This window comes from Hoplias malabaricus, chromosome 3 (assembly GCF_029633855.1).
Source record: "Hoplias malabaricus isolate fHopMal1 chromosome 3, fHopMal1.hap1, whole genome shotgun sequence".
NCBI classification, from domain to species: domain Eukaryota; kingdom Metazoa; phylum Chordata; class Actinopteri; order Characiformes; family Erythrinidae; genus Hoplias; species Hoplias malabaricus.
This window is the reverse complement of record NC_089802.1, coordinates 69,040,286-69,170,393: the sequence shown is the minus strand read 5'-3', so window position 1 is coordinate 69,170,393 and position 130,108 is coordinate 69,040,286. Positions and strand designations below refer to the sequence as shown.

General features: G+C 39.1%; 4 protein-coding genes and 1 long non-coding RNA gene across 5 annotated transcripts; 3 read left to right on the top strand and 2 right to left on the bottom strand.

Annotated features, from left to right (window-relative positions):
• Nucleotides 1–15,307: 15,307 nt before the first annotated feature.
• Nucleotides 15,308–50,714, top strand: obsl1a (obscurin like cytoskeletal adaptor 1a). The gene is made up of 21 exons (XM_066663199.1): nucleotides 15,308–16,418; nucleotides 18,769–19,038; nucleotides 19,550–19,810; nucleotides 25,506–25,811; nucleotides 26,749–27,015; nucleotides 27,410–27,685; nucleotides 30,462–30,737; nucleotides 31,257–31,529; nucleotides 31,725–32,000; nucleotides 32,226–32,501; nucleotides 33,523–33,798; nucleotides 34,899–35,174; nucleotides 37,187–37,456; nucleotides 38,590–38,856; nucleotides 43,101–43,367; nucleotides 45,180–45,292; nucleotides 46,046–46,199; nucleotides 47,331–47,492; nucleotides 48,355–48,459; nucleotides 48,640–48,906; nucleotides 50,140–50,714. The coding sequence occupies exons 1-21, from the start codon at nucleotides 15,308–15,310 to the stop codon at nucleotides 50,409–50,411; spliced, it is 6,021 nt and encodes a 2,006-aa protein (XP_066519296.1). The 3' UTR covers nucleotides 50,412–50,714.
• Nucleotides 50,715–50,987: 273 nt separating this feature from the next.
• Nucleotides 50,988–102,330, bottom strand: spega (striated muscle enriched protein kinase a). The gene is made up of 41 exons (XM_066663200.1): nucleotides 102,009–102,330; nucleotides 85,013–85,108; nucleotides 84,715–84,850; nucleotides 82,707–84,028; nucleotides 80,508–80,651; nucleotides 79,447–79,629; nucleotides 75,812–75,966; nucleotides 75,587–75,675; nucleotides 75,242–75,417; nucleotides 74,839–75,099; nucleotides 73,891–74,049; nucleotides 73,461–73,650; nucleotides 71,733–71,962; nucleotides 71,485–71,604; nucleotides 71,005–71,109; nucleotides 70,007–70,213; nucleotides 69,568–69,691; nucleotides 69,315–69,487; nucleotides 69,071–69,183; nucleotides 68,407–68,575; nucleotides 67,156–67,261; nucleotides 66,817–67,017; nucleotides 65,955–66,012; nucleotides 65,792–65,869; nucleotides 65,525–65,697; nucleotides 65,410–65,436; nucleotides 64,451–64,603; nucleotides 64,288–64,330; nucleotides 63,614–63,682; nucleotides 61,289–63,530; nucleotides 60,892–61,038; nucleotides 60,690–60,806; nucleotides 60,435–60,602; nucleotides 60,058–60,180; nucleotides 59,800–59,964; nucleotides 58,138–58,831; nucleotides 57,221–57,460; nucleotides 55,740–55,963; nucleotides 54,905–54,980; nucleotides 54,558–54,707; nucleotides 50,988–52,910 (listed from the first exon to the last, which is right to left on the bottom strand). The coding sequence occupies exons 1-41, from the start codon at nucleotides 102,328–102,330 to the stop codon at nucleotides 52,676–52,678; spliced, it is 9,963 nt and encodes a 3,320-aa protein (XP_066519297.1). The 3' UTR covers nucleotides 50,988–52,675.
• LOC136691007 (uncharacterized) lies at nucleotides 57,754–65,863 on the top strand. Its single transcript, XR_010801824.1, has 3 exons — nucleotides 57,754–58,391; nucleotides 64,504–64,613; nucleotides 64,811–65,863. It is a non-coding gene; the product is annotated as an uncharacterized lncRNA (long non-coding RNA).
• Nucleotides 102,331–108,377: 6,047 nt separating the features above from the next.
• On the top strand, nucleotides 108,378–113,460 carry inha (inhibin subunit alpha). The gene is made up of 3 exons (XM_066666125.1): nucleotides 108,378–108,922; nucleotides 111,188–111,483; nucleotides 112,956–113,460. Exons 1-3 carry the CDS (start codon nucleotides 108,628–108,630, stop codon nucleotides 113,394–113,396), a joined length of 1,032 nt encoding a protein of 343 aa, XP_066522222.1. The 5' UTR covers nucleotides 108,378–108,627; the 3' UTR covers nucleotides 113,397–113,460.
• A 1,194-nt stretch (nucleotides 113,461–114,654) lies between these two features.
• On the bottom strand, nucleotides 114,655–125,918 carry LOC136691135 (gap junction gamma-1 protein-like). Its single transcript, XM_066663481.1, has 4 exons — nucleotides 125,699–125,918; nucleotides 120,078–120,558; nucleotides 117,312–118,017; nucleotides 114,655–116,875 (listed from the first exon to the last, which is right to left on the bottom strand). The coding sequence occupies exons 2-4, from the start codon at nucleotides 120,528–120,530 to the stop codon at nucleotides 116,862–116,864; spliced, it is 1,173 nt and encodes a 390-aa protein (XP_066519578.1). The 5' UTR covers nucleotides 120,531–120,558; nucleotides 125,699–125,918; the 3' UTR covers nucleotides 114,655–116,861.
• Between the last annotated feature and the right edge of the window lie 4,190 nt (nucleotides 125,919–130,108).

Here is a 130,108-nt window from a genome sequence, read left to right as displayed (position 1 = left end):
AATAGTTTTCTTAACCTTTCTTAAAAATCAGTTGTCATTAAGTAAGGCCCATTGATACTGGACTGACAGATTTATTAACTGCTTAATATAATGTAAGTTTCAAAGCAGAGGGAGACACTCCATAATGTAAAAGCATGCATGGTGTATAATCAGATACCTGCTATTCAGCACACTAACATACATATTTATGAAGTCTCATCATTTGGGGGGGGGGGGGGTTGTCCAGAAAATGGTTGGCAATATTCATAGTTCATGTCTTAACACGTCAAGAGCATCTGTGCTGTCAACACAGCTTCTCTTGATGCATTCCATACAGCTAATCCATGTCAAGACACCTCCTGGCGAGGCCTGCAGTCCATAAGAACACAGAAAAATATAGAAGCTAAGCTATTCAGTGTTTTGGAACAAAGACCCTTATTGCTGTAGACAGAACTGCAGTCAAACACCCCAAGTACATTTCCACAAAAAAATTCCAATCTGGTCTGATGTTGTTTTAACTGATCACCCAATATGTTAATGCTGATTGACCAGTATCCAAAACAATACATACGGGTTGTGCTTTTTATTGCAGGTTTCTGAGCTAATGTCTGTGGCGACATGGTGGCAGAACATGCAGTTTCACTGTCACATTACAATGTGGGTTCAAGTCCTGCTTCAGTTGATTGTTGGGTACATACGCTGGAGTTGTCTGTGGCACACGCAAGCATATGGATTCAGGGAATCAGTGTCTAGGCTCCAGTAGTGTTGTCAATTTTGCTTTAGCCATATTAATGGTTTGGAGAACTCTGTATCACACCTCTTGTTAGACATTGGCGACTTTCTGTCTTCAGATACCCAAAGCAACTTCTCTGCTTATCAGCCATGATGTTTGACCAACACCTGCTCGCCCGAGGTCAGCTGCTCCCTCTTCTTACGCACTTTACCCCTCCCTTTTTTTCTCTCTCTCCCTGGGAACAGCTCATGGATTGATCATGCGAGAGCATCCTATTCTTTACTAACCTTGCTTCCATTTCCTTTCACATATCCTTACCCTAAGCACTAGAATATGCCTCCTCCTTACCATCCATGCCCACACCCCATTTGGATTTGTACACAGAACATCACAACAGAACATCACAACATTTATGTATATTTTGTGTAAAGTCTGGTTCTCATCACAAACAGTGTGAAAAAATGAACACTTTTTAATTTCTGTAGAATGCCAATTTCATCTGAATATCTTGTATACATCCACTTTTTCCCCCTCTTACAAAAAAATTAGGATTGAAGTAGGATACTTGTAATGAAAGACACTTGCCAACAGAGGGAGCTCCTTCTCAACCTTGCAACGTTCAAATGCTTAATCCTGTTTATAGTATTATAGCTGTATGCGTCTAATTATTTTTTAATCAGTGTAATTACTTTTTGAAGCAATGCTCATTACACGAAGCTAATCTGTAAATTTACTGCAGAATGCATTTAATTCCCTAATTTATTGGGGTTAAAAACACTTAATTTGGAGATATTCTCACAATGAAGACAGCAAAGTACATCTGCTATTTTTAGAACTGTATTTTCAGCAGTGACAGAACTAAAACTGATAGGCATGAGCAAAGTAAGAGTATACCATACAGGGACAAACACATAAGCAAGGATACCAGAGTGTTACTTGGATTGGATTAAATACATTCATTCATTCACCTTTTGTAATTGATTCATCTCATGGCATTACACAGTCACAAAACTTGATGTTTGAATAACCAATCCGCCAAGAATTCTTTGATTGTAGAGTGAAACCACTTTGACACTAAAATATAAGCACCATTTTGTTCCGTATTTTTGAAGTCACACTATTATGGCATTCGTTTGGGACAGAACCACACAGTTCTCTCTCAGCCGGAACGGGCAGATTTTTCTACGGATCCTAAACAGTGAACGCGCATTTCATTGGTCTTCACCATTATTTAGCCAATCAGCAGCAGAGTTATCTGTCCATCCTTCAGTGCTGCAGTCAATGGAGTCACAGTCCCTCCTACAGGGGGTTGTTTTGCGGCATCGCTGAGAGCAGCACAGCTCAACTTTCAGATAGAACTATGTTAGGACGATGTCCTGGATAAACTACATTTAAGATCAAAGTAATTATTTAAACATACAAATCACATTAGATAACGTATCCTGTAATTATCTGTCATTGTACAACAACCTGTCTCCCGCATTTATCCCATCTGTGGCAGTGAACACACATGTGCACTAGGAACTAGAAAATTTCATAAAGATTAGCAACATTAACAAACTATTATTAGAATGTAAGACGAATATGAGTCAAGCAATTCATTCTATGACATTTTGACGACATAATGAGGACTTTCACTTCAGATCTTGTAACTAATGAACAATTCCTCTGGGTGCTCCAGTTTCCTCCCACAGTCCACAAACACACGCTGGTAGGTGGATTGGTGAGTCAAAAGTGTGTCACCCTGTGAAGGACTCCAGGGTGTGTTCCTGTCTTGTGCCCAATGATTCTGAGTAGGCTCAGGACCCACCTTGACCCTGAACTGGATAAATGGTTACAGATAATGAGTGAATGAACAGATTCTGCTTTGCCATTGTTCAAAATGGCTACTGATGGCAGTTGGCTTAATAAATGTCTGACTATGTTGTTACAGGATGAGTGGGTGGTGGACTCAAGAGCAGAACTCCTGTTATTTCTTTTTATACATGTATTTATGAATTCTGTTAAAAAGTTATTAGTACACACAGGGTGTTGAGGTGCTTTGTGTATTAACTGACTGCCTTAGGCTGGATTTGAACCAGCAGCCTCTTGCACTGGGAGTGGGAGTGGAAGTGGGAAAGGAGGTGGACTCAAAATGGAGGTTTGAAAACAGGCGGGAATAGCAAACAAAGGAAATGCTGACAATGGCATCTACAAACAAAGGAGTACTATAATACCAAACTAAAATCAGCCTTGACACTTAAACACTCAGCTAACTAAAGTGTACGTTTTTTTTTACAGAAATACACTTAAAGCCAGTGAGCTGAACCCTTTAAGTTCAACTCACCTTTGCTTTCCAAACTTAACTTTAATTATTTAGCTACAATGTCTTTCTTTGATTAGACATTATTTTCTCTTTTTCTTTACCTCTTTTGCTAAGTAGCATACAATCTGCTCCTATAAAATAGTGCAGTACTGAACTGTGGGTTGAGTTAGGCTTTTATACAGAGCCCAGCAGGTATCTGATCAGCCTAAATCAACTAACTAGTGCTTGGGCTTCTGGGATAGTGAGTTTTGAGAGCTGATCCGACCTCTTACAATTTTATCTGATTTACTACCGTCAAAAAAAGATTTAGAAGTGCATTCCGGCCCCTCACCTCTGTGTTTCTTATGTTGATTTCAGAAAGTTGGCAACCCTATGCATACAGTGTATGCTGGGAAGATGGTGTAGTGAGTTTCCTAACAGTGAGTGTTATTTCAAGACAAATATTAAGAAAAAACTGTAATTTAATTTTATGCTAGCAGAGGAAACCTGATTATTGATGAACATAAAGTAAGCCTGTTGAAAAAGCCAGTTAAATGTTCATACATTGAACACTGCAGTATAGGGCAGACTGAATTGATGATTATATTCTTTCCTGATATCATGATGGTATATTTTAGAGATATGTATATAATGAGTTAGTTGTTCGTTTTTTCTCTACTTCTAGATGGATATTTGAATTTTTTTTTTAAGACTGCTTAATCTGTATCTTATCCAGTTCAGGGTCGCAGTGGCGCAAGGCAGGGAATACACCCTGGAGGGGGTGCCAGTCCTTCACAGGGCAACACAGACACACATTCACTCACACCTACGGACACTTTTGAGTCGCCAATCCACTTACCCACGTGTGTTTTTGGACTGTGGGAGGAAACCGGAGCACCCGGAGGAACCCCACGCAGACACAGGGAGAACACACCAACTCCTCACAGACAGTCACCCGGAGCGGGAATCGAACCCACAACCTCCAGGTCCCTGGAGCTGTGTGACTGCGACACCACCGTGCCGCCCTTAATCTGTATCTCGTGTAAGAAATTGCTATGCAAACACCCCAGACCTGCCTGGTTAAAGCTTAGCCGCACTAATCATTAATCTCACGAGACGGTCCTGCCTGACATAGTTTTGAACCAGAAACAATGTTTAACCAAATAATAAATGTCGTCTTCAGGAATCAATCCGACGATGGAAACATTTTCCTTCATGGGACTTACTATGTACATGCATTTCACACAACAAAATGCTCTGAGCTGATTAGCGATAACTTATGAAATTAGCAGCCAAATACCTCCAAAATGGTAGTGAATCAACTGACTGATAAATGGTATCAACTGACTGATAAATATTGCCCTGAAACAGCTTATGATGATGCCTGTTGATGAATTCTTGTCTTGAAACTGGAAAAAGTTTACCCAATTGTCTCAATTACAGTAAATATATTCAGTTTTTTTAAATAGCAAGGCATCTAGCTAGCTAGACCAAATTAGCCTAGCCTAGGGTTTCCACTGTAAACATAAATGCCCTAAAAATGAAGATATGTGAGCAAAGGATTCACAACACGACCTCTCTTCACAAAGAGCATTTAATGAACGGATTTAAGCAGTAAATTAGTAGAAATGTATTTTTCCAAGCATCCAATAACATACACTGAAATACACCATATAAATCTTCAAAAAATTATTCAGTGCCTAGCTACACATCATATGCTCTTTTCTTTCAGTTTTAACAAAAAAAAAGTGTGAACTAAAAATGCTCATAATCACAAACGAAGCATGACTTTTCTTTGTCTGTCTGCTAAAATGGCTGCTAGGAAGCTACAACTCCATTTACCGTTCCCTTAAGTAGTACATGTAAGCTGGTAAAAATCCTAGAAAAATTCCTCTATAAAACAGAAACATTTTTGACAGATATTAACATTTAGTACAAAGTTGTATAGAGAAATTAACATCAAACTACTTTTAAACAGGTATTAACGCCTAAAAATTAAGATATGTAAGCAGAGTTCACAACACGAGCTCTCTTCACAAAGTAGTGATGTGCGGATAGATACTGAAATATCGATACCTCCAATGCCTGATCTTTATACTCTAAAATCGATTCTACAATCAAAATATTGATACTTTTGATACTTTAATCATTTGAGGTAATGTATATCATTAACAGGAACACAGTGGAAAGTAACTAAACTACTGAGATTTTGTGTAAATTATACGCGGTTGGTGGGAACGACTTTTTCTTCCGCCTGGGTAAGTGTGTAATGCGCACGCACAGCGGAATGCTGCTCAGTCAGTCACTCAGTCTGTAGACAGACAATGGCAGAGCCAGATGATCCTCCTACTGCACTCTACTCCCCCAACTGGCGATTCCCGGTATTGTCATCTAGAAAACCACTAGCACTGTCCAATAATGGATTTACAGCATTAAACAGTTGAATTTTTTAAAACCTTTACATACTCCCCATAAAAATTAGATGTTTTCCTCAATATTATGTAGCACTAACATGTATAATTAAACAAATACCACACAGTAGCAAATTACATTCTGGAACTCTTTTGATACATTGTGTTTTAGTTTCTTGCAAGTATTCAGTGTTCATGAAAAACAGTCCACAGATGTTCGTCAATCACCCCACTCTTATAACTCTCTAATATGAGTTATTCAGAGGGTGATGTGTTTATTCGTATATTCGTTCGTTGGTATAGGTATTCAGTTTATAATTTTGAGATTTGGATATTCGGTGGTTAAAATATATTTGGATAAAAGTGGCAATAAATGCAACCCTCCACTCCACATGTATTCAGTCTTTTCAACATAAAAGTCTTGAACAAAGCCGAAAACAGCCTTACACGCTACAGCAACCTACTTACAACGAAGCATGGCAAAACTACAGTTCATACTGTCAGCTTTACGCTTCACACTAGAACACCTCCAAGAAGCTCTGGTTTATTTGTGTACACTCTTTGCTCTTAGTGGCGCCATTTAGCGCATGACTTAGCTAACGACACAGCAAGTGGAGCCATGCTGGGAGCCGCAGTGCAGCCATCATTTTAAAGTGGGTGCACCACTTTACACACCACCCCACTCCCAGAGTATTCAAATATTCGCCGAATATCCCAGCCGAAGCGCCTAAGCCCATTGATTTGGGACAGCCCTATTGTTTATTAGTGCAAAGATCTTAGAATGAAAGTCTTTTTAATAATTGTTTCCTGGCAAAAGTTCGGGCATATGACAGTCCATAGTCAGTTAAATTCCAAAGTCGAAAAGAGCAACAGTAGATCCGCACTGGACCAGTCCATGGTTTTTGAGTTCTGCATACAACAGTGATGCAGCAAGACTAGCACGTTGGATTCCCAATCTGGTCATATTTCAGGATCACTGGTGGTTGACGGATTCTTTGAGGACGCTAAGGTCTAGAATCATCTGACAGGTTCTCGGGGGTTTCATGTAAATTCACAGGTGAGTTCACTAACTTTTCTCTTTCTATCTCATCTGTGTCTTCGGGTCCTTCAGCAGGATGTCCACCAGTTTCTACATCGCCATCTACAGGTAATTGAATTTCATTTCCATCGTTCTCCTTTCCAGCATGTGGTAGATACGCCTGAGGACGATCATTTTTTGCCCAGCTTTTCCACAGGTAAGATGGCTCTGAGTTTGCTTCTCTAGCAGTTTACTGTGACACAGGTTAGGGTTAGGAGTTAGGGAAAAAATATTACCATTGGATCCAGATGCCACTTTGGTAATATAACAGTTTAGAATGGACAGTTAGGGTGGAAGTACCCATTCCACATTAACTTTGTTCTGGACTTGGTGTTGACTGAACCATCAGGGTCCCTGGAGGCACATTTGCAAGTGTGAATATGCCAACCTTTCAGATCACGTCAAACAATACCACCATGTCAACAATGCACAAGAAAAAGAGCTTTTGCTCACGTTGGCATGTGGTCGGTAGGTATTTTTAAAATTGTAACAAATATGTTATTAAAACAGGCTTTATTAAGTAGTATTTTCTGTATATTAGTGTTTACAAAAAACCCAATGTACATTTTTTAAAATTATTATTATTTAAAGAGTGAAAAGTAAATCTGTGCAGTACCAGGCTGTGGAAAAAAGAGAATTTTAAGGTTACACACGCACAATAAGCAGTGCCACAGCAATTTGAACGTAAAAATGTATTTAATTAATAAAAAAATCATGAATAGTTCAATAGAATGTTGCTTTTAAAAGCCTTGTAATAATTGGTTTATTTTTTTAATTTATTCTGTGTTTCAGGATCACGAGTGTGAAATGTACTCAGCAAAACAAAACGGCAGTACGTGATGAACATGCTCAGCAAATTAAGGGCCAGTGGACCTCAGTCTATGGCCCTTGATCTGCTGATAGCAACAATAGACCTGACACCAGCCACAATCCAGACATCCGGGCCAGTCTGCAACCACAACAGCCTGTGGACAACAGCCGTATGGACCACTGGCGGATGAGGATTCTCAACAAAGCATGTTCTATACAATAAGCAGTAGCCATTCTTCTCCAGCTTCTTCAGCTCCTCCTACAATTGACAATTTAGACAGTGAAAAGGACAAATTAATTACAAATTTAAAACTTAGAGTGAAGAAGCTGGAGAAGGTGGTTCAGGAGCAAGCGGCGGAGCTCTGGTGTTATAAATAGCTCACCCTAACGGAGCAGAAACTTCAAGGCCGGCAATGAATATCCAAAATATGGTAGGCAATGTTTTTGGTTTTTTAGTTTGTTTGATTTTGATCTAATTGCAGTATTTTTTTTTAACTGTATACTTACGAAATCCTCCAGAAATATTTGGACTTTACTGTCAGCTCTACAGCCGTGGGTAAAACATTGGAAAATGTAAAGACTGCCCTCACCCAAATAAGGAGATTGCTTATTGTTGTTGGGGAGGGCAGTCCTCTCACCAGTAATTTTGGCTTCTTAAAAGACCATCACAATATCAGGAAGTAAGTTAAGATTCTATTTACAACATGATTTTTAGATTTTAAATATATTCTGTTAGTGAGTAATTTGTATTTTGTCTTTTCCCCACAGTTTTCAGACAGTTCATCAAGTAAAACTGGATCAAATGAAGCCCACATCTATAAGAATTAACCTCTTGAACTTAAACTTGAAATTTTCTCATTCTAATCCAAATTTCCTTCTAAAATCACGATACTCTGTGCAGCTTTTCGGTGGCTGCAGTTAGCCACTGAACAGCAACTCACTGGGCTGAGTCATCAAGTAAGTGTTGTGGAATATCTTTAATTTCATATTGATAGCAATTTTGAGTTAGAACTTCATTTATACTTTTGATGCTTGACTTGTATATGTTTGTTTTGGCTTATCCGCAAGGAGCACCAGAAGGCCTTCAGGGCAGAGGGAAATGAATACCAAAGAAGCTAAGCAAGTGTTGGTCCATTAACAAATACTCCTTATGCTTTTGTAACAACTTATGTTGGATTTTTTTGTTCATGGTATGTTAAGAACAACTTACAATGGACCTGTATAGATTTGTCCTCCACCAGATTTATGACCAGATGGCAGGGACGGGGCACCGCACAGGGGTCCTAAGAAACCTTGGTGGACGTGGTGATTGAGGTACGCTTTTATACTGAAGTAAGTAATTTCTTATAGGTTGGCTTAGGATTATTGATTATCAACATAATGCAATGCTTTTATCTTGTATCCAAAGGCTGCTCATCACAAGTCTGCTAGCACCTATGGGTTCGGCCAGCTGAGTGTAAGAGGACTACTTCTGGTTCACCACGTTCCTCAACCTCAGGAACCAGCTGCCGGGGGACGACGACTCTTCGTTCTTCTACAGTGTTGCCAGTGCAGTAAGATCATCCCTTTATTTCCAGAAAATATAACTTCTGAGAACAAGACATACTGTCTACTCTGCCAGCAGCTACAGCCATGCCTCGTGGAATCAACTCCAATTAAGTCTGTAAGTTTAGTACTATATATTTTAATTTAACAAGTTTAAGATTATTTCATTATCCTGTGGCTTAATTTCCATTCTTGTTTGTTTTTCAGGTGCTGGGAACAAAACTGTTTGGCGAGCGTGAATTTGCGATTTCAAGAACAGGATTCACAAGACGAAACTGAATGTTTGTTTTTTGTTTTGGGTGAACAAACAACAGGTGTCATATATTCCTGCTGTAAATTATTCTTAGTGTAAATATTTTATATATTTTTCTATGTAAACACATACACACATTATTTTTGGTTTAATGTTTTAAAAAAGAAATTAATATTTTTGGAAGAAAATTAAAAAAAATTTTTTTTTGATGTTATAAAAAATGTGATTATTCGAAGAAAATTGGAATAGTGTTATAGGTATATAGGGTGCCACTTTGGTAATATTTTCCCTTAAACACCTAGAAAATGGGCCTTTATGGGGTCAAGCTTCAAATATGTTGTACCTGGTCACCCCCTGATCTCAATCCTGACATTTGGTGATCCTAAGCCCATAGATCAAGAAGGTATGATCCCATATGTTACTGAAAAGTATTAGTCATTGCCTACATACTAAGTGTTTTTTCGTTTGGCAAGTTTAGGCCCAAAGGTCACTTACATAGGGCCAGGCAAAATGGACAACTTGATAATACGGTGGTGCCACTTCAGTAATTTTTTCCCCCCTATAAACACCTAGAAAATGGGCACTTATGCTGTACACTTATAAACAAAATATTTCGATTTGGTGACCCTAGGCCCAAAAGTCACTGACTTATGGCCTGGAGAATAAGGTCACAGGACAGCTTGGTAATTTGGTTCCTCATAGGTAACACAGATAACATAGGTAACTCCTTACCAGATTATGGTGGAAAGAGTAGTCCACTTTAACTGCCATTGAAGCCTATTACAGGGGTGCACAACTCCAGTCCTGGAGGGCTGGTATCCAGCAAAGTTTGGTGATTCTTCCTCTTAAACCTGGCAATTAACAAATAAGCAGAATCGTGCGTGAGCAAAGGAATCACCAAAATTTGCTGGATACTGGCCCTCCAGGACTGGAGTTGTACACCCCCTGACTTATTACGAAATTGGAACCTGGACCCAAAGGTGATATTTAAGTTGGACGTGTCAGTGGGGCCAGTGACAAACACGTGTTTGCTCATTTTTAGGTGAAGATATTACCTTTGTGTCCTACATAACCAAAGTAGACCAACAGTTCATCCTCTTCAGACTCAGCAGGGTAATCCTGCTGGGTTTTAGCATGTTACCGGTCCTGGACCTCCAACGGTAACTGAAAACACAGTAAGAGTCGATGTAGCACTCATAACTTTTGTAACTTGTAACTTTCCTTTTCCTCTTTCTAGTTTTAGCTCATAATTGCAAACATTTCTGTTCACCTGTCATACTACAACATGGATGGTGTCTTCCTAGTGATTCCTCATTTTCCCAGGCCCTCTACGGGGTTTCAGTTTCACTTGGACATAACACCGAACTTCTTACTTTCTGATTATAGCTCTTTTTATTCCATGAAACAGCTTTGTGCACATTCTCTCTCACAAATTGCATATGCCTCTTTTATCCCATTCTTCAATTTCTCTAGGTAGTCATCTTGAGAGCTACTGCCTTGGGGCTACCTTGGGGAATGTCCATACAGTATGAAAAACAGACAAAATCCTTTCACCTCTGAGCGAGTGCAGTCATAGGCAAATATCAATTTATTCAGGCAATCTTTCCAACTCAGCTTTTCTTTCTCAGATGTTTCAACAATTGAAGCAATGTCCTATTGAAGTGCTCCACTTTTCTGTTCCTTTGGGGGTGGTAGGGGGTAATTCTTGATCCGGAGACACCAAAATACTTGCTCAGTTGCCTAGTCATGATGTATACGTGAGGCAAACCCAAACTTAATGGCGTAATCTTTGAATTCTGCTATGCCCTCATATTCCAATCCTTTTACCTCCCCGCTCTCAAAGTACCTGATGATATTGGAAATCCGCTAATTCCATGTTACTGCACCTACTACTTAATTTGCAAATTCTCAAGCTTAGATTCCATGATGACAACTGTAAGTAGCACAGTTGCAGTACTCGGTGTTATTCCTGTAACCTTTGATAAAGTTGCCCCCTGGTGTATATTATTTTCACCTCAGGATGCTTACCTCAGAACTCTTCTGGAAACAAGACTTCACAGTCAATTAAAACAAAACTTTTAAGAGTTTCCCTGCACTTTTTATTACCTAGGTGTTTATTAGAGGGACGGTTGATGAGAGGACCTTTCCGTTAAAGCTTAAACCTCCTACCAACACATCCCAGTTGTGCCTCCATATGTAAATGCCCTAAAAGGGAAGATATATGAGCACAGGATTCACAACACAAGCTCTTTTCACAAAGAGCATTTAATTAATTTAAACTGTAAATTACTAGCAATGTCTTTTTGTCTGATTTCCATGCTTCCAGTAACATATACACTGAGATGCAACATATAAATTTTCAAAAAGTATTCACTGCAGCTTAGCTAGCTACATATCATATGCTTTTCTTTCACTGGCTTTTCTATGTCTTTACTAAAATGGCTGCTACGTCTACAACTCCATTAACTATTCACTTAGTGACCAGACGTCCTTTTTAACCCGGACATGTCCTCTTTTTTAGACTTAAAAAATGTCCGGCCGGAATTTCACAAACGTACAGGATTTTGTTTTTCTAGAGCTTACATAGAATTTGGAGAAGCGTTTCGTTCACAAACTAGTCCCGCCCTCCCCTACTCCGTTTGGTTCGCTTGAGAAGGGGGCGTGGTGAAGTAACCTAAAGTCTTCTGATTGGACGGTCTGACTGTAGAGCTACCGGTATTGGTCGATAACCTTCTCTGTAAACATTTAATTGGTCAGTCTGCACGTCAGTAGTAGTCCACCCCCCACCCTGACCTAGCTAGTACATGTAAGCTGGTATAAAGCGTAGAGAATATACAGAGATATGCGCTTAGTTCGAATACAAAGCTGTATCCTTATATTCTTTAAACTAACTTTCTACAAACATTCCCACCTAAAAATTAATATATGTGAGCAGAGGATTCACAACACGAACTCTTCACAAAGTGCATTTAATGAACGAAGAGGAAGAGAGACAGTCGCTCCTCCTACTGCACTCTACTCCCCCAACTGGCGGTTCCCGGTATTGTCATCTAGAAAACCACTAGCACTGTTCTATAACGGATTTACAGCATTAAACAGTTAAACCGTCCTGAATGACCCCTTATACAAACAGCATAGCAGACACAATTTTTAAATGTGTTCATGTCACTCACTCACTCATACATTCACATACAAAGGTTTAATAAAATGGGCACTCCACAAGGAGCACTATTAATGCTTCACATAAATTAATAAATTTATGACTGATTCTCTTTTAATTTCTTGAGTTTTAAAATTATATCCAGATAGATATTATCTACATTAATATACAAGTGTAAATTCAAGTAAAACATATAAAACTGATTCGATCAAACCACTTGAGGAGATTAATTTTGACACATTAGCCAGCTGTTATGGACGTGTTGGAACTATTTCTCCAAGCCACATTCACCAACCAAAATCTTGCCCAATAAGTATATCACAACCATATGATCCATGATTAAATGAGGGAAACACACTACACTGCAATCAGATTTCAAATGGCAGCTAACCAGAGGCACTTTTGAAAGACAAGGGTTAACACATACACCAATGAGAGACCTTGGGAACACTAAGTACCTAAAAAATAATAAGCCTTGATGCAAACAATTTACTTGTCATCTCGTATCAGCCACCCAAACAGAAATCCTGTCTGTTATCTTAATGGGTGACGGCAGACGGACAGAATGATTACTGCAGTCCTTCATTCTGTGTCAGAGCGGAAGGTCTTAAGTGATCTATCAGTCTAAATTTAGTTTCTGTGGCCCACTGAATTCAGGCTTGAACCTTATCTCGCCCCCTGACATGGTGGTGGTGGGGGTATTTTTAGGAGGGTTAGGTGGCAGCTGTGGAAGCATTTATTGGCTTTTGGCTAAGAGTGACACCCAGGCTGCCCCAGGACTGAGTGATGCAGATACTGTGAGAGCTACAAAAGTAAGAGGAGAGCCTGAGTACACAGTTGAACACACATGAGCTCACAGCAGCCACAAAGAGATTTCGGACCAGAGCACGTTGGTGGTAACTCATCCAATCCCCTATTCCTGGAGGGTTTACTCTGCTATTGGACATACTGAGGATTGACTCCACCTCATAATTGGATTCATTGTTGAATGTCACCAACAGCTTTTGTTCCTACACCACCTCTGCAAATCTCCAAACCATAGCAGGAGTCAAAGGTCAACCTGATACTGGGGTCAATATCCTCTTAGACTCAAGAGGAAGTCTTGAAGAGCAGCGTTTTGGCAGGGTCTCTATTCTCAAGACTGGGAATACGGCTTTTTCACTGGTAGGTTTTTAAAATTTGTTTGTTATAATTTTAGTAATGATACTCTATGGGTTTACTGTATAGTGTCATGTCCATATTGACATACAAAGCTGTTTTACAGGAAGGTGACTAAATGAAAATAATACATTGTTTCTGCTATTTTTGAAAGGAAATTGGATATCAAAACTGATAATGAGTATATATGATATGATAGGGTTTTTTTCATTTATCAGTATTTTGAGAATGCCAACTGCTATTTAAACTGTGTTAAGATATCAAAAATAGACAGTGTAAATTTGTGTAAAAATCAGTTTTTTGAACTCCATTCAATGTTAAAAAGATTGTTTCTTTCTCATTTAAAGTTATCATTTTGGACACATGAATAATTGTACCAGACTTTTTCTGAACCCGGACAATAGTTTAAATTTTTAGGGGATGATAAGATCAGTGTTACAGTTAACCTAGTGACACGTATGAATATGAAGTAGCAACCTTAAAATAAGTCAAATTTTAGTCACCGTACCCCCGGTCATGCCCATTGGTCATTGCATAAGACGGACATTATACCATGAAGCATTCATATATCTCTGAGTCATGTTGAAACTAAAAAAAAAAAAAACCCACAGGTAAACAACTGTGTATTAACTGCCACACTGAGTCCTGGTTCCACTTATATCCCAATGAGTTGATTTGTATGTTGTTATGAAGCTGTGGTGTTGTAGGATGTATTCATGCTTTGTCTTATCCACTGTAAGGTCCAGTCATCTCCCGCATCTTTATTTGGACGGCCTATTTTAAATACTTCCTACTTGATATACAGCACCAGCTGTAGTGGCTATGGAGAAACAGGGGAGGGATTATTGGCTTCTAGTAATGCTATACACTCAAAGAGATAAATAATGCGTAAATATTATGTATTAATGTTTAGGAGTTTAGGGCTCATTTCCCACATTTTTCTCCCCAAATATGCCCTTAATATATTTGTGTAATTATTTAAATTAATATTTTCATGGACATTTTTTCAACATTATACTGAAGAGAAGACAAAGATGAGGTTAAACAGAGCAAAACAAATACAATGAACATAGATAAATGATTAAACATGGTGTAAATGAGAATGGAGAAGAAATGGTGTAAAACCAGGGCTTCTGCTCTCTCACTTCTCACTTCTCAAGTGCTTGCCTTGATCTGAGCTCCGGCTCATTATAATTGAAAGGAACAGACACTAAAACTGAAAATACTGGGAAAATATGGGTGTGCTGTTTAATCTTTGTGGTATTTTGAACAAAATATGTCATACACATTTTATTAAGCCCCAGAACTGTGATACATTGTAGAAAAGAGTTATAATACATCTCATTTAACTCCAAAATTAGTTGACTGAGCTAAAGCCTTGTAAGCAATGTAAGCACAATGATTTAAAGGTTAAAAAAAAGAATCGGAACACTTAAGTTCTATACAGAAATCATATAGAACATTTCTGTGAGGATTTCATGGAATTCAGCCACATAAACCTTAGTAAGGTCAGCTTCTAATATCAAATGGTTAGCTGCGGATCACAAACAGCATTACAGCTCAATTCAATTGTAATGGATGGTGTTCCATCAGTCCAGAGAATGTATTTACACTGCTACACAGTACTATGATGCTTGAGAGCTTAATACACCTCTGGTACTACATTACTACAATATGGTGACCTTAGACTGACTTATGTATAGCTTTTCTTAGCATCCTACTGATTAGAAGACATGTCTAGAAATTTTGGATATGTATTGTATGTGCATGTTGATATTACTCATGTAAATTTCTGTTTTTTGTCCTTGTTTCCACAGACTGGAATGAAGTAGAGGAGTCTGAGATTACTTCAACGTTGTTTTGTATTGTATTACAAGAAACTACTGAGCTGGAGTTATGGATGTGTTTGGTGGTGCTCCCCGAGTGCTTGGGTATCCACGTCCAGTTGTGTTGAAAAGTGGCTCAGATGCCGTTCTCAAATGTCAAATTGGTGGAGACCCTCAGCCAGATGTGGTATGGGAGAGAAAGAATGTACCCATCGTCCCAGGTGGCCGCTACAGCATTGCCCAGGAAGGCAAAGTCTATACCCTCTTTATCTCTGGGATAACTCTGGCAGATGCTGGCCAGTACATCTGCAGAGCTAAGAACAGCATCGGCGAGACGTACGCTGCTGCTACTCTTAAAGTAGAAGAGCAAGTTCAAGAGGTTCAAGCAATACAGTCTCCACAAGAACAGCAGGAAGTTAAGGTTATTCCTCCACAACAAGAAATCAAGCCACAACCACAACAACAGCCTCAGCCAGAGAAGGAAGCAGATCCATTTCAGGACAAGAAACCTCGCTTCCTCATCAAACCTCTGTCTTTGAGAGTAGACCGAGGTGAAGATGCTGCCTTTTCTTGCAAGCTGTGGGGTGACCCCTTGCCTGAGGTCTTGTGGGAGAAAGATGGAAAGCAGCTCAAAGAGATCTATGAGAGTTCACACTTCCACATAGGGCAGCAAGACGGCGGATGGTTCCAGCTAAAGATCTTCCGGACGCGAGGCCCAGATGGAGGAGTGTATACCTGCAAAGCAGTCAACAGGCATGGGGAAGTTGTGGCTGGAGCTGTCCTGCTGGTTGAACCTGTTCCAGAGCAAAGGGGGGAAAGTCATCAGAATGGCTACACCAATGGTCACTGGTCACCGCACCAGAACAAGGACAAATACCCAAGAGCAAGACACTCCAAAGAGCCTCAACTGAATGTAGCCAAGGCCAAGAAGTTCACTGTCTCAGAGGGCAAGCATGCCAAATTCCGTTGCTATGTCACAGGTAAACCCAAACCAGAGATTGTGTGGAAGAAAGATGGAGAGCCAATCACTCCCGGACGGCGCCACCTACTGTTTGAGGACAGGGAAGGTTACTATACCTTGAAAGTGCTTTACTGCAAGCAAAACGACACAGGGCTCTACATCTGTGCAGCATCAAATGCTCTAGGGAACACACTGAGTGCTGTGCATCTCTCTGTAAAAGGTATGAGCAAAATGCACTTTAATTTTTATGTATTTACTTAAGAATTGTTTGCACTACGAGAATTAAAGCAACTGTAGACGAGTCCTGGGCTCCTCTACAGTTGCAGAGTTTAATTCACTTTTAGAGCACTGTCCTGAAATCAAATCGGAAGCGGACAGAGAGGTGTTTTCCTACCCTCCTCTAAATGTTACATAGTGCAGTTTCTGTAGTGCTGAACCTGGAGTAGCAAACACAGAGGCTGTATTCTCCTTATTACAGGAAAGTAAACCATCACAATGATTTTGAAGCTGTAATTTTAAGGTAAAAATACTACTTAGTTTTGCTTTAACCTCTTAACCTTCCAAAGCTTTTTAGTAGGTTCAGACTTGAGGTCAGTGAAACCTCATAATGATGATCATAGATATAGGTCAGACCATGTTGCCAAAGCTATATAACCATTTGGGATAGCTGATGTTTAAAACATTCCTGCTGGTGGGTAATGATTTTAATGTAATTACTGTGGGAAAATCAGTTATTTTAATCACAGCTGTCATTGCTAATGTATTTTGTGCACCTGTTGGGGCACATTAAAGCATGACCGGATTTTATATGATAGGATGACGAATTGCGTCTTTGAATGTGCTAAATATGGAGATGCAAGCTGTCTCGAAAGAATGGGCTTCCCCTTTTGGTCAGCATTAACCCTTTATATGTCATAAGCATTCATTTTCTTTGTGTACATTTTTTAGGCAAATTGCTGGACAGTGTGAAGTATAGTGAAATCTTGCTTTATGGTCATTGTAAAAAAAAATTTAAAATGGGGAGTGTAACAGGGGTTGGGTGCCTTGCTTAAGGACACTCCAGCTATGGAAGTCCCTGATTGTTGTGGGGATTGAAGCAACCTTGCAGTCTTAAGCCTGCTTTCCTAATCATTAGGCCATGGAGGTGAAACAACAGAATACGCAGTGTAGTCTCCTTAAAAAAACATCTTTTATGCCGTATATGGACAATGTTTGAGGGCACCTGCTCACAAATATACTTATTATATATTTTACTGTGAAGATCTAATAGCATTCAGAACTATTAAGAATTAGTGAAGTCTAATGCTAATGTTCTTACATTAGTGTTCCCTATACTTTTCATATATAAAAGTATATGCATTATAAGTTATAATGCATTTTATACCATTCTAGCCTACATACGCTTAGCATTAAGCATATTCACCAGCCGCTCCAGGACATTTCATGTTAATTTTAATAAATGTCATATAAGTCTTTAAGTAGTCCAATTCACACATAAACCTTATCAATTATGATCATAGTCTAAAAACATTTGGACATATAATGTATAATGGAATAGCTTACTTTTAAAATATATTTTTACATCAGTCTAAATTCAAATGCCACATACAATAATTATATGAATTAAAAATAAAAACCTAAATATAACATTAATTATATATATATTCTATGTACATATTCAGGGTCACCACAAAGTCATGTAGCCTTCTGCTTTCATTTATCTCTATATTTAACCTTGAAGTAATATGTTGAGCTATGTGCTCTTTGAATGGCCACACAATGCCTGTGTCTGTGTGTGTGTGTGTGTGTGTGCATACCAATGAGACAGCATCAGTGAGAATCTATCAGCTCTAGAGCAAGACTCACCCATTCACCTTCACTTTGTAAGGGCTACTGAGCCTGTGGGATTTGCCTGCAAGGTTTTTCAAATTCTGTCCTGCTGCATTAGATAATACGGCATATTTATATTTTGCCAGCTGCCCTCTGGGTCAGTGTCACTCACACACAAGTCTTGGCGCTACTGGAAAGTCAATCTGTAGAAAATATTATTCTAATATAGAATAGAAATATATTTCACATTGTAAAAATGCATTAATGTTGTTCCCTTGTGATGTTATTAACTAATTTAATATGACAATTTGTCAGATTGTTAGACTCTGACATATGTATGAGACAGAGTGAGGTAGAGAGATTAAGAGAGAATGAACATCAAAAAATAGAGCAGAGTGAAACTGTTTTCTGTAATTAAAATGACACAGAAAAAATCTCTGCTGAAGTGTCATGTGCAAGCTGAGACAGATGGGCTAATGTATTTTTGCAAATGTATTTTAAGTACGTCGCACTGAAGACTCAATGCCTTTAATTATTTTGGCCTACTAATTAGGCTATATGGACATTTCCCTATCACAGGCTGTATCACAGCATTATGACATGCCAAAAAGGTCATACCTTAATACTTCCAACACTTAGGCAGCATGCTGCAAGATGAACATGGATATGAGGAAAAAGAACCCATAACAGTGACCTCTATTCAACTGACCAACATTCAGAAAATGGTTTTGTTTTTTTAGGGCCTCCAGTGCGGTTCGAGCGAGCTCTACAGGATTTGGAGGTTCGGGAAAGGGATGTAGCTGTTCTTGAGTGTGAGGTTCCAGAGGAGTCCATTCCCACAGCATGGTACCTGGAGGACCAGAGGCTTCAGCCAGGAAATAAATACGGTATTGAGCAGAAAGGCACTAGACGGAGGCTGACTATCAGAGATGTGGGTGCGGATGATGATGGAGTTTACCTGTGTGAAATGCCAGATGGTGGGAAGAGCATTGCAGAGTTGGCTGTTAAAGGTGAGTGAAGATTTGTTCACTGACAGGAGTATTCTTGACACGAATACGCAATGTAATGTGGCGTTTTGAGAGAGAGGTGTATGACTAGGCCTGGCAGAGCCTTTTCCACCAGCACACAAGTGTCACTGATGTGTTCACACCACATTCCACACATGCCCCACACTCTAAGCCCTAAAAAAACAAAAATTGTCCTAGGTTTAGCGTCAAAGTATACATTTTTTAAATCTCAACTGTTTTGGTTTGTATTTCGTGTCACATCTGTTGATTGATTTGCTTGTTGTATCTATGAACATAATTTCTGTTAATGCTCTGTGGGATTTTTAATAGCATTTTAAGCCGTGGTACACCATGGATATTCTGGACTATTCAGTCTGAAATATGATGAAATATGAATAAAGATATTTTGTCGCTTTGCATTGCTATATGACTAAAAAATGTTTTTTGTGTGTTTAAAAACATGAAAATAAATAAAGAATAGTAAAATAATGATGTAAATTGTTTGATTGTCTAGGTACAATTGTGAAGAAGCTTCCCCGGAGACTGGAGGTTTTGGAGGGAGAGAATGCAGCGTTCTGTGTTGAGGTGGATGAGGAAGAGATGGAGGTTTTCTGGTTTAAAGACAATCTGCAGTTACGGGAGACACACCAGACCATTATAAAATCGTTCGGGAAAACCCATATCCTGGTCTTTGTCAACACCTCATACCAAGATTCTGGCACAGTCACCTTTATGGCAGGCAGATCTAAGACTAGCTCCAAATTACGAGTCAAAGGTAAGACAACATAGAACAGAGAGATCCTGTTAGAATATTTGTTTAAAACCCCAACTGAGGGACTACATATAAAATATATAAAAATGTATAACTTGCTTGAGGAATGAGAAAGGATTTACATAGATTTTAAAAAAATATGTTTGGGTACATGGAAAGTTTACCAACCCACAAACTGTGAAACAAGACGATCTAGTTCTAAATCTAGGAGAGGAGATATCGTGCCTTATTCAGCCTCATCTTTAGCTGCAAAGTATTACATTAAATAAACATAACACTTTTAGCGACAACCTTAGGCTATATCATCTAAGGAGGATAAACTTAATAAGTATCCAAACTTATCCTCTTTAAAACATTATTATTTAGGCTACAAACTCACAAAGATGTCTCACCATTGGCACATCCTTTGCTTCTTATGTAAAATGTCTAGTAAACTACATGCAAACACCTCAAACTGTCCAAAATACTGTCATTCTACATATACATACATACATACATATATATATATATATATACACACACACATATATTTATCATATTGGACTATGATTAGAAAACAGAGTATTTCAAATCATAATGGCCCCCCAGTAAACAATTAGCTGTTGATTCAACGTTGAAATAACGTAATGACTGCTGTCTAATCAACGTTCTCTTAAGGTTAAAAATGAAAGTTGAAAAGACGTCCAAACACAGACATTGACGTTAATTGGTCCCGAAATAAATTACTTGTATAAAACGCGTTTTGGACGTCCACTGACGTTATTGATTGGTCACCACTTAACTAATTTATTAAGATGGATTTTGGACGTCCGTTGACGTTTAAAATATGTCCTTGATGGACAGACTACTTTTTGAACGTCCAGGGACGTTCCTTGTTTACTGGGCCAATAATAACTTTTTGTAACGTGTTGAGAATGTGAACGCCGCACTATGGAAATACATCTGACACAAATACAGGGGGTCCTCGACTTACGATGTTGATCCGTTCCTACGTCGCGTCGTAAACCGATTTTCGGTGTAAGTCGGAACGTACGTACATACTGTACGTAAATAACATACTGTACGCACTTATCCTATCCTAACACCTATTCTCCTCGGTCCCGAGCCGCGTAACCGTGTATTCTTCCGCCGCGCCGCGCACACCAAACACGGAGTTTGCGTTACGACGTTTACGACGCAAAACCACTTAAGTCGATAAATGGGAGATGTGTCATAACCACGAAACATCGTATATGGGGACTGAAGTAACCCGAGGACCTCCTGTATCATGAAATATCATCATATTTAGCGATTAGCCAGGAGGAGTTAGCCATTTTAAAACCTAATAAAATTTAAATTTTTCTAAATGCAGTGACTCGCGGTCATTGACCGCGGTAAAGTTGGCTCAGCGTTCGATATTCGCCAGACATTCACCCACGAATATCCTGGTTATTAATAAAAACAAAATGTACTCGCCAAATGACTACTTCAGTGCAATTACTACATATTGTGAACTTATTCACACACACTGGCGTTCAATGTTTTTACTGCTGTAAGATGTGAAAATATCATTATGTGATTTACAGATGAGTTCTTTCTGGCGGAGAAGCGCTTTAGCGACGCAACTTCTTTTCAAAATAAAAGTCTTGGGTATGAGCCATTTAAATATCAGCATTTAAATACGTAAACCCTGTAACACACTTTTGAAAGCTGATTGAACATCAGCTTCCCTGTGTGTTGTATGTAAACCTTGTAACAAATTTGTGAAAACAGATTCTGTGTCAGATTTTCTATATTTTCTGTTTCTGAACTAGGCAAAATGAGTTTCACAATTAAACGACATGACCCCTGGACCCAATTTCAGTCCTATGATGTAGTACACCCAAGGACCAATACATTTCATGCTCATTTGGACATGTGAACCTTTTAAAAAATTTGTGAAATCAAATTCTATGTCAGATTTCCTATATTTTCTATGGGTTGATGGGTGTCACAATTCAATGACATGACCCACAGCCCCAATTTCAGTCCTGTGATGAAGTACACCCAAGGACCAATACATTCCATGCTCATATGGACATGTGAACCTTGTAACAAATTTGTGAAATCAGATTTTATATATTTTCTGTTTCTGGACTAGGAAAGATGGGGATCACAATTAAGTCTTCGAACTGCACATTTTATTTAGGTTGGTTGTAGATGCTCTAAAATATATATTTTTGAACATAAAATTATGCATTATCCTGCTGAACTACAGGAACTGTTATTTAACTATTTACATCAACACACACAGGGACATATTACACATCAGTGCAGTGTGGACAGTGCAGGTCCTGTCCAGTTTGAGAGAATGTCTCCCATTCTTCTGGTGTCATTGCCAGACATTTGTGGTGGAACCAGAAATTGCACACATTACACTGTATCAGCAGAGTAAAAAGAAAAAAAGAGAGAAAAAGAAACATGTAATTGACTGTGATTTAGAGACTGACAAACGTTGATCTATTACAACAAACTGGAATACTGACCCACTGTGTATAACAGGGATAAGATCTCCGTGCGCACATGTGGCATAATTCATCCAGATTATCTGAAATAGGTAGTTTTGGAGAAAATTCAATTAATATGACATTTTAACTGATTTCTATATCTTTATCCTGAGTTTTTATTTTAATATATATTATAAATTGCTGTTCACTCCCAGTGTTTTTGATTATTTGTAGGATTCAAGCAAATTATTTTGTACATTTTCATACATCACACTAACCTTGGGTTTCCCAAACTGTATATTTATTTTTAAATCAAATATTTCAAATAACATTTTTTATAACATGAAGAACTTCGCAAGTAAGTACCTTTCCTCCTATTCCTAATGTAACACATTGTGCAGCAATGAATGTAAGTTATTGGAACCTCTACTTGCAAAGTTCATCACAAACTGAAGCAGCTGTATTACAACAGGATCATTAGAGTTGGGAATTTATGGAAACTATTCATCAAGAGAAAAAATGTTATTTGAAATATTTGATTTAAAAATAAATATACAGTTTGGGAAACCCAAGGTTAGTGTGATGTATGAAAATGTACAAAATAATTTGCTTGAATCCTACAAATAATCAAAAACACTGGGAGTGAACAGCAATTTATAATATATATTAAAATAAAAACTCAGGATAAAGATATAGAAATCAGTTAAAATGTCATATTAATTGAATTTTCTCCAAAACTACCTATTTCAGATAATCTGGATGAATTATGCCACATGTGCGCACGGAGATCTTATCCCTGTTATACACAGTGGGTCAGTATTCCAGTTTGTTGTAATAGATCAACGTTTGTCAGTCTCTAAATCACAGTCAATTACATGTTTCTTTTTCTCTCTTTTTTTCTTTTTACTCTGCTGATACAGTGTAATGTGTGCAATTTCTGGTTCCACCACAAATGTCTGGCAATGACACCAGAAGAATGGGAGACATTCTCTCAAACTGGACAGGACCTGCACTGTCCACACTGCACTGATGTGTAATATGTCCCTGTGTGTGTTGATGTAAATAGTTAAATAACAGTTCCTGTAGTTCAGCAGGATAATGCATAATTTTATGTTCAAAAATATATATTTTAGAGCATCTACAACCAACCTAAATAAAATGTGCAGTTCGAAGACTTAATTGTGATCCCCATCTTTCCTAGTCCAGAAACAGAAAATATATAAAATCTGATTTCACAAATTTGTTACAAGGTTCACATGTCCATATGAGCATGGAATGTATTGGTCCTTGGGTGTACTTCATCACAGGACTGAAATTGGGGCTGTGGGTCATGTCATTGAATTGTGACACCCATCAACCCATAGAAAATATAGGAAATCTGACATAGAATTTGATTTCACAAATTTTTTAAAAGGTTCACATGTCCAAATGAGCATGAAATGTATTGGTCCTAGGGTGTACTACATCATAGGACTGAAATTGGGTCCAGGGGTCATGTCGTTTAATTGTGAAACTCATTTTCCTAGTTCAGAAACAGAAAATATAGAAAATCTCGGATAGAATGTGTTTTCACAAATTTGTTACAAGGTTCACAAGTCCAAATGAGTATAAAATTTATTGGTCCTTGGGTGTACTTCATCATAGGCCTGAAATTTGGGCTGTGAGTCATGTCATTTAATTGTGAAACCCAACTTTCCTAGTCCAGAAACAGAAAATATAGGAAATCTCATATAAAATCTAATTTCACAAATTTGTTACAAGGTTCACATGTCCATATGAGAATGGAATGTATTGGTCCTTGGGTGTACTTCATCACAAGACTGAAATTGGGTCTGTGGGTCATGTCATTGAATTGTGAAACCCATCTTTCCTAGTCCAGAAACAGAAAATATAGGAAATCTCGGATAGAATGTGTTTTCACAAATTTGTTACAAGGTTCACATGTCCAAATGAGTATGACATTTATTGGTCCTTGGGTGTACTTCATCATAGGCCCGAAATTAGGTCTGTGAGTCATGTCATTTAATTGTGAAACCCATCTTTCCTAGTTCAGAAACAGAAAATATAGGAAATCTCGGATAGAATGTGTTTTCACAAATTTGTTACAAGGTTCACAAGTCCAAATGAGTATAAAATTTATTGGTCCTTGGGTGTACTACATCATAGGCCTGAAATTTGGGCTGTGAGTCATGTCATTGAATTGTGAAACCCATCTTTCCTAGTCCGAAAACAGAAAATATAGAAAATCTCATATAAAATCTGATTTCACAAATTTGTTACAAGGTTCACATGTCCAAATGAGTATGAAATGTATTGGTCCTTGGGTGTACTTCATCATAGGCCCAAAAATTGGGCTGTGAGTCATGTCATTTAATTGTGAAACCCAACTTTCCTAGTCCAGAGACAGAAAATATAGGAAATCTCGGATAGAATGTGTTTTCACAAATTTGTTACAAGGTTCACAAGTCCAAATGAGTATAAAATTTATTGGTCCTTGGGTGTACTACATCATAGGCCTGAAATTTGGGCTGTGAGTCATGTCATTGAATTGTGAAACACATCTTTCCTAGTCCGAAAACAGAAAATATAGAAAATCTCATATAAAATCTAATTTCACAAATTTGTTACAAGGTTCACATGTCCAAATGAGCATGAAATGTATTGGTCCTTGGGTGTACTACATCATAGGACTGAAATTGGGTCCAGGGGTCATGTCGTTTAATTGTGAAACTCATTTTTCCTAGTTCAGAAACAGAAAATATAGAAAATCTGACACAGAATCTGTTTTCACAAATTTGTTACAAGGTTTACATACAACACACAGGGAAGCTGATGTTCAATCAGCTTTCAAAAGTGTGTTACAGGGTTTACGTATTTAAATGCTGATATTTAAATGGCTCATACCCAAGACTTTTATTTTGAAAAGAAGTTGCGTCGCTAAAGCGCTTCTCCGCCAGAAAGAACTCATCTGTAAATCACATAATGATATTTTCACATCTTACAGCAGTAAAAACATTGAACGCCAGTGTGTGTGAATAAGTTCACAATATGTAGTAATTGCACTGAAGTAGTCATTTGGCGAGTACATTTTGTTTTTATTAATAACCAGGATATTCGTGGGTGAATGTCTGGCGAATATCGAACGCTGAGCCAACTTTACCGCGGTTTAACACCGTTAGTACTAGTTGTCCATAAGCAGGCATTGTGAAAGTTCTTGTCATCTTGCCTTTTAGCAATCAAACACAGCCCTCCTATCTGTCCTGTGGAAGTCCAGATGAACACAGACTGTCCAAATGGTGTTGTACTTTCCTGGTCACCCTCTCCTAACCTGCAGAACACTACCAAGTCAGTGTATGTAGTGGAGCTGCAGGAGGTGGGCTCTCAGGAGTGGCAGCGCTGCCTGACCACAGAGATGGATACCTCAGCGGAGATCCTGGGAGACAGTGTGCCGTGTGAAGGCAACTACCGCTTCCGGATGTGTTGTATGAACAAATACGGCAGGAGCGGTCATGTAGAGTTCCCCAAAGTGGTGCACCTGGGTAAGACACAAATTAGGAACTAAGTTTTCACTGAACAGCTGCAAATATTAAAGTTTATAATCACTTTGGATATTTTAGTGGGACACTTTTAGAGGTATGAATAAATATTCCAAGATTTCGGCTCACAATAAGGATATTTGGCTTGTAGTTTGGTATGGAATAGAGCTTAGTGTAAATAGTACGTGTACATAGTATTTAATGTAAGATTTTATAAACTTAAAGTCCCAAGAATTCCTAAAATAAATTAGCATGTGTATGATATATGCATATTTACTACAAAAAGCATACCTGAGAACTTTGACTTTTCCTTCAGTGGCATGACAAACCGTATGCTGCTGCAAAGTTAAACTCATGGACTCGGGAGTTCTTCAGAAAACTGTTGCTACCTAACACAGTACAACTTTGTTATGCAAAGAAAAAGCCATACATTAAGTCTATGCAAAAAATGCAGAACTGAGTTCTCTGGGCCTGTGCTCATCTTAAAATGTCTGAAGACAGTGGGAATGTGCTGGGGTCAAATGAGTCTACATTTCAGCTTGTTGTCAGGAAAAATGAACGTTGATTATTTCCATGATTAAGACGAAAGGGATCATCTAGTCTGCTATGAAAAAGCCAAAATCTTTCATGATTTAGGGGTGCATCATTGTCACAAATCCACACAATTTGTGACTTGCATATCGCTGCTGTCCCATGAAAAAACATGTATCTCCATTTTAGTTGATTTTAAGTTTACTACATCATTAGAACACAGCACTGTGTAAAAAAAAAAAAAGAAAAAATACAATATTTTTACATTGAATTCTATTGGAGAGAATTCTTGTGTTTTTTGTAATTTATAATTAAATATTTTGCCAATTTATATAGAAATTATGTTTTTATATTTTCTAACTATTATAATTTTAATGGTACTGTATCTTTCATGTATTCATATATTCAGCCCCTGGTCCGAAGATAAAGACCCCTCTAAAGAACACAGTGGTGACAGAGGGGGAGGACGCAGTGTTCTCTATCGAGCTCTCAGCCTCAATGATTGGCACCTGGTTCCTCAACAGCACTCAGCTGCAGGCCAGCGAGCGCTTCAGCATCAGCCACACAAAAACTCTCCACACCTTGCGCTTCCACAATGTGCAGAATGTGTATAACGGTGCTGAGATCACTTTTATTGCCACTGGAGTTCGAGACTCAGCAGTCCTGCAGGTACAAGGTATGGAACTTACTCCCAAAGTTTTACAATCTAATGAGAGCACACTATGTTGGGCAGATCTCTATTATGCTTTAATTGCTATTTAAAGGGGCGGCACGGTGGCAAAACAGGTAGTGTTGTTGTCACACAGCTCCAGGGTTCTGGGGCTGGGGTTGTGGGTTCAAGCCCCGCTCCAAATTATTGTCTGTGTTCTCTCTGTGTCTGCGTGGGTTTCCTCCCACGGTCCAAAAACATACGTTGGTACTGGTACCCCCTCCAGGGTGTGTTCCCACCTTGCACCCGGTGATTCTGGCTCCAGACCCACCACGACCCTGAGACCCTTACAGCCACAAAAGTAGGGGGAAAAAAACAGTGTGAAATAATCAATAACGCTGAAAGTTGTTGTCTTTTCCAGCTGCTGTGGTGAAGTTTATTCCTCTGGCTGAGGGGGATAAGAATAAGAAAGTTGAGGCTGGAAACCCCATCGTTTTGTATTGTGAAGTCTCACACACTGCAGCCGCTGTGCGCTGGTTTAAAGACGGACAGGAGCTTCACAGAGAGGAGGGACTCAATATTCAATCAGACGGCAACATGAGAAGACTCGTTATCCAATCAGCCGAGTATTCTCACTCTGGAGTCTACACCTGTCAGTCGAACGAGGATGTCGTCACATTTAACGTGGATGTTGAAGGTATATGCAGCAGTGTTTGTAGTTTGTCGAAAGATATTAAAACTGTCATAATGGAATAAACAGTACGATAAGTTGTGCAGGGGCATTTTGTTAGCAGCAGCATGAAAAGAACAAAAGTTACCTGGCTAGCCTTCTCTCTCAGCTTGGCAGTATTTTTTTATTAGGGGATAAACATTAGCGTATGAATACTGGGCGGCATGGTGGCGCAGCAGGTAGTCTAGCAGTCACACAGTTCCAGGGACCTGGAGGTTGTGGGTTCTATTCCCGCTCCGGGTGACTGTCTGTGAGGAGTTTGGTGTGTTCTCCCTGTGTCTGCGTGGGTTTCCTCCGGGTGACTGTCTGTGAGGAGTTTGGTGTGTTCTCCCTGTGTCTGCGTGGGTTTCCTCCGGGTGACTGTCTGTGAGGAGTGTGGTGTGTTCTACCTGTGTCTGTGTGGGCTTCCTCCGGGTGACTGTCTGTGAGGAGTGTGGTGTGTTCTCCCTGTGTCTGCGTGGGTTTCCTCCAGGTGACTGACTGTGAGGAGTGTGGTGTGTTCTCCCTGTGTCTGCGTGGGTTTCCTCCGGGTGCTCCCGTTTCCTCCCACAGTCCAAAAACACATGTTGGTCGGTGGATTGGTGACTCAAAGTGTCCCTAGGTGTGAGTGTGTGTCACCTTGCAGATAACTGTTGGGCTTTGCAGCAGAAATGATTTGCTGAATTTGAATGAAAACCTGTTATAATTAAAACCTGCTTTACTTTTGAATAATCAAAACCCCTCAGCACCACAGGCTACATTCCAGAGCATAAGTGAAGCAGAGAGGAACAAGTCAGTGGATGCTGGACAAGAGTTAGTCCTCCGCTGTGAGTTGTCTAATCCAGACGCTGATGTTTGCTGGCTGAAGGATGGGGAACCAATTTGTCCTGAAAGTGGAATAGACTTTCAGACTAATGGAAATACTAGAACCCTGGTCATCCAATCAGCTGATTTCTGGCACTCCGGCACATACACGTGTCAGTCAGCTGATGATGTTGCTGTGTTTCAGGTGGACATTACAGGTGACATGGCGGATTTTCTATTTCTGCAATCCTTTCACCTTTTTTCCCTCCCTTAAATGAGCAATCAGTCAGTTTTTTATCAAAACAAAAAAAACAATATTAATGCTTTGATATTATTTTTAATGTTTGTCTATTCTGAATGCAGTAGTTTCCCAACATTTTCTGCAGTGCCCCTTTTCTAAATGAGTATATTACATGTGCTTTGCTTACAACTGGACTGGAATTTATTTTAAACATTATAATTGGGGTTCTGGGTTTAAGGCCTGCTCTGGGTGACTGTGAGGAGTTTGGTGTGTTCACCCTGTCTCTGCATGGGTTTCTTCTGGGTGCTCAGGTTTCCTCCCACAAACACATGTTGGTAGGTGGATTGGCGACTCAAAAGAGTCCATAGGTGTGATTGTGTGAGTGAATGTGTGAGTGTGTGTTTCCCTGCAATGGACTGTTGCACCATCCAGGATGTGCTCCTGCGTTGCGCCCAGTGATTCCGGGTTGGCTCCGGACCCACCGCAACCCTGAACTGGATAAGCGGTTACAGACAATGAATTAATTCATTCATACAAAATTGCACCTTATTGAAAAAAACAAAATAAATTGACTAATCTGAGTGATCTCATACATTGGCCTTTCTGCACCCTCCATGCAATAGCCCTCAGGTTATTGTACCACCCACTTTGGGAACCACAGCTTGAAACAATCAGTTCATAGAGTGGGTCCCCCACCTTGAGGTGGCCAAGTTTAGACAAGGTTTATTACAGAATCTCTGATGCATCCTGGCCACTAGATGTGGGTATTGTGGCTCTATGATAAGGTGAAGAACAATTATTGGAGAAAATGATTGATTTACATGACTGATTGCTCCATTAACCTTTCCCTGCTTTTCCCCTCTTTTTCACATGCTAGAGTTATTCTGAATGCTAATACTTTTGGAGCTCACAGTGACCAGCACATTTGCTAACAAATATCTTTCCAATCTAACCTGTGTTTGTTTTTCTCCATCCTTGAAACATCATACAACATACAGTACACACTGGAATACACCCTGGGAATCTTATCTGCAATTCTTCTAACCTGTATTTGTCTAATTAAATGGAAAATAATCTGTCTGAAAATGCATGGAAACATACACTGCTTGTCCGTATGTTTGTAGATCCCCCCTTTTGATTAGTAAATTCAGCTACCGTAATACACACCCATTTTGGTCACAGATGTTCAGTTGTAGTAAGTGCTGCACACAAGCCTCCCAACATTGGGGTGTGCATCAGTGGAACTGCATTCTTTAAAGTGATGGAGCTCCTTCCAATACTTTTAGAATGACTAGAGTGGCACTGGTATTCCCAAACATTTTCTAGTATCTCATGCATAGCATTCCCAGAAGAGTCAAAGCTGTTACTGCAGCAAAGGGGGACAAACAATCTATTAATACCTTTAATTTATAAGATGAAGATGAATGAATAAGTGTCTGCAAACATTTGGCCATAAAGTATAAATCACCATTTGGAAGAAATGTTTCAAATCACTGAAATTAATAGGTGAATATTGAGTTTTTAGCATTTGTATTTTTATCAGGTTTAGTCTTTTATTCACTGGAGAACACTGATTTTAATCAAAACAACCAATAAATGTAGAAGAATATGTTACATTTCAGGTAACGCAAAAATAATTGATTAATGGCTGAATAATGAGCGTCATTCCTATGAACTAATGGAATATTATGAATTATTCTGCTCATTTTATTCTGCCAGGGCCCCCAGTGTCATTTAAGGAGACTCCTGTGGAGGAGAAGCAGAAGAGCACTATGGAGCTGGACCCTGTGGTGCTGCATTGTGAGCTAACAAGGCCGGATGTTACTGCACGCTGGTTTAAAGACGGAGTGGAGGTCCTCCAGAGTGAGAATGTGACCATCCAGGCAGAGGGCACCATGCGCAGACTCATTATCCGCTCAGCACAGCTCAGTGATGCTGGCACTTACATGTGCCATGCAGGAGATAACAACACCAGCTTCTCTGTCTATGTGAAAGGTACACTGTATCCCTCAAAGTTAGTGGACACATTAATATCAAACCTTAACCAGGGTGCCATTGAAGTCATAAAGTTATAAAACAGGATTCCATTTTGATCTTTTAGCGTTTTCTTAGATGTTAAAAGTGATGTAATTTTCCACCACTAGATGTTGGTCTAGATCACCAGCACCTCAGTCCAAATCAACTGCTTCATGTTCACCACACATTTCTCTTCAGCCACAGCATCTTGTTTGTGGTTTTAAGATAGGGCGCAGAGAAATCACCTGCTAAACAGAGACGAGCACAATGCAGCTCGTCCACAGAACATGAGTATTTGGCCATGCTATAAAAACAAAGAGCAGAGAACAACACACACAGAGGGTGTGTGACTACATTCTCTGCTCAGTATGTCTTTACACCACTATTTATTTACAGTACTTAGTTGTTTGATGTTTTATTTTTGTTTAAAATGTCTGATATAGAGCCTTTTATCTTCTTTGGAACCTAAGACCTTGCTGTTGCTTTGTCTTTGAACAGAGCCTCCAGTAACGATAGTAGAGCCCAAAGATGACGTGCACATGGATCGTTATGTCTCAGAAGAGATCATACTGAACTGTGAGCTCTCACGCTCAAATGGACAGGCCTGCTGGTTTAAGGATGGTCTGAAAGTCCAGGAGAGTGAGAATGTCCAGCTGAGCTCTGATGGGCCGTATAGGAGGTTGACAATTCTCTGTGCATCCAAGAGAGATTCAGGGGAGTATGTGTGTGACACCGGTGGAGACTCTGTGTTCTTCCAACTTATTGTCACAGGTATTGCTAACTGCAAAACACATTCTATGTAAATTAACATTTTTAAGTGTAGAACGAATGATTCCATAGATGAAATTCCCGTCCAGTCATGGAATAAACCCCTAAAATAGTAAAATAACTAAGTGTTATGTTTCGTTTGTAGTATGGGTCCTTGTAACTCTTTTATGAACTCTTTCTGTTAATCCTCATCATCAGAGGCACCGATATGTATCATATCCCCGAGTGAACCTGATGTGGAGGTGTGTCTCCTGGCCCCAGAAAGACTGTTATTGAGCTGTGAAATCTCCAAAGCTGAGGCAGTGGTCTGCTGGTACTGTGATGGTATGGAGGTAGAGGTGAGTGAGAGACTCATACTGGAGGAGGATGGCACCCATCGCAGGCTCATCATACCACAGACCACCATAGATGATTCAGCAGAGTATGTGTGTGAAACTGCAGATGATTCTGTGACATTCTGGGTGAAAATTGAAGGTAATTTAACCAATTTGTTGTCTATTTATTTCTCATTTTGCTATTGATATGTTACATTGTATAATTTTATATATATTAAGAATGTCAAACAATAAGTTACCACTTATTGAAACAATTTGAATATTTTTATTTTCTGCTGATGACGGTTAACTTATAAATTTGAATAATAATACATGGTTTAGAAATGGTGTACAGTTTTTTTTTTTCTGAATTTTCTATCCACAGAGCCCCCTGTAAAACTCTCCTGCTCTAAAAAGTCAGATGGTGTTATACAGAATTTTGCTGGAGAAGCTGTGGTTCTGGAGCTGGAGGTTTCTCGGGAAAATGCAGAGGTGTCCTGGATGAAGGATGGAGTGAAGATGAATGAGAGCAACAATGTCTCTATCATTGTGGATGGCCTAGTCCGCAAACTAATCATCCACTCCCCTAATCCCATGGACTCTGGCCTCTATACCTGCAATGCTATAGATGACACCATGGATTTTCAAGTCAAAATTAGTGGTACGGCCAAACTTCATGATTACTATATTCATATTACAGGTCTTATTGCTTTGGTGACATATCTATGCTAGTTACACCAATGCATTATTTCAGAGGTTGATCAAGCTTTACTGAAGGTAGGCTTAGGTCACTGGAGAACTCGGACTTGAACTTGAGTTCAGAGAATGAACTCAAACTTGAAGGAGAATGCTAATTGTCATGTTATGCTAGCTTATAGCTCACGCTTACATAGCGCCAATATGAGTGGGCCTTCTTATCCATCCAGAGAGAGTGAAGCTGATTATTTGGTCTTGAATGGCTAAGGCATCACTGGTGGTGATTACCCTATGATGGGTCCAATGCATGGAACAAGGAATATTTGTTGTGCCAATGAATAGTCTTACCGTTAGGACATACTGGGTGCAGTGGGGTTTTTTTTTGGCTAATTTAAACCTGGCAGAATTTTGTCCAAAACAAAACAAAGCAAATTCTCCAAAATTACTTTACATTACATCAGTTTCCATTGAAACTTCAGAAGGTTTTTTTCCTTTTCTATAAAGTTATATTTAGATATGCTTTTCTTTGGACAGTAACGATATCCTGCCTATACTTCTGCTTGAAAAAACAAGTGTATCTGCATGTTCTCCTTTCAAAGCTTATGGAGTATATAGTGTATAAACTTGTCCTTATATCTAGTTTATAAACATATATGGGTGGATTCCCAAATATATCCTGGACTATATCATCCTTTCAATGGAAAATCACCATTCAAAATGCTGTGCAGTCCAACTCTATAGAGTTTAAACTTGTTCAACCTGGCAAGAATAGACTTTCCTTCCTTGATGGTTTATATTCTTGTAAGTGGCTTACATCTGTCATTAATGTAAACACACTTCTGCTCTCAAAGAACCTGTAGGTGGTGGAGTGAAACTCAAAAATGTACATTATTTACATGTTTATCTCTTTAGCAAAGTTAAAACTAAACCTCATTTACTGTTTAGGATCTTTATGGTATTGTCTTGTTTTACCCCTTTCTGTTTAGAATCACCCCTGAAAATCTTAAAGAAAGATGAGATCAAGACAGATTACAAGACATCTCTTTCGGATGACATTGTGTTGGAATGTGAGCTATCCAGACCAAATGGGGAGGTCAAGTGGTACAAAGATGGAGAGCGTATTGAGGAAAATGAGCGATTCTGCTTTGAACAGGAGGGAGCTTTTAGATCTCTGGTCATTCTCTGTGCTGAGCTGGAGGACTCTGGGGAATATTTCCTTGATGCCAAAGATGACAGTATTTCATTTCATGTCACTGTGCAAGGTAGAAATCTCTGCAGATTTAAACACTATTTATAAAATGAACATTTACATCTATGTTGTAACTAACTTAAATAGTTTTTACTATGAGTTCGGACACTGCTAAATAGGTGCAACTAATCTAATCATGAATACAACACTTCAAAGAATATAAGCAGAACAGCAAGCTGCGTGCCTCTGATTCATACATACAAACAATCTAGCAAATAAGGATTCATAAACTATATATATACATATACATATATATACACACACACACATACACACACACACACACACACACACACACACACAAATACATGTATTATGCATATATAAAAATGGTGGTAAATAAGTTTAACATTTAGTCCTTTTTGAGGTCAATCTTCGAAGAGCTGACCTCACATCCAAAATGAAAAACTGAATATCCAAAAATAAAGTAATAAAAATCACAAACAATCCACAAAAAACACACAAAAAAAGGACAAAAAAATTGATCTCACCCAGATTTTTGGTTTAAGTCCAGATGTAAACATGAAAAGAACAGCAAAGAAAAATTGGGGGGAAAAATTCAGCAAGTCGTTTCTTTTACATCTATACGTCCTACCACCATTAACTCTAACAGTCTTCTTTTTTTTTTTCTCCACCCCATTCTTACAACTACCTTCAACTTAAAAGTCCCTGTTCCTGCCTGAACAGGAACTAGCCAAATTTGAGAAAAAGATAGATACCATAAATATAAAAAGCATGATATGCATCCATTATTTTCCAATAACCGAATCACTTTGAACATGTAATAGGGTACTTAAACTACCTGGAAGATGAATATTATAGCTACCAGTACATGGCCATTGGTACTGAACAGTTTCTTTTAAGTGCCATGGTCACAATGTTAGTGTGGAGTCACTCTTTAATTAGTAAATCCAGCTTCTTTAAGCAGTTTTGAGCAGTAGGCCTGTATTATTTAAAATGATGGACAATCAAACAGTCTAGAATGTATTATAGTCCAGTAGTTCTGTAACTCGTAGCTTTCCATAAGGATTTGGTCTATATGTTTATATGTGTTTGTACAGTTGCTATTTGTGTGGATGAGAATTGTTAGTGTATTTCTGTCCTTCTGTTCAGAGCCTCCTGTCAAAATTCTGGGAAACTCTGGTCAGCCTGATGTCCAGGAAATGGTGTCCGGTGATGACCTCATCCTGGCATGTGAGGTGTCGAGAGCGAATGCACCTGTTCAATGGCTGTTTAATGAGAAACCTTTGCTTCCTGACTCACGCACGTATATTGAGAGTTACGGCACACTGCATAAAATCATCATATCTGACATCCAGCCCTCTGACTCTGGAAAATATGTGTGTGATGCTGTTGATGACAAAATGATGACTGTAATTAAAGTCCAAGGTATTAATAACTCATCACAATAATATCCTCATATAATTTTTAGATGTAAATCATGTCATGGAATGGGGTTGTAAAGTCCTAACATTTCTGGAAATGCGGTTTATAGTATTTATAGTATCTGGTGCTCTCGTAATAATAGCAGGCAGGTGCTTTTCAAACAGTATTTTGTTATAAATAAATAATATGTGGCACTTGCTCTATTGCACCTGGTTCGCACCAAGTAGTTTCTGTTTTCCATCTGCTGCTCACTTAATAGTATGTAGTTGCTTTTCTATAAAAAACAAAAACATAAATGTATTAAACATCAAATCACATTGATGTTGGAAATGGTGTCCGGTGATGACCTCAAATCACATTTTAGAATCTCTCTACTATAATGCCTGATAGTTTTTAAGCAGTTGATTGAGAACAGAATGTGGTGAATATAAATAAATCTCAATAAAACTACCAGTAGTATAAATATAGCAGTGAGGACTGCATATGTGGCATTTCGCAGAATTACACACAACTGCACTTTTTGGATCTTCTGTCTCATCCAGAGCCACCTGTAGAGTTCCTGGACAAAGAAGAGATGATCATGGTTACGGGTTATGAAGCAGAGAGCATTACTCTGACTGCCATGGTGTCTAGGCGTAATGCACAGGTGCGCTGGCTCAAGGACTGGACACCAGTCACTGGAGAACGCTTCCATGCAAATAGCCAGGGCCTGACCCGCACTCTCACTATTGACCCCCTGAAGAGGTCAGACAGTGGAGAGTACATATGTGATGCCAACACGGATGAGCTGCACTTCAACCTGCTGGTTAAAGGTTGGGAGTTTTAGTTACATTTATTACACAGCCTAGTTTTTATATGACAAGCACACAGGAAATACACAACACGTCCATATGTTAGTGGACTCCGGCTAGCTAATTTAATGTTGCTTTTGAAATAAAAGCTGTTGCAAGGACTTTGTCTCCCTTTGCTTGCCTCTACTCTTTAGGCAAGGCTCTAGACCCACTATATAACACTATAGCATTTTGCAGGCTCCACGTGAATCATCAAACACTTCATTTTAAATAAACTCCTAGATACATACATTATGTGATATGTGTTTATTTATAAAAAATTCACATAAGAATTCTTCTACAAGAAAAATATTACACACCTAAATATAGATAAAAAGAGATAAAGCCATCACAAAATAATAGTCATAATAGCTATGTCTATGAATTTTTGGTTATAGAGTGTAAGGGTAATATATTTTTTGATAGTAGATTAACTCAATCATTATACTTTCTATATATCTTTTACCCATGTCTTTATTTGCATGTGTATTATGTGCAGAAATGCGTATTAAGTTTGTAAAGCCGCTGTTTGACACCACGGCCCATAAGGATGGCATGATTACTCTGCGCTGTGAAGTGTGTAAACCCAAAGCTGATGTCCAGTGGCTGAAGGACGGTGTAGAAATCATCCCCAGCCGACGGTTCTCCATCCGAGCTGATGGTCTGGAGAGAAGCCTCACTGTCCACCGCATCGCCAAGGAGGATGCAGGAGAGTATGCCTGCGAGTCCAGAGATGACCGCACCACTGCCAAGCTCAGGGTGGAGAGTGAGTTCTAACTATGTGTTTGTGAGGCTAATGAAGCAAATAACAGGCAGGGATGAATTTGCAACAGGAAGGGATGAATTTGATTGGTTAACACATATTTGGTGGAGATTTTTAAATATAAATGGATAAATCTCCACCTAGACCCCTGTGATTTGCCTGCTCTGAATAAAAAGTAAAAATGAAATAGGAAGTGTTATTATTTTTGCTTAAAAAATAAAATGTATGAAATTAAGACATAAATATTTTTGTTATTCAAATTATTTTTAAAAACAAATATTTGAATATTGTTCAGGAACTTGGACAGAAATTAAAAAAATAATGAAATAATATCTGAGCCATTTTCTTCTGTTCTGTTTGGTCTTTAAGCAAGAATGAAGCAGATTTTACTGACACCTTTATCTTGAACCTTTTTCCTGCAGTGCCCCGTGTGGTGGAGTTCCTCACTGAGCTCCACAACACCACAGTGATGGAGGGAGAAGAGGCCACATTCAAGTGTGTTGTATCTCCTGATGATGTTCAGATGCTGTGGTTCATGGATGGAGAGATCATCAAGCCCAGCGAGCGCTTCATCATTGAGCAGAACGGCCTGTGCCACACGCTGGTCATTCGTAATGTCCAACTGCTGGACTCCTCCAGAATCACAGCAGAAGCTGAAGGAGTGATTTCCAAAGCTAGTTTCAGGGTCCAGGGTGAGTGGACACTGCACAATTTATAGAAGAAGGATTTCTTAAACGCACTAAACCTGATTTATTGAAGTAGAGTTACTTAATTATATACAATAAATAAAATTTGTGATGGCTGTATTTCTGAAGGACACTGATGTGTTTACACTGGTTCAGTTACATATGGCCAGCATCAAATTACTGTCACCGTACTCTCCTATTAAATATCAATATACAGTCATCTTGGTGAATCTGTAGAAGTGTGCAGTCATTCTGTTTGTTTTGCTAATTTTTTTCTTCAGTTTAAATCAATATGTTCTATTCTTCCAAAAAGGTTCCATGTTTCAGTGACAAATATGCATCACATTTAATTATCCAATATTAGTCAAATATTTTGTGAAGAAAAACAGGCTATTTTGCAAATAGTAGCACTTCAATATATTATTATTTTTTTTTTTACCAGAACAACCAAAGAAAACAAATTGCCAAATGTGAAATTTGAAATTGCATTATGTGCTGAATACTTTCTTAAGGAATCAAAGTAATTTTTGAAACTTTAAAGTTTACACAATATTATTTTTATGTGCATAATACACAGGGCTATTTTAAAAAGGTCACAAATCACACTGTAAAGTGTTAATACGCATTTCCTCTCTGAGGTCTTTAACCTCTCTAAGATAACCCTTTCAGTTTGGCAGAGTTACAGAATTGGCAGTTACTGAGCTGTCTAATGCAGGTTTTTTTTTCTTAACCTGGGGCTCCTGACATAATCCTGGGGTTGGGGGGGGTCGCAAAAGTGATGCCGTTTTTTCAGATGAACTTGACTCTTCAAATCTGCTTGATTCAGATTCAAATCTGCATGTTAACAGTTTGCACGTCCATTTGCTTTAAAATGAAGTGCTTTTTAGGAGGTGGCAGTGGAAGTAGGGAGGCAAAATGTAGCTAACGTGCAAAAATGCTTGACTCCCCAGAAACTACAGAAAATTCTCAACAGAAAAAAATGAAATGAATGATATGAAGATATGATAAAAAAAGTACTTGAAGTATGGTTTTATATACTCATATTGGTCTTCACCATGTTGCGGGGTTAATTTTGGAGAATATTATCTATAAATAAAATTATAGATTGATCTAGGTGAAACCACTGGTTTGTTTTGCAGAGGCTCAGGTGCTCTTCACTAAGAAGATGGATGCAGTGATGGCTGAAGAATTTGGAGAGGCCACTCTGGAGACAGAGGTCAGTCTGGAGTCTGGGGAGGTGCAGTGGATGCGGCAGGGAGTGGTTATCCAACCTGGGCCACGTCACACCCTAACACAGGATGGCCGCAAAAGGAGCCTCAAAATCAGTAACCTCAGCCTGTCTGACCGTGGGACGTACCGCTGTGAGACCCTCCATGACAGGACACAGATCAAACTCAATGTTGAACGTAAGTATTCATCTCAGTATTAACCTGCACTTTTTCAGCCTCACAAACATTGGCCATCACTTTAACACTTAGACATCTCAGGTATCATCCTGTGAAGGTATTGTATTATTTTATTAAAAGTTTATGCTGAATTTTGTACCTAATTATTACTCTACAAGTTCCTCCCTGTCAAAGTGTCCCTCAGTTGTACACTGCAGCAACCAGCCTTATGAGGGAAGGGAAGAACACAAGCTTCCTCTGAGACATGAGGGAAACCCACTGCTTCTTTTTGAATTGCTGCTATGGTAACGCCACTGAACAGTTTAACATGTTTGAGGAGAATGTAAACTATCAGGATCTGTCACATCAGATGGCAGATACCTGTGCTGACTAGCATTGAGAGATGGAGATAAGAGCAATCCCCACCCAAAAATCAAGTTAATTTGTGTTTTCTTGGGCTTACTGTTTAGATCGGTTGAGGCATCACATAGGATTGAAAACGTAATGATGATAGGGCTTATGCTTTGACAAACAGTGTTTGCAATAGCCAGTGTTCTCATAGCTTTGCCATTTCCTTGATAATAAACATAAAAAGAAACAAAAATAACAATAAAAAAATAAGCAGAAGATAGAGTATGTTTTGAATGTAAATGTAATTGTTATACAATTATTTATACAATTATTGCAGTAATCAGTATACATTTAAATACAGTTTTACACTGCCAGTAGGACTTAACTCTAGATATCTAAAGGATAATGACTGGAAGAACATGGTATGATGATGATTCATTGTATCCCAACAGCATCTGCCTACTTATGCTCTAATTTTGATGGTGGATATGGTATCAATTCCTGTTTTGCACTATGCTTATAAATAGCTGTGGTGTTTTGCAGTGTGACTAAGTTATCAGCTTTCCAAACAGAGAACAAAAACATTAAGAGAATTATTACCAGAAGTATTTGGACTCCTGCTCATACAACATTTCTTCTGAAATAAATGATATTAATAAATAGTTTATCCACTTTGCTGCAGTAACAGCCTCTACTGTTCTTTGTGCTTTACACTGGGTGATGGAATATTTCTTTGATGATTTGATTGCATTTAGCAAACAGATCATTAATGATTACTAATGTTGGATGATAAGTTCTTGATCACTAAATTTCAACTCATCCCAAAAGGGCTGGTCCGTGCCCCATTACTCCAGAACATTGTGTTCTAAAGTTACAGAGTCCAAAGGGGCTTTATATTCCTCTACCTGATGCATAGCATTGAGAATGGTGAGCTTAATCCCCAGACCTTCTGATCCAGAGCATCCCATTTCAGTTCCTGCTTATTTTGGCAGATATTCTGCATACAGTGAGTGTTCAAAAACACTCCGGTGTCCACAATAAGTGCACTGTAACATAACTAAATTCACTAATTTTAATGGGTGCCTACAAATATAGAATCATCAATATCATGAATGTTGAGGTGGACAATCCATATTATTTTAGGAATATGTTAAATATTGTCCATATTTGACCATTTGAATGATGAAGATTATATAACAAGATTTATGTAGCTTTTACTTTATAACATTTTGTTTACCAAGAAAACCTCTATACTGAATTTGAATTTGCATTCACAAGCTGATTTTACCAGGCAAAATAGCCCCATAAAAAGCCCTTTGGACTCAGTGCTAACTTAAAAATTTTTATCAACCCCTGAAAGCATTCTCACAATATTCCCCTGCTGTATGACCTCGGCTACTGGCATTTGGAGCAGTGCTATCACATACAAAAATAAACTCAGCCTGCTGGCTGGATAAAGTCTGTTTGTGTGAGGGGAGACTGATGAAATATAGGTATGTCATTTCAGAAAATGTAGGGATCAGCTCACTGCTTTTGGATGCACACAACACATTTTATGGATGTGCTGCTGTACTGATATTAAAGGTAGAATTGATCCAATTCCCAGTATCAATGCTGGGGAAATATTGGCAGATGTCAAATCTGGAAGCTGTTTATGAGAGATTTTTACAGGAATTTTCAGGAGATTATTGTCAGGCCCTAGTAATGCCATAGTCATCCAGGAGTCCAAGAAAACAGAACTAGTATTAGTCTTTCTAGGTGTTTTTGATGGCCCTCCCCCTGTCACATCACTCAGCCAAGTGCTAGTTAATGTAGGCATTTGTTTACTAATGTAACAAAACAGGGTACTTAGCATTGTGTCCAAGTGTGTTCAGCTACACTGTGATTAAAGGAAAGCAATTACTTCACGTGTCTGAGGAAGCATATGATAAACATAAATCTTAGTGGCGCCGGGTGTTTGGGAGAGTTCCAAGCTAGAGAGTGAATATTTGAGTTTGGAGGATTTGGATTAATATGCACGTTTTAATCAGTAAAAATACTAGTGTTCCTTTAATATCACTGTTAATATGTCATATTTTTAGACGTGTATGTCCTACTGTGTGGTATTAGAATTGTAATGGTTCAAACTGGGCTATGACCTGGCTTCTCTGGCTGATTGCAGATGTTCAGTATATATGGCAGGGGAGAGCTTTTACCTCTGCTGTAGTGCCTTTGTGTCAGTGATAATGAGGTTACCATTCTAGTTTCTCCTCACCACTCCTAACTATATTCAGTCGGTCAGGACCTGTCAGTTTACTCCCTTCATTTTTTATCTTAATTTTGCTCTGAGTCTACAAGGCTAAGGTCACGAATAAGTAAGGAAAAGCAATTAGAATCATGAAAACTGCTCAGCTTATCTGAGTGACAGGTTTTGTTTGTGCTGCATGCTGAGAGGAGATTCGCATCATCTCTGGATGCTGTTTCATCGTTATCGGTGAGAAGGCAGTATCATCAGCAGACATGAGTCATGCTGCATATTAGTGTGGGAATAGAGTTTAAAGCAGGTGGGTAATATTCAGATTAGTGCTCAGAATAAGTTTTGTGCAAGTGATGTTTGATGACGTTGATGCATTTGTACTTCCTGGTGCTGTGCAATATGAACACAAATCAGTATCACAGTTAACTGAATGTTTTACCTTGATTATGATTAATGAATGATTATTTAGTTTTTGTTTTTCGCCCTCATAGTTCACATAGTTCACAGGTCTTGTACTATAAATATGTGCAAGTACTAAAACTGGGATATGTCCCTGGGAGCTTAGTCTTTAGTCTTAGCCATTCACTATTTGTATTAAATGATATAATTGTGTTTCAAGTGCTGAAACAGACTGGTAGGATTAACTTGGGTTGGTGAAACTGTTTTTTTTTTTTTTTTGTCAGTGTTTTCATTTGACTTCTTTATTTTCATTGTTGGGGCGGCACAGCAGGTAGTGTCGCAGTCACACAGCTCCAGGGACCTGGAGGTTGTGGGTTCGATTCCTGCTCCGGGTGACTGTCTGTGAGGAGTTGGTGTGTTCTCCCCGTGTTCTCCGTTTCCTCCGGGTGCTCCGGTTTCCTCCCACAGTCCAAAAACACACGTTGGTAGGTGGATTGGCAACTCAAAAGTGTCCGTAGGTGTGAGTGTGTCTGTGTTGCCCTGTGAAGGACTGGCGCCCCCTCCAGGGTGTATTCCCGCCTTGTGCCCAATGATTCCAGGTAGGCTCTGGACCCACCGCGACCCTGATATGAATATAGATAATGAATGAATGAAAATGAATGAAAGTTCATTGTTGTATTCAATAAAGTCAAAACAGGTCACTACAGACACAACATTTGGTATAAGTTGTTCGGTTGACCTCTGTGTTTAGGTTCTCCTCCATTTTGTTTTCATGTGGCACGGCAAAGTCGTGTGCCTACATGTGCGGTAGTGTTGTTTTAAGGGGACAGTACATGACAATATGGGTGACATTAACATAATTAACAAAAAAGTATGTACATAATTAAACGTTTTGTTTTATTACATTTTTATTCATTTTCAGTTAATTGCACAGTCCTACTACACACAGTTTTCCTGTGGTCATTCCACCTGATATTGCAAACTGAACAAGCCTACTCATGATATTCGTGAAATGGCTACTGAACTTGCAATAACATTGAAGTTACTTACTTACTAGTGTCTGTCAGTGAAATACCAAACAAGCGAACATATTGTACTTTTAAGCCCATGTGTTTAAGCTTTATGATTAGCTTTGTAAACACAATGCTATTCAGTGGGGAAGGGAACTCAGTGAGCACTTTTGTTCTTTGGTCCTTTACAAAAATGTAAATTACCTCTGAGTAAAAGGCACAATCAACTATTAATTAGAGGACTGAACAGATCCTATTGACCTTTTCAGCTAGGATGATAACCATTCGCAAGGGCCTAGTGGACACTGAGACGTTTGAGAGAGAAACGGCCTCGTTCGAGGTGGAGCTGTCCCATGCGGATGTGGAAGGTGTGTGGCAGAAGGACGGACTGAGGGTCAAGCCCAACAACACTTTCCGGGTCAGTGCTAACGGCTGCGTGCATGGCCTGACCCTCACCAACCTCACCTTGGAGGACACAGGCACCATCACATTCTCTGCTGAGGGACTCCGGACTTCTGCACGGCTACTGGTCAAAGGTGAGCACCTTAAAGGAATGCTATGTAATATTTTTACATTAGAATTACACCCTCAGAATCAATATGATGCTTCACTGACCTTAAATAAGGAGAATAGAGCTGCTGGCATTGCACTATTTGCGCTTTTCCACTGCATGGAACCTACATGACTTCACTTGACTCGGCACGTCTCTATTACTTTTTCATTGGCCAAATCTGGTACTCGGTGCCTGGAACTGGATAGGTTTTCAGTCCCAGCTCCGTCCCTCATTCAAATCCAGCACAAACCGCTGCTTGTAAAGTCTCTAAAGTTACAGCAGCTTCCACATTTATTTTTATCGGACTCACAACTGCAGCTCATAACTTTACCTCAAGGTGTTTTGAAGAGGTTTATATGCTCATTGGGCTGATGGCTGACGAAATTTTCAGTGAAAGCCAAATGTGCGACAAGTAAAACTGATCTGTGAGAACTGGGGCGTGGAGTCATGTTCAGTCCAAGAATAAAAACAACACGGGAATATACGATGAGTAAACAGCGCCTAATTTTACAGCCACTGTTGTTGTGGTTTTCAAAGCCAGTGATTCCTGTTAGAGACAGGGTTTTTTGACGTCATTCACTCCATTTGACGGGTGAGCCCTGCCACTGGAAAAGCTACAAGCTTTAAGCGTGCCGAGCTGTGTCGAGTCGAGTCGTGTAGAGCCGGACCCATGCAGTAGAAAATTGACATATGTAACTTTTGGAAGAAGGTAGGAAACCACTCCCTAACTCTCCCCTTTGATTTAAGGATGGTGATGTAAAAATGAAATACACCGTGCAGTTATAGGGGGACCTCAGGAGCAAAAATACAAAAAATTACCTAGTGCTCCTTTAAACAATATATACATATTTTTGCTGTCCAAATAAAAACATCTATCTACAGCTTTCCTTTTTTGGATTTTAGTCTACATTATTTGAGCAGTGTCCTTCACACTCTGTGAACATTTCATGATGAATGGACTAATAGACATGCTCCAAAATCACTTGGAATACTACTTTTTAGAGAAGAATTTTCCCCTCTCATGTAAAGTTTCTATTTTGGGAGATAAATGCCTTTAATTGGACATCGACGATATTTAGCCTCCAGTAAAAACTTCATCTATATTTTTCCATATCTATATGTGTAAATGGACGTAGAAGTGGACATATATCTAATCTTCTCAGAAATATCGCCTGGAAAATAAATGAAATAAAAATTCTAATTAAATAAATAAATAAATCTGAAAAATTTAATCTTAACCTTTGAGCTGTAGTGGAACATTAAATATGTGAAAACGTAAGCACCAGTAGTATTCATACCATTATCAGTAAAAGCATCACATATCTCTCTGGGGCTCTGGCTCCTAAATCTCTTCATGAGTCACACATACTTTAAACACAGGGCTTCACCATTAAAGGAGCTGAGACGTCAGCTCGTGGTTAAATCATCCAGAAGAGCTCAGATGAGTCATTAGCACCACAGTGTAACAATAGCCTGACTACTTATCACAGATATTTAATGTGGAATACTCCTTGTGCTCCACACAGATTTGTGATATCACAACTGAACTGATATTGAATGGAAAACCTTTATGGAATTCAGATTTTCATGTTCTGTCTTCAGCTCAATTAAACTGTCTGTGTTGTGTTACTGTCATATATGATGACTGACATAAAAAAATAGTCAGTATATGGGTCAATGACAAGGCAATATTCCAAATATTCCAAACGTCAAATTAAAAACATGTATTCCCCAAAGAACTAACTTCAGTCAAAAAAAAGGGAGATAATTGTATTTATTTATTTATTTTTTGCAGAGACTCCAGTTGCTATTTTAAAGAAGCTATGTGATATGAGGTTGGAGGAGGGCTCACCAGTCACTCTGGAATGTGAGCTGTCCAGACAGAATGTAGAAGTGAAATGGATGAAGGTATTGTCTCTCTTAAGCTCTGTTCATATGCAGGCTGGAGTGAAATAATATGATTATTATTTTGACCGTAATTTTACACAGATCTGACATAAATCAGTAATGAGAATGTACATATCAAATCCATGTACATTTCTCCACCATATTTTGTTTTCATAACACAATAAAAACCAAAACGATCCCAATTTTAGTCATGATAAGCTCCACCCATTAGTTGGACTCCACGGTCGTACACTGTGCCACTAACCTGGGTGCATGAGGGCAAGAGTATGTTTCCTCTGGGGTATGAAGCAAAATATTGTTTCTTTTTTAACTGCTGCCAACACTGTGCCACTGAATAGTTCAGTGTGCTTGGAAAGAAACCGTCAAGATCTGTAATGCCAGCTACAGGGGGTTGGTGAAAGAAGGACGGTTATCCTGCTCACTCAGACAAAGTCCTTTTTTAAAACATTTAAAATGTTTCATTGTTCTTTTAAAACTTCTGGAGTCGGATGCATGAGGCATTAGCACTAGATTTGGTAGCTATCTCACGATGACAGGAGCGCCACTCGGGATCCCACTGCTCTTTATGAAACAGGTTTGTTCACATTAAGATATATACGTTCCTATTACAAACACCAGTGTGAAATGGTCAGGCTCAGCAAAAAAAGAGCAATATATCTTGTAAGCCTTGTTCCCTCTGTGCGTCGTAAAGCTGTATATGTCATACGTGTAATTTCTCTGATGTCTGCTGTATGTGTTCATTTTTAATAACAGAATGGATTGGAGCTGAAGTCAGATAAAGGCTTGAGGATCTACTCTATGGGTCGTAAACGCTGTTTGCAGATCACTCAGACCACAGTCAGTGACTCTGGCCTGTACACCTGCGAAATTGGTGACCTCAGCACCTTCTGCAAACTCGAAATCTATGGTATGACCATCACAATAACATGTCATGTCCTAAGCCTCACAAGTAGTGAATTCAACTACTTTAAGGCTCATCCATTTTGGAGACGTTCAACTGTGCGCATTAGAAGAGGGGCTCTTTTGCAGAATTGATATTTCCGGTGGTATAAAGCAATGAACCTGTTTCATTATAACATGCTGTTCTAAGGAAAGACATCCCTTGAATCATTTCTGGGACCCTACAGAATAATATGCAGGCAACTTTAGTAAGCTGGGCAGGTTATACCCCAATCTGCCATAACATTATGACCACGCCTTTGTTGTCCATCTGTTGCTCTTCATACTGTATCTAGAGTTTTTAAAAGCCTCTATGTCAGTGCTGGACTGAGAATAGACCAGCAACCCGTAATGTCCAGCCAACAGTGTCCTGTGTGCAGTGTCCATTGACCAGTGAAGGACTAGAGGACGACCAACACAAACTGTGCACCAACAGATGAGTCATTGTTGCTAACTTTGCACTACATGGTGGACTAACAAGGTAGGTGTGTAACAGAATGGACACTGAGTGGACTCTGTTCAAAACTCTAGTAGCATTGCTGTGTCTGATCCACTCGTACTCAGCGCAACATACACAAACACCACCACCAGTGCTGAAAATGACCCAGCACCGAAATCATATCTGCTCTGTGGGGTTCTTTTAGAGATCCTGACCTTGAAAACATGGGGGTCAGCAACGTATGCAAAGCAACAGATGGACTACAGTCTGTAAATGTAGGCAGTGGAGCCTAGAGAATTATGGCTGATCAGTATATAGTCTGTATGGAGAAGCATCAAATGAAATGGGAAGCCCTAAAATCCATATATGTCCCCGTGTCCAATGCCAGGCATCAGCTAGAGTTATAAGTCCTACAACGCTGTGCAGTGTTATAGTGGAACTGTAGTCTCTGGTTCATCATTATCTGTCCTCAGTAATATACTTGGGGCTAAGCACCATCAAACAAGCTTTTGCTGCAGGACTTTTGCTACAAACACCTTATTAATGCTTTTCCTTTGAGAAGAAGTGTTAGATGAGCAGGCGTTCACAAACATTTTACACACCAGATCCTACTTTTCAGTACGTGCACAGTAACTGATCTGTGTGCTTTGTTTTTTTTAGAGCGGGAGTTGGAGTTAGTCACTGAGCTGGAGGATTTGTACATCAAGGAGAATCAGAACGCTGTATTTATGTGTGAAGTGTCTATGGAGGACATGCCTGGAGACTGGTACAAGAACGACCACAAAATCCGGCCCAGCAGCACCATCAAAACTCGCAGAGAAGGTCAGCATTTCTCTCATTAACTCATTTCTAGTCAAGTACAAACTGGTAAATACATTTCAGTAAAATAAATGTCAGAGGAAACTGACTAAAGCGGGTTTTAAGTTAAATGACGCTGACTGGAGTAAGCCCTTGTAGGTTTTTATGTAGATTTACGTCAGTTGTCAGGAAAGGCTCATGGATTTGTAATTCCTTTAGGATTTTCAAGCATACAATTGAGTAAAAGAATCAATTTAGGACAGTGGTTGCCAAACATTTTCTGTTGTACCCCCCTTTTTTTTTACAAAATTATGTGCCATCACTTTTACAGTGTAATTATTAAAGGTGATGGGGGCGCACACCTCACTTTGGGAACCACTGATTTATGAATAGTTTACAATGAATTTTCAAAAATGTGTTTCGGCTACTCTTACCTGTGTATGTATATTTGTCATGAGTTAGTAGCACAATGTAAAAGACGGCAAGGTTTTATTTAAAGGTTGTTATAATGCATTTTGGGCTGCACGGTGGATGCAGCAGGTAGTGTCGCAGTCACACAGCTCCAGAGGCCTGGAGGTTGTGGGTTCGTGTGTTCTCCCAGTGTCTGCGTGGGTGTCCTCCAGGTGCTCCGGTTTCCTCCCACAGTCCAAAAACACACATTGCAGGTGGATTGGCGACTCAAAAGTGCCCATATGTGTGAGTGTGTGAGTGAATGTGTGTGTGTCTGTGTTGCCCTGTGAAGGACTGGCGCCCCCTCCAGGGTGTATTCCTGCCTTGTGCCCAATTTTTCCAGGTAGGCTCTGGACCCACCGCGACCCTGAACTGGATAAGCGCTTACAGATAATGAATGAACTAATGAATAATGTATTTTCCTTTTTCGTAACAGGAACAAAGCACTTCCTCCTAATATGCAACGTCACAATGGAAGATGCTGGAGAAATCAAGTTTGTGTCTAAACAGGTTGAATCAGTTGCCTACCTTGAGGTTGAAGGTATTGATATGAAACTATTTCAACTTACTCACATTTAACCAGTGCTCCACAAGGGGTGCTGTTCAGTGCTCATGATCAGTGAAAATGTTCTTTTTAAACATTTAGCTTCAGTTATGTGCCCTATGGCACATATGATAATAGTATACAACACAACACAAACACTCTTCCTTTTTTGGTCAGAGCTTCCAGTGAGTATTGTGCGTCCACTGAGGGACCGCACAGCGCTGGAGAAGCATCGCGTGATCCTGGAGTGCACGATTTCAGCCCCTCACTGTGAGGTCAGATGGTTTAAAGGTGATGAGGAGCTGGAGTCCTCTGAGCGCATGGAGATTACTAGTGAGGGCTGCTACCACAAACTGATCATTCACCAGGTGGAAGTGGAGGACGAGGGTACATACAGCATCGTGGTGGGAGAGCACATGGCCACAGCCAAACTGATGGTGGAAGGTGAGGGAGAAAAATCTAAACCACTAAATCAGTTTGTTGCCCTCAGCCAAAGGGTTGTTTATTATTATAAAAGCTTCACTAAAAAACTTGGGGCTAGAAGAGGGGAAAGTATTGTAATCAGAAGTTGAAATGGGCCATAATGACCTCTCGCCTTAAATCCACTTCTATTTAGCCACAGCGCCTTCAGCCAATGGGACATCAGTTTACACCTTCATTCACTTTTTATAATGAAATAGGCAGAAATCTGAGTCTTGAATGTTATCGTTAATAAAAGCAGCAATTCAATTTTGAAAGCAGTTCTCTATATGATTTTTTTGACACTGTGTGTTTATTATTTAAAACCTCAGTTAAACAAAAGAGAGTTTCTTAGTGGAATCTTCCATTCCAAGTTAATTCGTGAAGCAGTTATATTCTGGCATCCATTACATTTTGCTGCACCATAAAATTTTCGTACATGCCATAGAAACAGTATTAACTGAGGAAATGGATGAATGACAGTTGTCTAATCAAAGCATCTATTGTAAGGTGTTTAATGAAGATGTCTAGGCTGCATCTTTAGAGAAAGCAGTAAAGACACAATTTTTCATACTATTTTGTAATATTGATAAGAGTCAAGCCTTCAGCCTTTAGAATGTCATGTCTGGACATGTATTTGATTTACAAAAATAGGCTGTAGGGTCCCCTGGTATAACCCGGCCATAAGATGCATTTCTGAGCTTATAGAGAATGTTACATGAACACTAACTAATTGCATGTTTTATTACAAAGAGGCATTATTGTTGATTACTTGCATATAGTGATTTATTACAATCTTAAATATTTTGCATCAGTTGTTAAGGACACGAGAATATCAGTCGTTTCAGAATCAGCAGATATTTGCTTAAAAAAGGTGGCCTATTGACATTTAGATTTGATATATGGGTTATTCTACTCAATACAGAATATTTAGACTGCATTTAGATGTAAATATTCTGAACTATGCTAATTCTGCTAGGTGTATCCTAATTTATAGCTTTAGAAGTTAATTTATTCATATCATCAATCCCTTGGCAGACATATGAAAACTTTCTAATGTCAGCGTGGTCCCATAAATCCCACATCAGTGTATTCCTCATTTACTGATATGGATAATGATATACTTTAGAGCAAAAACTGTACTCTGTGCAGCTTTAGCAGCTATAATCGATATGGACTTCAAATTCTAACTAACTTCTATATGCATTGTCCACACAGCTCAGTCCATCAAACTGGTGAAGGAGCTAGAGGACAACGAGGTGACTGCTCCAGAGGCGGCAAGGTTCCAGTGTGAAGTGTCTGTCCCCCTCATCAAACCCCCTGTCTGGACTCTGAACGGAGAAACCCTTCAACCAGGGCCAGACATCCATCTGGCGAATAAAGGGACAGTGTACACTCTGACCTTCAAAAACACCAGCTCAGAAATGAGCGGGATAGTGAAGTTCACCACGGGGAAAGCCAAAAGCAGCGCTAATCTCACAGTGCTGTAGAGAGAGAGAGAGACAGAGAGACAATGTACAGTAGGTCACAGATGAATCCTGAAAGTGTTTAGAAAAGGGTTTGAGCCCAAGGTTCATCTCACCTGTGAACAAGGACAAGTAGCCATGTTTATAACAAGATGATAATGATGCAAAGAGGGGCAGGCTATGAATACCCTTTCCTTTAGAAGAAACAATCTATTGAAATACAGTGTACGTTTAGGCTAAACGCTGTATTGCTCTGTCATTAAGTGTGTACAGTCTTGTAAGAGGGGGACTTTCTTCTACAAATCCATGGAATGAAGAGAAAAATTTCTGTCCCTAATTTGTATGGAACTTTTTTGTAGTAACAGTTAATAAAAGTTATACAATTTTAAAAAGAAATTGAGAAATTGTTTATTTTTATGAATTCACTTAAAGCGGTAAATTTCCAAATACTTCATGTTTTCTATGCGTCTGAAATTAAGTTTATTAATGAAATAGAAGCCTATTGGTGTGTTTGTATCAGATAAAGGATTTGCCTTAAGATAAGGATGGACAAATATATTAAACAGTACAATGCAGATATTTCTTTAATGAACACTCTTGTAATTCATTACACATTGCAAAAAAGAGAAATACAAATATATGTGAACATATTTACACAGCATTACACAGTTCCCTTAAAAAAAAAATACCCCAAAACAAATACAAACCCCAGCAGAAATACCAACTGAAATGTGACTGATTTTAATCCAGGTTTACCGTTATTTTGCCTGAAAGAGTGCTTAGTGAATACATGCCGAACCAAGAGTAATATACATGGAGGCAGCCATTGAAAAATAAATACATAAATAAATAAATGTACACAGTTGCAGCAAAGTAACAGTCAGCAATATGACATCTAGGAGTACTGCCACATCTACCACACGGACATACCAGCAAACCCTCTGCGAACTATGTGCAGCATACCCTACGTATAAGTGAACACTGGATCTTTCCTGGATCCCTACCTTCCAGCAGGATTAGTTCAATTCTGTGTTTAAAATTTTAAAAGGCTACATACCACAGAAAGTCAATGCTGTTTAACATTTAACGATCCCTGCATTAGGGAACACATACCTGTAGTCCACCTGTTTCCCTACATACTTTCTTATCCCCATTTCACCCTGCACTTCAAATGGTCAGGACCCCCACAGAGCAGGTATGAATTTGGGTGGTGCATCATTGTCAGCACAGCAATGACACTGGCGTGGTTTGATGTACTGTGTAAAATCACTCATTTCAAAATGTACCGAATCCATTCAGTCCATATGTGGAAAATATTGCAAATAGCCCTTTCCAGAGACCTTGTAGTGGTGAAGTCACAACCGTAAAGACACATGACCACACATTTAGCCTGGAGAGCAGTTTAGCCTGGGGACAGGCTTGGACATTTCAGGCTGCTTTAAAAAATAAATAAATAAATAAATAAATAAACAGATTTTCTTTTAAAGGCACAATAACAAAAACAGAATTGTCAAATTTTAAGTATGACTATGAATGTTGGAAAATGAATAAAGTGGGTGTGAAAATTACAAGCATACTTCAAATGTGACTGGTTTGCTGGATCACGTTGACCAAATTAGGACTAAATCTGCAAGCACTTCTGCAAGAAGTTTGGGTTCCAGGGGGATGTCCAATGACTAAATACTAACTTTTCTCAACTACTCTGAACAAATCAGCTTAACAACCTTTTAAACAAATACACCATGTACACCAATATACAGAGTATAGATATTTATCCCCTCAAAACCTATTTGATACATTTACAAACATTCTCACAGATAATAGTTTAGCAACAGTCAGGTAGAAATAAAAAAGATTGCCATTTGAAAAAAAAAATAATAGTAAATCACAAGCAAATATGAAACTGAGTTGCTATATCCTGCTTCATACACAGGTTCATGCTACCTGTCTCTCTGCAGTGCATACTAGTTTATGAGATATTCTGTTGGGGCATTTTAAACAGAAATAATCAATACATTCATTAGCCAAAGGCCATACATTAAGTTTTACTTATATTGCTCTGTATACCATATTTATTTTTAAAATGACATTTGTGCCATGATCTTCAAACTACCACAGTTCAACCCATTATTACTTGCCTACTACTAGAACATATCAACAGTATTTGACTGACACGTAATGCTTTTCAAAAAAAAAAAAAAAAAGAATGAGTGATCCTAGTTCACTTGTTCCCCTCCTACCTTTAGCAGCTAGTGAGGAGAGAGCTATACCTGGAGCGATGGTTCTTGTCAGGTGCCAGGTATATCAGGTGCAGTTGGTGAGGCTGGGGGTTGAGGCCCACTCTGGTAGGCCCTCAGGAGAACTTTGTGTTTGGTGGCTGATTCCGCTCGTCGACGCTGGTGCTCTCCAAGGAACTCTTTCAGTCGCGTGGTGGTGAAGGTAGAGGTCTGCCGACGCAGCTTCATCAAGTAAGAATCCTGCAGCCAGGCATGGCTGACGCAGTCTTTTGTGGTGGGTCGTGACCTAGGCAAATTTATATTTGCATCAGATGATTATTCTTCTTGATAAGCCCCTGGAGACCTGCATAAACCTGGGGCAACACCACTGGGAAAAGATGTCCCTTTCATTATTGTCCCTCCAAGTTCAATTAATTGGTCCAATGTAATCTCAGCCCATTAGCTGAATGATAATTGTCTAATGAATTTTGGATTTTATTTTTGGTCTTGGTCATCACTAAATGACAGAAGGTAGAAGACCCAAGAAAACTGAAAGGACTTTCCTATTACTACACTGGATTGGCAGCTGCACTCTAAAGAAGCAACACCAATGGCGTGTCCAAAACTGCTCCCTATTCACTATATAGTGCACCATTTTGTAAGAGTGTCCGAAAACCTAGTGCAGAATTTTCAGTGCACTCAAACAATCCCACAACGCATTGCAAAAGTTAGTGTACAACCATACATGTACACTAGCTGACACTAGTAGATAGCAAATACCCAGTGTGCTGTTTAGTAAAAACCTGAATGAGTTAGTATCCAAAACCATTCACTACCCTCCTGAATTCAGTTCAGTATAATGAGTGACTCACTGTATTGAATAACATGGAGAGTAGTGAATAGCGAGCCATTTCAGACATATGGCAAGACTAAACACCAGGCTAAGCTTAATGGGGGAGCTTCTATTAAGCAGAAGGCAGGCACAGGTGTTGCCAATTGAACCGAATTATTGTGGAGAAATTGTCTCCCCCTGGTGGCAGGGCAGCCCAACAGATTACACCCCTGTAATTTAGTTCAATTATCATCTCATCATGGTTGCTAACTTTTTATCCTGTTTGCATTAACATAATTTATATATAATAAGTGTTTTTATTATTATTATTATTATTATTATTATTATTGTATTAAAATGCCAAAGCACTACTGCTGCTATGCTAATGCTACACCCACCATTTCTACAAATAATCTTAATAACAATCAATCTGGTAGACTAATTTAAAACCAAACTTCATAATGAGTATCATAATACAAGTCACATATAAATAACAGTGGATTACAGTTATTAGTGCTTCTAGCCTATAAAACATTGTAGGCAAATCTTGGCCAGTTAATGTTAAACCTATCGTGGCGGCGCAAAGTATATGGCGGCGCTCAAGAGGGAGTTTCAGCAGCCAACACTTGGTTAGTTTGGGGACTTTTTTGGGGTTATTTAAGTTTTTTTTTGTGTTTTCCGTGTGTGGGTATTTTGAATTTGTATTGTGTGTTTTGGACTGGCGGTATTGGTAAGTGAAGCGTCATTCGCTCTCTGGAGTTTTGGATGAGACCAAATTGGGTCTCATTCTCTTGCTTCCTTTTCTTCCTTTTAAGGTTTCAATAAAGGTTTCTTAAAATGCATTAATAGTAGGGTCTCATTAACCCTCCTCATAGTATACAACCAGCTATTTTAACGAGCATTGGACTGAATTTAAACAATGAAATAAGAAAAAAATGTAGAGTAATTCAAGGTATTCCTGGATAACAAACATCAGTGAAAATAACTAAGAACTCTACAATGGCTAGAATGCTTGATGGTGAACACTATATAATTACTCACGTTTAATTGCATTACCACCTAAATAGAAACAGCAAAATACATGTAGGTTTATACAGAATTCTGCAGAGTTTGAACACTCACCATTGGTAGCCATTAAGCATTTTCTTGAGGAAAGCCAAGGCACTTTGGGAAACATTTGGGTACAGCTTAGTCGAGTCAAACTTTGCTGTGAGTATTTTGGTCTCCGTCTGAATCTGGTCTTTCTCTTGGAATGGCAGCCTGCCACTAAGCCTACATACACAAAGTTCAGATAAACTCAGATTCAGTGCCACATACATATTTTAGTCTGAAATGTGCTCTAGGATTACAAAAAATGAGAAATCTATATAGGTATTTTACTCATCATTAAGACACACAATCACAACATTAACATTATAATAAGGCTCCATATTTGTTGTACTTATTGAACCTAAAGAATTCGTACTTACATAAGGTATGTGAGAACCCCTAAACTCCATATGTCTGCTGGAGGTCCCACAACATCCCCTTTAAGCATCTCTGGAGCTTCAGTTATTAGACAAGCAGAAACAAATAAAAGATCATTTCAGTATTTAATGTGAAGATATACAAGTGTTCAGCTAATTAACTTTTTCATGCCGCTGCTCTCCTCACTAACTCCACAAGAGTATGAAGCATTTCTCTTTCAGTCACAACCAAACAAGCCATTAGTTTGTTTTAAAGAGATTCTGCATCCACACTCTATATCCAAACATTTATGTCCACCTTATGATCAGTGAATTTATCTACTTATAGCACACCCACTGTAGACACCATCTTTGACCTGTGCACACAGTGTAGTTTCTATAATTTCTACAGCAAAGCTTGCTTAGAAGCATCTTGCCTAATGCCGAGCATGATTTAGAGGCATATGAAATCTCTAAGCAGTGTGTTCTCTGTGGTGATGGAGCCACATCCAGTACCTTCTGGCTGTTTTGTTTTTGCTCTAGAACAGTGTTTCTCAAGCCTGGTCCTGGAGGCACCCTGCCCTGCATATTTCAGTGGTTTCTCTGCTTGAGCACACCTCCTGCAAACCAGGGTGGAGAAACATTGCTCTAGAACTAACCATCCAACATCAGTGTCTGATCTCACTAATGTTCTCAGGGTTGAATTCCAGCAAATCCTCACAGAAATGTTAAACATTTAATCTAAAGCATTACTGAAAAAAAATACCAACTTATAATCGTTCAGGAAAACTTCAGAAAAGCATGAAATATAAGTACCATCTATTCTTCAAATGTAGAAAAACAAATGTGTTGCACATACCTATGTATTCCAAACTTCCCAGATCTTTACTGTGGTGTTTGAGGAAGAGAGGGTTGAAATGCTGAGCGCTGCCAAAGTCTATGATCTTGATGGCACCGAGGTTGGAAACCATGATGTTGTCTGGTTTGATGTCTAGATGAAGGATCCGGTGATCGTGCAAGTACTCCAGACCCTGCAGGATCTGGACTACGTAACCTACAACATCATCCTCAGAGTAACGGAATCTAGAATGGAAAATACATTTATGTGACAGGCAAATTACACTGTAAAAAATTTGTTAAGCAATAAGTCATGACAACATATTTTTGTCATTTACCTTAACTTATCATATTAGGTTTTGTGATTTCAACTGGATTTTATGAGGTTCAGCTTTCAACTCAAGTTTTTAAATTACTCCAGTGAAGAGGAAATTTGAAGGAGTGTGAAATTGAAATTGTGAGTTATGGCTGTAGGCGGGGCTTTTGTGCGCTCAGGAAAAGCTCCCAGCATGCACTGCTGGCCCATCTTTTTCACTTTTTTGAGGTTTTATTTTCATTGTTGTGTGCTGTGAGAGTGGGAGTAATATATATGTTGTTTATTGGTGTTTGGACCTATTAGGTTTTTCATTGTAGTGAGAAGTGTGTTTCGTCAGAGCCCTCACCCTCAAAGTGAAAAAGCAGCTTTCTGATATTCTTTTCAGAGAGCACCACTTAATGGACCTCCAAGAATATTTCACATTATTTTAGTTACTGACATATATAAGTATGAATTAAAATGAAAATAGCAGCTTAATTTGCTTTAAAACTGACAATTTTATTAAATTGACGGAAAAACCCGAGCTCGCTACGGAAATTCTTGAACGCAACCGTGACGTCACTGAAGGACAACAGCTGAACAACACTGCGGTAAAACACCGTTATGACTGACTGTTATGAGAGTATTTAGCTAAATAACCCACATTATTCATGACAACAGCCTAGCAATAAGCTAAACTCAAATTTAGAGGTACCGTTATTCTTGTAAATGTGATCGAAGGCGAACTCGAATTCATCTGACACTATAAACCTCCGTAATGCAGCTACGTAGCCGAGTATAATCTGAGACACCGAGTTTAGCGAGTCAAGCTAACGTTAACTAACACCAGCTTTTTTTTTTTTTTTTTACACCGGTTGTCACAATAATTAAATTAAGAAACTTAATGTCAATACTTCATTTAACTTAAATACCTATGATGGAATGAGTCATGTGTACTTCACTGTATGTAAAGTTGAAACGACAACCAATTAAAATCAAATCAACTTGCGGAATGTAATTCAAAGCCAAACAAGTCATGAGTTGAAATAAACTGTAATTCTATTTGGATTTAACTTAAAAAATTTAAGGCATCTTTTGAACTCACGTTTTTGAGTTGAATTGGTGAAATTCTTTTTTTTACATATGCTTTTTTTATGTGCAGACATTGGATTAAATGCAACGTTAGAAACAAACACAAACACACTTACCTATCAATAAGACTGTAAAGGATCTCCTTGCCCATGCAGCACTCTGTAATGAGGACCAAGTAGCGAGGTGTGACATAAGCTTCATGCAATGCCATGATTTTCTCGTTATGAAGGGTCTTCAAAATCTCATACTCCTGTATCACTCTCTGCTTAGTCTCTTGGTCGTGGCATATAATCTTTGCCATGAACATCTTCCCAGTGGCATTCTCCCGGCAGTCCCGTATCACACCAAATCGACCTCTGTTTAAAAGACACACAAAAACAATCTTACAGAAAAAAACTACAACAAACGCTTGTTCACATTAGTCACTTTTTTTTTTATTAAAATACACTTAACCCACAAATGTGGCTAATTAAAATATTTGCACAGTAGAGCGCAGGGATGAGAAAAATAATTGATTCTTAATAGTAGCACAATTCTCTCTTGAAAAAATCTATAATCAATGAAAAGTTTCATAATCAATGCAGTTGACTTGCCTCTATTTATTCCAGGGTCCGGAGCCTACCCGGAATTATTGGGTGCAAGGCAGGAATACACCCTAGAGAGGGTGCCAGTCCTTTACAGGGCAACTCACACTAACGCCTACGGACACTTTTGAGCAGCCAATCCACCTACCAACATGTGTTTTTGAATCATGGGAGGAAACCCATATGGACACAGGGCGAACACACCAAACTCCTCACAGACAGTCACCCGGAGCGGGAATCGAACCCACAACCTCAAGGTCCCTGGAGCTATGTGACTGCTACACTACCTGCTGCACCACCGTGCCATCTGCTATAAACACTTCATTGTGGTCGTAGTGGCTCCAAAGCCTACCTGGCATACCACTAAAAATGAACACCACATTTTCCTCATTTTACAGTGAAGACATACATAAACGTCATTAACATCAATTTCATCACTAGCCTCTCACCTGGCTCTTTCATCCAGAAATGTGTATGGCTTCTGTGGAACTCCCTGCCTCAGAGCTGTATCACCTTTGCTGGAAGAGACCACATTTCCCATGGGTGTTTCTGTGGTAGGTGATGTTGCTCCATCCCCAATAGGACTGATGCTGCTTGCTAGAACCACAGGAGGAGAGACTGGAGTAGGAGCCACTCGAGCAGTAGTGGCCGGGACGTATGTAGGGACTGGAGAAATTGGCAATCCCACAGAAGGAGGAGCAGTGTAAGGCCTTTGACTCACAGACTGTATTTGTGTGATGGGGGGAACAATGTTTACAGGGCTGTTTGGTTTGGGGGAGACCAAGGGTGGGACAGACTTGACCTTTGGAGGCAACCGGGTGACAGCAACTGTCTGGACAGTGTTTGTAACATCAGGCTTCTTATCAAGGTCTGTAGGAACAGGAGTGATATCAGGTTCAGATAGCGATGATACTACAGGCTGAGGAGGAGTAGAAGACTCAGATGTAATGGGAGGTGAAGCAGTTGTATTGCTAGTAACTCTCCAAGGTGCAGTGGTGCTGAGAGTCTGAGGAGGAGCGTGGGAGGATAGTGGAGCTGCTGGCTGTGCAGATGTTTCAGCAGCTATGTTCGCACTGGGGCTTATAACAGGAGGGAGAGCTGGGGGAACCATCTTCAACATATCAGGCTGGGGGGCTGAAGCCACTGCCAAACAGATGGAGCATAAATAATAGCATCCCTCACTGATCAAGTCAATAGGATAGACTCCATAACAGTACAACATTACAGATATCCATTCTTTTTTTTTTTTTAAATGGCCATTCTAAGCAATGGTTTGCCATTCTTCAATTGGCAGACATCAAAACACATTTCAGTTTTGCTCTGGAAGCTAATGGCTGCATTAAAGGGACACTAGGTAAGATTTGGTATAGATTTGCAGTGTAACTTGGAGTAATCCACTTTTACAGCACTGTCCTGAAATCAAAGGAGATGTAGCAGTAGCATGACAGGCCCTTTTCTCCCTGTAATAGGTCAGGGAAGGATCACAAGTATTCTGAAGCTGTAATATTAAGGGTAAAATAGTACCTAGTGTTCCTTTAAAATAAGTTACAATTTCAAAAAGACTTGAATGTGTTTTCAGCCCTGAAAAATATACCTGTTGTGAATAAAAATGCACAACAGTTCAGAACAAATTACCACTGACAAATGTCCACTTGTTAGCTAAGAGTATGTAAGCAAGTATAGTCATTAGATATATACCACTCATTTTACCAGTGCAAAAGGAAAGAAGCAAAATTAGAATACTAAACAGGACATTGATTAAAAGCTACATTTGGAGTAAGGGTAAATGGAATGTTTTTTTCCCCACTTTAGTCTTTGCCAATAGCTATGACTCTCCCACATGAAACCAGCCCCCTCATCTTTCTCGGTTACAGCTCATGAACCATCACTGGGCAGTTGGGGAGCTAACAGACGTGTTGGCTCACATTGTGCTGGGAGATGAGCAAGATGGAGGGCCATCCTGGAGTCCTCTTGGACTCCTAGTCACAGATGGCTATGACATCAGGGTAAAGAAAAACTTGTCTAGTTGATTTTAGGCCCAATCATTTCTGTAAAATAATTTCTAAAACAAATGTGTCATGGAAATTTAAAGTTGGATGTTTGTCTCATACCTGGTATATTGATGCCAACTTTCTCTGAGACGTTGCTGTATGGGCCCTGGCCAGCTTTGTTCACACATGCCACACGGAAACGAAAGCTTACACCAGATGGAAGGTCTGTGACATTGTAGTAACAATCTACAATTCCCGTCGCTACAATCAGCCAGTTGGAACCACCTAGAGAAAAATCTAAATGTTGTACATTTTTGGATATAGGGAAAGTAGTAATTTCAGCCAACTTGATGTAGGATGAATGGAAATCAACCTTACCATCAGTCTTCCTTTCAAGTGTGTATGTGCAGGGGGCTTTGTTGTCTGCTGGCTTCCATAACACAAGGGCTGTATTGTTGTAGGTTTGAGGAATTTCGGGGGTCCCTGGACGTTTTGGAACACCTGAAGAGAAGGGAGTAATCATGTCACAGAAGATAACAAATAAGTAAAGGATTTTATATGCTCAAGATTATTGAAAACTTAATCAAGACAGTCACCAGCCAAAGTCTGGACACTACCCATAATTAAATGCAGGTTTTATCTCACAGCATATTTCCATAATTTTATCACATTTTCTCTGCCAATCATATGAGTATGTTTGTCCAAACCTCTGCCTGGAACTTCCAATGTGAATGAAAAACTGAACATTAACGTACAAGCCAAGGACAAGGTACAGGAGCTGGTCACAGAGGCTAAGTTATTTGTTGCCACACACTCATAAAGTCCAGCATCTTTCTTGCGTGTCTTCATAATCATCAGAAGTTCTCTTCCATCCGGGCTAGACATCAGATTCATTCTGTCATCCATCTCTAAGGGTTTCTTATCTAGATTCATAGAAACACATAGTGGAGTATTTACAGAGCCTGAAACTGTCAGCCAAGGCAAAGAATGACAGATCAAACAAATCGTACCTTTCATCCACGCAATGTTTGGATGGGGACTGCCAGCTGGGAGACAACTCAAGGTGACTGGATCTCCCTCCAAAAGAATGTGGTCCTTCAATTTGATATGGAAAACTGGAGGAAAATCTAAACAAGACCAAATGTATTTTAAACATCTATGTCTTGATGGCAAGTAACATAACAAGAGCTTGTGACACTAAATATGGCATACCAGAGGCAGATCTTGCGTATCGATGAGAAGCCTGAATATCATCTTCTGTAGGAGTTGAGGGTGCAGTTGACTGAGAAGGTGTCCTGTCTCTTTTAGCTCTAGACAAACCCCATCGGTCCCATCGAGACTTGCGGTCACTTTCAGGGGCTTTATAGAAAAACAGGAAATTAATATAGGTTTGTATTTTACAGAATCATTTCCATTAAGTAAAAAATTACTGCCAATTTACTTACCATTGTTCCCTATTCTTCCAAAAGCTAGTTATGATTAAAAAAACCTGAGCTGCCAACTTTAAGCTGAATTAAATGCATTGTCTTAAAAGATTTTTGTTATATATCTTGAATTGATATCATGAATTTTTGTTAAATATCTCGAATCAGAAACAGATATCACCTACTTTGAGAGGATTTTATAGACTGGGCACTTGATGTAGAGTCTAGAGATTCTTTGGACACTGTGCAGGCAGTCTGCGAGGCTAACTGGTTCTCAGGAATGTCCATCTTCTTTAAACTGACATCTTCAGACTTAGAATAACGGAGACGTGAGAGCAGAGGTGTTCGGTTCCCCTCTTTTTTAGGTTCTTTGTCTCCATTTCTGTCTTCAGAGTGACTTCGGTTTCTTAAAGTCCCGGAAAAGGATTCAAACTTCTTGCGCATTGCTAAAACCGGCGAGTCATTGACTTTCTTGGTGTCTTGCTTGTCCTTGGATTCATCTGGGACCTCTGCATTCACTTCATGAAGTGCTTCTTTATTCTCTTTCCTTTCCTGTGACTTACTACGCATTCTGTCAGATAAACCAGAAACCTTTGACTCAAATCTGCGTCTCATTGTAAGAACAGGTGACTCGGTCGCCTTCTTATGGTCCCTTTCTGAAATTTCTTTATCGCACACAGAGTCCACAGCATCAGTTGCTTTTTTGTCCAGAGATTTACTGCGCCCCAGAGCCCAGGTCACTCTCCGTCTGGAATCAGAAGAGTCTGAATTTTTCTCGTTTGAATTATCCTCTTTTCTGTCAGTGGAATGTGTCTTTCTTACACGCAGAGACAATCTGCCAATTACCCCAAGGTCAGGATCCCTGTCGACCTCTCTAAGGTCTTGAAACGACTTTGACTTTTCCTGCAATCCTCTTGAGACGAATTCTAGCGGCGAACCCATTGGCCCTGGTCTATAAACTTCTTCACCCGACTTTCTTGGGAGAACAGGGGATTTTTCCTCTGTTTTTGTCCTTGTGAGGCGCTTCAAGCCACGTGTTAAGGAGGATTCTCGCTTCTTAAACCTTGCTTCAAAGACTTCCTCTGAGTCAATGTCTTTGATATCAGATCTGAGAGCTGGTTGCGGTGCTGGAGAAGGCTGTGCCACTTTGGAAAAAACAGCTGGATGCTCAATGCTTGATGAAGATTCTATTTCGGAAACATTCAAGACTGGTGAAGCACGGTACTGGCCATTTGGTAGCACTGAGTTAGAATTAGTTGAAGGTATGTCATGTGGAAGAACTTCATTATTTAGAGAAGACATCGGTTCTTCAGTCTCCATTTTCTGGTTATTATCTGGCAAGAAATATTCACTTTGCTCCATTCTGTTTCTTTGCTCCTCCTCTGTGATTTCTTTAGCGTCTACTTTGAATAGCTTGGGAGAAGTCTCCAAAGGCGACTCAGACTCAGGGTCTAAAATGATTAGCTCTGACGACTTGGACTTTGTTTCCTGCAGTTTGCTCTCTCCAGACTGTGCTGATGGTATCTCAAGTGGAGCTCCAGATCTTCTATGCAGGGACATGGGCTCTGGATCACCTTGAGTGAAGGAAGAGCTCTTCCGGTACACTTTTGTCTTGGGTGGGCTCTCTCCTGGACTATCGCCGGTAGAAGTGGCTCGGGTTACCCCACTCATTCTAGCTCTCCTCAGGTTGCGGTCTAGAGAAGATGTCCGCCGTTCATCGTCAACACCCAGAGTCTCAAACAGGGGGCCACGTAGGCCGCTCAGCTTCTTATCCATTGAGCCTCCTCTGAGAAGCCTCTGCCTCATGAGTTCCAGTTTCAATGCATAGTCTTCCTGGCTTAATTTACCCATACTAGGACTGTTACTCCTATGTGGCAGCTCCATGGACATTGCTTTTTTTATGCTCTTCTTGCTTTCCTCTGAAGCCTCCTCTGTAGCACCCTCTTCAGGTGAGATGTGGAGAAGAAGTGCACTGTCAGCAGAACTTCCTCTTCGCATGACACGCCTCCTCGGCTTGGCCGAGGCCTGTTCTGCCTCCAAACCCGACTCAGCTGGCAATTCTTGCTGCTCTGTACTTTCTCCACTGTCTGATTGGTCCATATCCGTTTTATGATCAGATGGCTCACACTCTGTAGTATCCATTTTTGGATTAACAGATTGGTAGCCGTCATTGGATGCTTCAGCACCATCTTCGTCCTCGTGAATCTCGGTCAGAGACATACGGGAACCAGAAAACATCATTGTAAGAGGCATGGGTATGAAAGGCAACTCATCAATGTCCTCGTCAGAGTCAGAAGAGGATGAAGGTGGTGGGGAGCCCTCTTTGAAATTTCTGGCCACAGCAAGGGACACATGATTAGAGGAGTCATCAAGTAGCTCTGGGATGGACCTCATCACCATTTTAGACTTGTAGCTGATGAGCGAACGCTAAGAAAGTAACAGTGAGGGAAATTAGCAGTTTCCCAAGAGATTTCCAAAGTCTTATCTTGAATTAAATAGTTTCTAATTACCTGCCATTTCCGTCTTGCCAAAAGTTGTTTGTGTAATGTGGTGCTGATGCTCCTTCCTTTTGTTAGAGTCTTGGAAGAGAAAAATTACAATTATTCTGATGTAAGTAAAAACACTTCTAATACAGGGGTTGGATAATGAAACTGAAACACCTGTCATTTTAGACCACAATAATTTATTAGTATGATGTAGGGCCTCTTTTTGCGGCCAAAACAGCGTCAATTCGTCTTGGGAATGACATATACAAGTCCTGCACAGTGGTCAGAGGGATTTTAAGCCATTCTTCTTGCAGGATAGTGGCCAGATCACTACGTGATGCTGGTGGAGGAAAACGTTTCCTGACTCGCTCCTCCAGAACACCCCAAAGTGGCTCAATAATATTTAGATCTGGTGACTGTGGAGGCCATGGGAGATGTTCAACTTCACTTTCATGTTCATCAAACCAATCTTTCACCAGTCTTGCTGTGTGTATTGGTGCATTGTCATCCTGATACACGGCACTGCCTTCAGGACACAATGTTTGAACCATTGGATGCACATCCAATTAATGAAGATTGGCCACCAGGCTGGTCCAATTTAGCCATGAAACCTCCCACACTAAAATGACAGGTGTTTCAGTTTTATTGTCTAACCCTGTATATGAATCTAAATACACAAATCAGATATTCTTACTTACCTTGAACCAAGGATGTCGAAGGCATTCTGTGACATCAGGTCTCCTGGGATAGCACAAATATAAAAAGTGTGGTGTCATGAGGCAATTCGACTACAAATTTGATTAATTTAATGCTATGAAATATTCATAGGGTATTTCAAGGGACTGAAAGGTAAGCACTCACAGTCTGTCTGCTACAAGAAGCTTAATGACAAATCCCTTTGCCTCTCTGCACAGGTCTGCAAACATGCTCTCTTCAAATGCCACATTAGAATGCCTAATGTTGAGCAACGTGTCCCGATCATTTTCACCAGCAAAAGGAGACACTCCTGTGAGGCTGTAAAAAAGTAAGATCCTGTTGAATCAAACTGGATGAAGGACAAAAATGACATAAATATAAACAAATCAATGCATAGATAAATAAATAAATAGTCATGAAGAAAATTGCATCAACTAAATGTCTTAAATTTACATTTCTACTTTGTTTTTTCACATTTATTTAATCTATGTATTTCTGCATTTATTTATTTCTGTATTTCCACAGGGATGGACAATTACACACAAGGGCCACTTACGGACAGAAGCATTGTTTCTGTCTGTCTCAAACAAATCATCCATCTTAATAGTTATAGAGTTTGATGGCCACAGGTAGGAATGACCTCCTGTGGCGCTCTGTAATGCGTTTCTGTGAATTAGGAATTTGGTGAATTTCAAAAAATGTAGACAGAGATTTTACTTTTTTTATACAGCCACTGTGCTGCGGAGATGGAACAGAAGACACGTCTCTGCTTTAATGTCCCCATTCTATCTGTTATACTGTCTGGACATGAGCTACTGAGCTGTTCGCCACTAAGCTAATTTGCCACGCAGACGAATCCTGCTTTAAACTGGTGACACAAGTGTCAATAGGTGTGTATATATGACTGGCGCCCCCTCCAGGGTGTGTTCTCGCCTTGTGTCCAATGATTCCGGGTAGGCTCCGGACCCATCGCAAACCTGAACTGGATAATCAGTTACAGATAATGAATGAATGTTATTTTTTTGTCCTCCATATAACTATACTAAACAAATTCATGCACCCTTTCTTCAATATGACACCATGCAGCTGATAATAAAACATTAAATAAGATCAAATACACTTACCACAAGTATGTTATAACTCCCACTGGCCTAAGAGGGAAATATAGGGTAAATAGATGAACTTGATAAAAATGATAATTAAAACTTAAAGTGTAACGTGACAAACTCAGCTGTGTACCAGATATCTGTTGCTCTGGAGATAGGTGATTGGTTAACAATTTCAGGGGCAATGAATTCAGGAGTCCCATATTTACAATACTGTGCTTCATTAAGTGTGATCTTCAGAGCACTGCCGAAATCACAAATCCTGATCTGGTCACTCTTGGGGTCTGCCATAAGAATGTTTTCTGGCTGGAATGTACAAATGGTTATTTGCAGCCTTCTTCAGTGATCAAGTACCATTAAAAAAACAAAACATAATTTGTAGTCCTGGGAGTTGCCCTACCTTTATATCCAAATGAACAATGTCATTCTGATGAAGATATGAGATGCCTTCTAGTATCTGTCTTACACAAGCCCGAATCTATAGGACATTAAACAATCTTTTTTCACATTTGTGTTTATCTATTTTTATTCAGATTTACTGAACATAAAGTCAATGAACTCACCTCAGACTCCAAGATTGTGGTCTTCTTTGTCAGTCTTTCCAAAAGCTCCTCGTGGCAACTTTAGTGAACAGTAAAGAAAAATAAAGCAATAAGTGACAAATCTGTTTATTTTGCATTTTTGTTTGATGACCCTCTATAAGGAGTATAGGCCTAGTTCCTCCTATTATCTTCTTCATAAAACAATGTTTTTGTTTCCAATGTAATCTTCCTGGGCAGCACAGTGGCGCAGCAGGTAGTGTCGCAGTCACACAGCTCCAGGGTCCTGGAGGTTGTGGGTTCGATTCCCGCTCCGGGTGACTGTCTGTGAGGAGTTGGTGTGTTCTCCCTGTGTCCGCGTGGGTTTCCTCCGGGTGCTCCGGTTTCCTCCCACAGTCCAAAAACACACGTTGGTAGGTGGATTGGCGACTCAAAAGTGCCTGTAGGTGTGAGTGTGTGTGTGTGTGTCTGTGTTGCCTTGTGAAGGACTGGCGCCCCCTCCAGGGTGTATTCCCGCCTTGTGCCCAATGATTCCAGGTAGGCTCCGCGACCCTGAATTGGATAAGCGGTTACAGATAATGAATGAATGAATGTAATCTTCCTCCAACATGTAATTTGTATTTCCCACCATCTTCTGAATTTTGCATATCTCCCCATGTACATGTATTAAAAAAAAAACGAATGTCCCCATTCTCAACCATGTCCTAAACCCCAATGTATCACTGACCCACAATTCTCGGCTAGCTCAGAAACCCTCCCCAATACCATGTTGCACTCTTCACACTATGGAATCAAATTGCGTTCATGTATATGATTTGAAATTCAGTTTGTCTTTAATAGAGGGTAATGGCAGCCATGTCCCTGTACATTCACATAAAAAGGATACAGCTCAGTGATGATAACCACAAAATTTTTCTTCTCAAATGCATCATGGAAGTAGAGGATCCTCTCGTGATCTAACTCAGCCAAGAGCTCCATCTCCCTTAGAGCCAAAGCTTTCCTTTTGGCTCGAGCTGATATGAACTTTGCAGCATATTCCAGCTTTTCTTTTTTCTGGGTCACTCGTTTAACGTATGAAAAAGATCCCCTGCAAAATAAATAAATAAATAAAATGAAAAGAATGCATTTCAAATTTATTTGAAGCTTTTAAAAGCAGATGTAAGGAAATTCAGATGGATTTTACAAATTCTGTGCCAACTATGAAAGCCTCTCTGGCTTGACAGACCTGCCAATTTCCTTGTGGATGTCATAATAATCTGTTAGCCTACGCATCCGCCTTAGAATGGTCCCCTCATCCTCCATCTGCTCCTCCTCTTTCTCCACCTGTTTTGCTTTAGTTTAGCACACAAAAAAATAAATAAATAAAATTGCAAAGAATATTTATAAACCCCACTTCGAGATAACTTTGGACACTATGTGAAATTAATTAAAAACAAGTATCTTTGATTTGCTCATTTCAATTTTTTTTTATTGAGGTTTTTAAAAGTTATTTTATTTATTTTTGTTGTTTTTGTTGTTGTTGTTTGAAACCTCTATACTACCGTGTTACACCTTTCCTTTTAATTACACTTGTTGATCATTTAGGAACTTAACTACTGCTGATTCTTTCTTCATACAACTTTTAACCTACCCTTCTCCAAAAGATACATAGTGCATTTTCTGCAGTGATAAGCCCAGTGTAGCAACAACAGAGACCCTATTTACCATATTACAGGTCAGTGAAGCATCAGAATGTTTCTGAAGCTGTAAATCTGAGGTAAGAATATCACCTAGTGCTCCTTAATTTAATAGAAACTTAATCATAAATCAATTATATTTGTCCATCTTCATTTTACACAGTATTGGATTTTTTTCTAACAATGACAAAAATGCAGAATAAATGTATTACTTAAACAGATCCCAGTTAACTAGCGCGATTAATCATGTTACTGAATCTAATGGAAATCTTAAAGTTATACATGTGCCTTTGGATATTCTTAAAAGACTTTCTGTAAGTATATATGTAATTAACTGTTTTTATTTCAATGGACTATTTTGCATTCAGAGTTATGCATTCTGTAACCACACTGACATCTAACAACCCATTAATTTTCTCTTAAATCTGACAACCATGATTAGTGTAATATCTGTCCTACTGAAATGTGCAGCAAGAACCTACAGGAAGAGTAGCCATTTTTAATATTAAACCAAAAGGTGGTACTAAGCATGTCTGTAAACAATGGAACAAAAAATATCTTATTCATATTTAACTTGTTACAATGTTAGGGTTAGTAAAGAGTAAGAATAATGATTCTAACTACGTGGAAACCTGGATAAGGTATTCTCAAGTTGGAGAAAAGATTAATAGATGTGTGGACCCACTTTTAACGTATTGATGTCTACAGCATTAAATGAACACTACACCTAATACATATTAAAAATACATGAATGCAAATGTATGCAAACAGCCACTGATTATTTCCTGTTTATGTATTACCAGTTTGGACAGCGAGCTCAGCCTTGCAGGAGGTTTCGCCTGCTAGGTTCTTAGCTGTGCAAGTGTACACTCCTGAATCTTCGAGCTGTGCATTGAGGACTACAAGGGAGCATTCTTGGTCGTCATATACAAAAGAGAAATGACTGCTCTCTGCAAGCAGTACATTGTCCTAAAAGATAAACACAGATCACATGTCATTATTATCATGTTTTAAGATGCACTATTTAGGCAAATGTTTCTTGACACTGTTGAAATGAGCGTGACCCCTTTTGAAACACTAAGAGCATCCACTCTACTGGGAAAGCATTCCAGCAGATGCTGTAACATTCCTGGGTAGATTTGATGGCATTCAGCCACATGTGCGTTGGTGAGGTTAGATACTGATGTTAGATTGTTAGTTTTCGATCAAAATGCCACTTGAGGTTATTCTGTAGCTATTGGATGAATACACTTCCAAATCTCCACAGCCTCATACTGGAGGATTTATACACCTTTATTTTGCATTGTGACCTTCTGTGGAGCATCCCATTCTGTTGACAGTTATTTTGGGAGTGTCCTTCAGGTCTGTTATGTCTAAAGGCATCAAAAAATCTTGCTCTATAGAACAGTCCAAAACTGAAAATAATGATGGACGCTGACCTTGGGATAGTTTACGGAAGCTCACCTTGTACCACAGAATGTCAGGGTCAGGTTTTCCATTAACAACCACAGCAAAACGAGGTGTTTCACCAACACAAACATCCAAGTCCTCCATGATTGTTTCAAAAGCAGGAGGTGCTAAAATTGACCAAATCAGAGCAAACAGACATAATTAATCCAGTTTGGACTGCTTGAATGTAGATGTTGTATTGCGTTACATTGTTGTATAGTGTTAGTAAAACAAATATTTTATGAGCAGCAACAATTACCTGCCATTGCAAGCTGGATAGTGCAAAGGTCACTGCCATACTGGTTGTTTGCCATACAAATCACCTGCCCAATATCTGTTCCCTTCACCCTGGATATCTGCAAAGCATGCTGGTCATCATCTGGCATGAGCATCTCGTATGCACCAGGTTTATTCACAAGCATCACACCTCTCCTAAACAAACAATGATTTGCTTAGTATTATACAAATAAAAAATTAGGGGATAGCCTGTTCTTTTAAATCAGCATTCTTACATTTTCCAAGTGATTGTTGCTTGTACGTGGTTGAGAATGACTGTGATGGTAACAGGCTGGTTCTCCACTGCATACACAATATCAGGCTTATCCAGGATGACTGGTGCTTCACGTAAGTACTGCCCTGAAATTGAGGTGGAAAATAATTTAAGCAATCTGTTTAGAATTTCCAGCACGCTCTCCATTATAGTGAAGCTTAAACTGAACTGAAGCTGAAATGTCAGAGCCTAAGACTCTATGTAATTTCATAAAAAGCCATGAAAATATATGACCATTAAGCAGCACTGTCCCGAAACTGACATTTTAATTTGTTTATTACACAGTACATAATACACATTAAAAAAAGGTCTACAAATATCATATATGTATGGAATATATATGAATCTTAACTGGCTTAACTTGGCCAGCTTCTGGTTATCTACAGGCAGTGTTCAGGTACCTTTATTGATGAGTTGAATCAGGTCAGTAGGTTGAGAGGGCTTGCTGAAGGCTTTTCCAGTGCTGCACATGACCCTGAATGCATATCTGACTCCTTTCGAAAGGGAGGTCACGGTGTATGAGGTCTCCCTCACATTGGACGCTATGATTGTCCACTGGATAGAGCCCAAAGCCTGTTGCTGGACAGCATACATGAGGGAACTAGGGTCTGTTTACAAAGGCACATAGGAAATATTACATCTGCAATTAATACGGACCTTCATAATGATCAAAATAATATTTAAAAAATATATATTATGAAACTGATGGCAAAATCAATGTAGACAGAGTAATATCACATGTAAAAACTGTAAGTAAAAACAAAATGGATGCGCATTGTTCACTTTTGCTATCTAAGACCATTTGGCAGCAGTTTCATAGAATGATTCCTTGGCCAAAAAAGTTAATATAATCATTTTAATGAGCGAGTCAGGGGACGAATTATAAAGAGCTTAATACGTCATAATCCATTATATATTTGGCTTATTCTTAGAAACACATGTTTTTGGGTGAAGCACTACTTTAAGATAAAACTGTGTTTTAAAGATAAAAGTGTTTGTTCTCATCTCTCCAAAGTTATGTTGGTCAAAACACTGCATGACTACGGTGTAGTGTTGTTTTTCAAATGACCATTATTACTGTGCTTAAATCTATTTGCTTAAAATGGGCTTTGCCTGTAATGCAGCCATTTTCCTTATACAACATTCTGCAAATCTTTTTTTTGAAGAGTGCTGATTCAATAAAACAACTTTACATAGCAAAACAATGTATATTTAAAACAGGGACACGCAGAGGCAAAACCATAAATCAAAGAGTGGTGGTTCTAATCAACTAGGTTTTAAAAGCAATTTAAAAGCAGTTAAGACTGCACTATTATAAATACAGTGCCTTATTACAGATGCATGAGCAACTGCACAAATCCTGCACTATACTGCAATAATATGCAATACGGCTATTTACCGATAGATGGATCAAGATTCTTAGGTCGTTTCCAGCTTATGGTGATGGTCCTTCCAGTAATAGACTCAACTACTGGAGGCCCATCAGGGGGTTCAGGGATGATGTCTGTTGAGGAAAAAAAAAAATTCTAACTTTTAGCTCCTCTACAAATGTATGACAGTGGTTCCCACACTAGAGGGAGGACCCCCAAGTAGAGCAACTTGTAATGGTAGAAACTGACCTTCAGTCTTGTTTAAATATTTTATATTTAGTATAGCATTGTGAGTGCATGAGGCTAGTTCTCTCAATGGATGTGCTTGGTGAAATGTGGACACAGCATTCACTTTATTTTCACAGATTAAAAGGCTTAGACATGCTGAACATTTGTTGCATTCATTGTGGTCTTTTACCTAATAAGTAACAGAACTCTTGACTTAGTCTTTACATGTATATGTGAATATATATTTGGTTTACTGACCACACCTCAGGAGTGAATCTTACCTGTCACATATAGATGAGCATAGCATGTTGCCTTCCCCACCTTATTGGAAATAACACTTTTATACACACCACTGTGGCCATGACACACTGAACGAATGACCAGACTGTGGACATCCCTGTCTAGAAAAGAGAGAAAAGAACGTAAGCAGTGATTTAGGGGTTTAATTAATCTGTATTGTTATACTCTGAAGAGAGCAGAGGAAATGGTGATGGGCCAGACTTGAAAGTTAAGGTCATGATTGACTTACACTGTGTCATCTTCCTGTCTTCACTACTTTCTATCTTCTGGCCGTTATGGTACCAGGTGATGGTAGGGTATGGCATGCCTGTTACTTTGCACTTCAGTACTGCCTCTTTCCCCTCTACTACTTCGAGGTCACTAAGAGGTTTGATGAAGTCAGGCATAGTTCTGCGTTCCAGTTCTCCCTCCAGCACCTCTGGTTCCTCTGGGATGGAAGGCATCTTCTCCAACCTTGACCTGACACAGACAGAAATATATGTAGAATTCTATATAGTAAAGAAATATAATTTATAAGATATTATTTTTCTGTAAAATCGTTAGTATTGGGTATATTCAATATCATTTAGTTTCATTTCAGAATTAATTAATGTTACTTACTACACATTACATTATAGGTAGTTTTTCTTGTCAAAATTGCCACAGATTAGTTCATTTATAGACAATCAAATATGCACTTAATGCACTACCAATTCTGTAGTAACATTTGGAATAATTCTGTAATAACTGGGAAAGTGTGTTTAATGAATTAATTAATCTTAAAGATGAGCTAAGTTTAACATTAGAAAATATCTGTTACAAACTAGCATTAAACTTGCTAGCATTCTGCGATCCTTATGGTCCAGCTTTGAATGTTTATAGCAATGTTTTAAAGATATTTGATGATCAATGATTTACTACATTCTCTCAGTTATAAATAGTGATAAATAATGAATAAACTTAATTTAAGGAGTTCAACTTCACAATAGCTAGCTACCTAATATTAGCTAACAATGAACAGTGTAGTAGGCACATGAAAAAAATCAATGTTTCACTGCTACAAATTGTTTGAGAAAATGTCAAGTATTAAGTCTCATTACGACAATTTAAAAGCTGAATGTTATTAAAGATAAATCTAAAACAACAAATTGATGTAAAAATGCATTCCCAACACAAACAACAGTCACTGGCAAATCTTTAGACAGCATTTATGATTTTTTTTCCTTTATATTTAACCTAAATATAAATTTTAGCCTAAATCTCATGTCTTTTATACAAGCCACACTGTCAACATAAATGTCTACAAAAATAATCATTAATTTGTGTGCAAAAGAATTAATCTGTGATTACTCTTCTCTACCACTAGGTGTTCCTGCATATGCATGGTAAAATGTAGAGCAAATTCAGCTACTTAAAGTGCACACACTGTTGACACAGGGTTTAACTGACCATAGTGTGCATAATCTTCTTTGAAAACATGACAAAATGACTGGAACACTCTGGAGCAGCTGGACATGATTTTAAAAGGTCACCAGGACAAATCCTGAATGTAGGCTTGAGTAGAAATAGCACCCCAGCATTAGGTTGTGGAGCTCTGTGTTCTCTGGAGTAATAGAACACCATTTAATATATGATCAGTTGGAGTGCTGTTTGAGTTCCAGAAGTAATGGTTTAACATCACTACCTCACTTCATATATACAATTTTCACAGCAGTTTCCCATACAGTCTACTGTAAAGCCTTCCTAGAAAATCAGAGGCTGTTACAGCCTCAGAGATCATCAATTTCCCTATTAATACACACAATTATGGTCATATACAACTACCATAAAAATAATGAATCAAAATATGAATAGGTTATTCTTAAAACCGAGTTGGAAATGTAGACATCGGGTGTTTAGAAACAAATAATGCAGGACAGGATTTCCCAAGGTTAGGTTTAGAAAGGCACTGATATTTAATACAGATGGTATGTCTTACATGTGAGAGGATATGACTGGTCGAGATTCCTGCACATAGAGATCCGCTGAGCATTCAGCCTTCCCATGAACATTTTGAGCAATGACAGAGTAAAACCCTTCACATTGCTGGGTAGCATGGGAGATGAGCAGGGAGTGTCGCCCACCCTCAATGAGAATATGAATATTTTCATTCTCTAAAATTGCTTGTCCTATGGGAGAGAGAGAAAACAGACATTTCCTTGAATAAACCATTTCCTCGAAAATACCAGTGCCGCTTAAAGTAATCCAAACTGGTATTTGCTTTCATAATGAAAAGAGATCATTATAAATGGTTCCTGCTAGACTACAAGGTTAACCATGTTAGGATCCTTGGTAGAGTTAATGATTAATTTAGAAAGCTTGGGTAAGAACAAAACAAAATATCTAGGGGCACTGATGATATGTCTCACCACAGTGGGTCCATGTAACCTCAGGAGATGGTGTGCCACTGACTTTACAGTCAAATCGTGCACATCGACCTTCAACGACCTCCAGGGCCTCCAGTTTTCTTGTGAAGAGGGGTTCCTTAGAGGGTATGACAGTGAGCATGGCACTGCTCATGAGCTCCCCTGATCATCACATATGAAAAAGATAAACCGCATACAACATTTTAACTGAGCTAAAAACTAACATCATTTCAGAAAACATTTTTTATTTTGCTTTTTTTTTCATTTGTTTGCTTTTGAAGAACCAGTGTATAAGACTATGCCACTATGCCAACACTGCAAAATACATCCTGGTTTGCAGAGCTATTTCAATTATGAATGGATGAAATTTAAATCTCATGTTCAACCATCACATTTCATTAATAAAATGTGGAAGTAAAGATAAACCTATAAAATTTAGAAAAGACTGATGTACAGTATATGTACTTAACAACACTGAACAATGAAATAAGCATTTCAGGATACATATAGTTTCTGATTAGTATCCATTTATTGCCTGTAACGACTTATCCAGTTCAGTTTCCTCCGGGTGCTCCGGTTTCCTCCCACAGTCCAAAAACACATGTTGGTAGGTGGATTGGCGACTCAGAAGTGTCCGTAGGTGTGATTGTGTAAGTGAATGTGTGTGTGTGTGTGTGTGTGTGTGTGTGTGTCTGTGTTGCCCAATAATGCCTTGCGCCCAATGATTCTAGGTAGGCTCTAGACCCACCGCAACCCTGAACTGGATAAGGGTTACAGATAATGAATGAATTAATGAGTTATTCTATTTAAATAGTTCATTTAAAGTTTAAATTCATTAAATGACTAATTGTAATTGTTAATTCCCATGAATAAATGTTTAATCAAAAGAGAATCAGTTTAATCAAAGCTTGATACAGAAATTTGAATTTTAGCTTTATACTGGAGGTTCACCTTTTGCTGTGCTGAGTTTGCAGGTGTAGCAGCCGCTGTCATCCTCGTGGACAGATCTTAGCAACAGGCGGCACCTCTTCCCATCAAACTGCATCTTACAATCTAGTAGTGCCGGCTGAATCAGCTTCCCATTGGACAGCCAGTCCACATCTATGTCCTGGGGCCCAGTAACTTGACACTCAAACAAGGCCGTTTTGCCAGCACGGACCCTTACATCCTGCACAGGGCTGGTGATGGCTAAAATCTCTGGAGGAGGAGGAGCTGGGGAAGAAATTGGTTGCCATGGTGATTAAAAGAATGGCAGACGGTAGTGGACTAAAGATTTGACTACTTTATTAATTGATTTCTATCCCTCTAAGTTTCTCTCTCTCTCTCTCTCTCTCTCTCTCTCTCTCTCTCTCACCTTTCACCTCCAATCGGCATTCTGTCTGCTTGGTGCCGCATTCATTAATAATCTTGCATGTGTAAAAACCCGCGTCTGATTTTCCAACCGAGTTGATTCTCAGCTCACACTTCCCATTGTCCATTTCACGGAGCTCATGCTTGCCATCTGTTCTGATACTGACTGTGTCCTTCAGCCTGAAATGACATTTGCTTTATTTAACTGACACAATTCATCATCTCCATTCATTTACAAAATAGACTATGGATCAGTTGTAAAAGTTTTATGATTAGTCAAAATTCCAGGGAACAAAGAGTAAAACACAGTCTCATAGAAAACTGAACAACGTAAATATCTCTCTCTCACCAGTACACCACTGGCTTCGGCTGCCCACACACCTGGACACACATAACAACTTCTTCTCCCTCTGTCACAAGCTGGTCACCCAGAGTAACCTAAGAATAAATTATCATTAGTATTAACAGACCAGCAGAAATTGACATCAGCTCAGGTGAAAGGTAAAAACAAGATTAGGTCATTTATTACAAACAAGCCAAGACTGTTAAAGGAATAATAGAAAAGTATATGCACCTGGAATGTGGGGGGTTCCTTAATATACGGCCTGTTTATAACCTCATAATCCACACATTCCTCCATGGGGCTCAAAAACTCCTCATCCGAAGCCACTGGGCTACAGCTCTGCTGCAGTGGCAAGCTCAAAGATCCACCTTTTCTGGGAATAGATTCTGAAACAGGACACAACAGGACAAGTAGTTATATGGTAATTGAGACATTATAATATAGCGAGAAGCATAAACAAACAGTATGGAATATTTAACACTTCAAGGTTCATTTGCCTTAAAACCTCACTTTCTAAACACACACACACACACACACAAACAAACACAGAGCTGTTTCCATGTTTGAGTCCCAAGCTGCACAGTATCGTTGATTTTCTCCATTATCGCTCCTGTGTCCGATGCTAAAGCTCTTCCTGAAACTTTTACTCAGCAAATTAAGACACTATAAATTCAAAAATATAAATAAATTCAAAACTGCACTGAGATATTATAATAAAGTAACAAAGCAAACTTTCTTGTTGTGATTACATTTTTAGGCACTACAAATATAAATTTATATCCATTGTGCTGATCTTACATTGATTAATTGGTTAAGTAATTAACCTTACATTTAAATGTCCATTATTAAAAGCTTAAGTCTTAAGAAGGCACAATGCAATTAAACACAATTAATTGCAGCAAACTGTCCAAATTTTTTTGAACATTAGTTTAAAATTTTTTAGAGGAAAGTAAATTTTGCATTTCAGTTGGAAAGGTCCCAGAGTCTGGGGGAAGAGTGGAGAGGCACACAATCCAAGCTGCTTGAGTCTAGTGTGAAGTTTCTACAATCAGTGATGGTTTGTGGAGCTGGTGTTGGGCCACTGTGTTATATCAAGTCCAAAGTCAGCGCAGCCATCAACCAGAAAATTTTAGAGCACTTCATGTCTCCCTCTGCTGACAAGCTTTATGAAGATGTGGATTTCATTTTCCAAAAGGACGTGGCACCTGTCCACACTGCCAAAAGTACCAATACCTGGTTTAATGACCACAGTATCACTGTGTTTGATTGGCCAGCAGACTCCCTTGACCTACACCCAATAGAGAATCTATGGAGCATTGTCAAGAGAAAGATGCGAGACACCAAACCCAACACTAGCTGAAGGTCACTATCAAAGCAACCTGGGACTCCATAACACGTCAGTAGTGCTACAGGCTGATCGCCTCCATGCTATCCCACTTTGATGCAGTAATTCATGTAAAGGGAGCCCAGAACAAGCATTGAGTGCATATACTGTACATACTTTTTAGCAGGCCAACAGTTCTGTATTAAAAATATATTTTTTAATTGGTCTTATATAATATTCTAATTTTCTTTTGGGTTTTATTGGCTGTAGGCCATAATCATCAACATAAAAAAAATAAACGCTTGAAATAGATCACTTTTTTAATTGAATTACTGAAATAAATGACTTAATAAATATATTTTTGATGATATTCTAATAGTACTGTGCAAAAGTTTTAGGCACCAGAGATTACGAAATTCAAACTCACTCACACCTACTACTTATTTGTTTTATATTATTATTTTTTCATATTTACTGTGATTATATAAAACTTTATACAAGCACCACATCGAACTTAGGAACTGTAGATAGATAGATAGAGAGACAGATACATAGATAGGTAGGTAGATAGATACACAGTCAGATATTTCTGATTCCACTCAATGCCAGGGCGGATGTTGCCATGGCAGCGCAGAGCTTGGCAACCGAGGATAGAGAGATTACAGAGGGTCGTGGCATATGAACAGAAGCAGATGGCAGTGAGAGTGAGTTCTAACTGACCACAGCTGGAGATACAATTGATTAATCCTTCAGTCTCTGACCCAATCACAATGTTTCCACTCATAAGAGGAACTGCCGAGGCTCCAACACTCCATGTGAGTGGAAAATTCCAGAAATACTTCATTGGAGTGGTCTGACAGTAGCCTACACTATAATGCACTTATTACGCCTGATGTACCGTGTATGGCTAGCTTGTGTCAACAGGGCCAGGAAAGACTTGCCTAAACAATCTGCTTATTTATGTCCTGCTAATTTCTAAAAAAAAAAAAAAAAAAAAACACTCACTAAACCTTTGAAAGTGTGCTGAATGATACACACAGAAAAGGACAGATATAAACATTTTGTACTGTAGAAATTAGATTGGGATCAGAACGACAATCTAAACAATTAACATGACGTCTAAATGACCTTGTACCTTATCACACAATGTAAATTATATTTCTGAACACAAGATAAATAATACGATGGGATCCAACAAAGTAATAAATAAAATATAATCTACAGTCCAGATTCTAGCTCTTTCCAGCCATATGTTCAAGCCTTATTTCAGCATTAATAGAAGAAAGGCACACGAAGAACAGAAGCAATACAACCATTTTCTCTTTAATGCAACAAGCAAGAGATAAAAAAAAGAAATATTAAAGATAGCATACAAATTAAGAACTGTTGTCTCCAAACCAAGCACAAAAAGGGAAATGTCTCCAGATGAAAAGCCTGTCATGGTTTATTTAATAACTACAACTTACTGTACTTTCTATCTGCATTTGCAATCTCTCCTTCTGTCTCCCTTCCTCCCTCCTTCTGTTGCTTTCTCCCTCTACACTCTCTTGTTACATCTCACAACCACCAGTCCTCTCTGTCACGACTCGAGGCCAATCAGTTCCACTGACATTAATAATTTGGTCCAATGTATTTTATCTACGTTTTAAACAGCACATTGAATGAAATACACAGCAATGCAGCAGTATATATGTACATATATCTCTCTTAATATTTATTGCACTTTTTATCTTTTTAAATTTCAGTTGGACACAGGGCTGAATTTCCTGGCTATAAAGTAACATTAATCTCGTGTTGGGAAATGAAAACAGGCTGCAATTACTTGAAGGAACAAGGGACACTATAAATACACTGTGTACTTAGTGGCCTAATAAGGAAACACAGGCCTGGCTTCTGCACTAGCCCCAGATAGCAGAAGCACTTAGAGAAATAGCTGCAGCTTTACTGGAGAGGAACATGGCACATTCAATTAATCCACTGCTTCCAGAAAACGTGTGCTTAGAATGTGCTCAGAAGAGCTAAACTTAACAATAGCAGGAGATAAACTGCATCTCAGAGCTTTCAGAGTATGACGTAAATTTTAAATATTATTTGAAGTTAGACCCATGATCCAGACTTCTAAATATTGACAATTCATAAAAATGATTTCACTCGAGTTCAAACGCAGCATATGACCATATTTAGTCAGACTTAATAATAATCTCTTATCATTTCCTAAACAAACGGCAAAATCCCATATCATTAGCAGGCCAAAATACAGCTATTGGAAAAGGGGGGAAAAAAAGATAATCTCGTCATTCAGATTTAGGACGAGTTCTTTTTTATCAATTGCCATGGCAACCAGTGAATAGCTTGAGCTGCGCTTTCAAAGACCCATCATTTGAGAGACGGCCTCCAATATGAAAAAGGGAACATGCGCTTTGGGAAAGGGGAATCGTTAGAAGTACAGCAATGCATTCAAGCATACTGAATGCTCAATTTGTTCTGGTGTAATGGGCAGAATATCTATGAAGGGCAAAAAGGCCCCAGACGTTAAATTCACCTGACTGGATGAAAAGCGTGGCTGTGCTGGACACCCGTCCCCCTTTGCCGGAGGCAGTGACAGAGTACGTGCCTGCGTCACTGGGTCTCATCTGGCGGATTCGGAGAGTGTGCCGCCCCTCCTCCGCCTCCACCTCATATCTCGAACCATCCTTCAGCTGCACGTCACCCTTCCTCCACGTCACTGTAAAAACCAGTCATGATTCAGAAAGGTGCCGTGACTGTAGCGCACATTTATCAAAGCCAGTCAGGCATGCACATGAGCCATTGTTTTCCAAAAACTACAACATTAGTCCAGGAAAAATTGGGAATTTATACTCGACACATCCTTAAAAACCTTCAAAAATGTTCAAAACCTACAGAAAATATTTTAACCCTTATTATCTGTTTCTAAAAATGAATATGGAATTATGGGATTATTACATATTAAATCATTCTCACAGGGTCAACTTTACACTTTCATTCACTACTGTATAAACATAAATGCAAATTATAACATAACATAATACATACTTTACATTTATATTTACATTTACATATACAGCATTTTGCAAATGCTGTTATCCAGAGCATCTTATGATTTAATCATGTTACAGAGGTAGATGAATATAGTGTTAGGAGTCTTGTCCAAGGCCTGTTCTTGTCTAAGGCCTGTTATAACTGTATATTTCAACCACACGAACACAAAAAAACAATTATAAAAAGCATACCTAAGAACAGCATGGACAGGACTTGTAAGAGCTGTATTAAAAGCTACTGAAACCAGATTATTTAATATCTAGTGTATTCACAAACACCAAAACCAACTGCTCTATAGGTGGCAAAGTGGAGTCAGTTTTTGTTTTCTGAGGTATGATTAAGATGATTACAGAAGCCATGCAGTTGGAATGAAGTCCTGGAGAGGATTTACATTTACTTTTTATTTTGAGTTTGAGGCAGTTCCTAGATGTGACATTATCGTTTGCATAGTATCCTTTACAAACTGATGATTCTGCCTTTGCCCAATTCCCAACCCTGCTGCACTCAGTTTAGTGTGCCCTGAAGATGCTTAAGCAGTCTTGCCTTGATAAGGGTTTCCTGTGATTACGCATTCCAGAGTCACCTCTGAGCCAGCGGCAGCTACAGCATCCTTAAGAGGAAGTTCAAACACAGGAACGCCTGCTGAGTCCTCTTCTGCAGACATGTAGGAATCATCAGAGGAGTCCTCTGGGGGAGCCAAACACAGGTGTTGTTGTTACATATGAAGCCAAGACATTGATAGCTGCATATCAGAAACAACCGCATTATGCTGGGTCATATTCCATGTATAGCCTATTGCTGTCATAGTACAGTGTCTTATAGTGTGTCATCTTTATTTATATGCACCAGCAGTGCACTAGAGTCCATAGTTAATGTCTTTAGTGGACACACTGTCTTTATGCACATATTTTTTATGACTTACTGGTATCTATGATAAGTTCATATGCTTCAGCTATTCATTTATTTATTTAACGTTACACTTATATACCGTCTTTCTAGAAGCCCAAGGACACTTTGCAAACAACACAACATTCAATACACACACACACACACACACACACACACACTGGAGAGAAGTGGCAGCCAAACGCGTATTCTCAACCAGGAACGTCCACCTGGAGGACTGTGTTTGGCACTAGGATTTCTCCCAGGATAGAGCGCCAATCCATACACATTCACTCACACACATACATACAGACATTCATTCACATACGCGCTTATTCACTCACACACCAGGAGTTATTAGAGAAGCCAATTCACCTAATCTCCATCTTTTTGGACTGTGGGAGGAACTCCTGAGGAAACCCATGCAGACACTGGGAGAACAGATGGCACATGAACCCAAGATCCCAGTGCTGAGAGGCAAACGTGTTAACCACTAAGCAAACAAATCATTGAGCTTTTACAAATGAGAAAACATAGTTTAAGAACATTTTATAAGTATTTAAGTGCCTACTTGCTCCTATATAGTGCACCACTCAAGGTTTTAAAATGTTTGTCATGGCAATATGTTTTTACACTTATAAAGGCATCACACAAAGTCAAAATGAACTTTAATTCATAACATGTAACAAGAAATACACTCATTCATTCATTATATGTAACCGCTTATCCAATTCAGGGTCACGGTGGGTCCGGTATCTTCCCGGTATCACTGGGCATAGGGCGGGATCACACCCTGGAGGGGGCGCCAGTCCTTCACAGGGCGACCCACGCAGACACAGAGAGAACACACCACACTCCTCACAGACAGTCACCCAGAGGAAACCCACGCACACACAGGGAGACCACACCACACTCCTCACAGACAGTCACCCGGAGGAAACCCACGCAGACACAGGGAGAACACACCACACTCCTCACAGACAGTCACCCGGAGGAAACCCACACGAACACAGGGAGAACACACCACACTCCTCACAGACAGTCACCCGGAGCGGGACTCGAACCCCCAACCTCCAGGTCCCTGGAGCTGTGTGACTGCGACACTACCTGCTGCGCCACCATAAATACAGTTACGAGTTTTAAACAAATATCTGTTTTTTGATCAATATTCCATGAAGTGGAACAGAAAATATGACGTAAGTAAGAATGGTGTAAATTATTTCATTTCATCTTTGCTTCTGTTGGATTTTAACTGGGCAGGACTAAATATTCCTTATGTGACCTCAGGTCAGCCAAAGACGTAATCAGAGTCTCCTACCTTGAAAATATGACTGCCCTCCGTTTAGCCTCTATGTGAGTGGTTATTTATGACACTGTAGCGATGCCACTGTCAATCATTCGGTGATGTGACACACCCTCACACTTCTCAGTGGGCAGCTGCTCAGAATCTTTTGAGAACTTACTACTATTTAACTGCACTGCTATATAAATCTATTAAATCTATTTAATATAATTCTCAGAAATGCATATTCAGTGGCATTCCCTGGGTATTTCAACACATTTTATTTATTTAAAACCAGGTAAACAGGGGATATGAACAATTAATCTGGATCTGTGTGTACACGAAGACCCCTGTAAAGTATAGTTCATAGCCAAATCTACGAAACCTGCCTTAGTTAACAGACCTGAGTCTATGTACATTAAAAATGACATAAACAGAAACTGTGAAGACTGCTTTTTCAGAATGTGCTACATACTAAATTTACCAGAGCACATCACATGAATATTTTTAGCACAACCTTGAGACATCCTGTCCTCCATCACCCTTCATATTTCATATCTAAATGGTATTCTCACCTTGCTCTGGAGACACTGGTTGTCTCGGTTTACTTCTTCCTCCTTTTTTTGGTATTTCTGTTTGTTTGGCTTGTGTTTGGTCACATATTGCCATCTCCTCTTCCTCCTCCATAGGCTCATCTTCAACAACAATAGTAGGTATAGTCAGTTTAGGTAAGCGTGATGAGGCTTTCTTCTCTTCTCCTCCCTTAAATGACTTTGGGAATGTAGAAGCTGAACCAAAAAGCCTTGGGGGTTTCTGAGGTGTTTGGGTTGCTTCTCCTTTGAGGGAGGGCTGTGCTCTTTTGGGCACAGGACTCAAAGACTTTCGATCTTTCTTGGGCAATGGCTGCTCAGCCTCTGGAGATGAAGCCTCTTTTACAGGTGATGATGATCTAGTGCCCAATGTTTTTCTGGTGAGCCTTGGTGAATGCTGGACTGGAGGTTTTTTGACAGGGACGTCCTGAAGTGTGTTAGAATCCTCCACAGAATGACTAGGGATGACAGTTAAGTCTGTCCTTAACTGGCTTTTATGAAGTTTGTCAGGTTGTAATTGGGATGCTGCTATTGATATGCTTTCAGGTATGGGTGCTTGATATAAGAGTTCGGTTTTTGTTTGCTGTGACAGATCCTTTATGGGTTGCTTTGGTAGGTTCTCCTGAGGTACATCTGTGCTGTGATCTGTTATTTTCTCATCTGCATCCTTAAGTCTGTCATTGACCTTTGGTGGGACTTGCTCAATCCTATGCACGGGCCGTCTGCCAGTTTCAGTCACATGCTCAGCTGAGAAAGCTTTCTTGATATTAGGTTTTCCAACCAGTTTTTTAATCCGTTGAAGCTCCTCAGAGAACTTGTTATGAAAGGATTGCACCTTCTGAGAGTAGCTGGGCCGTTCCTCCAGCGAGGAGGCTCTCTGCTTGAAGATAGACCTCTTGATTGCCACATCACTCATGGGATTGTCACCAACCACACTGGATGCTCTTCCACTGAAACCAGCCCAGGGACGCCCTGACAAAGACATTCTTGGAGCATCGATGCTGTGCCGGCGTTCCTCAAAGGCTTTTACCTTTTCTGAGATTTTGGAACTTGATTGAGGGAGTTTGGGAGTCTGGAGAGAGGCTGGGTCTTGAGAACCACTATTCTGAGATGAGGTTGAAGATTTGGAGGATTTGATTTTCCCTGGGGGTTCCCCTTCGTCTCCTACCTTTTTGTTACCACTGTGGGCTGTTGTCGAGTCTGCCCCACTAATGAAATCTGAGGCAGGTATGGGGCTCTGGGCATTTTGGGAAGGCTGACTTGAGACAATTGGAGATGATTCCCCATTAAAAGAGTCCAACTGGCTCCTGAAATAGGGTGATTGAGGGAAACATAATGTTATGACAAAGAAAGAATGAAATGGCAGCACACTTCTGAAGTGTTATACTGCAGGCTTAGAATGAAGGGCTGGGAGTGTTCAACTGCAGCAAAGTAGCATAACAAGGAAAGCAAATACAATAAAACAAATAATAAATATCATGACTCACAACAGAAAACCAATTGCAAACAAGAGACATGAAAGTAGTGACAATCACTGACTGATGCATGCTACCACAGAACTACTAAAGATGATAAACAAAGCAAGTGGAGTCAAAGGAAGGTAATAATTCAAGAAAAATGAAAAATGTATAAAAATATATGAATGAAAACTTAAACCGAAAGAACTTAAAGACCATGACAGTTAAAAATGAACGGCAAAATTGAAAAAAAAATGAAAAATATGTATAACTTTTTTTTTTTTTGTATTAATTTGGTTTGTGCCCATTTAAACCACGAAGCGTTGTGCTGTGACATCACGAGAGCCAGTATTTACTCCTGGACACTGTATATCGAAAACGTCCTTTGTCGATAGAGGCTGAAAACGCTCCCATAGTAGTCACTGGCTATGGACATACTTTCCTCGGACCCCACCGCTGGGTAGTACACACTGATCTGAGAGGCCCGCACAAGGGCTTCTACTCCCAGGTGTCGGACCGGGGGGCTCTCAACACACCCAGCATTTGCTTGCCTGCCAGGCTGGAGGGGATCTTGTAGACCTGGGGCTCTTGAGCCCAGGGCCAGCAACTCTCTCTCCACTATGGGGCCATCACTTGGACTGGGGATATGGGCAACTGTTGTTTTTCCTCCACCTGAACAGATATTAGACTAGATTAGAATGGAGGCACACTGAAGCTACATCACAAAGAACTGACCATCCCTTCCCTATTGAATATTTTATATAAATGTCTCATAAGTTATAAACAACATTATTGGAATTTTTATTTTACTTTATTTTATTTTAATTCTTTTACCTGACAGTTGATTGCCAACTGCTTGAGCCCTGGATCTTTCTTTCGTCTCCATGGAGACCTGGGATTCCCCGTTCTCATCATCTGTGTTTTCGGAGTCTGCAGAGAAACAAAACAAGGCTTGTGAAAAGAATAAATCTCTGTTAAAAAAAAAACTTTTTCAGTGGGTGTACTAGCAATACATTGATGCCATTCTATCTAACAGCCTGTGGACAAGACATGAAAAAAGGTGGCATGTAAATATATATAATGCATAATAATGTCAGCATTTTTTGTATGGAATAAACACATGCTAAAATCCAATTTGCAGTATAAAGACAAACCATAAAAACTGGAGGCAAATACAATACCAATGTAGTGTATGTGGGGGATGTTCACCAATAATCAGTGGTCCCTTCACTCCCTGCAAGTAAAAATCACTTGGACCACAAGTGTACTGAACTGTGAAATGGATAAAAAAAAGTAAAAGCAGCAATTTACCATTGCTTTGCTTCCTGCACAAGCGAAAAACTTCACTTCCATAGCGGCAGAAAAAAGAAGTGGACAAAAGAGCACTGTTACTATAGAAACAAATGTCTATCTGCAGGCATGTGCGGGTGCATAGATGAGACCCACACGCACACACACAAACACACAATTTCAATGTTATTTCATCATCACTATCACTAATCCAATAATCTCTGCATTATTCAAAGCGCTCCAATATCCATTGCTATAATGAGAACCCTTAGAAAACCCACGAGAGCAAAGTATTAAAAACATTACCAGATCATTGGCTTTCTGTTTGACAAGCAAGGTAATATTCCCATTATTATTTCTAACAATATTTTTATAAGCATGCATACCATCATATAGTTAAGTCATTCATATCATGTTACATTTAATTTTTGATAATAAAGGTGTCATAGAACTAAACACACCATGAGTGAGTCTTCCAAACATCCAGCTAGAGTGTCCAGCTCTCTGGAAAGAACAACAACAACAACAGATTGTTAAGGATGCAGCTTAGCTCTGAGTTTATGGGGGCATTTAAAAAAAAAATCAATATTTTGATGCTATCTAAAGCTACATCTCCTCAGGGCTATCAAAACAATCATCATAAAATGGCACCAACAAAGCCAATCTCATATTCATAAGCGATGAACATGGATAATGTGATCATAAAGCAGAGGTATGTGTTTACAAAAATGGCTTTTGAATCTGTTTGGTTTTCAATTGTCATGCAGCATTTCAAACACCCTCCCATCTTGCTACCAAGGCAACAGGGTAATGTAATTGTCCCCATGGGCATCTCTCTCTCTCTCAGTTTCTCTCTCTCTCCCAATCAGTTTCCATTCCAGGAAATACATTTATTCTTCAAACACATTTCATGTACTGTATTATCCAACAGTTTATTACAGCATCACTGGTCCTAATCCTTATATAAGTAAATCATTCGGAGATTTCGCAGCTTCGTTAAGAAGAAAAAACGCCCACGTTCATCGCCATCAAAACAAGCATGTCGAGATCACTGAGTTGTTTACTTCATATGATGTCAGGGTGAAGGTTAAATAAAGGTTACAAGACTACGAAAGCAATCACAAAAGCAAGATAATCACCCAGTGATTTAAAAAATTAAAAATACAATCCGAAACTGTGAAAGACTACAGTGAAAGTTGATGATGAAGTAAAGATAAAGCCTCTGTGGATCACAATATCATCAATAAAGAGAACATTTTTCCCCCTTTTTATCCAGCAGAGAAAACCTTAGCTATTGACAACTTACCTGGAATCTTTTTTTGGACCAGATTTTCTTCATGACCCCAAGTGAACCAAATCTCCTCTACAGTGCGAGCGACTCCCCATTAACCTGAATGTGTTGATGACAAAGAGCAGAACTTTGGAACCTAGATTCGGATTTAGAGCTTGTTTTGGATTTCACGTCGTATCTAAAGGCGCCAGGCGCTTTGATCTGTGGCACTTGCTTAAATTTGTTGGAAACTTGAGAGTGATCTCCAGATATCTTCGATTTATAAGAGAGTAGTGGGTGCTATCAACATACACCCATGTTCTTCAGCACAGTAGAGCCCGCCAGCATGCTGGATGTAAACAGAAAAAAAAAAGTACAATCCACTGGATCTTAGCGAACACATCTCTACGCTTCTGCTTAAAAAAATCCACAGCCTCCAGGCACTGTGAGAAGTGGAGGTCAGAAAGCCTATTCTCAGCGTGTAACCACCCACTCTTCTTCTCTGAGTCCCATAAAAAGAGGTAAAGAAGAGAAAGGAGGGACTGTTGAGATGGAAAATGTGCTGAGGAACAATGCAGTAAAGAAAAAAAAAAACACAAGAAATGAAAGAAAGCCAAAGACAGTAGCGGAGCAGAGTGTAATCAAATCTAAAATAAGATTTTTGCTGTCTTAGCTCTTTCGCTTTCTCTCTCTCTCTCTGTCTCCTGTTCTCTGCTTCTTCTCCTCTTCCCAGCTTCCTCTTCTCCCTTTGTCTGTGGTGCTGACTGCGAGGAGAGAGGGAGCGTGGCTCTCAGCAAAAAAGCATCAATTATATATTCTGTCTGGCAGTGGCAGTGACGTCACACTAATCCCAGGTCGATGCTGCTGCTGGTGCTGCTACTGCTGCTGCTGCTGCCGGGATGAGGAAAAGAGAGGGGAAGCTGACAGAGTAAGCGGTAACTTTCCCTTCATCTGCTCTCCACAACGTCAGCCCCTCTTGTGCAGAACTACACACACACACACACACATTCTGTTCAAATGCTAAGTACCTGCCTTTGTGTGAATGCGCAACATTGTGTGCAGTTGAACGAGCACAATAGAAACATATTCAACATCAGACTTGGATAATGGAGAGGCAGTGGTTTCGGATTGTGTTCACTTGCAAACACAGCTTTCCTGAAAGAAGTGTATTACGGCAGTAAAGAAACAAATAATGCAACCAAGACAAGGAATCTAATAAATCAAATGTAGTAGAAGCGCCTCTGCAGGGCTTTAGACTGCATATATTTTATGGAACACTTCCTTCTTGATGCCCTTTTTTTATTGAAAGCACATGGAGATGAAGATACCAGTGCAATTGGGCACTGTAAGCATTCACAGTCAGCAAATGCCAAACCCACACACATTCCAACATCTCCCATGGTTTCTCCCTAATAGACGACAATCAATAAAAGAAGCCCACTCAACAGCAAAGAAAAAAAAAGACTCGGCTCAGGCTGCCTTCACATCTCACTTAAGTGTGATCGATCCGGCAAAAGAGCACAACTGAAATAGTGCCTCACAAAGTGCCAAGTAAACACAGATGTGTATCTGGAAATGGTGTTTTAAATCTGAATCCTGGAGGCTAAATGATGGATCGGTTACGAAAGCTCGAATGAATCTCATTTATGAAATATCTCTGAAGCTGGCAGATTTTTATCCGGACAACAGAAGGGAATGATGGACTTCGGAGAAGGGAAGACTAAGTGAAAAAGACAAGGCTCATTGATTTTTACCTTAGCCGGGGAAATAGGAAACACAAAGCGTCAACCACAACCTGTTTCGTTTCAGAGGGAAGCAAGAAAAGCTGGTGGTCTTTCAGCCTTTCAAGCTGCGTAGCCTTTCTATCTGTTTCTTACAGAGGTACAATATGACATTTCGTCTGAAAGATACAGTGGCGCAGGGAATTGAGTTCATGTGAAATTCACTCAGGCGAAAAAGTACAAAACCTCAAACATAGAGGTCAAATAAATACACGGGATATTTCAGGACATCTGCTGACACAATGTTTTGTCTGAAATGAACTGTAACAAATGTGGAACTGACATCCTACACTGATCAACCATAACATTAGGTTCTACCCTCACTCCACTGTCCACAGGAACACTTTGTAGTTCTACAGTTACAGAACTGTAGATGAGCACATCTGTTGCATTGTATACATTGTTTGCCCCCTTTCACCTTGTTCTTCGATGGTCAGGTCCTCCACTGGACCTCCACAGAGCAGGTATGATTCAGGTGGTGGATCATTCTCAGCGCTGCAGTGACATTGCAGTGACGCGGTGGTGGTGTGTTAGTGTGTATTGTGCTGATACAAGTGGATCAGACACTGCAGTGCTGCTGGATTTTAACTGCTTGACTGGGAAGAGTCCACCTACTAAAGATATCCAGCCAACAGTATCTGGTGGACGGCATCCCTTGTCCACTAATAAAGGACTAGAGGACAACCAACACAAACTGTGCAACAGCAGATAAGATACTTAAGATACTCTCTCTGACCTTACATCTACAAGGTGGACCAACAAGGTAGGTGTGTCTAACAGAGCGGACAGTGAGTGGACACAGTGTTTAAAAACTTCAGCAGCACTGCTGTGTCTGATCCACTCGTACCAGCTCAACAAACACTAACACTGGGAATGATCCACCAGCCAAATCATACTTGCTCTGGGGTGGTCCTCTGGGGTTCCAGCGAAAAATGGATTGTTTATCCTGTAATCATAAAGCTGAACTGTTGGCTCAACTATTTTAAGAGTGGACAGCTTTACACTATATGTAGCAACGCTGATAACAGTACATAGACAAAACAGCATTAGTGCAGTCATGCAGTGATACTGGATGTTTATTTTGAAATATATATACACCACTTTAATTCTTCCAAAATGATTTCAGTAGTAGGCCTTCACTTTAGATCCTCAAAGCTTTGTACCAAAATGAAGCCTTCTGCTGAAGAAAGGAGGTCTTGATTCTCTGTCACTTTGCCCTTAGAAAGTACAAGTGCCCCTTTCGGCTGCCTCTATTATAGATTTATTTTACAACTAAGAATTAGACTCGAATGCTTTAAGGATTTATTTTCTGATCCACTTCAATCTTGCCCTGGCAACAGAGCTTGTGAGTAGTCTTGAGTTCCTTAAGCTTCATTGCTCTCAGTGCCCCCTCTGGTGCAGTACCAGAGGCTGAAGTGATTTCCCATTAGGAACTCTGAACTAAAGCAAATGTAAGCATCGCCACAGCACAGAAAATCCCTCCATTAAAGCACTGAACCTGGAGCTTTTTACCCAAGTTCTCCCCAGTTATAGTCATTAGCAATGCCACCTGCTAGCTGGGTCTCCTCCTTATGGAATGCTTTTAGACACTTCAACAACCAATGGAGGGGAACATAAACTGCCTCGTTTTGTTTAGACACCCACATCGACTGCCTTCGTGCTGATGGGGAGAGGGTGGGTATCCAAGAAAGAGCAAGGCTAATTATGCGGTCTTAGACTTTGGGCCTCTGGTGGCTCTAGTAATCTATTTAAGGGAGCATCTCATTGCAAAATGTTAATTTGGATGCCATTAAAGGGTTATAACAACATGGTAAACTTTATTGTGGCTATTTTAGGAAATGAAAATTATTCATGCGAGGATGTAGAGTTATATCATTGCAACAGTAATAAGACGCCATAATTAGCAATGGTCACTGTATTGGCAATACATTTTTATGGAGGTTATAGACATTGTTAGAGCAACTAAATGTCTGTGTCAGGAATTGGTGCATCTTAAAGAAACACTATGTAAGATTTAAAACTTTTTTGCTTCTGTGCTATCCCTACATTTGCAGAGTGTAATTCTTTTTTAAACACTGTCCTAAAATCAAGGGGAAGGGGAAAGGGAGGAATTACACAGTGCAGTTTCTGCAGTGCTGAGCCTGGAGTAGCAATGACATAGGCTCTATTCTCCCTATCATGTCAGAAAATCATCTCTTTGAATTTGAAGCTGTCATTTTAAGGTAAAAATATTACCTAGGGTTCTTTGAAATATGAGATATGAAGATTGAAGCCCTTGCTAGTGTCATGGGAAAAATAGGGCAGGTGGTGCTGTGAAACAGTATAAGAGCCACTAATCCCAAACAGACTCGTGAGTCCAGGTGACATTTAAAATAGAACACATGTAGAAACATGCTGACAACATGACCATAGCACCTCACAGTTATGATAGCACAGACCCCAGTTATGAAACTCTTCTTGCAGGCTATGATGTAATCAGTACATTTTGTGCCTATAGACAGTAAGTTATTTAGTGCAGCGTTATGAACAGATCACAAAAAAACATAACTACAGTTAAAGACTGTTTTGTTAGAAATCACCTTCACTGTACAAAGACCTATAGAACTACAAAACTATAGAGTGAACTTTTTCATTTTCCATTCACGAAACAAAACATACAATGTGAATCAAAAGCCCCAGGTGAGCAAGCTGAATGCAACAGTGGCCAGGTAAAACTCCCTCGACACTGGAGGAAGAAGCTCACAATGGGACCCATCCAAGAGCCCTATACTATATTATATTATATTATTATTAGTAGTAGTATATTATAATATACTATATTATTTACCTTATAATTATGCACTTAATAGTGATCTGTACAGTGCAACTACATTGTTTTGTACTTGTTTTGTACCTCATGTACTTGTGCATCTTAAAGCCTGAAGTTTGTTTCTTATTCAAACAGTGCCAGAATGCCACTAGGACATGACTTATGGTGTAAAAATCTGAATTAGAAACAAATAACGAGACAAATAGTGAGTAAATGGAAAGCATTGCATATTTAAATTGAACTAATTGCACAGTATGTGATATTTGTGTTGTGAGGACATGTGCACCACACCGTGTGATATTTGTGTTGTGAGGACATGTGCACCACACAGTGTGATATGTGGATGCTAAACTGGACGGGATCCATCTTTACTGACCTGTTAATACACATACAAATGCAAAGATGCAAACTAGAGCATTTATCACAGTGAGAGTTCTGTATCTAAGTGATAGATTTGTTTTACTTTGCTTTTTTTCCCAAAACACACTGTTTTTATTAACTTTTGCACTAGCTTTGTCTTAGACTGATTCAAATAACTGAATGAATGCTTTCTTTGAGCAGATATTTAAGACATTTAATTCATGACTGGCCAAATTTAGGAAAAATCGGTTTATAACCATTTTCTTCCACAGATTGTCTAATATGGATCCTGTTACACAACATACACATTTCTGTAAGAAGCAAAGCTGTGGAGAACGCACCACTACCCAATGCCAAGAGTTGGACAGAGGAGTATAAATCCCCCAGCAATCGGGCAGTTTTGCTGTGAAAAAGAGTTCTTTGGAGCAATGGAACACCACTCAATAACCGAGATGAGCTGGACTGGCAATGTTCCAGTATCTACTGCAAAGACTTCCCCGAAACATAGAGACCAATTTCTTAGTAATACCCTTAATTTCAAGTGAAATGTTGGATCAGATGGTCTCTAACATTAAAATCCACTGCGTTTAATATAACTATAAATATAAGAGTGTTTTTTACTCTATATTCTGTACATAATAATTCAGTAAATATATATTTACTGAATTAGTTTGTCCAGAATATACAGTAAATATTTATTATATTGTCTACAAGCTTATTATATAAGCCAGTATACATACTTGTATGTATATATACTAATTTGCACCATATACAGTGATTTATATATATACCTATATATATATATTATATATAATGTACCTAATATACATTATTTTACATATTTTAAATATATATTATATAACACACACACACACACACACACACACATCTATCTACAGTTAAGAAAACAAGACTAAAATGGCTAGAGTTTATCAGCTGTATCATCAAGCAATATGCTTCACATTCTGCACAGGACTAGTTTCACATAACAGCAAATAGTTTTAAAGCTGACATGTGCATGTACTGTACAGGTGGATGATAACAGTGACCAACACTAGAATTGTACACTAGCATTCTCACATATAAGCTACAAATACAACCCAGAACAACTGCATGAAGCTAATGACATTTTCACCTATATTCTTAAAAAAAAAACAGGAAGAACAATTTAATATTAAACTGTGAAATACCGAACACTTTGAAATGTAATATAGGATGAATGACAGCTCTATTATACTGGAATATAACAAAGCCAGCATTAGCTAAGGCCTATCATTCCATCTAAGATACCTAAACCGTCCCTTCTTCATTTCAGCATCACTATGAATCACTCTTACAGTAGCAAATTCTTTATAGCTCCCATGAAATAAATTACTGATTTAGTGCTGGGGTCAGCAATGGCACAAACCCGAGCAGAGTGGATTACAAGATGGATACTTATATAATTAGACCTAATGAAAGTGGTGTGCATTCATTTCTCAAACACTGTAAACCTATTTGGTAGCACATTAATTTAAAGATTGGTATTAAGTGGTTAATATTATGATAATAATATAATAAGAAGTTGTATTTACTTATAAATTATATGTCAATTTTGTTGTTGTTACTGCTGAAATTTAGTGCTAATGCTGTATTAATATTAATTCAGTTGTTTTTAAGTTGTTTCTGACAACTTTAAATGCCTTTAAATGATCGGTTACATTATGGTGCACACACAAAGTCAGTGTATCTCACATCAACAGATATCATCAGTTCTAACTGGTCTATGTTTTAACCCGAGCAGGGACTCGAACCCTAGTCATCACTTCTCTCTGATCTGTGCTTTACCTGAGAAGGGAATCAAACCTAGGTCATCATTTCTCTCTTATGAACTTTTATCCAAACTGGAATTTGAACCCCAGTTTTCTACACAGAAAGCAACAGCTTTACTCACTAGATCAGTGGTGTCAAACCAAATCCACGGAGGGCCGTGTGGGTGCAGGTGTTCTTTCCAACCACGCAAAAGCCCCACACTACTGAAAGTCAAGATCTATTGATTAGATCCAATGATTTAAAACAGGTGGAATGAGGTGTGGCTTCTGCGTGGTTGGAAAGAAAACCTGCACCCACACGGCCCTCCGTGGATTTGGTTTGACACCCCTGCACTAGATCAACCTCACACTACAGCAATGTCCCTCATTATTCTTACAGCTCTAATACCATGTAGTGTCTGTGTATTTTCAGTCATTAAGTTTAATGAGTATTTTAGAGCAGTAATATTACATAATTTTAGCAGACTTTAAAAATAATTTTCTGGGTAATAACCCAAATTAATAGTTAATATGTAGATAATCATCATTTGTAACTTGTTACACATGCAATTCCTGAATATTTATTAGAAGCAACTAAGAATCTGATATTTAATTTAGGGGGAATATGTTTAATATATTATTTACCTTATAATTATACACTTAATAGTGATCTGTACAGTGCAACTACATTGTTTTTTCCTCATGTACTTGTGCATCTTAAAGCATGAAGTTTGTTTCTTATTCAAACAGTGCCAGAATGCCACTAGGACATGAATTATGGTGTAAAAATCTGAATTAGAAACAAATAATGAGACAAATAGTGAGTAAATGGAAAGCATTGCATATTTAAATTGAACTAATTGCACAGTATGTGATATTTGTGTTGTGAGGACATGTGCACCACACCGTGTGATATGTGGATGTTAAACTGGACGGGACCCATCTTTACTGACCTGTTAATGCACATACAAATGCAAAGATGCAAACTAGAGCATTTATCACAGTGAGAGTTCTGTATCTAAGTGATAGACTTGTTTTACTTTGCAGTTTTTTTCCCAAAACACGTTTTTATTAACTTTTGCACTAGCTTTGTCTTAGACTGATTCAAATAAGATAAATAATAAAAACAAAATACTTGCTCAACTGAATGCATGCTTTCTTTGAGCAGACATTTAAGACATTTAATTCATGACTGACCAAATTTAGGAAAAATCGGTTTATAATGTTACACAACATACACATTTCTGTAAGAAGCAAAGCTGTGGAGAACGCACCACTACTTTATATGAAATATAAATCAACAGTGTCAGTTAAAAACCTGGTAGAATATCTACAAACATGATTAGTTTGCTCTTACAGAGGCTGTATGATTCTCTCACTTGCATGGGGTAGGGTTGCATGAGTAAGACTCACCCTTTCTTTTCTCTTCGACAGAGCCATATGTCCTTTCCCTCCTTACACTTCTCAAAGCCTTCCTAGCATCCACCAGCTCTTTCCGAATCATGGCTATGAGTCTGCCTGATTTATCATACAGGCATGTGCATTCCCAATGACTAAACTGGCAAATTTCACCTTGTCTCTAGTGCCTTTTTTGCCCCATCCTGGCCGTCTGCTGGATACCCTACAACCTTCTGGTTGTTGACGGGTGAGCCCAATGGTCTATTTTGAGTGGTTCATAATACACCCCCAGTGAACCCCACTCAGGCCCGGCTTTCACTAATACCAGAAGATTATGGCAGAGGATCACTTGATCTTCCGTGCCGCTCTTCAGTCAAAAACATTTCAGTCACTTAGCTGCATGATGTTTTTGTTGGTTCATCAAAAATTATGGTGGAAGTGTGAACATTGAATTCCAAAATACATGTCCAATGTTTGCAGACACCAGATTTAACAAATGAATTTAGAACTTTTAAGGTGCACCCATTAAAGAACTATGGATCTCCGTAGAAACGCATTGATCAGTAGAATGGAACACTCTGGAGATAAGCTAAGGTCACCATGCCCAATGTCAAACACGAGCTATAGGGGTATAAAGTCTCCCTGTATTGATGTACAGCCCCATCCAATATATTTGGGTTGAGTTGGAATGGGGTTTGTGATCCACAAGTATTTATCCATCATCAGTGGGATATAGCATCTAACCACATTAAAGCTCTTATGGCTGAATGCCATCAAAACCTCAGAGAAATGATCCAATGTCATCTAGAGTCTTGTAAGAAGATTATAAGCCATTACTACAAAGGAGAAGGACTATATAATAATGCTACAAATTTCAGATGACATGCTGAACACCAAGGTATCTACATACTTTGGGCCATATTGGCTTTCAAAGCATTGTTGGTTCGCCTTCAAACAATCCATAGGAAGAACTATTCAAAAACTGTAAAGTTATATATCAGCCAATATCTAATATCTGTATATTCAAAAATAATAGGAAAGCCACAGAATTGGCTGAGATATATTAAGCTGGCTACCTGTGTTGTTATAAAATTTCTATACTTTTAATTTGTGCAAAATATTACACTAAAATACATGTATGAATTTTAAGTTTAATATTATTGCTTATATTTCAGTAGTTCGACTTATTCATTCATTCTTGGTCTGTAACCACTTATCCGGTTCAGGGTTGCGGTGGGTCCGGAGCCTACTCGGAATCACTGGATGCAAGGTAGGAACACACATGGGAGGGGGTGCCAGTTCTTCAGAGGGCGACATACACTCACACATTCACACCTACAAACACTTTTGAGTCACCCATCCACCTAACAGCGTGTGTTTTTGGATTTAGAATAAATATAGCTCTAAATCTGTAGTTTAGTTTAGTTAGTTAAGAGAGTAACTGGTAGAACCAGATATATCCAGATATTCATAATGAATACATAAATGTTCACTTTAATATACTGCCTTTGCCAGGAAGTGTGTGATTAAGTGCAGAGTGCTTGCATTTTGTTACCGTAGCTCTTCCACACGGACAATGATCAGAATCCCTTATTATACAGTTCTGAAATGAATGTGTACCAAATGCAATAAATCAACCTTAACAGCTTTAGTGTTGCTGTAGTCTGCACAGTGTGACTAAGCAATTAGCAACATGCTCTCTAAGATAGACACAAAAAAATCCTCATATTCACTGTGATTCATCTGTAGGCTGTTGAACCTTATATTATACTATTGGTTGAGACGTGTGAAAACCCCAAATTTTATTGATATACAGTTTTCTCTACCAACCTGAAGAACCATTTATAGTGTCATATTTTAATTTTCTCTAACATGCATACAGTAGCATACTCCCATATCCCAGCTAGCTCAAACACCCTTCCTGATATGTTTTACTCAGGACATTTCTGATATCTGAGGCTCAAACCCACATCCCCAGGATATATATATATATTTGAAAATCACTGGGTACATGGTTACACACTACCTTCTGTGATGCATTGTGGGATTGGTTGAGTGCACTGAAACCCATCCATTATGATTTCAGACACTACCCTAAAATGGCCGAACCCCAAAATAGTGCAATATATCGTGGCTAGGGAACAATTATGAACTCAACGCATGTCTTTATGGAACGGTCATGCCTTCCATCATCCCTCATCCACCACACTTTACTGTTGGCACTATGCATTCCAGTAGTTAAAGTTCTTCTGGCATTACTCAAAACCAGATCTGTCCATCAGGCAGCCCAACAGTGAAATGTGATATCGTCATATCACGTCATTCAAGGCCAAATGTGGACCAACTGCAGATGTGCCAGATTTTGGCTAAATATTCTTTGCTATCTGGGAAGGTCCCAACACAAACTCTTGTGCTGAAGTGTTTCCGTAGACCAGGGGTCATGGATAGGCAGATCGCGGTCAGAGTCTGAACCCAGATGCTGTCCTATCCGGACCTGGACCTGGAACTTTTACAAATTAAAAGAGCTGTTTAATTTTGAACAGAGTGTTTGTTTTAAGTAGGGTGACTCTTCTTGTCATTACAGATAAGGTTTAGCGCTCCAGGAAACTCACAGACTAATCACATGCGTTTCTGCATATCACACAGTAAGCTCAGCCTATCAGATCTGTACTTTTTCATGGGAGCTGTGACTCGAATGAGTGACACACATAGGGCAGGGCTCCAGACACCGCTGTCCTAGGGCCAGTAAAAATAGCCCAAGGGAAATGATAAAAGAGCCAATCACACTCCTGGTTATGGAAAAGCAGTAACGTCAACTGCAACTACAAGACAAGTCATTAGGGACTTTATTTACATATGCGTTTTTTTTTTATCAATGTTTTATTTGTAAATTTCACTTGAAATGAGAAAAGGACATTTTATTTAGAGTATTTTTTATTTATAATTATTCATAAATCCTGTTGAAATATGCTGAAATGTAATTTGATTTGACATTCAGTTAACTACATAAAACGTTGCTATAACTACTAGGTTATTTTAATGTACAGGATATGGCACTGATCATAAAGTTATACATTATGTTCCGGACCTTGGCTTCTGAAATTTTTATTTGACTAGATCTTAAAGAATTTTAATAAATTACCCCTGCCATAGGCCTGTAAATGCAACAGGACACTACAAAAGAGGATAGTTTTTAAATTTTTTACATATTATGCATTTCAGCACACGCAGGCCATGCTTGGTGAGTCACTTTGTGTCTGAGCACAAGTAACAGCGCTGTAGCAAAGTAGAAACTCCAAAACGTGGCCTGCAGCTGTGACATTATCCAATAGCAGAGCCATATTTAAAGTCACTGGGTTTGATTTTACTTTCAGAGTGTGGCTGAAACACCTGAAGTCATTATCAGAAGGAGTTTCCACATTCTCTTGGCTGCACAGTGCACATTAAATGCTTTAAAACCCTGTAGAATGCATTAAATACTCAATGTTTGACTGTCACTGCTAAAACTAATTCCCCAGCATTGTAATGCAATCTTTAGCCTTTGACCAAATAAAAAAAATCCATGGAGTTGTTTATCCACAATCTAATAATCCATAGACTTAACAGATGCCTATATAACAGGTTAAATAAACTGTTTCCGGAGTGACGTATGGCTTGCAAGTTGAGGTAATGCGCTAAGTGAGATTATTCTCTGTGATGCAAAATCGATGGTCATCTCACTTCCGTACCTAAGCCAAGATGCAGTGCATGGTGTTTTTTGATTAACCATGTTTTTATTCAACTGTAGGGGAATAAATATTGCCTGAGATCAATTGGCTTGGGTCGTGCCAACTCTCCCCCACCTCGTGCACATGTCCGATTCTCGTCACAGATGTAGACTCAATACGCACAGCAGCAGCTCAGCAGCAAAGGAGCTATAATTGTGGATGATGTGTGGCAGAATGACAGTAGAGCTGTAACTCGAGGCCTGGCACATTCCACACTGTAAATAACCACAGACACTGAGGGAGGGAGGGGGGAGAAAGAGAGAGAGAGAGAGAGAGAGAGAGAGAGAGAGAGAGAGTGCGCGGTGCTGAGTGTTCTGACAGCTGAAGGCCCTGCATAGTCATGGCACACGATTGACATAGAGCTGACTTTCACCCAGTTCAGGGTGTGTGTATTGGTATATGAGTATGTGTATGTGTGTGTGTGTGTGTGTGTGTGTGTGTGTGTGTGTGTGTGTGTCTTTATAATACTCCTCTGTATTTTAGACACAACCACCTCCAGCTGCTTGAACAGAAGAACCGTTTCCTCATAATATTCTTAATCTTACAGAACTGAAAATAAATATAAACACTAATACAACAATTTTGAATACTTCTACCACTAGCAAATTACAATTTCTATTATATAATTTTCAGAGATTGAGATACATTTACCAACTTTGATGTTCCTATCAACATATGCTTGTCCCTTGAATCATGAGGATGTTAACTGTATCCAACACGTTGCTACACATCGTCACTGTCCAATTACAAAACACGTATCTCCCAAAACAGCAACTCTTCAGGAGAAAGGAAAAACCTTCTTAACTTTCAGTGGAAGTCAATGTAAAATATTTTATTCCAAATAATTAATTTTGGAACATTTCTATTGGTCCATTTATTATGTGATGTAGCAAAAAAGAAATCCACAAAAATGGAGATACATGTTTTAATTGGACAGCAACATCAAGATTAAACATCTTGTCCAAAGAAACGTATTGTTTATAGACTGGTGTCCCTGCCCAAGTTAGAAATAAAGCTCTAGTCTTGGCAATGATGGAGTCGCTGATGCCCACTACACAATATGAACCATCAATGTACTGAAACCAGTTAAAGAAAAACTAGGTAAAATTTTTACCTTACAATTACACCTTCAAAATAACTGTGATGCTTCAGTGACCTGTAATAGAGAGAACAGAGACTCTGTTGTGTCTAATCCAGGCTCAGAACTAAAGAAACTGCACTATGAAGTATGACAACAGAAATGGGGTGTACAGGAGCAGAAATGACTGAATCTTACCTAGTGTTTCTTTAAACATACATGAGTTCCATATACCCTACAGCTTGAATTTGTTCCAGTAGTTGTCATTTGAGTAATGACCTTGTAATTAAGCCCTTAGTAACATGAATGAGAAACCTTGATATAGGATAATGCACATCAGTTCTGAAACATCTTTGAAACCACAGCCGATTTTCTGCAGTTATTAAGATGCAATTAATTACAGTAAATCACCTTTTTGTTTCTACACTTTACACTTCACTTAACCTATAGGTACACTTTGTAGTTCTACAATAATTGAGTGCAGTTCATTTGTTGCTCTACATAGTAACCACCCCATTTAACCCAGCTCTTCAATGGTCAGGACCACCACAGAGCAGTTATTATTTGAGTGTGTGGACTATTCTCAGCAGCAATGCTGTGCCTGATCCTCTTGTACCAACACAACACTAACACACCACCACAATGTCAGTGTCACTGCAGCGCTGAGTATGATCCACACTCACAAATTATAATAATACCTGCTCTGTGGAGGTCCTGACCACTGAAGAACATGGTGAATGAGGGGCTAACAACATATGCAAAAAAAATATATATGATCTGTGGAGCTGTTAAATGGAGAATGAGTGTAGAAACAAGAAGGTGACTTTAATGTTATGGCTGATTAGTGAATAAATAACCATTATTGTGCTAGCTGAAATGTATACTGTGATAATAATGAATAAAGAAATGCTACAAACACAGGCTTCCACATTAAGCACTGTTACATCATTACATGTGTGAATGACACCCATTTAAGAAAGAAATACTGAAAAACTTGTATACATACTAATACATATTTTATGGTGGAGCTATTTCACAGCCCTCAGTAAAGGTCAGTACTCTGTTGCAGTCATTCTCAGCTTCAGTCCTAACCTAATTTGTGTGAATTATACACTTCATACATAGTTAAACAGAACAAATGGATGTGGATTTTTAATGATTATTTAAATTAATATTGCAAAATATATTCCCCATGTGCAATATTGCTATTTAAAATGTCATTGAGAATATAGCTGGTTTCGCTTTAAAGGTTATGTATATAATCATTTGTGCCACTAGACGCTGCACAAGAGCACCAGTATCACAGACCAAAACAAATGCTTCTTATTCCGCCAAGCGCCCTTCCCTTAGGCCATGTTTCCCCCTCCCGTTCCTGTTCTCAGCAGGGACATTCTAAGACATTTAACATGGAAAAAGCTTTATATGGCTTAATATACAAATCGAATGAATTAGGAACACTAATATTCTCTTACTTATTACTGCCCCTAAGTAATTTCTACTGCTGCAAAGATCAAACTGTAATTCAAAAGGAAAGAACACATTTTATGTTAAACTTCTTCCATATAACAGGGGAATATAAATGGGAAGTAAAAAACACGCACACTGGTGGGACTGACTATGAAAACAAAGAGCAAAGAACAACACACACTGAGAATGTGTGGCTTTTTGGGTCATGATGCCTTTGCTTCACTCTTTATCTTTACATACACAGCGGTTGTTTGCTGCTATATTAATGCTTAAATGTTGTATATATTACCTTTAAACACAATACTGATCTAAAGTCTAAAAGAGCACTTTTCCAGTAATGGCAAAAGTGGCAAAGGACATCTCAGTTGAAATGATAAAGTAAAAATTGAAAAGACATATTAATGGACGGAAATGATATCCAACATGTCAAAAAAAAAAAAAAAAAAAAAAAAAAATATATATATATATATATATATATATATATATATATATATATATATATATATACACACATTAACATGATATTGAAATTGAGCTTACATATTCATACACATATAAATATACTAAATTGTTCTATGGTGCATTCAGGACAAATGCACAGAATACTGTGACGCAGACTGAAATTAGAACACCAATTTGGGAAACAATAAGAATACATTGCCCTTGTCAAATAAGATACCATACAGCCTGTGCTTAAAATACCACAAACAGATAGTGTGCTATTTTTAAAATACACTCAGACAGTTCCCATTTAAGAGATTTGCTTGAGCACAATTCTGCTGTACATCATCACAACTCAACCCAAGCAAGTTCTTCTTACCTTCACCCAGGTCCAGGACAGCCAGCGCTGCACTGCTCTGGGCCTCTCCCAGGGGGTTCACAGCCACACAGGTGTAGAGCCCACCGTCTGATTGATGGCAGTCCCGAATCCATAGTCCTCCATAGTCCTGGTCGTCAGAGGGCAGCAGGGTATCATTACGGTACCAGTGAAGTCTTGGCAGTGGATGACCCCCCACAGTAACCCTTAATCGGACATCACATCCTGTGGCTACCGCAGCCCGTCTCAGCTTGCGTAGGAAGATGGGTGGGGCAGGGGGTCCATGTTGCTCTGAGGTAGTTTTAGCTTGTCTTGATGACATCATTTCCATTGACCTAATATCGCCAGCCTCTCTCAGCTAAATGCCTTTAATCTTTTAGCATTAATAAGAATTTTTGAGGATTAGGCTGTTTGTTGCGATGGAACAAATACCTCAGAAGCCTCCAACAGTCTCAGGCTTTTGGTTCCATTGTGCTTCAGATGTTTCCATGATCCTTTACTTTGATCTGTATCATCAAAACAGCAGTGAGGAAATGAAAGGAATCGTTGGGGCATGTAAAATGAGAGAACATTCTCGGATATTCAAAAAGCATTAAAAAAGTACATGTACACATTTGTTCAACTAAGAACATACACTCATGCACTGAATTATCACTGCATTAGGAACACCTACCTTGCATCTACATTCATTGTTTATTTTATCAGCTCCACTGACCATACAGGAGCACTTTGTAGTTCTGTAATTACAGACTCTAGTCCATTTGTTCCTTTGAATACTTTCTTATCCCCATTTCACCCTGCTCTTCAGTGGTCAGGCCCAACACAGGACCACCACAGAACAGGAATGATTTGGGTAGTGGAATCAATGCTCAGCGCTGCGGTGACACTGGTATGGTGGTGGTGTGTTAGTGTGTGTTGTGCTGGTACAAATAGATCAGACACAGCAGTGCTGCTAGAGTTTATAAAGTCCTTAGTGTCACTAGTGCCACCAACCAAAAATATCCAGCCTGCAGCATCCTGTGGGTTGCTTACTGTGTCCACTGACGAAGGAATTAAGGACAACCAACACTTCGTAATACTTTGCAGTAACAGATGAGCTGCTGTCTCAAGGTGGAGAAGGAAGGTGTGTCTAACAGGGTGGACATTCTGTAAGTGTTTAAACACTCCAGCAGCACTGCTGTGTCTGATCCACTCATACCAACACACCACTACCATGTCAGTATCACTGCAGTGCTGAGAATGATCCAGCACCCAAATCATACCTGCTCAGTGGTGGTTCTGACCATTGAAAAGAGTTAAATGGGGATATGCAGAGAAACAGGTGAATTACAGTGTGTAACTGTAGTAAACTACAGTACTTTGTATGGTCAGTGGAGCCGATAAAATGGACAGTGAGTGTAATTCAGTGTTTACATTTCGGAGAAGTCTATAATAGCAAATGTGAACCAATATTATTTAAACAATAGCCAGAACAGGTGGAGCCTTTATACTACACATCAGAATACTGTGGTCACCTGGATTTTGTAATGTTTTATAGTGTCTGACTTTTAATTAAAGAAACACTAAGTAAGCTTTGGTAATTTGCTCCAGGGCACCCCCTAGAGAGTACACAGAGTATAATTCCGTTTTACAGCACTGTCCTAAAATCAAAAGTTACATAGTGAAGTTTCTGCTGTTCTGAGCTGGAAGTAGCAATGACAGAAGCTCTGTTCTCCCTATTACACATCAGTGAAGCATCACAATGATACTGATGCTGTAATTTTAAGGTGAAAATACTACCTAGTGTTCCTTTAATTATAATAATAATAATAATAATAATAATAATAATAATAATAATAATAAAAGTTCTCAGGTTTACTCTCACTTAAGTATTTTTCTTAGTAATTTTTTTAAATCAAAATAATGATTAAACCTTCTCTTTTCTAAACAGTAGTTACAATGATAAAATGATAATAAAAAAAAACTTGTGGTAAAACTAATTAAAAGATTTTAAGAAAGTGCGGATGACATCTCAAAACATCTAAAAAAAAAAGAGGATTAAAAATACAATAAAATGCAGGTAAGATTCAGTACCTTCTTAAGTTTATATTCATGGGGAAAGTGACCAAATCTACAAAAAGCTTTGGATTTAATAAGTTATTTTAGACAAGCCAAAACACATCATTATTAAAAACGTTTGGAGGCAGTAGGAATCGAAATTTTAATGATGATTTTACACTCACACACAGCCACTGGAGAAGCCTAATTGTTAACATGATTTAATGCTGCAAGCTAAAAACATTTTGTTAGATATTTTAATTAATTTTTTATAAGCAGTGTACACTGCCCGGTCACATAATAGTCTAATTAGTAAAATGGGCCGATACAACATTAAATAGCTCTGAGTAAATTAGCTGTAACTCAGCAGCACTGAGAAACATGCTGCCTCATTCCTGCAAAAGTCTAATTAATAAATAAGTCTCTGAAAAGAGAAATGGCTTTACCTTTGGCCAATTAAGGGAGCACAGCATGTTGTGGAGACCCTGTCCAGCATGGACACAGCACTAAGCCCTCAAAGGATCAGGCAGCATTAGCAAGAGCTCTGTTTACAACAGAGAGGTGAGGAGGACCCTCCCTCTCTCTCTCTCTCTCTCTCTCTCTCTCTCTCTCTCCTCCCTCTCTCTCTCTCTCCTCTCTCTCTCTCTCTCCTTTCCTCCCTCCCTCCCTCTCTCTCTCTCTTTTCCTCCCTCCCTCTCTCTCTCTCTCTTTCCCCCTCTCTCTCTCTCTCCTCCCTCTCTCTCTCTCCTCTCTCTCTCTCTCTCTCCTTTCCTCCCTCCCTCCCTCTCTCTCTCTCTCTCTTTTCCTCCCTCCCTCTCTCTCTCTCTCTTTTCCTCCCTCCCTCTCTCTCTCTCTCTTTCCCCCCCTCTCTCTCTCTCCTCCCTCTCTCTCTCTCTCTCTCTCTCTCTCTCTCTCTCTTTCTCTTGTTCTCCCCTTTCCTCCCTCCCTCTCTCTCTGTGTACCCTACCAACTCTGACAATGTCAAAGTGTGCCCAAGCTTAAAGAAGGGTACTCTATGTCCAGCTCAACTTATTCTTCTCTCTAATCTGAAGCTGGGTTCTACCCCCATCTTCTAAGTGTCCTTTTCTACTTGTGCCCTTTTACCCTCGCCGCCTCCCTGTGGAGGTGATAGGCGAGCAGTGCCAGCCTTGAAGCGACAGCTGGAGCCAGAATAGGCTGCATTTTTTTGGGCGGCCCCTGTGCTTCTGCAGAACCCCCTCCCTTTTGACTAGGCATGCAAGAGGGCCCTTGTAACCAACCAAACAACTCCACTGTTTGTGGCTTGTGTGCGTAAGGAGGTGGCGCTGAATGAATACGGTCTGAATCATTTGTCAAAGATAGTATCCTACCAGGAACATGACGAGGCATCGGAGACATGTGATGTAACCAAGCAGGGCACTACAATGAGGCTGTGGTAAAATATTCCTCTTGAATTTAAGGTTTCATTTAAACTAGGGAACGTAAGTATCCACAATCACAGAGTGGCACAGTGGGGCAACAGGTAGTGTTCTGGGGTTGTGGGTTCAAAACAGCCTCAGGTCACTGTTTGGGTTTTGGTATGTTCTCTCTGTGTCTGTGAGGGTTTCCTCTGGTTGCTCCGGTCTCCTCTCACAGTCCAGAACTGGCTACTCAATAGTGTCCATACGTTTGAGTGAGTGTGTGATGCCCTGTGATGGACTGGCACACTGATTCTGGGCTGAAAGGAATGAATGAATGGACAATATAATGTCTTTAAATCTTTTGGACACTTATTTTACTCTTGGCAAACCCTGTACAGCAATGCAGTATGTCACTAAAACATTCTCTACAAAAACCTCAAGACTTTGGACCTCATTCAAATTACTAGTCAGTTCACCCCACCTGCTGGCCATTTTGAAATAATCCCACTCTTACTAATACCACGTGTAACTAAATTCTAACCTTTCCCACACTCTAGTAATGCATGAAAACTTTGACATAATTGTCATAAGTATTTTGCTTAGTTGTTAAAGAAAATATATCATCACTTTACAATAAAAAACATATCTCTATTACTATCTGTTTATTCCATCATTCCAGAATTCATTCATTCATTATCTGTAAGCGCTTATTCAGCTCAGGGTGGCGGTGGGTCCAGAGTCTACCTGGAATCATTGGGCGCAAGGTGGGAATACACCCTGGAGGGGGCACCAGTCCTTCACAGGGCAACACAGACACACACACACACTCACACCTACGGACACTTTTGAGTCGCCAATCCATCTACCAACGTGTGTTTCTGGACTGTGGGAGGAAACCGGAGCACCCGGAGGAAACCCATGCAGACACAGGGAGAACACCATTCCAGAAATACTTGGAATAAAATCTTTTACATTGACTTACACTGAATTTATTATTATTTATCACGGAATATATATTATTAATATTCAATCATTATTCAATCAATAATCATTATTATTATTATTATTGTCCAACGAAAAACATGTATCTCCAAAATAGTAACTTTTCAGAAGGAAAAAAAAACCTCCTTAAATTCAGTGGAAATCAAATGGTTAAAATGTACACTAATTATCCAAAATGCATGAACATTAATGTTCTCAAAGTGACCTGTACCTGTTATCTAGGTCTAATCATCATAAAAAACACCTCCCCAGAAACGTGTACACAAATAATGCAGGGACAGACTACCTACACCTTTAATTTCAGAAGGAATGTTGAATGAGCAGGAGTCCACACACTTCTGGCCATATACTGCACATGCACTATATTAACGTATTCCATGACCCCACTTGGGTAATGCTGGCACAAGTCCAAAACTCTGCACTGACAGGAACCTGAGAAAGCTAAGGTGTCAAACTGTTTATTTATTCTGGATAAGACAGTCCGTCTCCATAGATGTCTCCATTTCAAAGCAGGCCATAACTGCAGCTAAAATTAACCGTGAGAAAGGCTTTGTGTAAACAGGGATACAGAAGGAAAAGGTGGTAACATAATTTAATACTTTTAACTTTTGAGATGCAGATTTTAAGAAAGTAGACATAAAGAGTTGCAGAGTGTCACAGCGCATCTGAACTCTGGCACTGTGCCAAGCTTGCATACACTCTCCTAGTCAAGGTCAGAAATGTGATAACCCAAGTTTTGTTTGTCTTATTCACATATCCCATGTACAGTGTGGTAAAACTGGTGCAGGGAAGTGCTAGTAAAGTAAGGCTCTACATTGGAGCAATGTTTCTACACTCATGGCCCTTTCTCTCAGGTTCACGGACCAGACAGGACCACTTTGTCTGCTCTTTCCATCTAGTACTGCTCTTTTTACCCTATTCTTAAATGGTCAGATCCCCTTAAAACCACCACAGAGCAGGTATGATATGGGTAATATTCTCAGCACTGCAGTGACACTGATATGGTGATGGTGTGTTAGTGTGTGTTGCGCTGGTATGAGTGGATCAGAAACATCAGGGCACCTAGAGTTTTCAAACCTCACAGTTTCACTGCTGGACTGAGAGTAGTCATAGCAGGCTTAGCAACTGGGACCAGAGGGAAAGTAGTTGACTCTTGTGAAGGGCATTTCGCTACTTTTCAGCGAGTCAGATCAACGCACATAATGTGGTAATCTAGCATCCATGCTAATTTCTTGATAACATTAAGGAACTCTAATTCTAATTCTTTTCAAATTAATAATGTGTTTTCTAATTATAGTCATAGAATAGGGTTCTTTCTGTTTGGCTCTATCACACACGGTGCTCAGAAGAAACAGATTATAAATTCCTGTTCAACATGTGAAATTATGTATTTATATAAATGTTTTCAGCTCTGGTTTCATACCACAGTCCAAAAAACACACATTGGTAGGTGGATTGGCATCTCAAAAGTGTCCGTAGGTGTGAGTGTGTGAGTGACTGTGTGTGTGTTACCCTGTGGAGGACTGGCGCCCCCTCCAGGGTGTATTCCCGCCTTCCGCCCAGTGATTCCAGGTAGGCTCTGGACCCACCGCGACCCTGAACTGGATAAGGGTTACAGATAATGAATGAATGAATACATGTTTTTGGAAATGTACTTAATTTTACCAGCACCATTTTTAGCTGAATTCTTGCTAAACTAAACATCAGCAAAAATATTTTTGCTGTTTGTTTAAAACTTATACACAGTATTGCCATAATTAATTTTCTATGGTGATTGTTTTTTCATACTGCCAGTTTTAGTGCAGTTTTCTAGAATACTCCTTTTGAGACAAGGAGTTCTTTATACATTGTGCCATTACAGCCTTTCCAAGGTCAAGGCCAAGGAATTAGAACAGTTCTCCAGACTGGTCTATCTCACTGGCCTCTTCCCTGCTGCTTGCTATGATAGCGTTAACCCAAATACTAGCGTCAAACGTGCTGCACACTTGTAGGAGGATCTGCAGCAAATAAAGGGTTCAGTGATAGAACTGAGAGAACAGACAAAGAAAAACTACAACAGAAGGTTAGAGAAATCTCCCAGGTTTACTCTGGGCATCAGCGCATTCTTTTCTCATTTTCTTCAGGCTTCTAAAGAAAAAGTTGACTTTCCGAGACTGTCACTCCTCTTCTGTGTGAACTTTGAGGATTTTTTGGAGACCTACAGTATGTGGCCCTCTCTGCTCACCTGTGCGATGATGGTGTTGGTGGTGCTGACCAGTCTTCAATGCCAGGCCTGTCCAGGAGAACATGTGCCTCGGGAAGTGGTGTTGCACTGGCTGAAGAACCGTATCCTAGAGGGACTTGGGCTGGACGAGCCCCCTGTGCCCACACTGCAGAAACCCCCTGGTGAGAGGGTGGAGAGAGCAGCCCAAAATGGAGGTCTAAGAGTGAGCAGAGAGGCCAGAGTGGAACGAAAGCAACATCAGGAGACATCCCAAGTCATCCTGTTCCCCAACTCGGGTCAGTGGGTCCAGTTTCCAGAGGAAAACTTAATTGTTGTTAGTTCAGGAGACTTTAAGAGAAGCAACATTAGATAAAAAAGTAGACAGGATACACTTCTAGCTCAGAGAAAATGATATATCAGATAAAATAATCCCCTTGTTAAATAAAAAGTCAGAATGTTAGAATTAGAAAAGAAAGCGTTCAGTCTGTCTTTTGACTTGTTGCATATATAATTAAGGGTCTATAGATCTTAAAGACTTTACGTTAAAAACATTAGTGAAATATCTAACAAAATACCAGAAATGAGAGAGGAGAGGAGAATGTTCCAATCCATTTTTAATAAGTTACTAAAGATGGAAAAAACATAATTCATAGGGGGAACAGCTTTTGATCTATAATGCTTCTGATGTATAATGGAGACAGACACGTTTTTCTAAAATACATTAACAATTTTTACCGTGGGAATCAACCAATTTAACAGTATTTCTAATGGGTTTTTTTTAAATAAAAATGTTAAATATAGTTATAAAAATATTATTATATAATATATATATTTATTATATATATTATATATAATTATATTATATAAATATTATACCTTCTCATACTGCTATAATCTTTGTTATTTAAGAGGACTGGTTCTGCAACTGTATTTGATGAATAAAATAACCAATTTTTTTATTTAGGCTGGAATAATTTGGGTGACTTTTAAATATATATATTAAAAAAAACGTAACATCCCTGTGTCCGCGTGGGTTTCCTCCGGGTGACTGTGAGGAGTGTGGTGTGTTCTCCGTGTGGCCACGTGGGTTTCCTCCGGGTGACTGTCTGTTAGGAGTGTGGTATGTTCTCCCTGTGTCTGCGTGGGTTTCCTCCGGGTGACTGTCTGTGAGGAGCTGGTGTGTTCTCTCTGTGTCCGCGTGGGTTTCCTCCGGGTGACTGTCTGTGAGGAGTGAGGTGTGTTCTCCCTGTGTCCGCGTGGGTTTCCTCCGGGTGACTGTCTGTGAGGAGTGTGGTGTGTTCTCCCTGTCTCCGCGTGGGTTTCCTCCAGGTGACTGTCTGTGAGGAGTGTGGTGTGTTCTCCGTGTGGCCGTGTGGGTTTCCTCCAGGTGACTGTCTGTGGGGAGTGTGGTGTGTTCTCCCTGTGTCTGCCTGGGTTTTCATCCAGGTGCTCCGGTTTCCTCCCACGTTCCAAAAACACATGTTGCTTGGTGAACTGATGACTTGAAAGTGTCCGTAGGTGTGAGTGTGTGAGTGAATTTGTGAATGTGTGTCACCCCGTGAGGGACTGGCCCACCTTGGGGGTTTTTATCTGGATTCTAAACAAAAAATACATTTAGACAGATTGGGGCCACTGATGGTTCAAGCTTCTTAAACAACTGCTTATAACAAGAGACTTATTGAATTTTGTATATATATATATTTGTTTGGAGCAGCTACTTTATCAAAATGTGTAAAAATGTTAATTTATTATTATCATCATGCCTATTGTGCTCAAAATATATCACAGAAGACATTTTAATAATAATATTAACAATGACAATACATTTTATTTATTGCTGCTTTTCATAACACTCAAGGTACCAATACATCACATAAAACCAGAAGAAAAACGCAGAGTAATTAGATTAAAACATCAATAAAATCAACAACAGCATAAAACATTGGAGTAAGCCAGTTTATAAAGATGAGTTTTAAGAGCATTTTCCAGATCAATTGCACGGATATGAGGCTTAAGTGTGTCCCAGTGTTTGAGTGAAGCTTTGGAGAGGTCCCTGGCACCCACTGTTGCTAAAGTTGATGTTTCGTAGTGCCAATTATCCTGCTGATGTAGGCTGCAAAGAATGGCTATGATGGACATGAAGTACATTATTATCAACTATAGGGCAATAAAACTTAATATTGTGTTTTATGGCTAAATGTTTGTTGACTCCTCATCCAGTATTTTTTAATCCAGAGATTAAACAGCTGCAGCTTCTTTTGGGAAGGCTTTAGACTAGATTTTACCGCAATATTGATAATAAGGTAAGCTGTTTTTAAGGTAAACAATGATGTTGCATGATTTTGTGTGGATCATATTTACCACTCTGACTCATCCCAAATCACTCGTGAGTCCAAAATGTGTGAGCTAGCTGTACTCTTTTATAGCAATAAATGATGATTGTACTCATAAATACCTGTGTCATGTTTGGACAGAGTGTGTGGTGTGTGGGCTAAGTGGCTCCTTGTAAGTGGTGAGGGAAGCCTTGACATCTTTTATGCTTTGGTCCTGCTTTTATGTAGACTCAGCATGTCTGGATGCGTCGTCATCAGAGGCCTCTTCCAGCCACTTCACTTACTACTTCCAGCCTTCTCTGGACAGCCAGGAGTCCGTCATCACCTCTGCCCACTTCTGGTTCTATGCAGGACAGGCCATTGTGGAGGATGCCACCCCTGCCCCTCTCTACATCCTCACATCTCGCCAGGAACTGTTGCAGGTGGCTGAGAAACCAACAAAGCACAGCCCCGATGGATGGACCACCTACAGATTGGATCGCCACTTTCACGCTTCTATGGGCGAAGGACCGTTCATGCTGCAGGTCTGATATTATTAACAGTCAGGATTTTAGCACTAGAAAATGGGAAAATAAAGTTGGGGAATTAAGGTTTTAATAACCTTTGTGTTTTGTATTATTGATCACCATGTGTTGTCATAGCATTGACAGCATAGTATAAGATAAGCTAGGCTAAGCTAACACTTTAGCGAGACTGAATGACATTGCACTGTATGGCCTTTTTATTAACATTTCTTCTGAAAAGAAGGATATAAATAGGGAGTTTGCCCCACTTTGTTGCGGCTAGAGCTATTTTATGAGATGGCTTTAAACTATGTGCTATTTGGATTTGACTGCATTCAGCCACATGGAGCCACTAAGGTGACATGGTGTCACCAGCTGTACTTACTTAGAAACAAATGTATGGCTATGGCTATATAGTGTAGCTGTTAACCCATAAGAGCCCAGACTCAGTTCATTATAAAGCCAAATTATGAGAAATACAAAACACATTTCTTGCCATTTCTGTAATTATTTTGGGGTTAAAAACCCAATATAACAAACATCACAACAACCATTTTGTAACTTGTATTTCAACATTTTGTTCCTGATATGGGATCAGAACATTCATTCATTGTCTGTAACTGCTTATAGAGTTCAGGGTCGCTGCTGGTCCGAAGCCTACCCAGAATCACTGTGCACAAGGCAGGAACACGCCCTGGAGGGGGCGCCAGTCGTTCACAGGGCGACAGGGATCAGAACATGTTGTATGTAACACAAGGCAGGAGAACAAAGCTTTTGAATTGTTAAAAGTAAGACACCGTTTAGAAACAAAAATATACTTTTAAAAATAAGCATTTCTATTATCTCTATGTCCTCATGAAGCACACGGTCACACATTCACACACTGTCATGTGATTACATCCAAGCTGTTCAGTGTTTGTGACATATGTGTCACCATGGGCTCTTATGGGTTAATAAGACATATATAATAAATAATGTAAAACAATATATTGGTGTTCATTATTTAATATATTGTGGCCATCATATTAATATATTATATGGGATAATATACTGAGACCATAAAATGATATTTTGAGGCCACAAATTAAGATAGGTTGGCCGCAAGTTAATGAACTATATATATCGCGGCCACAGAGAATATATTGAGGCCATGAGATAATATATTGAGGCCAAAATATAATGTATTATGACCATGGAATAATATACTGGGCTAGTTTGTGACCATGTCTTTTTAAAAAGACCACCATGACAACTTAGGGGCTCCATAAAGCCACAAGAGGTTTATCAAGATACTGATGTTTGCTGATTAATTCTGGATCAAAACACCATCCTTAATTTATTAGAAGGACCATCATCACTCCAGAGAATGCAGGGTCAGTGCTCCAAAGGGGGCTTTATAGCCATCTAGTGCACAGTTGGCATTGGGCATAGTGATCATAACAGTATGTGCAGCTGTTTCAGAACATTCTCTTTCTCCCATCACTCATTATTAGGTCCGCTGCCCGGCTTGTGGTTGTTATGACTCAGAGGAGGACAAGACCCCCTTCCTACACCTCCATACCAGGCCTCACGCTCCGGACCGAGCTCGCAGAGCTCCCACCATCTCCTGGTCCCCCAGTGCCATCGAGAGGCTGCAGAGACCTTCGTCTGAGGCCATCAGCAACGACTGCAAGAAGGAGCAGATTGAGATTTCCTTCCAGGATTTAGGCTGGGATAACTGGATCGTGCACCCAAAGGTGTTCACCTTTCACTACTGCCACGGTAACTGCTCCAGCCCCGAGCGCACCACCACTTTACTGGGGATAAACCAATGTTGTGCTCCAGTGCCAGAGACCATGAAGTCTCTCCGCTTCACTACCACCTCTGATGGAGGCTACTCCTTCAAATATGAAACCCTGCCCAACATTATTCCTGAGGAGTGTAACTGTATCTGATCCTCGGCTGCACTTTCATGCCGTATCTGTTTTCATCTGAGATTTAATAACATGCATTCATTTCAAATGAGTTTGAAAAGATTAAATAAAGATTGTATTTTGAAACATGTTTAAACATATCGAGTTTACAAGAAAAAATACAAAAATATGTAGTCTCATGGCTAGAGGGCAGTGTTTTACCTCTTTGGTAAAAAGCTTATTACGTCTTAAATATATTGGTCATTTCAGTTACACATACCATAGGGGATAATGGAATAAAATTACTTCATCAATTGTGACATCACAAAACAATGTATATAAAGCAGGCTGATTTTATATACATTTATTTATTTATTTAGGAGAGGTGATAGATTGACAGAAGCTAGAAACAATTGTTTTTCACAGTAAATATATACTGCTTCTAGTCTCTAGTTCATTAAAATCCTCTCCCAATCCTATTTAATAGGAAAGGCTTGACTCTGGGCTTAAGTAAACAAGTAAGCTCAGAACTCCTGCTTTGAGAAAATAAAGACCTTACCTTGGGGTCTTTTCCCTCCAAATTTAACAAAATAAAACACACTTAGAGCAATTATCAGTATGCAAACTTTAATTCTCACTGCAAATACAAACAATTAGGACAGAGATTACAAAAAAACATGACTAAATGGTACAGCAATTATTTTGGCCTTGTACCGTGTCACCTCTAAAGTTAAAAAAAAAAATTTAAGATTGCACATCTTCCAGTTAAAATGACCTTGATGAAAACTGTAGATGAGAAGCTATATTTGATATAGAACGCTACAGAATAACAGAACTGATGTACAGATGGTGAGAAAGTTTAGTATGCTCATTCTAAAACATTACTGAAAGTTCTGTTAATAGATCTAAAGAAAAAAAAAAATAGTTCTAAAGGCATAATGTGTTACATATCATTTTGTCTGACCGGATCAAATGCTACAGTTAGATCAGAACAGCACAATGCATTCATTTCTTTTATTTAGTTTAGTTTAATTTACAAAAATATACTACAGCACTAACCAGGACAAAATAGATTAAGGTTTACAATTTATTACAAATAGAATAAAATGGAACAACCAGGTCAATGTATTAAGACAAGTGTAATATAGACAGTTTAGTCAAAAGTTAGAGCGCATGAAACATTTCAACTTACATTATTCAAGCATTTTCCAGGTTTTTAGTACTGTCCAAATTTGGTCAAATGCACATGTATGGCAGTAACATTATTCAAAAGGACTCGCATTTGTATTAAATTCATTAGAGAGAGAGAGAGAGAGAGAGAGAGAGAGAGAGAGAGAGAGAGAGAGAGAGAGAGAGGTGCAGCCACTGTGTTATTAGATCATAAGGCACTGATCTGGCCCAGCATCAAACCTGGGAGAATGTGAAAAGTACCACAAAATTTGAGAGAAGGGCCATTAAGTCAAAGCTCATCTCTTATATATGTAAGCACACATTTCCCAAGTACCAAAAAAGTTACAATAAACATATTACTTGCTAAATATATACACCAATGGTATTCATGCACAATATGTCAAAATGTTTGTAGACACCCTTTGCAGATCCATATCCAAATGTTACAATATCCACTGAAAAGCATTCAATTAAATGCTCTGGAGAAACTGCACGAGCCTAAGGTCACAATGGCCAAAGCCAGGTCGGGTTCGATGGTATAAAGCACCCATGTGATACAGTGGAACCGCATACTCTGGAATGATGGGGCTACATATATTACTATTGGGATATCATCCAAGATCAATAATTAAAGAGTGATATTAATACAAAACCCAGAGTAAAATGTTGATGAGAAAGCGTCTACATACTTTTTAGTCATATCGTGTGCATTGGAATGATCTGAAGTGGAAGACTTAGGCTTTAGGCATCTACGCCGATATCATGGCTTAAGCACAATGTAGCCAGAGTGTGAGCCTTAAAAGGACATTCCACTACTTCTCCATCATGGTTAAATGGACAAATATGGAACAATATCAGCTTTGTGTAGTCTATAAGATAATGAAGGCTTTAAGATGGGAGATTTTAACTTGGATTATATTTTTCATAGCTTAATTAGACTACATCAGGACCTTGGAACATGTCTTTAACAACTTAAACTCCCCATTAAGAAGTGCATGAGTTCTATTACCCAGTTAGCCTCAGTCTGCTTATCAATTAGCCATGCAAACTTACAACATGGCGTCAATACTTTTAGTTAATTGGTGCTCTATTTTCTACCCTGTTATGAGCTGTTACCAATGTCACCTTTTCATTAAATCTCCAACCATACTAGATGAGGCCCATCCAATGCTTCTTTTTGAACTGGCGCTAACACAATGCTACTGGTAAGTTTAATGCATCGAAGGAGATTGCAAACTGCCCAGATCTTTACATCAGTTGAGAGAGCCCATGCTAGTTAGCACAGTGAGGTCACCTTTGTGTCCATACTGCGAGCAATGCTCTATGTGCTTTCTAGGCCTCCAATGGCTTAGGCATAACCAGTGTTTCAACTTGTAATTTTCTCACTGCACAACTCAGGAAGACCACAATAGAGTTTTGTAATTATTGTCTAGCTATAAACTTTTGTTATTGCTAGTTGTGTGGCCTTTTTTTACTAGCTCAAAATTATCACAGTAAAGTTGTATCAGCAGTCATTTATAAAAGATAGAGTAGTAAGCAAACTAAGACCAAGTCCAACAAAAATATTAATGTTGTTAAATGATTTTTAAAGTTGTTGAATGCTGCAGCTTATAAGCTTTGTCAGACTTTGCCAATGTGGTTGAAAATGCAAATGCACCAGGTTGCAACAATTTTGTATTACTTTCTACCACTAATACATTATGGTCACTTGCCACTGAGCTAGTACACTTCACTAGACCTAACAGAGCACTACAGGTGGTATAATGTAGTAAGTGATATCACAGACCTCTACACAATGAACTGGGGACTGATTCCCAGCTGAGGCACAACGCTGCACCAAGAGCGGCCATTTACAAGACTCCTAATCACTGCAATAGTCTTCCTCTATAACATGATTCAAATTTAAAGTCACTATGGATAATATAAAAAGTGATGAAACACCCTTAAATCCCCAAAGAGTAATGGCAAGTAGGGAAATATATGCTAGAACTGGTAATGGAACTTGCACCAAATATTTCAAATAAATACTCTTCACTTTATTAATCATTTTTATTATTATTATTTACTTTTACAGGCCTTCTATAAATATTGACATCTTTGGATAATTTTGATGAACCACAAAGCAAAATCTAGGCTATCAGGCTGAACCTCAATTAATTTGACATTTCTGAAGTAGTGGAGTCTCCCTTTAATACTGAAAGGCACATTTTTTATCTTAAACATACAAAACAAACATATATATCTTCAGTATTCCTCACATCAATGATTGCCCTCCGATATGTGCAGCCTGTGCATTAGAGATTGGTGGAGAGGCAAGTTGACAGCAGTTTGCTTGCTTCAGGCATGGACACCTTTGAAAGCAGAAGAAAAATTAGGGAGGGAAAAAAAATTCTAATTTAAAATATATATATATACATTTACAATTATTCAAAAATGTCTATACAAAATACAAACATTAAATACAGTTTCCCCTTAAATTTATTTTACTTTTATCCCTTGCAGCCAATTTAAAAACCAAGCTTCAAACACCAAATGTGCTTCGGCAGACTCTGAGCAATGGGAACAGGGAAAATTTATTTATTTTTGGTCAACTCGTTAATTTATGATTAGACTGAAATATAAAGTCCTCAGTCACTTCTGTCAGATGTTTAAGGCCCTGATTAAATTCTCCAAGATTGTGACATTATAATCAATAATTTAAAAAAGTCCATGTTTGGCTGACAGGATCAAGGGGGGGGGGTGGATAATAATAATAAAATCTTCCCTGGGATTCTTGGTTCTACGCACCTTTTTCTGCAGTACTGGCATGTTTCTCCTGGGCAAGATTAAGTCGGTTCTGCTCGGCCGCGGTGCTGTTCGACTCCGGACTGCTGCTGCGTGAGGCTCCCCCCTCCTCGTTTTGGTATGCCTGATCCAGGTGCTGCTGTGCTAACTTCAGGTGCCTCCTCAAGCGCTCCATATCCCTGCTGGCCACCTCATCGCCCAGCGACTCTCGCCCAGAGTCGGCCATGTTGTCACGGAACTCCCCCTTCAGCCTGCTGGAGGCGTTCTTCTTCAGAGCAGTATGGTAACCTGGTGGAGCGCTAGCTAATTTCTGGCAAAGGGTCGAGGTACGAGGAGGTCCAGACAAGGATCTCCTCTGGGCCGAACGCTTGCGGAAACTGTCCCTTAAACCACCCACACCCAGGTGTAGGATCTCCAACACCGTCAACAACAAGCAGAGCATGCTGACTACGTACATGATGATTAAGAAGATGGTCTTCTCTGTGGGGCGTGAAACAAAGCAGTCCACGGTATGTGGGCATGGGCTACGGGTGCAGACATATGAGGGGGACACCTCAAAGCCATACAGGATATATTGTCCAAAGAGGAAGGAGACTTCAAATGCAACGCGGGACAACAGCTGCAAAACATATACCTTCATTAAGCCGTCTCGCTGGATGCGTCTCCGCCCGTCATGCTTCTCACCAGAGCTGCTGGACTCTGCTTTCACCTTTTTGGAGTGAGCAAAAAAGAATAAACATTTACATCATGAAATTCAGAGCTGAATACTCCTACCAATAAATACGCACATACAGTACTGTGCAAAAGTCAACGACCACTCTTCATTTATTCAATGTCCAGTCAGTTATTCATTTTGCAAGCAATATTACTAAGTGTATTTAAAGATGTCCAATTGCTGAAAATTCTCTTAGAACAAGGTCCACGTTTTAAGATTTGTGTATGGTCTCATGGTGACACTTTACATTGCTGCTTTTGATTAATGGCATGTTTATTAAATGTTTAAAGACACACTGGTTTAGGACCCTGCAGGAAAAATGAAAATATATATATATGAAAAAAAAAAAAAAAAAAAAAAAAATTATATATATATATATATAAAATAATGCTTCAAATTCTGATAGAATTGCTGCTCAGTCCAGGTCCAGACTGAGGGCTGCTATTTGGTGATCCCTGTTATAAACTTTGGTCCCATCACTGGGAGAAATCAGGTCAGAACATTGTTAAGAGTCTCCCTTTCACATATGAAGTAAACAGCAAAAGATCATCCATTCCAGACACATTCTCAATTATTTGAAATAGTTTGTTTGGTTGAGGTATGACACCTGGGCAGACCAGAGATATCTTCATGAGGGTATGTACATAATAGGACCAGCCTTACTAAAGCACACTGTCACTGGTCCATTAACCATATAAATCCACATCCAAATGTATCTTTTCTGCTACCATAAAATATCAATTTATTTTATTTTTTCCCCCCTTATAATGGCCATATTATTTCTTATGAAAATATGCATTAAAACTTTCACTCTTTCCAAAGTTTTTATACTTTCTTGGTGTCCCCAAACGCATCTATTTCACTTTTTTTTTTTTTTTAATGGGTTTGTGCTCACTGGAGTATTCAGAGTGAGTGAGCAATTGTGTTGATGCCATTGCTATAAAAAACCTCAGACAATGACCTGCTCAGTTCATACCTGGACTCAATCAGAAACAGAGTTTGGTTCAATATTCAGTACAACTATACATTTGCATTCTCACATTCTCCTCTTGGTAATGTCTAGAAAAGTTCAGTGTTGCGGCACATGCCTGAAAATGGCTCAAGACAGGATGGCCCCACTTCTCCTCCCCAGGTGTCTTTTAGATGACATGGCAGATATGGACATTTAGAGTTTGGCAGGGTCATTGAATTGTCCAGTGGTATTGTGTCAGCAGTAGTTGGCTTCACAGGTCTTGAAGCACTGGGAAGATCCTAACTAACAAGCGGAATTGGAAAATGATGTTTGAATGCTGCTGAATGTGTTTGGTGATAAAATAACAAGGAACAAGGAAAAAGGGTGGTCTGAGTTTTGCAGAGTACTGTACACTGGACAATCACTGCATTAGTAACACCTTCCATGTAAATACACTTGTTCTCCACACAGGAGAACATTGTTCTATGACATACATGCTTTCTTATCCCCATTTCAACTCTGCTCTTCAGTTGTCAGAACTCACACAGGACCACTAGAAAGCAGCTCAGTGCCACTGCTGGATTGAGAATAGTCCACCAAACAAAACATCCAGCCAACAACGTCCACTAATGAAGAACTAGAGGACGACTAACACAAACTGAGCAGCAACAGATGAGCTACCAAAGACAATGAAGTGGACCATCGAGGTAGATGCGTCTAGCAGAGTGCACAGTGGATGTACACCATGTTTAAAAACTCAAGCAGCACTGCTGTGTCTGATCCTCTTGTACCAGCACAACAAACACTAACCATGTTAGTGTCACTGCAGCGCTGATGATTATCCACTACCCAAATTACTCCTGCTCTGTTGTGGTCCTGACCATTAAAGAGCAGGGTAAAACGGGTATAAGCAAATATGCAGCGAAACAAGTGGACTACAGTCTTTAATTATAGAACTACGGAGTGCTCCTGTGTGGTCAGTGGAGCTGAAGCAATAAATAATAAGTGTAGATGCAATGTAGGTGTTCCTAATCCACTGGGCAAATACAGATGTATAAATCAAGGAAGTCAAAGCTGAAAAGCACCCTCATTCCTTCCCTACCTTCTTGTCCTTCTCAGATGGTTCAAGTTCCTCTGTTATCATGGGAACATCCTCACCCATCTCTTCAGCCTCTTCGTAGTCTCGGTTGGCCCCGCGGTGCACAATTGGACCGCGTTTGAACTTGCGCGGCCGGTAGTCATCATCATTCATGCGAGCAATCTTGTGCATGGCAAAGCCCAGATACATGATCGAGGGTGTAGTGATCATAATGATCTGGAAGACCCAGAATCGAACGTGGGAGAGAGGTGCAAAGGCATCGTAGCACACATTCTCACATCCAGGCTGTGCAGTATTACAAACAAATTTACTCTGTTCATCGTGATAGATGGTCTCGCCACCCACCACTGTTAAAACAATCCGGAAGATGATGAGGAGTGTGAGCCAAATCTTCCCTACAAAAGTGGAGTGGTCTGAGATCTCATCCAATAAACGTGTCAGAAAGCTCCAACTCATGATGCCACGGTGATTAGAGAGCTGTCAGCTGTCAGAATTGAGAAAAAAAGAAAAAGGGGAAACATAACAGAAACAAGTGAGATGTAAGCACACGTCTAAAACCTTGTAGACATTCCTTATATTCACTGACCAATTAAAAACATGTATCTCCATTTTTGGTTTTCTACATCATTTGAAGAAAGCAGCTGAAAATTTCATGACGAATTAACCATAAGTAATGCTTAAATTACTTAAATCTTTGTGCATTCACTTTCATAGAAATTTAATAAGTTAATATTTTGGGAGATATATGTTTTTAACTGGGCAGCTATGATATTTAGTGAATTCAGAAACTCCACACAGCATTTAAAGCTGCATGAATTAGCCAAAATGTATATAATGATATATTTCTTAATTTAGATCTATATAATTCTGATATCCATATGAACAATACCTGCCAGAGAAAAACTGCCAAGAATAAAAAAGAAAAAGAAACATAAAATCGCCATCAAATATAACCCTCTTGCCTTTGTCAATATTAATATTTTTAAACAAAATTTAAAGTTGAGTTCACTAAACTGACAGCACCCCCCTGTAATTAATATCAGTCAGTGACCGAAACTGTAAATAATGTATACTTAAATATGAAAAATGTTTAAAAGTTAAAACTGTCATTGAAACATTTTATATTGCAATATATATAGATACTGAATTATTGCCCAGCCCTAGCACCACTCGCTGTGAACACAATATTGTGTTTTCTCTTTAGGAAAACAATTAAATCAAATGCGCTTTTCTGGATAAGCTGCACATATACTTCAAGTCAACACACCCCCATGCCAACTGTGGACTAGGGGGAGCTGAGTTCAGTCAGTTTTCACCTGTGGAGCAGAGGACCTTTGTTCTATGAAGTGATAAAGAACTATTCAAACTGTTTTGATGAGTTGAAGTCATATTTGTGGTCCAGGGCTAATCATTTAAACTCAGTCCAAGGTATTCCCAGAGGAGCAGTGATATTATTACTGCCACAAAAGGGAGTAAACCACCTATTAACTTCCTTAATTTCTGAAGAAATTTTGAATGAGCAGGTATTCAAAAAGTTTTTTTTTTTCACATAAACTTAATTTATTAAGAAAAAAAACTCAAATGAGTAAATTCAGTGCACACTTTGCTGTTGTATCTGTGTGTTGCCAATAGAATGGGACGCTCTCGCACAGCCAGGCGTGCAACTGAGGTCACTTTTCCAATGTCTGGGCTCCAGGGATAAAAAATCTCCCATCACTGGTCTCTGAATGCATGGAACACTTACCTGGAGTCACAGACAACCATTCAGAAGCATTTGAAGCTGAATTCAATCAAATTCTCACAGCAATTTATACTAAGCCTTATCACAATTATATTACAAAATGATACCATAATTTCTCATAATTTCTAGAAGAAACACTGGATAAGCAAGTTACTTTGAATGCTTTGGACATTTGGAGATATTTTCTCATTATTCCAGATTAAGTAAAAAAATAAATAAATAAACAAGTAAATCTCTCTTGCATGTGTAAGACATGAACGCTTTCACCTAGGTGAATACCAGCTAATACCTGACCCTAATCCAAAACCTGCATGCCTCAAAAATATTCATTCTTGCGGTTGTCATTAGTTGCTTTCAAATTTCACAGTAGAGTGCAGTGCGTGGCCTGGCACATCAGTGTACGGATTAAATATGGTTAACCGCTCCCAAACAACTGGTCACACTGAACTACGCTGGAAGAAGACATGCCACAAGATCCAGGTTTTAGCACACAATATGCAACCCAGTGTAATGACAAGCTTGCTGTAAATGCTGCTGAACTATTTCTGTGGTGGTAAAAATGGATTATAGCAATTATTATTTAATGCAATTCTGCGATCTGTTTGAAACATGTTTAAAAGCCACCCAATCCAGATATTACAGAAACGCCTGACTCTAACCAGAAGAGGTATGAAACCATACAGAAATATAATCTGAGATGAAAAACAAGTTAGCGAAAAGGCATTACCATGTGTACTCATTTCACTGCAACTCTACCCATTGCAAAATGCAAACAAAACAAATAAACCCTATATATAATTGAAAATAGTACAAAAGCAATAGTTTAAACGTGAAGTTGACAACGTTAGTTTTTTTAAAAGTATTCACCCATTTTGAACATGATGCCAGCAACACCAAAAAAATTAGTACAGGGCAGTGTTTACCATTGTTTTGCATCACCTTGTCCTTTAACGGAACTATCTAAACATTTGGGAACTAAGGAGACCAGTCACTGTAGTTCTGGAAGTGAGATGTTTTTCCCATTGTTGCTAGTTTCAAAATTTCAGCTTCTCAATAGATTGGGTACCCATTATTATTTATTTTCATTTCATAACACACCAGTTATTTTAAGTGGGTGAGATATTTAACATCATTCAGCTTTAACAGTGCATTCACAAATATGAAATTCACCCATGCCATGTGCATTAATGCACCCCTATAAATGGTGGGCTCATAATAAATGAGCTCTGACCCAGAGAATAAGCCAGCATTTCTGGACTCTGGTTATAGATGGCTTCTTGTTTGCATTTGTGAGTTATAATTTGCAATTGTAGATGTAGCAACAAATTGTTCACACACAACTGTTGGGGAAGCGTTCCTGAGCCCATGTAGTGATTTACACTATGGGATATTCTCAGTTTTTAATGCAGTGCCACCTGAGGGGCCAAAGATTACAGTCAGTTGATGTTGGAGTTGGGCCTTGTCTCTTGCATATACAGATTTAATTATAATATGTACTCTATTTTATGTTGAATTGTTGCCAACTCTCCTTCACAGAGTGCTCTTTTTTAAAAATTTCTCAGGTTCAACATTTGAAAAAATGTCTTTATAATATTGTTAATTAAATATAGGGTGATTTACACAGCATTACATTACATTTAAGGTTACAACAAAGTATCAGATTTTTAACACTAAGCACTGCACATAGTAAAATTACTCTGATATTAATGTGGATCTTTTTACTTGTAACAAATTACACTTTCTGCCAAAATGAACAACTGTTCCATTCTCACACTATGTAAACAAAAATAAATAAAGAAGTAGGCCTAACTAAATCTAAACTAGTTTCTAAATCTGTTCCCGATAGTACTGGGCCAAGATCTACAGCATCCAAATAAAAGAGCGATTGTATCGGCTCCCCATTCACTTGGCCAGTAATACTAGGAAACTGGGAACAGAAAGCTTGCATTTAGTTATATTGGAGAAAAGATGCAGCTATAAAATTGCAAACGACTACCGCTGGGTACATCCTAAGGATGACATGCTGAGGATTACTGACTTTTAACAGCCCCCGCTTCCAACCCCACCCCCGAGATCAACATCAGTTACTTTGTGTGCAGACAGCAGCTTCAAAGAGATGGCCAGCAAGTCATGGCAGGCAGCTAACACAGAGTCGCAATGGAGAAGACTGAAAGACTATGGTCAAGAAAGGGAAGAAGGAAGAGAGAAGATAGAGGTGAGGCTCATTTAATGAGTTCACACATTAAGAAAAAAAAATTTCAGTGTGGTGAGAGCTGTGAGGAAGGAACATTGTGAAATGCGTTCAAACAAACTCTAAACCACTATGTCAACAGCTAACACAGGTTTACTGCTACAGCTGCAGAAGTTCACCATGACCCCAAGTCCACTAACCACAATGAGAAACAAATGTCTCCAGAACCAATGTCTCAATGCACCAAAAATGTACACAGACATGTCCACAGAAAAACCGAGATCATACCTGGCACAGCTAGTTCATGTTTCATTCAGACTATGCAAGTTTCAGCAGATTCCGAAGAAGTGTCAGCCTTAGTCAGATACTCTTAAACTCAGTCATCACTTGAAACGTGAGAATAAGACATGACGAGAAATATCCGACACACTTTTGAGTTCATTTAAATCCAGTTTTTGGTTTACTTTTTCCATATCAAGAAATCCAGGTGTAACAGATATGTCTAAAAATCTTGTTAAACAAAATAAGTAATCACCACAAGTACCGGAATTGCTCCCAACAGATACCCCAGAGAAATAAAGGTTAGTTAAATACAGTAAAAATCATTCCAAAAGCGGGGCGTGTCGCTCACTATCAGTTGCACATCTCTTGGGACTGCTTCCTGAAAGAAAGCTTTTAGCTAAGATTCCAGCTCTTGAATTCTCTATTGACCTGGATGCTGAGAGAGTAGCTCAATTTTACTGGAAGGAATATGGAGTCTTTCCATGACAAGCTACAAAAACTGCAATTACTGGATACTGGACATGTATTTCTGGTATATGAAAATTAATAATGTGCATAGTTCAGTTCTGTGTTTTACACGTTTTGACAACCTAATCCCTCTGAGGAACAAGGGCATGTCATATATATATATATATATATATATATATATATATATATTAAAACAGTACTTTCAGCATTACTTCATATCTCAAGTGCAATGTCCATGATCTGTGGTCAGAGGTCAGTAGCACTGAAGAGTTGAAAAGGTATGCATTGTAAAAGCTAAGATATATTTGTTTAACACTATACAATATAGACACATTTTCAACTTATTCATTTGTATGAAGATATGTTAGTCTCTGGGAGAAAGTTTATTTTAATGATAGTGATGTTAGTCAAATTAAAGCCAGACAGGCTGCAGAAGATAATTAGTGGTCCAAGATATCTGTAAAATAGTAACAAAATAAAACATGCTTTAACCTATTCATACATTTTACAAGCTTTCTTAATCTTAACACACGTTAGGAATTAGCCCCTAAAAAGTGATGAACTCCGCCAACCGAAATTACTTCAGCAGCCTCTACTTTCAAAAACAAACAAAAAAAATAATACACTAGTCTTAGACTTTATTATTGACATGAATCGACAAATCGACCAAACAACCCTAGAACTTTAGCATGAAAAGCCGGTTCGTTTTAATAAAAAAAATTATATATACATATTTATAAATAAATTTATAATACAGCGTTTACATCCAACGGTTGAAGGGTAAATCTTCCGTCGCGTGACCAATTCCCCTCAGAGAACGTTACCTTTTGTGTTTGTCCCCTTAGCACTCCTCCACAGGAAAATTTTGGCTGAAAACCTCAGTGTGACTCCAGTCAAGGATTCCAAACACACACTCACACACTTTTAAAACCCTTTACCCACCTTAGAAAGTGATTAATGATTTCTGCCCTCCGCGGCTCGTCAAGGTGAGGCTCTTCAGCGCTTTAAATATATCTCTGTGTTAAAACGTTAGCTCGTACTTCACCATCTCCCCCTTGTTCTAATAACCAAGCCAGTGTGCAGAGGTTGAACCATGTGACCTCTCCATCCTCGTCGGTATTTGAGAGACAGAATAAGGGGGCAATCTTCCCCAAATTCCTCCAGCCCACCTCCACCTCCTCCTCTTTCTCCTCCTTCTTCTACTCCTCCTCCTCCTCCTTTTCTCACAGCTCTGTGTAACAAAACTTCTGGGCTAGCAGTTTGGCTAGTCTTCTAAGCTTCAATTCTTTGGAGCCACACTAGTGAAATCCCTTCAACGAGATAGGGAACAAGACAGCTAACCGCCTCGACTTATCATGGCTATCTTGGTCAGTTCATTTATAATGTATTGGCCACACTTTAGGAACTTGTTACCATGGATTAGTAAATTGAGCCCATGGAATATTGTCAGATGCAAAAAATTCCATGGGCCTCTAACTCATTTACTCACTCACTCACGTTTGACATTTTGGTCTGATGTGAGAATAATCGTATCCTGCAAAATACATATGCACAAGTTTTTTTTTTCTCCAATTATAAAATTTTAATCTTGGGTTGCACTGTGGCGCAGCAGGTGGTGTCGCAGTCACACAGCTCCAGGGACTATATTAATGTTAATATCCAAACTATATATCAGTGATGATGATCTTGCATGCTCCAGTAATGGAATTCTTATTATCTGGCTGCTGTATAGTATAAAGTAGAAGAATGTGTTTCATTTAAATGCAATGAGCTATGAAATGCTTTGATGTTAAGCCTAAAACTGATATTATAAGCTGTGAATGGATAAAATAAAAAAAAACTTATACAGAAGCTGCTGTTTACACCTGCTTATGAGCACACTTATGCAACCACCTCTATATCACAGTCGACTTCAGCTGTAAACAGTCTGCTATTGTTAGAGGGGGGAAGCCCGGAAAGTGACTTGAGTGCCAAAGGTAGAAATGTTTACCATATGCGCTTGTGTCTGATGACTTCCACCTCCTTGAAAGTAATTTGTCTCAGTGAAATAAACCTAAACAGGAGCTGGAATGTGCCCTAGAGTATTACAAGCATTAAAGACTACGAAAAATGTTTTATTTTTATTATTATTATTTTTTATAGCCTGATCTTATATATGAAAATATGAAAGAGATGTACCCTTTCACCGAGGTCAGTTTATTAAAGGATGCTAATAATCTATAAAGGTTCTGAAAACCCCATCGTTTAAGGCACTTTGATGTGCATGCAACTTCCACCAAAAATGGGTCTTGCACCAGATGAAGGTCCTATATTTCACAGCACCACAACTCAAATGAATATCTTTGGAAGACATGCCAAAATAGAAATGTAGCTTATTCTGCGAGTCACTAAGGATCTTCTGGGGAGAAAACAGGGTCTGCTTACTGTCTAGCCGGACAATACTAAACAGTTGAGAACTGGTTGGCATCATTCAAGACATTATTGAATAAATTGTTTGAGTGTCATGAGCTACAAAAGCCAAACCTGAGGGGACAATTCAATTAGAACAATATATCTTCTGTTATCCTACTTCAGTGCAAAATGTGTTGTCTCTAACATCAGGAGATCAAAAGCTGATGCCGTCGTTAATGCATTTGTTAGCAGAGGTAGGACAGTTTGTGTTATCCTCCAAGAGTGTTGAGCTGTCCACCACGACACTATGGTGATATATGAAAGAATTTTTTTAGGGTTTGTATGGGCTAGCATTGGATGATTTGATGATTAACATTTTTAAATAAATGGAATATAAACTTAATTAAACATGAAAACACTCCAAAAACTTTGATGGAATTTGCTGCATTTTGAACCTTAATTGTATTTTTTTTTGAAAGTGAAAGGTGTTTTTGTGTGTTGGTGGCTTTGAAAATGTTATCTACACAAGGGGGGCACTGCAAACCCTGTTGTCTAGTAATGTTTGGTTGGACGACTATTCTCAGTTCAGCTGTGACGCTGAGGTATTTAAAAACTCCAGCAGCACTGCTTTGTCTGATCCATTCGTAACAGCACAACACACGTTAACGCATGCCCACCCAGTTAATACCTGCACTATGGTAATCCTGACCACTGAAGAACAGCATGAAAAAGGGCAAAGAAAATATGCAGAGAATACCTATATATACTCTATAATATTTCATATATTGGACATATTAAAATGCATCATCAATTAAGTTAGTGAAAAGACATTTTTTTTAACAGTTTATAAATCATAATCTCATTTTACAAGAGTATATATAGCTTCAGTGAAAGAAAAAAGTGGAAGTTTTCATTGGATTGCTTCCTCTAGTGTTTCAACGTTACAGCACATGCTCGACGTATTCCAGGATTATCGAGTTTCCAGACGCCCCCTACAAGAATTGAACCCAAACCAACTGGACCCCAATGAAATGCTAATATTAATCTAATAACAGTCTCTTTAAAGCCATCATCCTGATTTATGCACCCCAAAAAAACGTCAGAGAAGTAAGACATAGGTTAACTAGTGAAGAACTGAGGATCTGGGCTTACTGGGAGTGTTCTTGTTTTAGCTTCTGAGGAAAAGTGAAATGTGAGACTCAAGAAAATCTGCACAGCTTCTTAAAGTATGCCTAAAGGCTATTTGATTTCACACTTCAGGTCAAACTAACTAATAAACAGCTAGCTTTTCAGTTTGTGCTGAGTTGTAACAATCCCCTTGTTGAATATTATTATTGTAATGTTATACGGAGATGGGAGTGACTGCCAGTTGAATCACTTTCTAAGCAGAGTGACTCAGGGAGCTTTTTATTTTGAACTGCTTATAAAGGTGCACAGGAACAAGGCATTTCACAAGGTACTAAGAACACCCTTCGATTTCTTTGTCATTACAATCAGATGCGGAGCCAGAGGGGGTATTAAGCCTGTAGAACAATGGAATAGTTTCACTCTGGGTGATGGCCCACCATCCAAATTCTTTGGAATGGTCTGGAGTGGCTTTTGTAATTGTGATTCCGTTCTCTCTAAAGCTATTTCACTTGATACAATTATTTTTGTTAAAAGAATAACAATAGTTCATGCACTTCACATGCTATTCACAATCATCTCTTCTACACATTTCTCTTAAAAGGACAAGGACATGGACATGTGGGGTTACTTAATCATTTGTTGCACATAAAGACCATGCAAACAAACCACTTCCCACAGGGATGGAAATGTATCTGATGACAGCAGGGGTGGTTTGTTAGACTCCAGAAAGACCTCCAACGATAAAATAACAGGAATGCTGATGCAAGGAATTGTGCCTGGTGTGTTGTAGGGACTTGTAGAGTCCACTTTACAAGGAATTCCATCACTGACAGTTAAATGGAAGTGCTGGGTGACACTGTGTTGCTGGCCACTTTTCATACTTCCATAGTGCCCATGTTGGCTATTGGCTGATTTAGGTTTGATTCCTTAGAGGCCAATGGTATGTGTTTTCCATCATTTTCAGATGCATCACTACTCAGTGAAAACATTGCCCTACAGAAGTCACCAGTCTATTGTAAGTATTTGACAAAAGTCTGGCAAGTATTTTCATTAATTATTAAACCTAGGGGCTGTCATCCCTGCGTTCCAAGCAGACTTATTTGCTTATGGATATATGGGATTATGGAAACAGCCCAACATTCCTGAGTCCCATCAGGTTAGGTATGTTGAAATTACAGTCTATTTTATACAAACTGTGAAATAAATGTAAGCACACCTGTGATGTAATTTCCAATTCCAGTTACACTCTGTCACTAAAATATTAATGCATGGCCCTCTATTGGTTTGTCAGACAAAACAAGCTTTTAACAGCAGAATTAAAAAGTGTTGTTTCTTCAACATTATTGCTCCTAAGGGCAAGTAGTTGTAGAAACAGTACAAAAAAAAAACAATACACCTCATATAAAGATGAATACGAACATTGTTTAGAGCATGGTATATCAAGAACATTGATAAGCTACTAAACGTTGTTATTAGAATGTTTCAGATGGGCCTCAGTAACTAAAGGCTCAGTGGCTGTTCTCAAAATTTGAACAGCTACATTTAAACTTTTCACAGAAAAACAGGAAATGCAGTGCTTCTAGTTTAGCACAAGGTTTACCTTCAGGAATCTGTTTCTCTGTGAGTTCCCAAACAGTACAATAAACGTTTTCTTTCAAGTCACACATTAAGTTAATCAGCAAAACTGCATTTTACCATCTGCATAATATTCTATGATTGCGCTCTATGCTCAAAGATAGTGATGCCAAAATGTTGATTAACGCCTTCATCTTTTCCCGTATTGACTATTGTATCTCACTTTTTTATGGTCTACCAGTTAAACTGATCAGTCGT

Coding starts and splice junctions, on each gene's coding strand:
- obsl1a (XM_066663199.1), top strand. CDS start 15,308: ATGGATGTGTTTGGTGGTGCTCCCCGAGTGCTTGGGTATCCACGTCCA. Junction 46,200..47,330: donor CTGCAAACTCGAAATCTATG/GTATGACCATCA, acceptor TGTTTTTTTTAG/AGCGGGAGTTGGAGTTAGTC. Junction 48,460..48,639: donor TGCCTACCTTGAGGTTGAAG/GTATTGATATGA, acceptor TTTTTTGGTCAG/AGCTTCCAGTGAGTATTGTG.
- spega (XM_066663200.1), bottom strand. CDS start 102,330: ATGATGTCATCAAGACAAGCTAAAACTACCTCAGAGCAACATGGACCC. Junction 69,488..69,567: donor GCAACAATCACTTGGAAAAT/GTAAGAATGCTG, acceptor TTGTTTGTTTAG/GAGAGGTGTGATGCTTGTGA. Junction 67,018..67,155: donor ATCCACAAGGAAATTGGCAG/GTCTGTCAAGCC, acceptor TTTATTTTGCAG/GGGATCTTTTTCATACGTTA.
- inha (XM_066666125.1), top strand. CDS start 108,628: ATGTGGCCCTCTCTGCTCACCTGTGCGATGATGGTGTTGGTGGTGCTG. Junction 108,923..111,187: donor CATCCTGTTCCCCAACTCGG/GTCAGTGGGTCC, acceptor GCTTTTATGTAG/ACTCAGCATGTCTGGATGCG. Junction 111,484..112,955: donor AAGGACCGTTCATGCTGCAG/GTCTGATATTAT, acceptor ACTCATTATTAG/GTCCGCTGCCCGGCTTGTGG.
- LOC136691135 (XM_066663481.1), bottom strand. CDS start 120,530: ATGAGTTGGAGCTTTCTGACACGTTTATTGGATGAGATCTCAGACCAC. Junction 118,018..120,077: donor CATCTGAGAAGGACAAGAAG/GTAGGGAAGGAA, acceptor CACTCCAAAAAG/GTGAAAGCAGAGTCCAGCAG.